Consider the following 144,179-nt stretch of genomic DNA (forward strand, 5'->3'; position numbering starts at 1 on the left):
CAAACTTTCTGTCTCTATGTATTTGACTACTCTAGGGACTTCACATAAGTGGAATCATAAAGTATTTGTCCTTTTGTGTCTGTCCTCTTTCACTTGGCATAATATTCTCAAGGTCCATCCATGTTGTAGCATGTGACAGGATTTCCTTTCTAAATATTGTATTTCTTTTTTTTTGACACCGAGTCTCACTTTGTTGCCCAGGCTAGAGTGAGTGCCGTGGCATCAGCCTAGCTCACAGCAACCTCAATCTCCTGGGCTCAAGTGATCCTGCTGCCTCAGCCTCCCGAGTAGCTGGGACTACAGGCATGCGCCACCATGCCCGGCTCATTTTTTCTATATATATTAGTTGGCCAATTAATTTCTTTCTATTTATAGTAGAGACGGGGTCTCGCTATTGCTCAGGCTGGTAAATATTGTATTTCTTGATCTGGGTGCTGGCTACCTGGGATGTCCACTTTGGGAAAATTCATCCAGCTGTGCACTTTTTAATTGAACACATTTCTGTATGTATGGTATATTTTTAAAAGAGTTTACTTCGGCTGGGCATGGTGGCTCAGGCCAATAATCCTAGCACTCTGGGAGGCCGAGGCAGACAGATGGTTTGAGCTCAGCCTGAGCAAGAGCGAGACCCCATTTCTACTAAAAAAAAAAAATAGAAAGAAATTAGCTGGACAACTAAAAAAATAAATAAATAAATATATATATATAAAATTAGCCAGGCATGGTGGTACAGGCCTGTAGCCCCAGCTACTCAGAGGGAGGCTGAAGCAGGAGGATCGCTTGAGCCCAGGAGTTTGAGGTTGCTGTGAGCTTGGCTGACACCACGGCACTCTAGCCTGGGCAACAGAGCAAGACTCTGTCTGAAAAATAAATAAATAAATAAATGAGTTTATTTCAAGTAGATGGAGATAAAATTTAAAAATCATTACTGCCATTTCTACTAAGGTATTGGTAACTTACTGTGTTAATGTTTCCTAGGGATGTTTTAGAAGTACCAGTTAGAGAAGGCAGTGCTTAACTCAAAGGAGCACTTTGCGGAGGGTAGAACTTCAAAAGATCTCAGGCCATCCTCAAGTCACACCTGAGCCATGGCTCTGAACCACCCCGCTATACAGAAGTCTGGTGTTGCTCATCACCATCCAAAATCACCGGAAATCACTGCCCTCAAGTACAAGCATAAGGTGAAGAAAAAACTGTCATTAAAGAATGCAATTGGAAAGAGAGTCCATTAAAATAAAATTTTAGGAGAAAGAACAAAACAAAGTTGAAAGAAGAGAATCATGTGGGGTTGCCAGATCTAGCACACACACACACACACACACACACACACACACACACACACACACACAATCAATCAATCCTGGATGCACGGTGAAATGTGAACCTCAGATAATCAGCAATCTTTTTTAGTATAAATATGTTCCAAATAGTTCATGGGGCATATTACTAAAAAAAATTGTTGTTTATCTGAAATTCAAATTTTACTGGATGTCCTGTATTTCATCTGGTAACCCTAGACTCAAGGGAAGAAAGAGGAGGATAAAGTCATAGACAATATTAAAAATGTCTTCACGGCCAGGCGCGGTGGCTCACGCCTGTAATCCTAGCACTCTGGGAGGCCGAGGCGGGCGGATTGCTCAAGGTCAGGAGTTCGAAACCAGCCTGAGCGAGACCCCGTCTCTACTAAAAATAGAAAGAAACTAATTGACCAACTAAAAAATATATATATACAAAAAATTAGCCGGGCATGGTGGCACATGCCTGTAGTCCCAGCTACTCAGGAGGCTGAGGCAGGAGGATTGCTTGAGCCCCGGATATTGAGGTTGCTGTGAGCCAGGCTGATGCCACGGCACTCACTCTAGCCTGGGCAACAAAGTGAGACTCTGTCTCAAAAAAAAAAAAAAAAAAAAAAATGTCTTCTCAGTATAGGAAACCACCCCAGAGCAAGATTCTCTGAAAAGCACATAATGTTGGACAGTTCCTGCCCTGAACAGAAGAAAGAGTTTTCCATCAGGAGTCAGTTGCATTTTGCAGTCAACAAAACTTTAGGAGACTTTTCTTGAATGTCTTGCCAGGGGTCCCTGGTTTAAACCAAATCCTGTCACATTCACTGTTTCCCAGTGAGCTGGGTGACAGGCACTGCCCAGGATAATTGTGTGTGAGCTGTAAGTAGGAAGGACAAAGGATTTCTGAAAGGCCTTGGAGTGACTTGCCTTGTTGTCGATTTTCATCTGAAGAAATCCTTGATGTGTATAAACAGGGGTTGCCATTAAAAGTACCACATTAGCACTGGTGGGGAAAGCAAATTCCTAAACACTCCACTCTTCCCATTTGTCAAAGCAAAAGTGTCCAAAATTCACTCAAGGTGAATGAGGGCAGTTGCTCTGGTAGAGTCAGCCTCGCCACACGATTTCTGATTCCCTTTTGAAGCCCTACAGTTCATTTTGAGTCAGTAGAAGGCATCCTTGGACTAGATCAATGAAAAAAGTCTGAAGCTCATTGCTTAAAATAATTGTTTAATTGCAAGTATATAATGAGGATTAAATAATTAACAGAATGATTCTAAATTGAGGTTTTGCAAGGCCTATTTTGATGGTTTATTTAAAAATCAGAATTGCATATAGTTAAAGACAAATATCCTTTAAACACTTTGCTCCCATAAATAGGTAAACTAGATATTCTATATTCTTTTTATACCATTAATTGCTTGGTAAGTTTTTCTTTCATGGAGGGTTTCAAGTAAACTTTGGCCTAGCTCAGGTCGAATTATCACAAAACCTTAAAACATTGAAGACTAAATTTATTATATGGAAGTTGTATCTCTGTTATCAGCTGGATATATAGACTCGAGGTTGATACTTTTTATGGTCTTATGAAACTGTCAACAGCCCTGACCTGTATGTCCTTGGCAATTCACTCAGCTATTTAGGCTTCTGCTTCCTCATTTACAAAATGAGAGCTGGACCAGATGCTCTCTGAGTTCCCTCCAAGCTCTGATCACCATGACCAGATTACATTATAGGTATGTCTCTTAGGGTTAGAGGACTCAGAACGACCTACCTAGAGCTTTCCTTACATGCGATATTTTTATTTTAACAGCACAGAAAAATGTTTTCAATTCCTTCTTGACCCCTTGGAAATCTTTCATGGATAAAATCATCAGGACTTGGAAAAAAAAAAACAACAACCCAGAATATCCATAATGTGACAACCTCCAGATGGAAGCAAGGGTTAAAGAATTGCGGGTTCAATGCCACAAGGAGAGTAGATGCCATAAGAGAAAACCACGTCTATCTTTGCTTCCACAAATATCTAGATCGTGCCTGTTGGGAACAAGAGAGTCATTCTCAGTTAGTACATTCAGTGCTGCCAGGAGTGATGTCTGCTGTTTCATTTCCGTAATTGTCAGAAAGGCAATGCCATGGCAGCTGTAGCTCAAGATGAGACCACTTCTAGGGCCGAGAGTTTCCACCTACCCCAACTCTGAGGTGGACATGCAACAGTCCGTGGGTAGCACGTTGAGGATCAGAGTATTCATGCCAACAAAATCAAACGTTTAAAATGCAAATTATTTATATCATGATTCCCTTTTTGCCAAAGACGTAGTTGTGCACTTTCTGAACATTGTCCTACAAATTAAAAATGCATCTAAAAATATTCAATCACAACTTTTTGCTAAAACTCTTCCACCTGAAACACCTTGTGACCATCTCCTCAGACAGTTTCTCAAGAAATCGACAGCATGGATTTGGAGTTGGGAGGGTAGACAGGGAGGTCACTTCGGCTGTTTGGCTGAGCCCTGTTCCCTTCCTTTGGCTCGGCCTTCCTCACCAAGGGGACAGGAAGCTGGAAGAAGATTCCAAGCGCACCTGAAGACTGTGTGTATGTAGACCACTATGGAATATATGTACACACTCGAGGAAAGACTAATTGAAACTAATTTACAAAAGAATCTAGGAGCACTTTATACTGTGGTCAATACAATGATGTATATGGAGTGTTATGGCGTGTGATATTTTGTAGCTACATTCAGAATTTATCCTAAAAACTTTGCAAAAAATGTATCTTCTGAGGCATTGGAGGTGTGGTAGGTTGAATAATGTCCCCACCTCTAGCCTAGTCCATTTTATGGTGCTATAACAAAATACCTGAGATTGGGTAATTTATAACCACCAGAAATTTATGTCTCATGGTTTTGGAGACTGGGAAGTCTGAGATCAAGGGGCTGGCATCTGCTGTCTGGTCATGCTACATCGTCACATGGCAGGAGGTGGAAGGGCAAAAAAGGGACCAATGCTGTGTCCTCACATGGCAGAAGAGCAGAAGAGAACAAACCCACTTCTGCAAGCCCCTTTTATAACAGCATTAGTCCATTTATAACAGCATTAATCCATTATCCATGAGGGTAATGGAGCTCTCATGAAATAAACACCTCCCTGAAGGCCATACCTCCCAATACTGTTGCACTGGGTGTTAAATTTCCAACACATGAGTTTTGGGGGAGACATTCAGACCATAGCACCGCACAATATGTCTACCTCCTAATCCTTGGAACCTGTCAATGTGTTACCTTAACATGACAAAAGAGACTGTGCAGATATGATTAAGGATCTTGAGACAGGGAAATTATTCTGGATTATCTGGATGGGCCCAGTGTAATCGCAAGGGTTCTTATAAGAGTGAGGCAGGAGGGTAAGAGTCAGAGAAGGAGCTGTGACAATGGAAGCAGAGATTGGAGTGATGTAGGACCATGAGCCAAGGAATTAAGGCAGTCTTAAGAAGTCAGAAAATGCAAAGAAATCAATTCTCCCCTAGAGCTCCCAGAAGGAATTTGGCCCTGCCTACTTCTTGATTTTAGGACTTCTAACCTCCAGAACTGTAAGAGAATAAATTTGTGTTGCTTTAAGCCACTAAGATTGTGAAAATTTGTTCAGCAGCAATAGAAAAGTAATACAGGAGGACTCCACAGTGTGTTTTCAATCCAACAAGCATGGCGTGGTGAGAGCATTGGGAGTAATAACTGGGGTACATGCTCAAAGAGCCAGCCACTATACAGATTTTTCTGCTATCAGCTGGACACTATGCTAGGAGCTGAGACCTCAGTGTTGAAAAAACAGACATGGGTGCTGCCAATATGGAACTTAAGTCATAAGGGGATGATTGGCATTAAACCAAAAACTGCTATTAATTAACTTTAACTGTGCAATGTGCTATGGAGAAGTACTGCATGGTGCTATGAGAGTAATTAAAAGGACACCTAGTCCCTGTGGATGGTCAGGAATGGTTTTCCTGAGGACGTGGTGTTTAAGGACAACTCTTAGGATAAGTAAGGGTTAGCTATTTCAGGTTGGTCAGGGGTGGAAAGAGAATTTTAGGTGGAAGGAAGAGCATAGACAAAAGCTTTAGGCAGGCAAAATATTGCATTTTAAGAAGTTAAAAAAATCCAGTATTGCTGGAGCAGACAAAATAAGAACTAGAATTGTACAAGGGGATATGGAGGGGTGCATAGGGACTAGACAAGTCAGGGCCTACAGGCCATTGAAGGAGAATAGCATGACCATATTTACATTTCCAAAGATCACTTAGGCTGCAGTGGATGAAAGAATGGGGTGGGAGGCAAGAGAAAATGTGGGGAGACCAGTTGTAAGGACATCGCAATAGCAAGATGAGAATGGTAGCCCTGACTGGGATGGTGGCAGTTGGGTTGGAGAAAAGCAGAGGATTCAAGAGATATAGAGGACATAGACTCAAAAGACTTGATGACTGATGGGATGCAAGAGGTGACAGAGAGGGAGGTGTCAAGAGTGATCCCCATGCCAGTCTACTTCCGACTTAAAATAAAAAAAAAAAAAAAAAAAGAGTGATCCCCACATTCTTATTTTAAGCAACCTGGTCAGCAAAACCACCATTTTCTAAGCAAGAGAGCAATGCTAGAAGAGAAGGATTTTGGCAGAAAAATAATAGTACGATTTTGGACATGTATAGCTTGAGGGGATGACTGAGATGTTCAAGTAGAAATGACCCATACTACTAAGTGAAGTATCCCAAGAATGGAAAAACAAGCACCATATATACTCACCAGCAAACTGGTATTAACTGAGCAGCACCTAAGTGGACACTTTGGAACTACATTAATTGGGTATTGGGCAGGTGGGAGGGGGGAGGGGGCGGGTATATACATACATAATGAGTGAGATGTGCACCGTCTGGGGGATGGTCATGCTTGAAGTCAGACTTGTGGGGGGAGGGGGGTCAGGGCATTATTTGAAACCTTAAAATTTGTACCCCCATAATATGCTGAAATAAAAATAAAAAAGCTATCTTTCATAGTTCTGCCCCAAATACATAATTGATAACATTGAAAAATAAATAAGGAAATTGTATTTAAAAAATAAATAGAAATGACCAGTAGGCATTTGGATATGTAGGAGTAGGAGATTTAAATTTGGGAGCCAGAATTGAAATAGTAAGTGAAGCCATGGGGATGGTGGCAATTGCCTAGAAGACAGGAGCTAGAAAAGGGTGAGGACAGAGCTCTAAGGAACTTTAAGAAAAAGCAGAGGAGAAGTCAGAAGGAGACCCAGCAGTGGCCAGAGAGCAGGAGGAAAACAAGGAGGGTAGGGGAGTCACTGAATTCAAAGAAAGAGAGTTTCTCAAGATGGGGGGGGGTGACCCCAAGGTCAAGAAAAATAGGACTAAAAATTATCCGTTGGACCTGCAGATCATTGGTGACCTTAGCATGAATTTGGTATGGTGGCAGCATGAGGGCCAGAACCCAGGAATTGTCATCTCTTTTGAGTGCTTCTGGCAGATGTTAGTGAGAACAGGGTCTTCAGGAAAAAGCTGCATGGTGGTGAGAAGTTCAATGCCCTTGGGGTGGGGCTGAAATATGCGTATGCCCCTACCCACACCAATAACACATACACATATTTTTCCCTCCCAGAAAGACAAATGTAGGTGGTGGATAGGACTCCAGTAGTCTGTTCAAGCTACTACTCATCTACTGAGTAGCTTATAAACAGCTGAAATTCTCATAGTTCTGAAGGCTGGGAAGTCCAAGATCAAGGTACCGGCAGATTCAGTGTGTGGTGAGGACCTTCTTTCTCATAGATGGTGCCTTCTCACATGGTGCAAGAGTCGAGCTAGCTCTCTGGGACCTCTTTTATTGGGGCATTAATCGCATTCATAATAACCTAATCACCTCCCAAAGGCCTCTCCTACTAATATCATTACCTTGGGGGTTAGGATTTCCACATATGAATTCTATGAGGACGAAAACATTCAGACCATAGCACCACATCTCCTAGTACACATTGGCCAGACTCATTCCATCACTCTCTCTTCTTAACTCTCTAGTCCTTGCTTGCTGCCATCTCTGTCTCAGGTCTCGGTTATTCTGTGACTTGAACCATGAACTCACTCTCCGCTTTCTTCCTTTCATTCTCTTAGTGTTGTTGGAGAGACTTTGTGTCTCTAAGGGAGTCTGAGTTAATCAAAATTTCATTGCAACTGCTTCTCATCCAATGAGTATGCAGTGGTTCCTCTCCAGGAACATGGCCAGTCCTGTGAGCAAAGGACAATAGGATATTAGTTAGGCAGATGAGTTTGTAGAGAAGTGTAAAGTTAGTACAGGTAAGTCTCTTACCTATGAGAAGCCAGGAAGGCTACTGAAAAAATCTAAGAATTTCCTCCGTTGAACGTTTAAATAAGGAGAAGAGAAAATGTTCCTCTATTTTTTATTGACTACTGAAATTCAGCTTACTCCTAATTCAAATGGAATTCCTTGGCCATGACTATGAGGTGTATATAGGAGTCCAACCTTCTCCACCCTAAGAGGCAATATAGGATAAGAATAGGAACAGATGTTCCTTGGGTTATGCTGCCAAACAAAACTTACCAACGACCAAAGTGACTTTCTCACTGAAACCAGAGCAACAACAGGAATGCTGAGAAGAAAAAAAAAATGCAGTGAAAGAATGAAGCCATTTTGAGGGAGAGGAATAAAAGAAGAAAAGGGTTATACAAGGAGTTACATAAGGAGAAATGGAATACAGCTCTGACTCATGCAATAAGCTTGCTTTTTAAGGTAGGTGGTGAAAAAATAACTGGAGTAATTAATTAGAGAGTAATATGAGAGTTCTGAACTCGGTTTTGAATAATGTTAGGAGCACAAACATAGCTTTTATTTGTAAATTTTGGGGTGGTTATAGCCCCCCCCCTTACTATTTCCTTTGCTCTTCAGATTTGGGAATTATTACCTCAAGTTAAAAAAAGGATTTCCTCCTGTTTCCTGGGAAAGGACTTGTCCTAATGCTTCCCTCAGGATCTATTGAATAAGTTAGTACTTGAGGAACAATAGCTGCAGGTGACTACATTGGCATCAATGAATAATTTAGTATTGTAGTCAGCGTTCTTCTCATAGACTCACGATCTCCTTTTTAGAGATCAGCTGAAGTCTAGCACTCTCGCTTTACATATGAGGAATGGGGTGTTGAAGGATAAAGCAATTTTCCCAAACCCTCTTAGAGCTGGTTAGTGGCAGATCTAGACCTGGAACTTCGAGGTCAGACTATGCTATGCTGTCATGCTTGAATGTATTAAAACAACAATAGTGGGCCCCATAATTGAAATTTGACTGAGGCCAGGAGGGTAAATGTCTCCAGTCCTCACAACAAACCTTTAAAGGAGGCTTCATTACTCCAATAACCCATTTTTCAGATGAGAAAACCAAAGTTCAGAGAGGTTAGATAACTCACCTGAGACCACACAGTCAGTAAATAGTGCAACTGCCTAATCTTGAAGGATGACCAAGTAGGGTTTACCAGTACTTAGGGCTGATCCTACACCTCAGAGGGGGACAGGTGATGGCCTGTCTGGTGGCATGAGGAATGCCCAAAAGCCCACCCAACCAAAATGATCGACTTAACTTCTTTGCTATGGTGGCAAAAGGTTGTGCTTGGAGTCACTGCTAGAAAAGAACAGAGTTTTGAGGGAATGGGACACTGAGGAGTTATGTTTTGTTGAGCAGTGGGAAGGGAAACTGTCAGAAGCAAAGAGAACTCTTTCAGGCCCAGTAGGATGGCAGCATGGAGGGAAGCCAGAGGCAGTGTAAAGGGAAGTGGTCTCTGGAGAAAGAAGTGCTGTTATAACCTGAAAGAAGATGCTGCCCAGCTCAGAATTGTCTCTAGAATGAGCCTGGATCTTTGAGCCCCTAGTTGGGCTGCAGTGTTTGTGGAATTTGATAGTATGCATTTATAAAACCTGACCAGTACACTATGACCATACCATTTGGGAAAGGGGTCCATAGTTGCATAGAATTGAATTAATAAAAACCCTGGGCTCAGGGTACACAGATTGATGCTTAGCCCTCTTTTTAAATAAATAAATGCATAAATATTAAACAAATATGAAGACCTATAAACCTAACACCCAGACCAAGAATTAGAGCATTTGACAAAGCTGTCTTGACAATGAAAAGTTTCGAAGAAGAGGATATGGATTAACAAAATCTCTTATTATCCATGGGAGTAGAAGTTGGTTTCATCAATTTGCATTATCTTTTTTTTTTTTTTTTTTTTTGAGGCTGAGTCTTGCTTTGTTGCCCAGGCTAGAGTGCCGTCAGCCTAGCTCACAGCAACCTCAAACTCCTGGGCTCAACCGATCCTCCTGCCTCAGCCTCCTGAGTAGCTGGGACTACAGGCATGCGCCACCATGCCCGGCTAATTTTTTGTATATATTTTTAGTTGATCAATTAATTTCTTTCCATTTATAGTAGAGATGGGGTCTCTCTCTTGCTCAGGCTGGTTTCGAACTCCTGACCTCGAGCAATCTGCCTGCCTCAGCCTCCCAGAGTGCTAGGATTACAGGCGTGAGCCACTGCACCCGGCCAATTTGCATTATCTTGCAATTAAACATTCTCATACATTTTCATCTGACTGTTCCATATCTAGGTCTATAAACCTATAGGAAAATAATGTTCACAGCAGCACTGTTTACTGTTTGTAGTAGCAAAGAAATAGGAAGGAAGGAAGGAAGGAAGGAAGGAAGGAAGGAAGGAAGGAAGGAAGGGAGGGAGGGAGGGAGGGAGGGAGGGAGGGAGGGAGGGAGGGAGGGAGGAAGGAAGGAAGGAGGGAGGGAATGAGGAAAGGAAGAAGAAAGAAGGAAAAAAGGGAGGGAAGATGGGAAGGATGAAAAGGACGGAGGGAGGAAGGGAGGAAGAAGGAAGGAAGGAAGAGAGGGAAGGAGGGAGGAAGGGAGGGAAGGAAAACAAGCAAAAGAAAAAAGAAAAACTAGAAACAACCTAAATGCCCCTACAGCTGCACATGTCATATAAAATGAATCTTTGTACTATAATACTAAGTGAAAAAGCTAGTTTCAAAAGTCTTCCCACAGCACACACAATACTCTTTCATTGCAGTTTCAAACAACTGCAATGAAATCATCTAAGCATACATATGTGTGTGATAAAATTATTTTTCCTAAAAGCCAGAGAATGATAAAATCCAGGGCAGTACACACACGCCAGCCACTGACTGATGGGAGTTGGTGTATGAGTATCCCAGCTCTCTTGCCTTTTATGTAAATTAACTCTGAGGTGCGTGTCTATGCTGTCCTCACAAGTTCACTAGTGGGATAAAGCTCCACCTACCTATAGTAGCTTGCTTGATTACAAGCCCCTGATCGGCTGGCTCCCTACTCCCCTGGAGGTATTTTCTGGCATCACCTCTCAAATGACTTGCATATAGTCTGCTTTAGGGAAAAAACACAAACTAATCTCATTCTCATATCTCAGATCATAATGGTGACACTTTCAGCTTGACACACAGAACTCTAGAAATATCAATGGAAAAGCCAATTTTAAACTTATAAAGTAGAAACTCACTTAGGTACTTTCGCCAATAATTTAGTAATATATATCATCTAGATATTAGCTAGGGGTTCCTCATGCCCCAAGCGACTAAGGTGAAAGTGTCCCATCCTGCTCCCATTCAGTCCTTTGCCCTTCCCCACCCTACCCTCAAATTCCACTGCCCGTCACAGTCCTCAGCCCTCTTCACGATTTCTGCTTGTACTATATTCTCATAGACTCCTCTGCTGCCTGGCTCTCTGTTTTGCACAGCTGCTACTGAACCTTCTTAAAGCCACCCCCTGATTTTTTTTTTTTTTTTTTTTTGAGACAGAGTCTCACTTTGTTGCCCAGGCTAGAGTGAGTGCCGTGGCGTCAGCCTGGCTCACAGCAACCTCAATCTCCGGGGCTCAGCGATCCTCCTGCCTCAGCCTCCCGAGTAGCTGGGACTACAGGCATGCGCCATCATGCCCGGCTAATTTTTTGTATATATATTTTTAGTTGGTCAATTAATTTATTTCTATTTTTGGTAGAGACGGGGTCTCGCTCAGGCTGGTTTCGAACTCCTGACCTTGAGCAATCCGCCCGCCTCGGCCTCCCAAAGTGCTAGGATTACAGGCGTGAGCCACCGCGCCCGGCCTCCACCCCCTGATTTTTCCTCTAGTCTCTACTTCTCCCTCTTCCCTTCCAGGATCTCTCTAGGGGGCCTCGAAATTCTTCTCTCCACAGCTCCAACCTCAAACTTGTATATTCAAACCCATCAAGATGCTCCTTGAGAAAAAAAAATTGTAGGACTAGCTAGCAAAGTTATCTTCCTCTTACATCTAAAACTGTAGATAAATACCTACAGGAATCTTTCTTTCTTGAATGGGGAAAGGCTAGATCTTCAACAGCACCCACTCAAAAACTCTTTCTAAGCTATGGTTAGATGCAATGCGACATCGCTTGTCACCAGTCATGTGTTTGTTAACTTGGCATCAAGAACTAGGGAGGTGTAGTTTTATTTTTTTCAATGAGGCTCATCTGTGCAAAGCAATTTCAATTTTAGAGAGCATGTCTCCTCCCTCACTTTTTTTTTTTTTTTGGCATCACTTCTTCTGCTTGTATAGGTCTTCAAATCATGGCTGAGATAAAAAGCCTTGGTGCCTTTGTGTTGCTATAAAGGAATACCTGAGGCTGGGTAATTTATAAGGAAAAGAGGTTTATTTGGCTCATGGTTCTACAGGCTGGACAAGAAGTGTGGCATTGGCATCTTGCATCTGTGTCCCTTCATGGGAGAAGGCAAAACGAGCCAGTGTGTGCAGAGGTCATATGTTGAGACAGGAAAAAAATGGGTGGGGGCTTGCCAAGCTCTTTTAAACAACCAGGTCTCCCAGGAACTAATGGAGTGACAACTCACTCACCTCCCCCCCCAGGGAGGACCTTAATCTATTCATGAAGGATGGGCCCTCATGAACCAAACACCTCTCACTAGGCCCCACCTCCAACATTGGGGATCAAATCTCAATATGATATTTGGGGGGGGGGACAAACATCCAAACTATAGCATTCCACCCCTGGCCCCCTAAATCTCATGTCCTTCTCACACTGCAAAATATAATAATCATCCCTTCCCATAGTCTCCAAAAGTCTTAGCTTGTTCTAGCACCAACTTAAAAGTCTGAAGTCGAAAGTCTCATGAGACTCAAGGCAAGTTTTTTTCCAGCTATGAGCCTGTAAAATCAACAACAAGTTGTTCACTTCCAAGATACAATGGTGGTACAGGCATTGGCTAAATGTTCCCATTCCAAAAGGGAGAAATTGTCCAAAAGAAAGGGGTAAGAGGCCCCATGCAAGTCTGAAACCCTGTAGGGCAGCCATTAAATCTTAAAGCTCCAAAATAATTTTCTTTGATTACATGTCACGCATCCTGGGCACACTAATGTCAAGGGTGGACTCCCAAGGCCTTGAGAAGCCCCACCCTCATGGCTTTGCTGGGCCACGTGGCTGCTCTCATGGGTTGGAAACTAATGCCTCCAGCTTTTCCAGGCTGAGGTTGCATGCACATTGCTGGGGGCTCTATAATTCTGGGGTCTGGAGGGCTACAGCCCTGCTCTCATGGCTCTGCTAGTCAGTGCCCTGCTGGGGACTCTCTGTGGGGGTTCCAACTCCACATTTCTGCTCAGCATTGCCTAGTAGAGGCTCTCTATGGGGGCTCTGCCCATGTCTGGGCACCCAGGCTTTCCAATACATTCTCTGAAATCTAGGTGGAAGCTGTGAGCCTCCATCACTCTTGCATTCTAGGTGCCCGTGGACTTAGCACCATGTGGACACTGCCAAGTCTTACTGCTCGTGCCCTCCTCAGCAGTGGCCCGAGTGGTATCTAGGACCATTTGATCCATAGCTGGAGCTGAGCTTCCGGGCTGAGGGTAGCAGCATCCCAAGGTAGGGCAAGGCAATGACATCCAGGGCCTGTTCCCTGAAACCTTTCTGTCCTCCTAGGCCTCTGTGCCTGTGATGGTAGGGGCTGCCTCCAAGATTTCTGAAATGCCTTTTAGAGCCTTTTTCATACTGTCTTCACTATTAGTACCTTGCTCTCTTTTAGTCATGCCGATCTCTCTAGCAAGTGGTTGCTCTGAAGCACCCTTCGATTCCTCTCCTGAAAACACTCTTTCCTTCTCTACAATGTGGCCAGGCTGTGAATTTTCCAAAGTTTTACACTTTGTTCCTTTTTAATTATAAATTCCACATTTAAGCCATTCTTTGGCTGCCATATCTGATTGTAAGCTGTTAAAAGCAGCCAGGCCACATCTTGAGTGCTTTGCTGCTTAGAAATTTCTTCTGCCAGATACCCCAGTGATGAATAGGTCATCACTCTTAAGTGTGGTCTTCCACAAAGACCCAGGACATGAACATAATGCAGCCAACTTCTTTGCTATGGTGTAAGAAGGGTGAACTTTGCTCCAGTTCCTAGTAAGTTCCTTATTTCCATCTGAGACCTCATAGGCATGGCCTTTACTGTCTATATTTCTATCAGAATTTTGGTCAAAACCACTTAACCAATCTCTAAGAAGTTCCAAATTTTCCCTCATCTTCCTGTCTTCTTTAGAGCCCTCCAAACTTGTCCAACCTCTGCCTGTTACCCAGTTCCAAAGCCATTTCCAGATTTTTGGCTATCTTTATAGCAGGACCCCACTTTTTGGTTTCAATTTTCTGTCTTAGTCCATTTGTGTTTCTATAAAGGAATACCTGAGGCTGGATAATTTATAATGAAAAGAGGTTTTATTTGGCTCATGGTTCTGCAGGCTGTACAAGAAACATGGCAGCAGCATCTGCTTCTGCTGAGGGCCTCAGGAAGCTTCCACTCGTGGTGGAAGCTGAAGGGGAGCTGGTATGTGCAGAGATCACATGGCGAGACAGGAAGCCAGAGAGAGGGGAGGGAGGTGCCAGGCATTTTTTTTAACAACCAGTTCTTGGGGGAACTAATAGAGTTAAAAACTCACTCACCCCCCCCCTTCTCCAGGGAGGGCATTAAAGTATCTGTGAAGAATCTGCCCTCATGACCCAAACACTTCCCATTAGGCCCCACATCCAACATTGGGGATCAAATTTCATCATGAGATTTGGAGGGACCAGACATCCAAACTATAGCACTTGGCAGCTGAATAACACCCTGAACAAGGATCCCATGTTTAATTTACTAGCTCTGCCATACTTCGGTGGCTGACCTTAGGCAGGTTACTTAAGTTTTTTGAGCCTCAGTTTTCTTATCTGTAAATGGCTATACTCGCATATGCCTTGCAAGATTGATATAAGGATTAAAAGGGGGTAGGCACCTAATATAGCCCTGGTACAAAAAAGCCCAGCAGCAAATGCTAGTTACCTTCCCAAATAAACAGAAGTATAAGGGACACTCTGCAATATATCTGGCACGGCCCTGTCCAATAGAAATCTAATGTGAGCCACAGATGCAATTTTACATTTTCTAGAAGCCACACTTAAAAAGGGGTAAAAGAAATAGATAAAATCAATTTTAATAATATATTTTATTTAACCAATATATCCAAAAATTATCATCCCAACATGTAATCAATATCAAATTATTAATGTAGCCTGGTATGGTGGCAAGTGCCTGTAGTCCCAGCTACTCAGAAGGCTGAAATGGGAGGATAGCTTGAGCCCAGCAGTTTGAGGCCAGCCTGGGCAACATAGCAAGACCCTGCCTGTAAGAAAAAAATTATTGAGATAGTTTACATGCTTTTTCATACTAAGTCTTTGAAATCCAGTGTGAATTTTGCATATATAACATGTTTCCATTTGGACCAGCCACATTTCAAGGGCTCTATAGTCCCATGTGGCTAGTGGGACTGTTTGGGGGCAGTGCCATTCTAGCACTTCTCATGAGGTTGAATCTCTTTAGATTTTGAAATCTGGCCTTTTCTATTCTATCCCATTCTATTCTATTCTATGGCCCACTTCAAACTGTGGGAGGCGCTTGGCTTTAGTCCTGTTACTTTAATACCGCTAATTTATAGTTGTTTCACGCATCACATGACACAAGGGACAGATTATTCTAGAGCAGGAATCCCTAAATTCCTTGTGAGGAATGGCTATTTCTCTTTTCCTCAAAGCTTTCAAACCTTCAGAAAATTAGGTTAAGTGGAGGGATGGGCAAGGTGAAAACACTTGGAGCTGACAATAAGACCCCAGTGGCCTGGGGAATAGGCCCTCCTGGCTACACAACCCTCCCTGATGGAAATTATAGCAACTTAGAAACTATTGGTGGTTGTGATGGTTGGGGGTGAAAGTGAGGCCTGCACTTTGACAAATAGCTTCGATGGATGAAGGCTTTACTACACTTGCTGATGTAAGAGACGCCAAGTTTTCCATATAATAAGTGGCATCTGAGATGTCAGAGTCCACTGCAAATAATGGTTCACGCTCAGTTAATTATGGGACTAAGTAAATATTAATAGAAACTGATTAAGATCAAGTTTTGGACAAAAAGAGAAGAGCAGAGGATTCTGACAAGTCTCTGTATAATTAACCTTCATCTTTTGGGATAAAGGAGAACTGAATAAGGTCATTCCTGTTACCTATTCTTGATTCATATTTTTAGAACACATTCCCATCTAAGAACTCTATAAGGATTTTCTCAATGTCAAATCGAACCATGATATCACCCAGAGCACTCTGTAGTAGTTGTTGTGTTGATATTTTGCTCTATTTCCTTCCACACCTCTTTCTATGAAAAGGTTTATGTGTGAGGTCTTCATAGCTGAGCTCAAATTGAATACATAATTTGGTACCTTGATTTCATCCACTTATTATAATGTTTATATTTTTCATGTTCTCATGCAGATTTCATACGATGAGTCTTTAATGACAGTGTAATGATTCATTGTGTGTATGTGCTGATTTATTTAACAATTCTTAAGTATTGTCTCCTTTCTGGATATCTTATGATTTTATTCCATAACAGTTGGGCACAAGAAGCATTATCTTTATTTTTTTAAATCAAATTAAATCTGGGTTTGAATTCCCACACGCAGAGCTGGCAAAATACCCAACAGCAGCTATTATTGGGGGCTTGTCTCTATGTGTAGGTACAGGGAATCTGCAGAATGCCTGGTGTGAAAGTTAGAGTACTTTGGATTTTACATAACAACAATCCACTTAAGGTGGCCTGAACCATAAAAGAGATGTACTGGCCCGTGTAACTGGGAGTTCAAAGAAGGCTTCATGTTGGTTTGATTTAGTCACCTGACAATGTTATCAAGGACCCAGTTTCTTCCCATTTCTGCTCTTTCTGCAAAGGCAGCTTCACTCTGGCCACAAGATGGTTGCCTACTGGTACTATATGTTTCCTCGTGTGCACTCAGAGATGAGGAGGTACAAAGAGAGAAGGAGAAGAGAGATCGACAGAGATGCTTCCAGAAGCTTCCTCAGAATAGCAAGCAAGTTTCTTTTACAGAAGCCCTCAAGAAATGTCTCTTCCTTTTCCATTAATCTAATTTGGGTCATGTGTATATCCCTGAACCGATAGCCATGGCCAGCAATCAGAATTAAGCTCATTAGCTTTTAGATTGACCTATATATCTCATAACTATACCCAAAGTGGGTTATTTGCCCCTCAAAGCACAAATGCATTGCGTGGGGAAGTGAAAAAAAGTGGGAGTAGTTACCAATAGAAGAGGGAATGAGTTTTATAGAGATTATGAAAATGTCTTCTATATCTTCCAACTTGTGTCTTCAGCCCTAGAAACCAAAGTACCCTGCTATACATAAACAGCTAACAAAATCTCCAAGGCACAGCAGCCCAAAGCCCAGAGCCAAAGATTGTACTGTCTTTTAGGTTGGGAAAGAGAAGCTACTTCCTTTTTTTGCACCTCCAAGAGTAGCAAAAACAAAGCACAGACTTAATTTCTCAATTAATTATCCTGTCACACCACCCTTGTACTTAAAGTCTTTTCTGACCTCTTCTGGGGAAGAGAAAGGCTGAAAAACCTTCTTAATTAGAATTGAAAGGACCAGGATAAACAGACTTCAAGAGGGTTTGGGCCATCTAAAATAGTTTGTTGAAAAAAATCTAGAACCTAGATGCTTGGGAGAAAAGAGCTACTGTTTCAAATCATACACACATTTGATTAAAGATGTAAGTTTACTAAAGCTTTATCAAGTAACCTTCAATGCACTCATTCACTTGTTTTCCCAATCTTACTTGACACTCTTAAAATGAAAAGGCAGCTGGCGAATCTTGGAAGCAACCAAGATGTCCTTCAATAGGTGACTAGATAAACAAACATCAACAACAATGGAATCAACACAATCGAATATTATTTAGCCCTAAAAAGAAATGAGCTATCAAGCCATAAAAATACACTGAGGAACCATAAATGCATATTGCTAAGTGAAAGAAGCCAGTCTGAAAAAGCCCCATAGTGTATAATTCTAACTATATGACATTCTGGAAAAGGTAAAGTTTTGGAGACATTAAAAAAGATCAGTGGTTGCAGGGGTTGGAGGAGAGGGAAGGATGAATAGGTAGAGCACAGAGGATTCTTAGGGCAGTAAAACTATTCTGCATGATATGGCAATGATGGATACATGTCATTATACATTTGTCAAAACCCACAGAATGTACAACACCAAGCGTGAACCCCGATGTAAACTATGGACTTTGGATGAAAATGATGCCTTAATGTTGGCTCACTGATCATAATCCCCTGGTGGGGCATGTTGATGGTGGGGAAGGATGTGCATATCCTGGGGGAAGGGGGGATATGTTGGAACTCCCTGTGCTTTCCACTCAGTTTTGCTGTGAACCTAAACATTATTCTAAAAATAAAGTCTATTTTAAAAAAAAGGCAGGCTGGTATTATGAAAGATTGAGAGCCAGGAGACCTGGATTCCAATCCAGACTATCATTTACAATCTGTATAAGCTTAAATTATTAACCTGTGTCTTAGTTCAAACACCTGTAAAATGAGGATACTATTCATTCATCATATTTATTGCGAAGAGACAACATAGGAACTTTCACAAAGCACACAATAGGTGCTCAAAAAATGTTAGTTGAGAGTCAAGAGAGGAGGAGGAAAGGACAGGGAAAACAGGATCTCATAGCTCAGTCAAGTGATGATGGAAGTATTTTGTAACAAGATACACCAATTAGTGAGATAGATTTTTTTCTCATCTAGTCCACTTCCACTTTAAACTTTGGATTATGGCTGTATCATATTATGACTTAATAAAGCATCTATTTTTGCAGGCATCACTCAAAAAACTACCCTTGCCTTTGTTCCCCATTGAGAATTGCTGAGAAGGAATGTGATTTGGGGTAGATTTTGTTGTTGTTTTTGCTGGTTTTTAATTTATTTAATAAATATTTGTTGTGAACCTAAATAGTGACTGGTACTTATGCTGGACACAGGATGAAGCAGTAAATCCATCCGATTGGGTCCCAGCCCTCCCAGGGCTTAAGTCTGGTGTGGAAGACAGGCATGAATCAAACTATAACAAAGTGTTTGGAGAGTTACAGTGGGAAACACAGAGAATGAGGAAACCATATAGCAACAGGAACAAATCGACTTTACAGTCAGGGAAGGCCTCCCTTGATGTTTAAGTGATGATTACGCTGAGATGTGAGGCATTAGCTAGAAGGAACAGGGAGTTGGGTTAGAGTGGGTCGGGGTAGAACAGTGGTTTTCATACTTGAGCCTGTGCCAGAATCTCCTAGAGGGCTTGTATATTAGTAAACTATTGCTCCATACCAAATTATGCAAAAATGTAACAGCTAGAAACAACAAACGTTTATTACAACAAACTAAGAATTTCCAGGGATCAGAAGTCCAAGAGCTACTTAGCTGAGTGGTTCTGACACAGGGACTGTCCATAGGGTTGCTTCACAGCATGGCAGATGGCTTCTGACAGAGCAGGAGGAAGAGGCAGAGAGAGGGAGAGAGGGAGGGAGGCAGGGAGTATTAGTATGCTACATTTATTACAATTCATGAACCAATATTGGTACATTATTGTTAAACAACTTTGGCCCCAAATCCATACTATATTCAGAATTCCTTAGTTTTTTACCTAATATCCTTAAAATTATAATTGACATATAATTATGCATATTTATGTACACAGTGATGTTAAGTTACATGCAATGTATAATGGTCAAAGTGTAATTAGCATATCCATCACCTCAAACATTTATCATTAATATCCTTTTTTTTCTGTCCCAGAATCCCATCCAGGATAGCACATTATATTTAGTTGCCTTATCTCCTTAGGCTTTTCTTGGCTGTGACAGTTTCTCAGACTTTCCTTGTTTTTAATGACCTTGATAGTTTTGAAGAGTACCGGTCAGGTATTTTGTAGGACCCCAGTTATTCTATAACCTAATCTCTGAAGTGAGATCTCATCACTTCTGGCCACACTCTACTTTGTTAGAAGCGAGTACTAAGTCTAGCCCACACTCAAGGGGAGGGGAATTAAACTCCACCTCTTGAGGAGAGGAGTAGAAAAGAATTTGTGGCCATATCTTTAAACCCCCCACAGCTTGTTAAAACAGATTGCTGGGGTCCTCCCCCAGAGTATCTGCTTTAGTAGGGCTGCGGTGGGGTCTAAGAGGTGGGGTCTAAGAGTTTGCGTTTCTAACAACTTCCCAGGTGCTGCTGCTTCTGCCCCAGGGATTTCACTTTGAGAGTCTCTGGGCCTGCACAGGACTCTGGTATGTACAAGGAATTGGAAAAAGTTCATCAAGACTTATCAACTCACTGGTTTAGCTTCTGGACTTTGCCAGTTGTCATGAAACTATTAGTAAAAATATATGTATTGCTGTACAAAAGAAGTACAATAGCTTGTGTTTACATTAAATATGATTTATTTCATTTGATTGTCACAAATGCCAGGGAGAGAAAGTCAGGTATCTCCATCTCACATAAAAATTAACTGAGACACAGAAAGACTAGGTTACTTGTCTAAGGTCACACAGCCAGTTAGTGATAGAACCAAGCTTAGGACCTTTTCAATGGTAGTGGTAGTGGTGGGGAGCATGAAACAGAGTCCGTGACCTTACAGTCCTGTCTGACGGTGTTGGTGGTATGTGTGTGGGCGGGGGTGGGGGGGAGACACGAAACCAAGTGTTAGTGATTCTGTCCCGTGGTGGTGGTAGGGGAGGCATGAAACAGAATCAGTGACCTAACAATCTTGTCCAAAAGTGCTGGCCGAGGTGGGAACGAGGGGCGGGGGACCACGCAACAGAACCAGTGACCTAACAATCCTGTCCTAAGGTGTTCTCGGGAGTGGGGGTGGGGCTGGGGGCGGGGGGACCACGAAACAGAGAGTCTGTGACATTACAATCAACCCTGTGCAATGGTGGGGGGAGGTGCCAGGAAACAGAACTAGCCAGCTTACATTTAATTCTGTCCAAAGGTGGTGGTTGTAGTGGAGGACATAAAACAGTCAATATGATTAAGTAGTAAACAGAACATGAAAATTAAAGTGTTAAGATGCAACGAACATCTTGAACTGAAACACTCAGCCGATTCCGGGAAGACCTCCCGGAAGAGGTGCCTCCGGTTCAGAAGGGTCGTCAGCGGCGCGTAGGATCGGATTCTCGGCGTGGGCTCCCAGCCTCGGTCCGGTCCCCTTGCACCTCCGCTACCTTGCCGGGGGGGCGGGACCCAGGCCAGAAGACGCCGCGCTTGCCGGGCCGGGCAGAGTCCCAGGAGCTAGGGAAGGAGGGTCCGGAGTCGCGCCGCACCCACGCAGAAAGCAAGCCAGGCGGCGGCGGCGGCGGCCAATCAGCGGCGGGCGCGTGCAGCCGCGCGCCCCTCGCGCCCCTTGCGCCCCTCGCGCGCCGCGTACGTGCAGCGACCGGCCCCGCCCCTTTCGGGCGGAGCTTCGAGAAGCCGCGGGCAGCCGTCCGCCGGCAGGGAGCTGCTGCTGGTGCTGAGGCGGCTGCACCGGCGGCTCCGAGGCCGAGACAGAGGCGAGGGTGCGCGCCTGGCGAACGTGCCCGATCCGCTCGGCTCGGCTGCGCCATCCCTTGAGTCCGCCTAGGCGTCTTGACGGTTGTGTGCCCTGGCCCGGCGAGGATGCGGCTGTTCCGGTGGCTGCTGAAGCAGCCGGTGCCTAAGCAGATTGAACGCTACTCGCGTTTTTCGCCATCGCCGCTCTCCATCAAACAGTTCCTAGACTTTGGTGAGTGCGGGGCCACGGGCCCCTGGCGCCGGCCGCCGCCATCCGGTGGGTCACCACGGTTCTCAGCCTTGGGGCAAAGTGCGTCGGAACCGCGGGCAGGGCTAGGGGGTGCCCAGGGGTGTCTTGGGGCTCCGATTTCGGGGCGCAGGGGGCAGGGCCTGCCACCTTCACACCCAGCCCGGAGCTTACCCGGAGACACGGAAACCGCGTCTCATCACAGGACACTCATCGCCGGCGTGACTCCCCAAACCTGCCATCCTTCGCTTCAAACCTACTTGTCACAAACCTCACTGCCCTTAAAACTTCAGAACGAAATGTGGGTGGCTTTTTAATGTTTTTTATTATTAGATTTTGTTTGGTTGGGTAAGAGCTATTTAGAAACACCTTGAGGTTGAATACATTATGCAATGGCATTTTGTCCCTTTTCTGCTCTAAGGTGTTGCGGTGTGTCAAGAGTGGCAGGACTCGAACTGTTGTCATCAGGTTATGTTAAAGCGGTTAGAGACTTAGAGTACAAACGCCTCAGATGCTCTGGACGAGCAGACTTGTGGGCTCCTAGCGTCAGAGAAGGGTCTAATACAATTCTGGCCTTGGTGCCAACACCTTTCATTACTCCTCTCATTTGGGTGTCCCACCCACCTTCCTCCTGTCACATGAGCTGGTGGGTAGCTTCCATGGCTTGAGATGGAACGAAGAAGTCCCCGGCCCCTAACCTGCCTGAGGCCTAGCTGAGATGGGAATAGATTCCACCACCTTCTGTTAATTGGATCATGTTTCCCCAGAAAGTGAGAGCTGGTTGTGGAACACCTGAAAGTAAAACGAAAGTGTGCACCAAGGTATCAGAATGGAGCTCAGGATCGCTGAAGGAAAAAGAAATCCAGCAGCAAAGATATTCTGATCTCTCAAGGGAAAGTAATGGGGTGTCTGTTCATTTAATGACTTCTATGTAGATGTCAAGGGATGGTGTCAGTTGGGCATAAAAACTAAGGTGCAGAGTAGATAAAACATTTGGGGAAGACCTGATATTGGGGAAGACAACACCACATTTTTGTGGTGTCATCCATCCTTCAAAATAGCTAGGATAGAAAGAGAGGAGTAGGTTAAAGTTGAGACCAAATTAAAATTTTAGAAACCAATTTGCCAGAGAATGATAATGAAAGTCAAAGATCAGCGAGATATTGATTTTTGCATCTTAAAACTACACTCCCAAAAGCTTTTCGGTAGTTTTACTTTACCATCTCTGGCCACTTAAGAAGATTTTAGAGGTTTGAGTCAGTTCCTGACTTCAGAGTTTAGAAAATGTTGCTGTTGCCATAAATAGGCATGTTTTTCATCTCTAATTTATGGTTTAGGGAAGATTCTGAAGGTATCAACCATTCATTAGGGTAAACTGAGACAGGTTAATTTACAATAAAAGGAACAAAAGGAATCCAGACACTCCCAATTCCTTCCACCCTCAAAGTTTAAGTGATAGCTCTAATAGTGTGGCCAAAATTTTGATTAATTTATTTCTATAGCTGCTAGTGTCTACCTGCGTTAATAGGTATCTTGGTTGGCAAGGATGTTATTTGAGTAGGAAAACCACAGTGGGGGATAGTGTTATCGTGGAAAACCTGGGGCCAGTGTCTGGAAACAGATGTTCTAATTTTGGCTCTGCAACTAACTCATTTTCCTTGTTAATTAAATGTGTGGATTATATCAGGTGATCTCTAAAGCACAGCTCAAAACTATATGTTGTGATTTCAAAGGAAAAGGGGTGAGTTTTTTTAAAAGCAAATTACCAAATCTTTTGAAAGATATTTTCCATAAAATTCTTCTGACCTATTTTGGGAGAGGTCTAGGGTACTGAGAGCAGCATAATAATTTAAGTCTTTTCCTTATAAGGCAGCACATAGAAGAGCTATATATAATTGTAGTGGAATTTGCTAGAAATTCTACTACAAGACTAGTTTGTAACACCCAGAGATGAATCAGGTGGCAATCAGCCTATCTTTAATGACAGGACAACTAAAAGAAGAGAGCTGTCACACAAAGGCTATCCCTACTTCTGCTTTTCTCTTAGTTCTTGATAGCAGTTCTATTTTGGCAAGTAATGTGGGAATTTGAGAATTCAGAAAGGGTGTAGAGATGTTTTTAAGGTGAGGAGGGAGAGGAGTTAAGAGGCTTTATGCCCCTGTGTGATTGGAGGAAACTGCAGGAGAGGGCCAACTCAAATAATTAAAGGACCAGGTAGGGAGCAGATAGATGAATGAAGCCAGCCAGGTGGGATGGTGACAAACTCCTGGTATGTGGCTGGCTCCAGAAGGGGCAGCTGATTGGCACCAGTTTGGTATATTTTAAGAGCTCTTTGGTACAAAGAAAATGGATGGAGCACGTTGGCTCACAGGCTGCCAGTTTGTGAACTTTATGCTTTTTTTCCTGGGTACTTTACAAATGGGGCTTAAGTTTTGACTAGAGTAGCTAGACAGGGACTGGAGAAAGGATATGCAGAGAATTTTGTTTACAGTATGTCATAACCTTGTCGGAAGATAAATTATAGTTTCTGTGGCCACTGAATTAGCTTTCTTATGTGAACGTACCCCACATTAGTAAATAAGGAAATTATTTCCTATGTTGAAAAGTGAAGATGAAAACTGGTTGTTACATAAGAAACAGTGATTTTACTTTAAAGCAAGGATTCCCAACCTCAGCACTCTTGCCATTTTAGGCCAGATAATTGTGGTGGGAGCTATCCTGTGCATTTTGGGAGGTTTAACCACATCCCTGGCCTCTATCCACTATATGCCATTAATGCTTCCCCACACCAAGTTGTGACAACCAAACATGTCTCTAGGCATTGCCAAATGTCCCCTGGACTTCTCTTTGGTGAAAACTAGTTTGAAAGCATTTTAGATGAGTGGTTTTCAGGCCAGGGCCTCATACCCTGAATTTCTGTTGTAAATGGTCTTGGGGCAGGGGGTGAAGGGCATTGGTATTTTTAGGAGATCCCTAGACATCCTAAAGTGTAATCGGGGTTAAGAATCATTAATTACATGATTTTCTGTCTGATGTACTGTCCCCCTTTCATCTGTGTATAGTTTTTCTCTATGCCTTTTAAAATAGTAAGTTTCATAAACTCAATCTTTACTTGAAATATGGCCTGCAACACAGTGCCACAGTGTAGCAAGAATAACAAATGTTCTAAATGGATTATTATTTTATAATGGCAATAGGACATTCTAAAAGGGGAGAGTTTTGAAAATGAGATTTTCTTTAGGGCCTGAGCTCACAGTCACATGGTTCCAAATTCAAAAGGTGCCAAAGGACATAGAAAAGCCTCCTTCCTACTTCTGTCCACTAGTCTCCCCCCCCCCCTTTTTTTTTTTTTTGCAGAAGTGGCAGCTTATACCTTTGTCTGTACCTTGTTTTTTTTAAACTTAATACCTTAGAGAGCTTTCTATATCTGTACCTGCAGAACTTCCTTTTTCTTTTTTATGGCTTCTGAGAATTTGATTATATGAGTGTACCACAATTTATTAGCCAACCCCTTATTGATGACTAGTGGGTTGTTTCCAGTGTTTGCTATGACAACCAAGCCTACAGTGAATTATTGTGTGCATTGTGATTTCATGCATGTCTTACTGTGTATGTAGGACAGATTCCTAAACATGGGATTGTTACATTAGTGGGTATGTGCATTTGTAATTTTGATGACTGTTGTCAAATTGCTTTCCATAGAGGTTGTCTGTTTACTCCCTCTAGAGTAACTAGAAATTCCTGTGAATTCATATTTTCCTAAACTTTTACCATACTGCTGTCAAACTTTTGATAGGTGAAACAACGGTATCTAGATAGAATTTTTTTCTCCTTGAGTAAACATTTCTTTATTTTAGCGTTTTATTATGAAATTTTTAAAGTAAATTTTATTATGTATAATTAAGGTATACAATACAACATGATATTATAGGATACCTATAGATAATAAAAAGGTTACTGCAGCAAAGCGAATTAAGATATCCATCATCTTACATAGTTACCCATTTTTTTGTGGCAAGACCAGCTAAAATCTACTCATTTAGCATGAATTCCATGTACAATACGATTTTATTACCTGTAGTCCTCATGTTGTGCATTAGATCTCTAGACTTTAAACATATACAAAAGTAGAATAGTGTGATGAACTCCTGGGTTCATTACACAGATATCCATGTGCTATTTGTAGATAATTGTATATATGTGTGGTCTGTTAGATTTTCTTATCAAAGTCATGCTTGTTTGAGAAAGCTAATATTTTTCTTTTTCTATGCTAATACCAATTTATCTTGTGAATGATCTATTCCTTAAAGATTTGGTAGAACCTCCATATGAAAACTTTTAAGCCCAGTGTATTTGGGGGAATATTGCCCTTTGACAACTTTCTCTATTCTGTGGCATTGATCTGCATAGATTTTCTGTCTCTTCTGGAGTCCATTTTGATATATTTTTCTAGAAAATTATCCTAGTCATTGAGGCTTTGAAGTCAATTTGGATAGCTGAGATGGTAGTCTCCTAACAGTTTTAATTTTCCTTGTGGCTGTTTCACTTTTATTTCTTTTGTATTTGTCCCTCTCCCCCTTCTTAATTAGATTAGTTGATGGTTTATTTGGTTGGATTTATTTATTAGTTTTATGACTTGTTTTCTAGTTTATTAATGTATGCTTTTACTTTATTAATTCACTCTAATCTCCTCAGGTTTATTTTGTTATTCTTTTTTCTTTTCGTTAATGGGATAATTTTTTTGTCTTGTTTGTTTTAGTATTTAAGGCTATAGTTATTCCTCTGAGCGCTGCTTTAGCAGCTGATGTGTGTGTGTATTTGATCACCTCCCCCCTCCCCAGCTCTTCTGCATCTTCAGATTTTTATTCTTCTATGAACTAAGAGTTGAGGGAGTTTACAGATTTCCAGTGGAGGTTCATTCTATAATTTTATTTATGGTTAGTTTTGCTGCATTATGATCAGAGAATGTTGTCTGAATTATTTTCTAATTTATTGATGTTTACTTTGTAGCCTGATATATAGTCATTTCCTGTGAATGTTTCTCGGGCAACAAAAAGAAGGTTGTGCTCTCTTCTCAGGTTACAGAGTTTGATATATCAGATCTATCATATTATTAATATGTTATTTAGGTTTTCTATAACCTTTTTAAATCCACTTTATTTGTCATGGATCAAACATGAGGGAAATTAAAGTCTCATGATAATATGATTCTGTTTCTCCCTATCTCTCCTACAGTTTTTGCTTTATGACTATTAATGTTGTGTTTGATGCTTATTAACTGCCATGTCCTCACTGTGAGACATATCCTTTAGCATTACAAAGTGCTGCCCTTTTACTAATTGAATGCTTTTTGTCCTGGATTCATCCTTATTTGACATTGAGCTCTAGTTGCCTATTTTCTTGTTTACATATCCTTGTATAGCATTGGTATCCTTTTATTTTCAGTCTTTCTGAATTACTTTGCTTTAAATGTCTCTAAATGTAGTGTGAAGCTGGATTTTGCTTTGTGAATCAATTATTTTCTTTTATGTAGTAAGTTTAATCTATTTATACTTACTGATATGACAGATCTGCCATCTGTAATGCTAAACATCTGTAATTTTCTTTCCCTTTGTTTTTAATACCTTATTTTTTCTGTGTTGTATATTTTCTTTGCTTTGTTTTACCACCTTTATTTCTGTCTTTCTTCCTTTCTGCCTCTCTTTCTTTCCTTTATTCCTTTCTCACTCTGTCACCCAGGCTGGAGTGCAGTGGTGGTGACCACAGCTCGCTGAAACCTTGAACTCCTGGGCACAACCTGCGGGGAGTTAGCTATGCTCCCAGGAAAATCACGTCCCTTTGGCAGGGGTCATCGCAAGGGATATGGAAATAATAGAAATGGAAAATAGGGAATATAGAAATAAAAGAAGACACAGAGATGAAAGTATAGTTTTAAAAGATGGGGGAGTCACGGGGTCCTCCAGCATTCCCATGAGGTGTGAGGCCACAAATGAAGTCCAGCATCAGTATTTATTGGTACAGCAATTAGTTGCCAGGGGTAACAGATTTACATTATAACAGGTAGTTCGTTTAGGTTTAAAGTCTCCCCAAAAGCTTCTAGAAATCCCTTAATTCTGTCTACATGAGCAATTGGTTACAAAATCTTTTTAAGATAAACTTTTAAGTCATAAGATAAAATTATCACTTAGCAGAAAGGCTAAACAGAAATAATTTTTTGTTGATTGAGACAAGTAGTCAGGAGTGAAGCAGGAACTGTCCTTTAGGCCAGTTGTTTCTAGCTGCAGGTGTCTATTGGGCAGGCATTCTTTGATCAGTTCTCAACCTGTGACCATATACCAAGCCTTGTCCTACAGAGGTGTCAGACACAAGAAGCCTTCAGGTCTGAGACAGTGTCTCCATGCAAATCATAACTGACTGGTGAGATGCCCTCTTGAGGTGAAGCAGCTTTTGATCTGGGAACTAACACGTTCACATATTCCTTCAGGGCAAAGCCCTGCAAAACTCCTGAAATCTTTTATTTCTCTATAGGGCAACACAAACGATCCTCCTGCTTCAGCCTCCTGAGTAGCTAGGACTACAGCTGCACAACACCATGCCTGGCTTAATTTTTCTGTTTTTTTGTAGAGATAGGGTCTTGCTATGTTGCCCAGGCTGGTCTTGAACTCCTGGCCTCAAGCAATCCTCCTCCTCCCACCTCCCAAAGTACTGGGATTACAGGCTTGAGCTACAGTGCCTGCCCATATGTCTTTTAATAAGTAATGAGGTTTGAATTTTTGGTTCAGTGATTATGTTCATAATTATTACTTTATTTTTTAGACCTTTGTCCAGTATAGTTCACCACTTGTCAGCCACATGAGCCTTTTGAGTACTTTTGAGCAATGTTGTGACTAAGAAACTGAATGGATTTAATTTAAATTTAAACATACTTGATTCAATTAACTTTTAAGTATGTTTAGGACAACTTGGATATGTGAATCTGCCTTATCAACTGTAAATTTTATGAAATATAATTACAGATTAATTATTTCTGACAGAAATTTAGCTTCTGAATTGAGATGTGCTGGAAGTATCAAATACACACTGGAATTCAAGGACCTAATATAAAAAATAGTAAAATATCTCAATATATTTTATATTGATTACATGTTTAAATGATAATTTTTGGATATATTAGGTTAAATACAATATTTAATTTTTTATTTTTGTAGATTTAGAGGGTAAAAGTGCAGTTTTGTTACATGGATGTGGTTAAATAAAATATTAAAAATGTCATCAGTTTCTTTTTATGTTAATGTGGCTACTTGGAAACTTTTAAATTGTATATGTGGCTCATATATTTCTATTGGACTATGTGGCTTCAGATAGTATATGTTATTTCTTTATTGAAAACAATGGAGATATCACATTTTAATGTTCAGAATAAACATTTATTGAATTCATTTCTTGGTATAACTTTTACATGTCTTTTTTTCTGTAAACCTCTCTGGATTTTTGGACCAATTTATAGTCTTTGAATGGCAGTTAATGTTATGGTGGCTGCTTACTATATTTTCACAAATTTGAATTTTGTCTTTCCCTTAAATAGTTGCTATGAATTAAAAGGTCTCTTAGGGATATAAGAAAAGGAGAACTTGGACTATTATGACATAAATTAAAGATAGAACCTTCTGAATGTTGAATGAGTTGGTAGGAAATGATTCACTTTTTCATTTGAACTTGCTTTTCATCTATCAGTTGTGCCCTATCCACTTTTGGTTCCCTCATTAAACACTTTTATCTCCTCCCTGCAGACTTACTTCCCATTTATTTCCCAGTTACTTTTTCACAGCTGCACTTGTATTCAAGGTATTTTGCTCCTGCCTCCCTTTCTTTGATTTCATCCTCAATTGTCTGTTTCCCAAGGGTGGGTGCTCACCTCTTCTTTGTAACCTCTTGCAGCTTCCTCAGCTCAGTTTGCAGTGCACAGGGTGGGTGCTCCATAAATGGCCATTACTGACGCCATGCCTGACTCCATATTGAGGTTATTAAACATTATGTCACCTTAGTCACTTGTTATATAAGTTTAAGCTTCCATAATGTCCCCACATTTAAATATAGCCTCTCCCAAATGAAACCACCAGAAAGCAGGTTGTCTGACAACCGTGCCTTGTCACAGAACCTTGTATTTTGATTTCTGCCATAATCACACTGGCTCTGTGAACCTCTGGGCTTTTAGCCCTTAGAAGGCAGCAGCCAGTTTCTCCACTCTTACTATTCTTGAGATTTAAGGGCCCAGCCACCTTTTGTTTTCCTTTAGAAAGTATTTTAAGACTCTGATACACACTGAGAAATTTGACTTTGGTTCTTTCTAAATGACTCTTTGCAAAGTCCTGGTTTTTTAAGGTTTAAAAAGTCATTTTGCTCCTTGAAGCCTGATTACCACTGAGAACAGTGATTTTGTTCCTGGAGAATATGAAAAGGTTTTTTGAAGAAAATCGTGTTAGGAACAGAGGAAAACAATCTTGAGTGTGTTTTGTACCTTTTCATATGTACATGACAGACCTTTTCTGTAAGAGGTAAAATTTTTCTGCTGTGAGGTGTTGCCAAGAATTAGACCAACCTGTCTAGAGACAGGAGCCAACTATTCAAAATTAAAGGGGAAAAGAACAGTTTAGTTCAGGGTAAAGATACCTAACCTGGCTTATTGCATCTGGGTCAGTATTTAAATTTAAGGAAAGAATTGGCCTTTAAGATCTTGTAGGGCTGGGTTTTAACACAGCCTGACTTATCAGGCTCTGGGGTAGCTCTCAGGCACCAAAGTCATAGCTCTGGCTTTGTTGTCTTTGTAGCGCTTGAGAATATTTTGTATACTTTTGAAGTGGAGACATAGCATTTGCTGCCCTATTGATGGTTGGGTGGTTTCCTCCTATCAAGCATTTGGGTAATTGATCACACTGTTGGCAAGATTTGGAAAACCTTGGTTTTATTACTGGATGGAATCAAAAAATATCACTTCTTTTCCTTTATATTATAATGGGCACTCAATTGTTTTACTTCCTGGGATAATCTGATTTCAGGGTTGGGCAAATTCTTTTATCTCAGGATATCCCTGGTCTAAGATAGAATGTCAAACTAACTATAGCCTGAGGGCTGGCTATCTGGGTTTTTTTTTTCTAATTAACAGACTTTATTTTTAAGAGTACAGTCAGCCTTCTGTTAAATAGGCCGGTTCTATATCCCTGGATTTAACCAACTGTGGATCAAAAATATTCAGGAAAAAAAATTCCACAAAGTTCCAAAAAGCAAATCTTGAATTTGCCTTGTGCCAAGTACTACATTGAATTCACACGAATGAAGTGGTGTGTAGGGATTATATTAGGTATTATAACTAATCTAGAGATGATTTAAAGTATATGGGAACATGTATTAATACATAGGTTATATGCAAATACTATGCCATTTTATGTAAGGGACTTGAGTATCCATGGGTTTTGGTATCTGAGGGCTGTCCTAGAACCAATGCCCCATAGATACCAAGGGCCAACTGTAGTTTTAGGTTCACAGCAAAATTGAACAGGAGTTCCCATATATCCCCCACCCCACCCCCAAACACAGCTTCTGCCACCATCAACATCCTGCACCGGTGAGGGGCATTTATTATAACTGATGAACCAACATTGACCCATCATAGTATACATTAGGGCTCATTCTTTGGGTTGTATACTCTGTGGATTTTGACAACTCCTGTTTTTGTAAATAAAGTTTTACTGGAATACACCATGCTCATTCATTACATACTGTCTGTGGCTTCTGTCCCTCCACAACAGCAGAGTTGAGTAGTTACCACAAAGCCAAAAATGTTTACTGTCTGGTCCTATACAGAAAGTTTGTCTACCTGTGGTCTAAGATAATTCAGCTCCCTGTTTAAAGAACTGAGGAGCGATTGCTTGTAATTTGCATTTAAGTGGTAAAACTCTCTTTCTTCTGTATGCTAGTAACACTAAACCTTGGCTATCTGGAGTGTGCCTTTTGGGGTAGCTAAGACTTTTCCAAGGAATCAGGTGGTTTATCTGTAGGGTATCTGCCTCTCAGTAGAATTACCATGTGAAAGGCTTTGAGGCACTTTATAGGTTTAATTTACAGGATTGTCCGCAAAGTTAAGTGTACCAGTTTCTCCATAGCCCTGCCAAAATGAGGTTTTATGATTTTAATTGTATAATAAATAGCATAGGAAACAAAAGGTTTTTTTCCCCTGCTTGGGTTTATTTGTCTGCATTTTGTTGTGTGTAAAGTGTCCTTGACCAGTTAGTAACTGAGATCTGGAGTTTTCATTGTATGAATTCCTTGTGTAATTTGGCATAGTAAGCTATTGTGCTGTGTGAGTATTTCCTCATTGTGTTCCCTTCTTTGGCAAATTAATCATCAAAATATAGAATTAAAGACATGTGGAAAGAATCGCTATATTACCTGGAATTCATTTTTTGTGATAGTCCTTCCAGCTTTTGCCCATATATTTACATATGTTAACACTGTATGTTGGTTTCCTTTTTATTAGTGCACAGTCTGAGTTTTCATGTACTCAATATCACCTATATCATTTACAGTGCTTTTATCACGGTCAGATTTATTACCTATAGCAGTTTGTAAATTGTTATTAAATATCTCTGGAATTTATTGCCATTTCTGATGAGACTTTTGTAGCTAACTCACTTTGTCCTGTTCTGCTGTCCAGTTGCACAACAATTATTAATACCTCAAATCTTGCTCTGTTGCTGTTTCTGTTTTATATACTAAGCTCACAGCATAGTCGAAGTTTATATTTGTGGATTCTATTCAATGGGACAACTTCTGATTTTTAACTAAATACCACATGTTTACTTTTGCCTTATAATTTATATTGAAATTTGGTGAGGTCACTTCCTTATTTATTACCTTCGATTTAAAAATCTCTTCTTGCCTACTTATTCTTTTTGATAAATTAGTCATTGTTCACATTGACTAGCACATTATCAAAAATATGCTAAGGTGACTGTGGGTGGGTTACCTGGTGTTCCTAGGCCTTCCATTTTTGTTACGTAAACTGGCATTGAAACTAGCATTGAAGTATCTCCAGTTAGCCCACCTCACTTTTATGGGAGGGAGGACTACTTTACCTCCATACTTCCCTTTGTGGCAGTGCTGGGTTTGATTGTAACCCATGGGGGTGTCCTTAATATCCCTCAAGGAGATATGCTCATGGTCATTGTCTCAATTGTGAGATTGTACCTTCTGCCATAAGGAATCGCACAAAATTATAGTAAACTATTACATTTACAGAGGTCAATATTTATATTCCCTCTAATTGAATACTTGGGGTTCTAACTCAGTGGTATGTTATTTTCCCTAAGAGTCACCCAAGCGGTCATGATTTTATATTCATTTTTAGGCTTGATCTATGATTCGACTTGACCTGTTTGAGTTGTACCAGTGTTGCTTTCTCTCTTACTAGGGCAATGGAGGTCAGTATATAATAGTCTCACTGTTGAGAATAAATTATCATCTCTCTAAATTTTCCCACTGCGTGCATTGTCGGCCAGAAAACAATAGGGCCCTTTGAAATTTGTAACATACATATTTTCCCCCAACAATTGTTATATTTTCCCTCAACAATTGTTATATTTTCATAGGCCAGAGCATACTCAGGCTTCTATCTCCAAATCTTGGATCTGTTTTAGTAGAGTACAATGTTTCCTTAAGCTTGGTAGCATATATTTCTTAATACCTGACTGTGGACTTTGTATAAGTGTGGTTAATTTCTCCTCCTAATTCTGCAGTTAAATAGAAAGTGGTCATTGTTATAGTACTGTTTTCATATTGATCATGTAATGTGCTTATGTGAGCACTTTAATAAACTCTTCTGGGAGGAAGCTGCTTGCCTCACAGTGAATGTCCCATTCTCTAGAAACCGCCCTTCGTGGCCAGGGTACTGCTGCTTTGGTTAGTGTTCTTTACATATTCTCTATCATGTCATCTCTGGCATACATGCTCACATTCCTGCTGCTTTGACCTTAGTTTGGCTTCAGTGAAGCTATTCAAAAAGAAAATTAAAATAGACTCTATTTGGCAATTGAAAAAGATTCAATAGATTCAACTAGCATTGACTGTAAAATAAGGTATCATTTAATTCTCACAACAGCCATGCCCATTTTCCAAATTAGGAACCTGAAGTTCTGGGCAGATAAGAAAATTACACATGGAGTAGGTAGGAGAGCCAGGCATCTGCTCACCTGGTCATACCATCCCGTTATAGCTGAGAAAATAGGTGAGGGATTGGGTACAGTGTGTGAACAAAACAAACTGGAGGAAAAGACCAACAAGTGCATTGTCACTGCCTGTCAAGCATTACCACATCCTGAGTACAGCCATGTCCTTCGTGAGTTTGTTCAGTTTTTTATCTTCCCCATGTAAGATCACCTAAAAGAGAAGGAAGAAAGAGAGCTGATAATGCTGAAAAGTCTCTCACAGACTAGGAAGATGTTTGTGGTTAGTTTCCTAAGAGGCTGAAACAAAACTCAAACAGGAAAATAAAAACTGAAACTATATGGGTAAATGGGAAAAGTCTGGGTGCTTACTAGCCACTCTCTGGGCCTGGGCAGTTCTTTGATTTGCTTTCCCTCATTGAACTATAATGAGATGCTACTCCATGATGACAGTCACCTGGGGAGCCCCTAAAACTAGTGACACCTTTCCCCCACATAAACTGATGAAATCAATCACTGGGAATAGGGTCTGCTAGGTGATGGTGCTTTTGGGTTGCCCAGGTGATTGTAATGTGCTTCCAGAGTTAAGAACCACAGTCTTAGATCCAGTAAAATTTTTGCTTCAGAGCTATTAACTGCTTTAAGAGACGCCGAAGGTTAACACGTAAGTAGTTCTGGAGTCCATCAGCCACATCAGCATTAGTTGAACATTCTGGATTAGGAATGAAATGGAAATTAAGAAGCATTGGGAGATTGCCAAGGCATAGTCACTGCCTTTGAGGAGCTCATAGATAAATGAGAAGCTGGAACAAATGCATAAATTTATATATGCTAGCCAAAATTTATGAATCATGATTTTGTGGTATCTTTTCTGCTCTCCCTACCTCTCCTTTAAAGGGTTTTGAAACAGCAGTGGTTTCTGGGAATGTGTGAGGTATTAACCCAATTGTCCTTTTCCCAAAGCATCGTTGGGGGCTATCTGGATGGAGAACACAAAAAGAAGAACAAATGTAAATGTGTGTACTCTTTTTCTTGATTTCCACCTCCTTTCCTTGGCTGTTTACCCCTAGCAGTGCTCTCCAGTTGCTGTCCCAGAATTTACGTTAGTACGCAAGGTTGGTGTAGGATAAATAAAGTGGAGAGACGCAAACCATAATCTTTTTTTTTTTTTTTTTTTTTTATTTTGGCATATTATGGGGTAAAGAAGAAGCCTACGGCACCCGGTATTCCCAGGCGGTCTCCCATCCAAGTACTAACCAGGCCCGACCCTGCTTAGCTTCCGAGACCAGACGAGATCGGGCGCGTTCAGGGTGGTGTGGCCCTGGACGCAAACCATAATCTTATCCTCTTAGATTCATTCAGTGGGAGCTTGAGCTTAGAGATCATTTGTATCCTCCCGAATTTTACACGAGAAAGTAGAAGCCCCAAGTAACAAAAAGACTGTCCCAATCATCAGTTAGTTGTTGACAGAACATCTTGACTGTCTCTTCCAAAGGGAACTAGAAATTATTCTTTTCATGAGGCCAAGGGTATTCACATTTGTGTATCACTCTCTGCCAGACACAATAGTAGGCAGATTTAACTGTAATTCTCACAACATCCACGTGAAGTAGGTGTTTTCACTTCCTGGATGAGGACTCTAAAGCTTAGATGGTTTAAGTCTCTCACCTAAGCAAAGTTAGGGGCAAAGCCGTGGTTAAAGTATAGGTAGATTGAGCTTTTAAGCCTATGCTCTTTTTAATTCAACATAATATGCAATTGCCCCAGTGCAATTCTTTATGGCAAATGTAATCTCTGTTAGTAATGCTGAGGTTTTTTTTTTTTTTTTTTTTTTTTTTTTTTTTTTTGAGACAGAGTCTCACTTTGTTGTCCAGGCTTGAGTGATCCTTCTGCCTCAGCCTCCCGAGTAGCTGGGACTACAGGCATGTGCCACCATGCCCGGCTAATTTTTTATATATATATCAGTTGGCCAATTAATTTCTTTCTATTTATAGTAGAGACGGGGTCTCGCTCTTGCTCAGGCTGGTTTTGAACTCCTGGCCTTGAGCAATCCGCCCGCCTCGGCCTCCCAAGAGCTAGGATTACAGGCGTGAGCCACAGCGCCCGGCCAATAATGCTGAGGTTTTGTCTACATTTTTTCTGTTATGCAGTCAGGAAATGGCATAATCTAACGCTTATTTGGTCTTATCATTTAAGAGCTATCAGATTGATAACCACTCCATTTACTTACATTGAAATAATTCTTTTGATTCTGAAGACCACTACTTGTTAGTCTGCCTTATTGCCTCTGGGAATATGAGAAGCAGTACATACAGACTTGTACTCAAGTCTTAATTTCTGGTGCCTACCACAAATGTGAATTTGGGCAAATCACTTAATCCCACTATACTTCAGTGTCCTTATCTACAACACAGAAATGATAGCATCTAATAGGATTATTGCATTGACAAGATTGAGAATGTGTGGCGCAATGCATGACACATGGTGGGTGCTCAGTAGATGTTATGAATTTATTATAAGTTAGTGACACAGCATTTCCTGGATGAAAGAAGGACTTTCTGCTAAGACTAAAGCTGGGTAGGGAGCTCTTAACCTGGAATATTAATTATCTTCAAGTTTGTTGGCTGCAGGTCTCAGCTGTATAAACTGATCATTTTCCAAGAAACAGCACTTCAGCTCACTTGTGCTTGGAGCGTGACTGCCTTTGGACTCACTTCATTTACTGTGATGGTTAACTAAACATCTTGCCTTGGCCTCAAAGATGGGTACAGCGTGACCTTTACCTAAGTATTCCTGCTTCCATGACAACAAGCCATCTTGTGACTCACCAGTTTACCATCAGGACTGGATCCTAAACCTTACCCTTAGGTTGATATGGATGTGTGGTGGCTTGGGCTACATAGCAATTATTACTCACATACTCTAGCTGGTCACATCTCTATTTGTGATAGCAGTTCTGAACACATCCGTGCTTTTTTCTACTCTCAGGCCGGACACACCATATTGACTATTACTGCCACTGTATTATTGCCTTCCTACCTCCCTTTTGGCTCTTCATGAAACTTTAAGGATTTGAATACCTTTAAAGTAATACGTAGAATGAAATCGATCTCTAAGAGGTATTTACCATCACCAGCAAATGTTATCTTGAAGCCCTGAATTTTATTTGTTATGGGAAGTTTATGCCTAAACTTACTAGGTGTTTTAATTTTCAGCTGTAATCAGAAAATATTTATTGAACACCTACAATGTGCCAGGTTTTGTGCTAATGAACTCTGCAATTGTCTGAGGAATCCTGGGACCCACAGGACATAGAACCCAGTGATTGGGGCAATGGCAGAGGGGGTTACTCAAGCAGAGGATGTGACTTTTGGGCCACGGTACAGTGAAATTCATTCACAACTTGCTTTGGCTTATCTGCTATATAGAGTGGCAGGCTTCTCGATAATCTGTTTGTGTAGGTATAAGTTTCAAAAGAGCAAACAAATAGGATTTCTAAAGAGATAGAGGATCAAGGGACTCTAGTGGCTATTAGTCATTTTCCCTCAGCACAGCCATACAAATGTCCTTCAGAGAAGGATTCAGTAACCCTCATCCACCTTAATTAAGAACTCGGTCACAGTCACCTTGTATCCTCTTTTCCTATCAGAAGAAGAAAAATCATTACATGAAGGGTACCATGGGTGTCAGATTCCATTAGGAAGATCTACATATAGTAGCATGTTTTGTGTGAGATTTTTGTATTTTTTTTTTAAAGAATAAAATGGCTTGGGGTTTTGGAAGCCTTTTTTTTTTTTTTTTTAAGAAGACTGCCTTTTTTGTTTAAAAACATTCCTTTTAGTGACTGCATGTTTCCCCATGTAAATATACAGTATTGTAATTTATTTTACTATTCCCTTATTGCTATATATTTAAGTTGTTTTCAATGTCTTCCCCCGCCCCCCCAAAAAAACCTATATTTCAAAAGATTTCAGACCTTAAGTTGCAAAAAAATACAGTTAACACCCATGTCTGGCACCTAGTTTTACCAGTTACTTTGCCATATTTGCTTTCTCTCTCCCTTCTCCATCTATCCCTATCCCTGTCTCCCTCCCTCCCTCCTTCCCTCTGACATATACATGCTTTTTTGCTGAACCATTTGTGAATAAGTTGCAGACATCATACCTCTTTGCCCCTAGACACTTAAGTATATATATCCTAAGCATAAGCGTAATCTCATAGTAACCATGATACAGTTATCACCCTTGGGGAATTTATCACTGATATAATAATAAAATTAAATATTTAAGTTTCCCTTAATGGCTGCTGGCTCCTGTATTGGACAGGGTCAGGTCTGGAATATACTCAGAAGGCACTGTGTCCAGTTAATGGGGTCCAGAAAGAAAAAAGAAAAAAGGCAGTGTGGCCGAGCAGGCTGCTGAGCAAAGTGCAGCAGAGCCAAGGAGGGACCCCTACCTCAGCAATGCAGTAGACTGATGGGGGCAGGAGTGACAGGGAGGACTGGTTGGGTGCACACAGGAGAATGAACTAGAAGTCTGCAAACAGAAGGGCCACCCTCCACCCTGGCCATCAGAACATTAGTAGCAGGCAGTCACCCCCAGGCAAAGTAAAGGATGAAAGGGGGTTCTTCTCCTAGACACTGTGCTATTTAAGGAGAATCATCGAAGCTGGTGTGGTGTTAGGACCCACCAAAAGCCCCATGTAATCAGGTATTTGGGGAGCTCACTCCTCCTAAAACCCCACAAGGGCTCCCAGTCAGTCTTTAGGCTGCTTCACTCTCAAACCTGACTGAACAGCCAAGGATCACCAGACATTCAAGGGAAGCCTACAGGGAGAAAGAGAGAAACTAATAAATGGACAGTGACCTCAGAAGAAACCAACTCAGGCAATAGAAGAGTGCTTTAAAATATAATTTTAGCAATACGTCATCTTCTACAAATCCTTGTTGACATCTTAGGACAGACCACAATTCTCAAAGATGGCTACGAAGATGCTTTTCTTCACTGTGACCTTGATACCCCTCCATCAAGAGGGGGAGTCTTCCCCTTCCCCTTGAGTCTGGGCAGGCTCTGGCTGCTTAGACCAACTGAATATGGCAGAAGTAGATAGCTCTTTGAGTTCTGAGCCTGGATCATAAAAGGCCATGAGGCTTCTGCCTTTTTACCAAAGCTATGTAAGACTCCAACTAGCCCGAGGCTGATATGCTGTGAGGAAGTGCATGAAGGGGCCACCCAAAGGTGCTAGGGTAGGCAATCCTAGTCATCAGGTAATCTGGCCCAAACATCAGGCTTGTGAGTGAAGGAGCCTTTGGATCAGGGGTCCTGAAACTTTTTAAACAACGGGCCAGTTCACTGTCCCTCAGACCGTTGGAGGGCCTTTGGAGAGTGGTGCACATTCCACACATGCGCACTGTGGGCCCCGGGGTTGAGTCGGCTGCTAAGCAGGACAGGCAGCGGCGGCAAAAAGGCAGGTGGATAAATGTCCTTGACAGACTGCATGTGGTCTGCGGGGGCCGTAGTTTGAGGACGCCTGCTTTGGATGCTTCCAGCCCCAAGGTCTAGGCACCCCACAGCCTTTGAGTTTCCCTAGCTGAGGCCCAGATAAGCTGTCCTTTCAGTGTCCTGTCTGAATTCCCAACTCACAGCATCTGTGAGCATATTAAAATAGACATTAGGCTGAAAGAAGTACTGTACTATCTGGATGTTATTGGTATTTTGAATTTGATAGGGTATAAGATGTATGTGAAATCCTCAGTCTTTGGCTCATTGGCTCTGAAGTGTCTTAGTCACTATTATTAATAAGAACCACAACATAGTCTTGCCTAGAATGGAGGCAGCTTCAAGTTTGGCAGACCCCCAATTCATAACCCATTTTGATCTCTTCTTAAATTTAGGAATACATTTTTTCAAACAAAGGAAAACTGTCAAACTTCTCAGACATTGAAATACTACGTCTGAGCATGAAGCGAAACAAACATTTTAAAAGTATAAAGGAAGATTAAAGTGATTCTTTTGAAGGACATTTGTGATTATTTTGTAGCTCTGCATTCACACTTCAGGTTGTTTCTTTTGAAGGACTATTCAATTAATCATTGTTTAGCCCTGGTAAGCTCAGGAATTAATTACTTATTCTAAAATTCAGTGTTTTCAAAAGATTGAAATCATATAAATACAACTGGAGAAAAGTCAAAGAACTCACTCTAAAATAACATTTTCTCAGTTATATTTTACCCATTTTAACATGGTTAATGTGAAAAATACATTGCAAATTCAAACTTTTAGTTGACAATATTAATCAAAAGCAGTATTATCAGAGTAAGCTGGATCATTATTGGTTTTTGGTGCCTTGCTAGTAATTTTTCCATTTCTTGCTCTCCTTTTTCACTCCTTTTCTAATTATTGCCACTTGCAAACCACCCCCCCCACCACCAAGTAGAAAGCTGAAAGATGTGAACAAAGAAAACCTTCAAATAATCTAGACAGAGGAGACTTCATTTTAGGGAGCATTGTGTCTGTTGATTGAAGAGAGTACAAAATATGTTCCCAGCCTCTCCTTTAATTATAAGATACCTATTATCAGGTGACTTCATTAACCAAAGAAATAATTATTTTTTTCTACCTCTTGTCAATTAGTTGAAAAGAGGATTAAAGACTTGACAGAAATACCAGCCACTATGGAAACCAGGTCTAAAGAATAAGTCTGTGAACTCTTGCTCTCAGGCAGCTAGCTAAATGTTCCTGGCCACCTCATGGTCCCACCACAGGGAGGGCTCCCTGCATCAAATCAAAAGTCATTTGTATTTTTGTGTCTGTTCATCCTGTGTCTTGGTGAATGTAAAACGATATGGAACTTTTCTAGACAAAGCAAACCATACCTTTTGCAAATCTAATAATTGTGTCTAGCTTCCCAATGAAAGAGCAAAGTATGAGAACTAAACAGAAGAGAATGAAAAGATTACTAAATTTAGAACAAAAACTGAGTGTATTTTATTTGAGCTAATGACTTATTTGTATCCACTAAGTCAGAATTTTCCAAGTCTCCTCACCCCGCTCCCTTTGTCATCTTTGAACTAGGGGAGAATTGGTAAATTTGAATAAGATTACTTGCATAGAGAAACGCAGAATAAAAATAGAAAGTCAAAATTAAGGAACGTAGAAAAGCCAAGTAAGTGGGGAAAAATGAAGTCACATAATTGGAAAGAATAACTGGAAAATACACAATACACCAGAAGACTTATAAAAACAGAACACTTGTGAGGGGACATTCATTTAAAACCAAAAAGGTTTCTTTGTAATTTTATTATGAAAAAGGTTGTTAGAAACTTTTGATTTAAACTGAGTATCCAGCATTAATACATAGGACAAAGTACTTTCAATGTATTTGAGGAAAGCCACAGAAAGGTTACAAAAATCAGGCATTTCATATTTATTTTTAGGTTTACTAATTAGCTAACTAAAAAAGACTTATCTTCCTGTTATAGCTGATATATAATTAAGGTATCTGAGTACCAAGAATTTGTCCCTAAAACTAAATTTAGAATGTAGGAATCAAAACCTGAGATTTTTTCAACTACTCTTAAAAAATACAAACTTCTGAAAGCACTATCTACTCTTGCATTGAATCATTGAGAAACTCCCATAGGCAAGGCACTATAATAGGTGCTATGGAGGATATAGAGACAGATAGTTTTTTTTTTGTTGTTGTTTTTTATAGCAGGGTAATAATCCAAAGAGGCTTGAACAAAATGCTTCCTGAAATTTGGTTATCTTAAACTATGCCTGGTAGTTGAGTTTTAATTATGTGGAATCATCAAATGAGCCCAGGGGACCACACTGACTCAGAATATAGTCAGAATCAAAGCTCTCAGGGCTGCCCAAGTAATAGATTATTTGATCTTACATCCCATGGCCTCCGACTGTTTGGCTTTATCAGCAGCAGCATCATTAGTGATTGCTGTTTAATGAGCCCCCTCTTTTAAGCTTTGGGCCCCGGGGTTTCAGAGGGGAGATGTGGACCTGACACTGGCCACCATGTGCCTGCCAGCCAGCTCTCACTGCTTACCACCCGCCCTCTTCAGCCTACCCTGTGCTTCTAAGCTGCTGCTCCTAATGGGCTGTCGGCTTGGAAATTTAAGCGTGTACATATCACTACCAAAAAAACTCAGGATAATTATTAAAAATCATGAGTTCATACTGATACACCCAGTTCCAACACTATGGGGTTCTTCCACTTCTTCCTTATTGCAGAATTTCCTTGTCTTTGTTAAAGAAAAAATTATCTGTGATATTTGTTAAAGACAGTAAGGAAGACCTTATTCAGAAGGGACCATTGCAGTAAAGGTTTTGCAGAAAGGGAGAGAGATGGGGCTGAATTCCGAATGCAAGAAGGATAAGTGGCTATTTATAGCCAAGGAGCAGCGTGGGGGTTAGTGGGTTACCAAGAGGGGGATTCTTGCTATACCAGCTCAACTGGGTTCTTGCTGAAGGCAGTCCAGGGTGCCAGGGTGATCAGATATCAAGGGTAGGGGTTGAGGAATTTGATTAGATATCAAGTGTGATCAGATACCAAGGGCAGAAGATTTTCACTAACATGATTCAGCAGGATTCTTGCTAAAACTGACCTACTCAGGTCAAGATAGAACCCTAGGTGGAGGCCTGGTCAAAAAGAGGATTCAGAGGAGCCTGACTCAGGTTTGGTCAAAGGAGAGAGCCTTTGTCATCTCACAGTAAGAAAATCAGCATTTCTTTTGTGCTTTAAAAATAATTTCTTGGCTCCGCACGGTGGCTCATGCCCGTTATTCTAGCTCTTTGGGAGGCTGAGGCAGGAGGATCGTTTGAGGCCAGGAGTTTCAGATCAGCCTGAGAAACATAGTAAGACCCCATCTCTACAAAAAATAGAAAAAAAATTAGCCAGGTGTGGTGGCAGCACCTGTAGTCCCAGCTATTCTGGAGGCTGAGTCAGGAGGATCACTTGAGCCCAGGAGTTTGAGGTTGCTGTGAGCTAGGCTTACACCACGACACTCTACCCTGGGTGACAGAGTGAGACCCTGTCTCCAAAAAAAAAAATTTGTTTTTCCTTTCTATTTAACCAGGATGCAAAGTATTTCTCTGGAGATGTGAAAATCTAGATTTATATTTTAACTCAGGTAATAAGTCTCTCATTTTATAATGAGATTCACTATGGTAAATGTCAGCATTTTTAGCACATTTAAAATTAAATTTACGAAGAACTTTTAAAGAATAATATACAAATGCTCCTCAACTTATGATGGGGTTATATCCTGATGAAACCCATAATAAGTTGAAAATATTATAAGTCAAAAATACATTTAATACCCTGATAAAGCCATCATAAAGTTGAAAAACCTTAAGTCGAACCGTTGTAAGCGGGGACTGTCTGTGTATTATTTGAAGCAAAACAACCAGAGTCATTTTAAATGTTAATCGTTTAAGGCCAAATGAATATGTGTAGAGTAGATGTTCTAAGGTCATTGCTGGGGCATTGCACCCCTTCCCCCCATGCTTGGAGTGGATATTGGGAATTAAGATACTCATCACAGTGAAAGTGCTAAAGGGAAAAGTGAAAGAAAGATGGAATCATCGATTAATTAAAAGGTTTACCAAAGGCCTTTAATATACTTAGAATGAAGGAAATGAGGGATGGATTATTTAAGACTTTAATCTTTTATTCTAACTTTTTTGAAAAAGGAGACAGGGTCGGGGATCAGTGGAGAAGAAAGGTTCTGCAGATGACTTTCAAAGAGTGGATTCTTTTATTTCAAGTCTTATATGGTAGTGAGAGGAAAGGAATCAAGCAGAATGTGACTGAAAGTGTTAAAAAATTGCATTTACTTCTGAATCCCTAAAATAATCTCTAATTTGATGCCTTTATCACATATAGAAGAATAGGAGAGTTTGGAGGAGAAAATTATTAGATGAGCTCTGCTGATGAACTCTCTGGGCCTGGCCCTGATGTTGCCCATTTCAGAGCAGCCTCCATGGAGTCTGGGGCATCAGAGAGGCATAGCCAGTGCGAGGGAAGTGGGTGGACTCATAGGTATCACAGCAGAAGAAGGACCAGTGTTTATTGGACATACACCCTGTGTCAGGCTCCGTGCATGTTATCACATATAGTCTTTACAAAAACTAAAGTTCTATCTCCATTTGACAGATTAAGGCAGAGAAGTGAAGAAGCTTCCCAGAGGTTTCACAACCCCCAGTGTAGGAGTTGGGGCTCCAAAGCTCAGGCCCCCAGGCCTTCCACCCCCAACCATCCTGGAGTTTACAGCAGGGCTGGGGGTTGCAGGCAAGACTGATGCTAGAATTGCTTGGCCCTGTGGCAGCAGAGGAAAGGGCTTGGGTTTCCTCTTTTAAGTGGCCAGGTATATTTTCTCTCATTGTCTTATTTATGTAAATTTTATGCACAACCAGCTCAGGACAACCTCCAGAAGATTCTCATGTCTTTCTTTATAGCCAACATGTGTCTTACCCCCTGGGACATGCCACCGTAGATTGCTCCACCTCTAAGCTGGTTTCTCTGGCACACGCACGCCCTGTGTTTTGGTCAGAGCCCCTTCTTTGGAATCACAGAGTCTGTGGCTACTTCCCAGAATGGCAGAGCTATGGTCCCTGAAAGAAAATCTTAGGAAACACTTGGTACTCAGTAGGTGAATATTTGTGGAATGAATGGATCTGTTGCCTTCTGGAAACCCCTATGAACAGGAGTGGATTTACATGTTCTACTACTTTTGTACTTGGCAGTTTTCCCACAGTGTTTATTTGAAAACAAATTCAGATTATATCCCAGGTTACTTTTATATTGATGCTGGTAACACTAGGAACGTTTTTGTGTTAAGAAAAACACTGCTTTCAAGGTTGCCTCTTGGAATAAATGTTCTTTTTCTCTTCTAATTAAATTATTTTCTTAAACTTGCTATTTCAGAGGATAAAAATTCAACTAGAGACTGCAGGATTATTTACTTTTCTCTTCCCTACCAGTAGTAACTATGCTACCATGAGAGCACTTTATTTCTCCATCTGTTAGACTGTAAAATCATGGAACATTTTTCATGTCTTAATAGGGAGAGATAATGCATGTGAGAAAACTTCATATATGTTTCTACGAAAGGAACTTCCTGTACGACTGGCTAATACAATGAGAGAAGTTAATCTTCTGCCGGATAATTTACTTAACCGCCCTTCAGTGGGATTGGTTCAGAGTTGGTAAGTAAATAACACCCGTGTCTTAAAATGGATCTTCCCACAATGCTCTGAACATTTGGCATTGGGACGATTCCCTGTAAAAGTGCACATACTTCCTGTCTGGGAATGAGTCATTTGGGATAGCTGAGTTTTCGATGCAATTAAAAGGGTTTTTTGTTTTGTTTTGTTTTGTTTTGCTGTTCAATTTAAAATTACTTCAGTGAAAATACCTCTAAATTGTACTAGACACTTTCTTGACTTTTTTTTCCATGTAAATGGGCCTGCAGTCCTTCAGATAAGATGTTTGCCACTTACTAAGTCTCAACTTTGCTCCTTTTGTTTTCCTTTTACAGAAGTTCCTTTAAGGCAGTGCTTCTAGAACAAATTAAGTCATTTGAAGGGGAACCTTAGATTGGAACAATATTAATAGCTCCCTGCTGTGTTTCATTTGCTCTATGAAAAGTATGGAAAATATTAACAGAGTAAAAACTTAAATCAGTTATATCTCTGTGGTTAAAGCATATGCTACTTAATTGAGGAAGTTGAATTTGTGATGAAGCTACCCACTAGGTAAGCAGGGTGAGATCAGCGAGTGGTAGGATATAAGAAAAGCAAGTGATGTGTTTTTAGAAAGGGATTTGCATGTACAGTGTTTGAGACACATTTGCAGGTCTGCTCTTTGTTATAAAAGCAGGGTAGAGTTGCTGTGGAGACGGCTGGAGGAGTTTGGGAGGCCAGATGCCATAAGTACTCTCAAGCAAGCACAGTGCTGGGGAGCACAGAGAAGGGAGGAGAAATGCCAGCTGTGCTTTTGTGCTGCCCCTTGATAGGTGGGTGGAATTGGCAGGTATGGGTGGGTCAGAGCATTTTAGGAGAAGGGAATGATGTGGACAAATATAAAGAGAATAGAACTATTAATTAGTTGGCATTTAGAGGGTTAGCAGAGGCCAGGCTACAAAAAGAAAATAGACATTCAATAGTCATTCCTCAACAATATTAATTATAATAAATTCATAGAGCTAAAAATGAATTGTCTGAGAATCACTATTTTGGGTGGTCTTAGAGGTACGGTATCCAGTCCCTTTCCCAGACAAGCAGCAGCTCCTCATTGTGTGAGTACAGGGTCTTTGGAACACAGGAGAGATCAGAGACTGTGACCATGGCTTTAATATCATATTCAGTTCCTTTCTGCTCTAGATTTATAACTTGTTTCAGAAGGAGCAGCAAGCCCTGGTTTGCATGAGACTTCATTATTGCTTCAAGACCATCATTAGAGATTTTCCAGTAGAAAGTATAAAATCACTACTGGGGGGCCACTGTGGTGGGAATTCTAGGTAGGTAAGATCAAGTCCCTGATCCTGGTGGTGGTGACAGTTAAACATTTACTATTGCTTATGTAAAAGTCACTTCAGGGGTTCCAAAATGAATCCCTGGTTCTGTGGTGTTTTCCAACACCAACAACCAGTTCTCCAATTCTCCAGACACCAACTGGGTATTCAGCAATTCAATTCAATCCTGACACTACCTACTCAGAGTTAGTAGGACCTCACAGCTGTAGGGCTCAGTTCCACAAGACTATCCCCCAACTTTAGATGCCAGTCACAAGTCTCGGGCCACCCATGCTTCTGGTGGAGTGGCTATAAATTGGGTTTCCATGACCCTCTTCTCAGGTTCAATAATTTGCTAAAATGGCTCACAGAACTCAGAAAGGCACTTTACTTAACATTTACAGGTTTATTATAAAAGAGGCAACTCAGGAACAGCCAAATGGGAGAAATGCATAGGGCAAGGTATAGGGGGTGGTGAGCATGGAGCTTCCCTGCCCCCTCCAGCGCACCACCCTTCCAGTAGTGGTTCCTCCACATATTCACCATCCTGGAAGCTCTCTGAATCTTTGGTTGTTCAGAGTTTTTACAGAGCTCAGTCTTCAGCCCTCTCTCCTCCCCAGAGGTTGGGAGTGGGGCTGAAAGTCACTACCTTCCAATCACTTGGTCTTTCTGGTGAATAGCCCCATCTTAAGGCTATCTTAGGGCCCCACTGTAAGCCACCTCATTAGCATAAACTCTGGTGTGATCCAAAGAGGATCCTCTATGTTATAAATAACAAGAGACACTCCTATCGCTCAGGAAATTCTAAGGTTTTAGGAGCTCTGGGCCAGGAACCAAGGACAAATGCCAAATGTACCTTTGTGTTATATCACCCTGGTAAAGTATACTCTCACAAATTGCTGTGTCCACTCTTTTTCTTTTTTCTCTTCACCATTCCTCTTCCATATCCACTCTAAACACATACATACCATTTCTTCCTCTTCTTAAACATTCAATTTTGAAATAATTTTCTACTTAACAGAAGGGTTGCAAAACTAGTAGAATTTTCATATACCTTCATGTAAATTTACTAATAGTTAATATTTTACCATATTTACTCTATCATTGTCATTCATATTCTTTCTCTTTCTGTCTCTATGTATGTATTATGTAGATAAGTGTATATATATCATACATGCACATACATGATGTCCACATCATGCCCCTTTGCCTCTAAATATTTTAGCATGTATCTCCTTGGAACAATTCCTTAGAAAATCACAGCATGATCACTACATCTGGGAAATTTAACATTGATACAGTAATATTTGCTAATATGTAGAACTTGTTCTCACTTTACTAATTGTTCTAATAGTGACCCTTTTTAGCAATTTCTTCTCCCAATTTAGGAATCCAGTTCAGGATCATTCATTGGGTTTCACTGCCATTTCTTTTTCCTTTTAAAAGTGAATCTTGTGCATGATGGGCCGTGAGCCCCACCACCGTCCCCTCAGTCACAGTGTGCTCTCCTTGCACTCTTGACTTTCAGTCTTAGAAACCCCAGTATAATCTTTGACCCTTCTCCATTTATGACTTTGCTCTTTAAAGAACTCTCCCCTTTGAAATGGACGGGATGCCTGTCTAGTTTGCTTGCACATGGCTGGGCAGAGGCCATCACTGGGGCTGGCTGAATTTGACCTCCCTGAGTGTTTTGACCCGATGATTTGAACAATATCTCATACATATCCTTATGTGCCCAGAGACTTTAAAAAATATATCCAGAGATGAACATGCATAGTATGAAATGCATTGTCACAAAGTTCACATGAAGCTGATGAATCCAGTGGTAGTCCTGTTGATGTATTTACATGTGTAACAGTTACTTTTGTTACTGGGTGTCCTCATCCTCCATCTACGGTAGATAATAGGATTAATAGTAATTAATTATTAGAAATAATTAGAATAAAAGGATAATTCTTTCAGGACATCTTAAGACCCAAAATAGAGATCAAATACCTAATTGGCATGTCTGAATCCCCACCAGATCTAGCAGGTCCTGGCTGGATGTAGCTGCCACAGTAACATGCCCCTCTGCATCCCATTTTTCTGTGTTCTCCAGATCTTAATGTTGGTCACATTATTTCTTATCCTGGTCCTGATTGAGATATGTAGCTATTCTTAATCCAGAAGCTGTTTCTGAGGGCCTAAAAGGCATTCCTTCTCCCCCATTAAGTGTTGATGGAATTAATTTAACTCTGAGAAGGAACCTTCTTTACAACTAGTTTCTAAGTTCTTGGTGTGTACTTCAGTGTCACATACGTACTTCTTAAAATTTATATGCACTTTTTGGTAATCAACTATAGACTCAGTGTATCAGTTAAGATATGTTTGTTTGTGAGGAGCAGACAATGCACCTGACCCTGGCTCATGAAACTAGACAGTCCAGCTATAGCATGAGCTTTTGGTGTTGGTTTGATTCAGAGATTTATGAGGTTATCAAGGCCTTACTTTCAATGGTGTCAGCTTCATTTTCAGATTGGATTCCTTCCTGGTGGTAGAATAGCTGCAGCAGTTCCAGGCTTCACATTGACATAGCACACTGTACAAATGCACAGCAAGTTGATGTCCCTCCCGGAGACCTCTAGCAAGTCTTCTCCCATTTTACTGGCCTGAATTGAGGCAGTATGCTCTTCCCTGAGTCTGTCCCTGTGTTCAGGGGCGTGCATGCATTGGTAGGCTTTGACCTGGACTACTGGACTAACTAATAATTAGTGACAGAGAAATAGGATTACCCAGAAAAAAATGGGGCCACCCAGGATCTTTGGAGGCACCAGCTTCCCCTGAAGCACTTGAGCTGCATGGGGTGATGGGATGGAGATCTGAGTGAAAATCTGAAGTGCTCTTAGGAAGAGGGAAAGGAGGAATACATGTTGGGCAGGCAACTAACACAGTAACTCTTTTTTAGGTATATGCAGAGTTTTCTTGAACTTTTAGAATACGAAAATAAGAGCCCTGAGGATCCACAGGTCTTGAATAAGTAAGTATGGTACCATTTACCTGAAAATAAAAATATCTAGGTAAAAAATATTTTAGTAAATGGAACTCATGTCATTAAGACCCAGGAAATATAATTTGGACAAAAGCATTAGTTTTCTTAATCAGTAATGACTCAGCATTGTGTTTTTTTAAATTTTATGTTAATAATTTAACGTAATACAGGAGGAATAATGACACTTCCAGTTATGCTTCATGACCGGATTCTTAATACATTTATTTACTCAAGGTGAACTGGGCACTCACTATAAATACTGCAGTAAATGTTCCATCTAGTGGTAGTTTTAAGAATGCAGTGGACTCCATAGATACATGAATTTATCTACTCAATCCTTTACAATTTTTTTTGGATTTCAATGGGATATTATATTTGAGCTCAAAAAAACTATAATGGTTTTATTTTGGAGAAGCATAAAAGAATGTGCTTTTAATATAACAACCTGGATTCTATTGCTACCATTATGCACGGACTGCTAAATTCTCATACTGATGGAATATTTCTGTTTTTTCATTTTTATTTAGCCAGGAAATACTAACCCTATCTGTGAGTGTGTTGCCCCGCCCCAAGACAAATTAAGTAGCCCTTTCACATTAATTTTCTCCTATTTCATGTATACTTGAGTGAGCACATATGGCAGGCCTATTGTGCTGAGGAATTTCTAAGTATAAACCTAGTCCACATAGTTGTGAGACTGAACACCTGACTTATAGGTGTTCCATAAAAGGAACTAGGGAACTACGAGGAATACAAGTGACCTTAGGAGATATTTAACCCAGTCCTGTGAATTCACATATAAGGAAACTGAGGTCAGAGATGTGAAGTGACTTGCCCATGATTATAACAGTTCATAGCAAAGGTCAACTTATAAACCACATTTCCTTTTCCTTAGTACACTGTTTCTGTACAATATACTATACTGCCAGCACTGCCAGTTTGAGCTATGAGTAGTTAGCTCAAGTTTAGTTGTAAATTAAAACATAAGAGCAAAGAAAGCCCTGACCTGTTTTAACACTTAGGTGTTTTGTCTAATGGATCTGTGAAATGTAGATGTTGGGGGAGCAATGGGTTACGGCCTCAGATGCAGCATTTGCCTTGATATAAGCCACTGCTGTCATTTAAGATATCGATATTAAATCCAGAGCTTTGTTGTCTCGAAAGTTATTAGCTAGTGACAGTTTGGTTGAAATCCTAAAAATTAGGACCGACCTCTCTAGCTTCAAATTTTATGTTATAGATTTGTGGAAGTACCATCAGCCCTTCATATCTGTGGGTTCCATATCCTTGGATTCAACTAACCACGGGTTGAAAATATATTCCAGGAAAAAAACAATAAAAAAATAATACAGCAATAAGAAATAATACAAATAAAAAATAACACAGTATAACAACTACTTATATTGTATTAGGTATTATAAGTAATCTACAGTTGATTTAAAGTATATGGAAGGCTATGCATAGGTTATATGCAAATGCTATGCCATTTTATATAAGATACTTGAGTATCTGTGGATTTTGGTATCTACGAGGGGATCCTGGAACCAATCCCCTGGAGATACCCAGGGATGACTGCATATGATATTAAATTTCTGCTGTTTTCCCAGAGTCCTGTCTCACTTTCTGGAACAGGTTATCAGTTGCGATTTCTAGAAATGAGCCTGTTTTGTAAACTGCCGGCACCGAATCCAGTGTGTGCCAGATCATCGTTTATAATAACTGAGCTCTCACTCAGTGAGTTTCAGTAACTTGCCCAGGTTCCCATGACTAGTTAGGATAGTTGGGATTTGAGAAGGCTGATGTTCTTGATGAAGGAAGGAGTGAAGAGTGAGCAACTATGATGGTAGCAGCCTTTTCTGTTCAGCAAGAGGTTATATAGGATCAGTAGCAAGGAAATCATTTTAGCAAAGCAAAAGTAGCTCAGAAGATAAGCATGTTGATCATTATGATAGAGTTTAGAAGAGCCTGGAAGACTGGGGAAGAATTCTGAGAATTGAACCATTGAGGTAAGTCTCCTCCCTTCAGAGAAGCTGAAGCACTTCTCTGCTGTATTGAATTGCTTCACTTTAGTAATATTTAATTTATAAATGTGTTGGAAAAGAGTCTTATGTAAAAAGACAATTGGCCATTATAAAATTTTTTGTGAATAATTATGACCTAATTTCAGAGTTAATTTATTCATCTTTATGTTCATTGTATGTATGTGTTACAGAAATATTTCATCAATATTGAGAAAAATAAGACTATTCAGATAAGTAAAAAGAAAAGTCACCCCAAACTTCTGCTGTTATATTGTTCCAGGGGACAACCTCTATTAACATTTTCCTTCCATCCATACTTTTTCCTAGGCATGCATATTTTTACATGTATAAAATAATTTTTACAAAAACAAGTGTCTACATTATAGATCTATACCATTATTAATAGTTTTATAATATTCATATTAATAGTGCATCTGTGGATAGGTCATGCAATTTGATTCCCTATCACTGGGTTTTAGACTGGTTTATAGTTTTCTTGCTAGCACAAACAGTGCTCTAAAGAACAGCTTTTAAAAACAGCCATTCACTTTGTTCATTTATCTTCCTAGGATCAATTTCCGGAAGTGGAATTATTTTCTTCAAGCTGTTGATATATGTTACTAAATTACTCCTAGCAATGTGTCAGCTAAGCTCCCACACTCTGACACCCACCATAAGTAGAGAATAGTACTGCGTTGTTTTTGTTTGCTTTTATTGTTAGTGAGGGTGAAGTTATTGTCATGTGTGTTTTCTCTTTTGTAAATTCTCCATTGATATCAGATCCTTTGCCTAGTTTTCCAATGGGGTGCTCATCTTTTCCTTTATTAAGGATAATAACTCTTCAAATATATTTTCCCCTATTTTGCTTTGTTTTTTGACTTTATTATATAATGTGTGTCCCTACCGAACTGCTAAAATTCTACATGGTCATATCATTTGTTTTTTTCATATTATTTGTTTCTGCCTTTGGTATTAAGTTTAGAACAGCCCTCCTCCACCCCCCACCGAGATTATATACTTATTCACCTGATTTTATTTTCATTTCTATGATTTCACCCTTTACATTTTCAATCCAATATTTGGCTTCAGGCTGGAAATTGGGATGTGACTGAAATTGTTGGCCTGCTGTCCCAATTAATTGGATTGTTAATTTGTTTCCCTACTGATTTGCAGTGTCACTTTCTCAACAGGCTTAATTTTTATATACACATACTCACTCACCCTTGGGCCCTGGTTCCAAACTTTTTATTTGGTTCCATTGACTGACTTGTCTTTCTATTCTTAGTTACCATTCTTTTTTTTTTTTTTTTTTTTTTTTTTTGAGACAGAGTCTCGCTTTGTTGTCCAGGCTAGAGTGAGTGCCGTGGCGTCAGCCTAGCTCACAGCAACCTCAAACTCCTGGGCTCGAGTGATCCTACTGCCTCAGCCTCCCAGGTAGCTGGGACTACAGGCATGCGCCACCATGCCCGGCTAATTTTTTTTTATATATATATCAGTTGGCCAATTAATTTCTTTCTATTTATAGTAGAGACGGGGTCTCGCTCTTGCTCAGGCTGGTTTTGAACTCCTGACCTTGAGCAATCCGCCCGCCTCGGCCTCCCAAGAGCTAGGATTACAGGCGTGAGCCACAGCGCCTGGCCTTAGTTACCATTCTTAATATATTTTTCCCTATGCATCTTTGCAATAATTTGCCAGGATACTTGAATAAATTTGTTTTAATTGCCTTTGTTCTATCTGTATTCATCACCATATTTTACTGCTGTGAGAAATTTATTTCAAAATTTTTCTCTGAAAAAGTGTTACTTTTTTTTTTTTGAGACAGGATTTTACTCTATTGCCCAGGCTAGAGTACAGTGGTGTCATCATAGCTCACTGCAATCTCCAACTCCTGGGCTCAAGTGATCCTCCCACCTCAGCCTCCTGAGTAGCTGAGACACAGGCATATGTCACCATTCCTGGCTAATTTTTCTATTTTTTTGTAGAGATGAGGTCTTGCTATGCTGCTCAGGCTGGTCTCAAATTCCTGGCCTTGAGATTCTCCCACCTTGGCCTCCCAAAGTGCGCCACTGCACCTAGCCAATATTATTTCTTTATTCATGGAAGCTATTGCTTTGAGACTTTGTTAATAAATTCTTGGAGATTTTTTTGAGGTTGTCCTCATGTTGTCAGAATAAATATTGATATGTTCTGTAATTCTTTATTCAGCATTTATAGAACCTGTATTGTATTATCACTTATCCAGAAAGTTCGTGGATTCCTAAAAGGGTATTTGAGCATTTTTTCCTTTATTAGACTCTTTTACCTTTTGCATCCCTGAAAGAAGAGTTTCTGTAGAAAGAAAGTTTCAAGCAAAAACTTGGGTAATACTTTAGTTTCTTGGGAGTACTTCCTTATAGCACACAATGAGAGTGATGTCTCTACTGATAAAAATACCAGCAGATGACTAGTCTGGGGAAAGAGCTGGGGAGTCTGTATATCAGCCCATGACATATAAAGACTGATCACGTTTTGTTTCCCTCATACAGCTTTCTACAAGTTCTGATTAAAGTCAGAAATAGGCACAATGATGTGGTTCCTACGATGGCACAAGGAGTGATTGAATACAAGGAGAAGTTTGGGTTTGATCCTTTCATTAGCAGTAACATCCAGTATTTTCTGGATCGGTTTTATACCAATCGCATCTCCTTCCGCATGCTTATTAACCAGCACAGTAAGTTGGGGTTTTTTGGTCCAATTTTGAAAAGGTAAACAGAGTGATTTCTCCTAAATGATTTCCTCTTGCTTCACTTTTAATTCACTGTCTTGCATTTTTGGCTGTAAAAATTTCACTTCTAGTTTAATTTCTCCTAAGTGAGTCTTTTTTTTTTTTTGAGACAGAGTCTCACTTTGTTGCCCAGGCTAGAGTGAGTGCTGTGGCGTCAGCCTAGCTCACAGCAACCTCAGTCTCCTGGACTCAAGCAGTCCTCCTGCCTTAGCCTCCCAAGTAGCTGGGACTACAGGCATGTGCCACCATGCCTGGCTAATTTTTTTCTATTTATATTAGTTGGCCAATTAATTTATTTCTTTTTATAGTAGAGATGGGGGTCTCGCTCTTGCTCAGGCTGGTTTCGAACTCCTGACCTTGAGCAATCCCCGCCTCGGCCTCCCAGAGTACTAGGATTACAGGCGTGAGCCACCGTGTCTGGCCCCTAAGTGAGTCTTATCTGTGAAAAAGCTATTAGTATTCTTAGTTAAAATAAATTTTTGAAAGGCTTTTATGATCATATTAGAGACAGAACCACTGCCTGCCTTTTAAGCCACATATTCCTAGTAGGGATGAGGGACTGGCTTTTCATGGCAGCTGAGTCTTCATCTCTGAATACTTTTGCAAATCTCTGAGAGTATGTTCTGTTCTTCATCCAGGATGTTATGTGCTTTCCTTCTTAGTTTTAAAAACATTGATACTGAGAATATTAAATTGGCATGTTGGCCACATAAGTGATCAATCTTTTATTTCACCGGGATCAGCGAAGCCAGATTAAGTGAGATTGTCAGTCCATAATCCCATATTGAGAGTTTTAGTCCATTCTCTAGGGTGATAAGCAGGTATGAAAAAAACTGGCCAGGTGCGGTGGCTCACGCCTGTAATCCTAGCACTCTGGAAGGCTAGGAGTTCGAGACTAGCCTAAGCAAGAGTGAGACCCCATCTCTATATGAAAAACAAATAAATAAAAGAAAAATAAAAAAAGATAAGACAAAAAACAGATAAAATCCTCTCCACACAAAAGACTATTTGGCTCATTTTCAGCATTGTCTCTTTGGTTGATTTTATAATTCTTAAGAAAAAGCATACACATATCTAGAGCCTAATTCATCCTCTTTGCTGAATCAGAAAATAGGCAAAGCATTTTTGTTTTACTAATTTGAGTTATTTGGATAAGTAATAGTTATATAACTGTTAAATTTGGGTTTATTTTAAATGTATATCTTTAAAAAATAGGAATGTATAATGATTTACAGGAAATTTACAGAAAAAAGCACCTGAATTAAATACTATTCAGCTAAACTACTTAGATAACTACAACTTCTTTCTGATCTAAATATGTCTGTATACATTTGTGCACATGTTTTTAGATCATCAATTAAGCTTATACACCTGTTTTTCTTCCACTTAATCAGTTGGAACTTTATTTATTGGCCTGATGCCCATATTTATCATTTTTCATAATTTAAAAATCTCCCCTATTTTATTTAGGCATCTTAATTTTTATGGAGTCTAAGTTATTCCTAATTTTTGCTTGATTTAAAAATAAGTATACCTATAAACATTTGGATTCAGGTTGCTTTTATCTTTTGGGCTTCTTTTAGCTTTTATTCAGAAACAAAATTTTGCAAAGCTTATGTGTTATGAAATTATCTGGTGTACTTTAAAAAATACTTGAACAAATACTGCTTGTGTACACAACACTGAAAAATAATCTCCATGATGGAGGTATCTGAAACGCTGTCAGTGAAGACACTTTGCAGGCCTGTCTTAATGGTACAGATTGTATACTCTAAATACTTAGCAAATGTCAGAATAAATGTCTGGAGTAGTAGTGAGAATATGGGTGAAGCTGGCTAAGGATGAAAGTAAGTTTCTTCATCCATGTCACATTGGGTTGGGGAGAAAGGATTGGGCACCTGGCACGTGTCACTGCTTTAGGATCTGCTGACTGCAAGTGACAGGTCTTAAAGCCCATTCTTCCTCCTTTGTTGGCCAATACAGTTGCTCACCCATCAGTTGTGTATATTCTATTGCTATAAGTCACTGTGGATGCTAACGTGATTCTTACAAATAAGAGATCCTTTCAAAACCCCTGTATATTTCTATGCTTGATCCCAGCCTGCTGTGTTTTAATCCCTTCCCTTTTGTGTTTATTTAGCACTTCTGTTTGGAGGTGACACTAACCCTGCTCATCCTAAACACATAGGAAGTATTGATCCCACCTGTAATGTGGCTGATGTGGTGAAAGGTAAGGAGACCGATATCATGTTATCATTTGTAGTTCAAATAGGATTGTGGTTTATTTGAGGCAGCTTGGCTATAGGGTTATGTTTCTGAGTTGTCTGCTGACTCATCAGACCACTCTGGGCCCAAGCCACTTGATCCAAATATGAAATGTTCTTTCTAGGCAGTTCAGGAAAAGGTGCATAATTCATAATGCTCAAAATGTGAGTTTCTACTTTATTAATTAGGGTTTTACTTGTTCTATCTCAAACGGTAAACATTTAAATAAGATTCTAAGTTTTGATTGCCACCATTATCTGAAAATTTCAGAGAATGCAAATCCTTATTATAAAATTTGGCTGAATTTGCAAGTCTGTAAAATTTAAACATCTTTCTTATGTATAACCTTGGCTTTGGAATCTAGTGGCATGTGAGTTTCATGGGTTCACTGGACATCAAGCTAGACATAGTTCCAGTAGCTGCAGGGTAGAACTGAGCCTGGCACTCCAACACTTTGAATTAGAGCAGCAGTTTTGTCATTATTCATTTAAGATAAATGCCATTTCTGGGAAGCCTTCCTGGTTGTGAGTGATCCACCAGGTGCCTGCATGTCTTCAGTACTATGGTCACTCTGTACAGTCTTGGATCCCCAAACTGTTTCCTTTCCCAGGTCTTATCTCCTACCATAGCCCTCATCAGCCTCCTCTAAACACTCACCTTACAAGTTTTCATGATCACAACTCTACCTAGTCTTTATCAAGGATCTTTGTTGTTCTCAGTAGCCATAGCAAAGGAAAACCTGTGCAATTTGTTTACCCTGGGCACTCCTAAACCCAGGAAGGAGGACCCAGGCCCCTTGGTGTTAGCTCAGCCTAGGATTGTCAAGCCACCCTGGCCTCTGTTTAGTTAGAAAACATTTACTCACAATATTTCATTTATAAAGTGAATAGGCCCAGCCTCAGCTCCTTAAGAATCATTCTATAGGTTGCTCTCTCAAAGATGGCTCTGTGGTTCATCATAACCTCTGTAGACCTCCAGGGGGAAATGGGAAAGGATAGATCTTATCATAGCTTTTCCGAGCATTAGGCCCTACCCCACTGCATTTTATGAATCAGAAAACTGGGTTCAGGCAGTTGACCACCTCTTCAAGAAAAAGGCACAATTTAGAAAGCAAAAGTGTACTATAATATATTGCATGTGTGCCTTTTCGCTTGAACTATAACCAATTTGAGGTCAGAGTTTGTGTCTTGTATGTGTTTTGTAGCTTGCATAGTGCCTGTGTAAATGATTAATACATATTCCTTGGTTTGATGCATTTTAAAGCTTTTGATGATTTACTTTAAAAACAGCTTTATTTAGATATAATTTTCATACCATAAAATTCACCCATTTAAAGTGCACAATTCAGTGGTTTTTAGTATATTCACAGAGTTGTGCAACCATCACAACGTCCAATTTTAGAACATTTTCATCACTCCAGAAAGAAACCCTCTACCCATTAGCAATCACTCCCTACTAGCACCCCTTTCTTCAGCCCTAGGCAACTGCTAATCTACTTTCTGTCTCTATATAGATTTTCCTATTCTGGACATTTCATATAAACAAAATCATACTATATGTGGTCTTTAGTGACTGGCTTCTTTCACTTAGTGTAGTGTTTTCAAGGGTCATCTATGTTGTTATATCTATTAGTAGTTCATTCCTTTTTATGGCTGAAAAATATTACATCGTATGGCTATAACATATTTTATTTACCTGTTCATCAGCTGATGGGCATTTGGGTTAGCTGGGTTACTTTGGACATGTTAATGGGCCTCAGTTTCTTTATTTGTAAAATGCCATTGGCAACTCACCTATATCATGGGGTTAAATGAGTTAATATATGTAGAGCCCCTAAAGTATCGCTAGCACCCAGTAAAGGCTGTAGACAGGTTTATTAGCAGTAGGTAGTCCTTAGGTGTCAGGCAAGTCATTTGGCTTCTCATTTATGCCATTGATTATATAGTGGGTTGATGCCTTTACTTTTGTTTCTGGCATAAATTATAAAATACTTTAAAAAGTCATTTCAGGCCGGGCGCGGTGGCTCATGCCTGTAATCCTAGCTCTCTGGGAGGCCGAGGCGGGCGGATTGCTCGAGGTCGGGAGTTCAAAACCAGCCTGAGCAAGAGCGAGACCCCGTCTCTACTATAAATAGAAAGAAACTAATTGGCCAACTAATATATATAGAAAAAATTAGCCGGGCATGGTGGCACATGCCTGTAGTCCCAGCTACTCGGGAGGCTGAGGCAGGAGGATCGCTTGAGCCCAGGAGTTTGAGGTTGCTGTGAGCTAGGCTGACGCCACGGCACTCACTCTAGCCTGGGCAACAAAGCGAGACTCTGTCTCAAAAAAAAAAAAAAAGTCATTTCAGACTTTTATAGGACAATTGAAGATTTGAACACTGGATATTTGACATTAAAGAAATATTGTTAATTTTTTTAGGTATGATATTGGTATATGGTTATTTTTTTGAAAAGGAGCCCTAGCTTTGAGAGAGATATTTAAAAATATTTACACGATATGAAATGACATGTGGGATTTGCTCCAAAATTACACAGAGGGAGGGTAGTGAAAAAGATTGGGCATATGTTGAAAATTGTTGAGGCTGTTGATAGGCACATGAGGATTCATTATATAGGGTGTCCCAAAAAGTCTCCATACAAAGGAAAAATTTTGTAATGAATATTTTATAAATAAAGGTACATTTAAGTACACTTTCCCATTTCCCTATGCATGGCAACTTTTGGGGCACCCTGTACTATGCTTTGTTCTTTGGTATGTATTTGAAGTTCTTTCTGATGAAGTTTTTAAAACATTCATTTTTATCATCTCATTATTTCTTGACAAATAAAGTCTTTCATTAGTTTTTAGGGAGATTTTAACCAAGAACTAGTACAACTAGATAAGAAGCAGGGAGTTTTATGAAACTGTTACCCCTTCTATAGAACAGAGAGATTAAGCCCTGCTAACGTGCATCAAAGGCACCGTGGGACAGTGTGAGCAGGAATCTTCTGTGACTTGACTCTTATGGTGACAAGAATCTATTATTTTATGGTACTTACTGTCTGTATTGTTCTTACCGTATTTAGTATATATTACTTGGTATTGTCATTATTTGTACTTACGTTGATCTCTGTAACTGGGGTATAAATTTCTAAAGGTCTGGAATTACTTTTATACACTTTTACATCACTTCTCTTAGTGGCACAAGTTTCATACCAAAAACTAGCTAAAGATTATTATATGCAGAATAGTTTGATGCATATTTAAAAGAAAAAAACACTGAAAGTTTATGCCTGCAGTATACCTCATAGCCTCCATTTTCTTTGACCCTTTTATTCACAGTTTTGACCATAGGCCACAATCCTCCCTTTTCTCCTCCCTCTTCTTGTCCTCACTCGCAGCTTTATCTTCACTTTCTCCTGCCCTTTTAAAACTTTACACCTAGTAGTGTATTGTGAACAAAGTTTACCACATCCTCTCATTTAATTGTTCCTACCACTTGCTTGGCATAACTGAAGCTTCGATTCCTGGTGAAACCGTATCCAATGACAGTCACTCTTCAAGCCCTTCTGTGACTCAGAATCTCACTTCCCCCAGCACATATGGGCATATACACGCATCCTAGTCCCACACTCATGGGGTGATCAAGAAGGACTGGCGTGCTCCTCATTCCTTACTGCCTCAAACCATGTTTTTCATCTCTCAACAGTATCTTCCCTTAAGGATAAAAACAGTTGAGGTGGTTTCAGATTCTGAAAGTGCATAAACACTATAAAGCATCATCCACATAATTGACTTTTCTGGGGCCCTTCAGTCCCTTCGTAAATCATGCATGCTGATACCCACAGCACTCTAAATACTCTTAGCTTGTATATATTTTCTAGAATGCTTTGGCATTTCTGCTTCCATCTGGTGATGTGTATGCTGATTAAGGGTGGCTTATTTGTACCCAAACCATTGGTGTACGTTTGCGGTTCCCAAACCCCAGGCTGCAGCCTGGTACCAGTTCGTGGCTTGTTAGGAACTGGGTTGCGCATCACCGCTTGAACTTCACCTTCACCATCTTCTGTGGAAAAGTTGTTTTCTACAAAACTTAGGACCCAGGCTGCATAGCGGGAGGTGAGTGGCATTCACATCACCGCCTGAGCTGCGCCTCTGCCCACCCCCCCACACACACACAGTAGAAAAATTGTCTTCCATGAAACTGGTTCCTGGTGCCAAAAAGGTTGGAGACCGCTGGTGTAAGTTATACTACCTGTTGTGACTACATAATTTATTTAAATGTTACGTATGTAAACCAAAGAAATATAAGTACAAAAAAAGAGAGACATTTCCATTAAAAGACATAATAAAGGAATGTCTCTTAAAAATGTAATAAAATTACTGTGAGCAAGAAAACAATGAGATTACAGAGAAGCACAGAGTAAAAATATTACAAGGAAAATTCATACTCAGGTTGCTTCACAAGTATCTTTAAGTTTATTACACTTGAAAGAATTTGGAATTCATAGAGGTACGTGGTATCATTTATCCAAGAAAGATGACCTGGAACCCCAAACTGATCCCTATTCAAAGAAAAGGCTTTGAATTTACACGAAAAAATTGATATAGGAATAAATTATATATTCAAGTATGCATTTTAAGTTAATGTTTATGATAGTAATCACATTTTATGGTTTCCCACTTTATCCAATATTTTTGTTAATCATCCAATCTCTGTTCCCAGTTGGGACAGTTAAGAGGATTAATACTATATTACCAAAATAATAAAAGTACTAATTGAAGAAAATTTAGAAAATGTGGGAAAAGACAGAAGACAATAAAAATTACCTATTTTTATAACCCAGTGAGAACATTGTTTTATACCAGGGGTCCTCAAACTTTTTAAACAGGGGGCCAGTTCAGTGTCCCTCAGACCATTGGAGGGCCGGACTATAGTTTAAAAAAAACTATGAACAAATTCCTATGCACACTGCACATATCTTATTTTGAAGTAAAAAAACAAATGGGCAAAAACACCTGCATGTGGCTCTCGGGCTGTAGTTTGAGGACGCCTTTTTTATACATTTGAACTTATACTATATTTACAGATCAGTGTACAATTGGAAATATTATGAATAATCTTTGTGAAATCCATAGTATTTGCATATTTCCCTATCTCCAGCATTAATGCTCATCACACACAACTTTCCTGGATGCCATAATTCAATACCTGACAGTAGGAGCCTCTCTCCTGCCCTCTGTATCAATATTGTTGGAGTCTTTCCTGTGTCTGACCTGAGATATTGATAATCCTTAAATTCAAATGGTCTTTCCAGCCAAGTATATATAATCTTTATTCCTCACTGGGGGATTGGACTTAAATTGGTTACTACCATGGCAAAATGGGTTAGGCAATCTAGAAGGAAACCTGAAAGTCTCCTTTCTCCCTGTAGACTAAAGCAAATTTTAACAATCAGCTTTCTGTTTCATTTCCTATGGGCCCTCCTCTTAATTCTCTTGAGTGTTAGGAGACCTAAGCAGAAGCTCTTTCTAGCTCAAAATAAGACTGAGAGAGAATAAACAAGGCAGAGAGTGCCAGAGATCAAAAGGCCTAAAAATTCTTCTGTGTCTTCTAGCTAAAAGGCCCTGGAGTCTCCATCCCCAAACACCCCAGCAGCAACAATCAGAAAGTCTCAAGAGGCCCAGGCCTGTCAGCTTCCTGTTACTCTCAATGAGTCTTACTGCTCTCTCCTCCTTGTAGAGTAGTTGGCATTTCTGCACTGGCTTTTTACCTTCTCCTGTTATCCTCTGAGATTTCTCAGTTAATCTTCTAACTTGGCATATCTGTATCTAATATTTTTTCCTTTCTTTTGTTTTAAGAAGCTTCATATAAAGCTTCATAATAAGAGTTCTGGGTTCTAATGACAGCTCTACTAATGATTTTCTCAGCTGTGAAGATTCTACATGGTTTAAGCATAGTCAAATGTCCAGCCCAAGTGACCCTGTGTACGCCATGTGTACACGTGGTTGTGCATGTACAGGGGTGTGTATTTTACAACCTTAATAAGCCTTAACAAACTAACACTGATCCCATCCTTAGATCTATTGAGACAGACTACAGAAAACTTATATATAGAAGGGTAGGGACAATATTTTTATTTTTGACTAGACAGTTGTATCAACGCGTAAAAGTGGGGTGCATCTCGCATAGCATTAATTGAATGTGCAGAACACTGAAGCATGCCTCCTTGCTGCTTATTTAGCACATTAATATCTACCTTTACACATCTGCAAATTATAGACTCTAGGTAGTGAATGCTAGAATTAGTGTTGTAAAGTAGGTCCTATTATCCTTTGGGAGGTACCTTCCATTGTGACCCTTTTCTCTCCTTTCTTTGTAAGAAACTAGGAAATAAAATGGAAAATCCTGTGGTAAGATCGTTTTAAAGGTACAAACTTAAATATTCAGTACAAAAGTCAGCTCTCACAGTGATGTTAAGTTGCCTGTGTTGTTCCTACATGCTATTATTACTTAGAATAATACCATACAAATGGTATCCTTAGAGTGTGGCATTATTCTGGTTCAGAAATAATGTCTTATGCTTTCACTTAGGCTCTTCAGGTTGCAAGTAACAGAAACCCACTCATGCTAGCTCAAGAAACAGATTTTTTTTTCTTTTTTTCAAGACAGGGTCTGACTCTGTCCCCTGGGCTAGAGTGCAGTGGCCTCATCACAGCTCACTGCAACCTCAGACTCCTGGGCTCAAGTGATTCTCCTGTCTCAGCCTCCTGAGTAGTTGGGACTACAGGCGTGCACCATGGTGCCTGGCTAATTTTTCTATTTTTTGTACGGACTGTGTCTCACTTTTGCTCAGGCTGGTCTCAAACTCCTGACCTTGAGCAATTTTCCCACCTCAGCCTCCTGAAGTGCTAGGATTGCAGGCATAAGCCACTGCACACAGCCAATAAACAAATTTATTAAAGGAACCTAGTAGGTCCCATGGTAATCCAAAGACAGGAAGCACTTGATAGTTGAACTATAGAAATTGGAATTGGGAAACAGAAAACAAGGTTGTTTTCTGTGTATCTTTGCAACTGGGGTTGCCAAGTCACAGTGTCCCCGCCATTCTCTGCCTGTTACATTTACTTTTTTCTGTCTGTCCACTAGCTGACTTGGGTACTCTAGGCCTGCCATGATAATTCTCAGTGTACCCCTTTGGCTTCTGCCCTGCCTGATCATCTTGAGTGTCTTGATTCTAAATTCCTAGAAGATGGATTTAATTGGCTCAGTTCATCTTTTTTTTTTTTTTTGCCTATGACCACAAGTTTTAGGATTCTTGTCAGCCTAGACATTGGTTGCCCTTATGTTAGATGTTACACCCCCACTTATCCAGTCTGCTGTGGTTTGGAGGGTGAAGGAGTTTTTTGTTGTTGTTGTTTTGTTTTTTTTTTTTTTTGCTTAAAAAAAACCCTAGTGGTTCCCACTTGAGATGGGTTTTGGATAAGGAGGATGATAGACATGCCTTACTAGGAATTGCTTTGAAACTTAAAAGTGTTTCTAAAAAGCAGTGTGTCAATTCTGGAAGTTGCTTCCTAAGGTAGTGTGTGATTCAGTGTGGGCTTCCGTGGTGTACCGTGGCCATGGCCAAAAAGTGCAGAAGGTGATGGTGTAGCCTGTCAACCTTATCTTCATAGATCCTGGATTCAGGTATGGCTCTGTGAGAGGTGAATATGCAGCTAGAGGGCTGTATCATTGGTTTTGATGAGCATATGAACCTTGTATCAGATGATGGACAAGAGATTCATTGTAAAAGTCAAGAAAACAAGTGGATCGGATCATGCTAAAAGGGGATGATAATATTCTGCTACAAAATATCTCCAACTAGAAATAGAAATGATCAAGGAAGTGAGAAATTGTTGAGTAGGTAATAGTTTGTTGTTTTAGACGTCCTTTGTTGGGAGTATAGTTGTAAAACATTTGTTCATATTGTTTCCATTACCCTTATGTTTTTTATCAGATGACAATAAATGCTGTGGGATTGTTTTTATTAAAAAATTAAAAGCATATCAGTATCTTCTAATGCTTTATGGTCATTTATGTTTACCTTATTCTGGCAGTGGCTTCTTAAACTTGAGCTTTATGTTTTTCTGTAGTCTATTAGACTCAAAGACCAGGGACCTTGGCACCTTAATTTTAATTTTTTCAGTACTCATTCATCCTAGTTTAGCCTCTTACAAGACACTTATAAACAAATGATTGCATGTATTTGGGATAGAGGCTAATTAATATTTGATAGCAGAGTTCTATGGTAAATTTTGAATAGGAAAATCTTATGATAAAAAATCTAATAAATAACCTCCATTATCTGTTAAATTTTCCTGTGTGCTGTTTGGGTTCATGGCTAGGTTGGATTTGTTGGTCTGGTTGCCATGTGAACCTTCTCCCTACTCTATATGGCTTGGCCTTTTAAATTTTTAGTCTTATATATATACAGTTTGGATATTTTAGCCTGGGGGAGTATGTATGTGCCACACCCACAGATTTGTTAATTACTTTATGATCAACACCATTGAAAACAGGTTCTCAAATCAATGAGTATTACTTACATTCAGTAGCAATAATAATTTCCTAATATTTCCTTTTAAAGATTAGAAGTAAATACTGGCTCAAATATATTGCACATAAAAGTAATTTAGTAATTATCTTTTGAAATTTTGATTTCTAATTAAAAAAGTAGAAAAGTTTTATTAGAAAGCTTATTATAAGTAGAACTTGCATTTTACTCTAGAAGTAAATAAAGGAAATTTATAAGCCAATAGTTGAATTTTAGTTGTTATGGTGGTACTTTTATTAAAGCTTTTTCACTTTTACGTTAAATTATTTTACTTAGAAGTATCCTGTTTAAGTATATATGTGCTATCATATACCCCAGTACCCCACGATCATTCATACCCTGGGAGACACAGTGGCAGAATTAGTGTGACCTAGACCTGACTTACCAGGCAAGTAGTAGCCAAGTCTAGCTTCTCTTAAGAATTACCTGCTATATTTTTAAAATATGCATCCTCAGGCCTCAGCATAGAGCTGCTGCCTCAGAATTTCTAGGATTCATTTCATAATCTATAACCTTTTTTAAACTTGGCAAAAAATTCTATACGCAAACCAAGTTTGGGAATCACCCTAGGCCTCTAGTTCCCAGTCTAACCAAAAAGAACACCTCCCATCACTGTAACTGATTTCATGTTAAGAACTTTATCATGGGCCATAGGATTGATTGTCCATTTAACAAATGCCCACTAAGTGTATATTGTGTCCAAGGTATTATGACATGCTGTGGGAATTTATAGAGATGCATATCAATATAGATATTACCGTTAACACCCCCAAAATGCTTTTGGCTGGCAGGTGTATAAGAATCTACATTGTGATGGCTTGAGTTTTTCAAGGATCATCATGCAATTCTTAATTATAGCATTGATACACTATACTTTGTACTGATGCTTAAAAATTTCTTATTCACATGTGGTTTTAGGAACCATACTCAGAGACCTTCAGGTTTTGAGTTGGCTGCTTCTTTCTGGGCTCCACTGTCACAGGTTAAATCTGTCTATCACTTTTTCTTGACAATGCTGTCACAGTCGTGATACTGGGCAAACTAATACCTTGAGGAATTAGCATATTTAGTGGGTGTAGGTTATTTTCCTGTTGTATAGCAAATGGAAGAGCAATCTTAAAACATCTTTTTTACATACCTGGAGAAGATGTTTTGTGGAGATGTATTGGCTTTGTATGTAGATAATGAAGCATTGTCTTTAGATTTCAGTATTTGTGGCCTTGGAAGTTCATGGTTGGCTTTGTGCTATCACGTCACTAGGTGGAGATGTAGCATTGTTTGGTGCTGTAGCCAAAGCATAAGGACTGAGTCTTGATTTCTCTTCTTTTAACAAAAGTATTTTACAGATATTTAATGAGATTTATTATGTCCTAGAAAAAAACTTGTAAATTTAGTATAATTCTAAATTTTAACTTTCTTTTTTTCAGGGTTGAAATCTAGTCCAACTTTAATGTCTATTTTCATACTGATCAACTTCTTAAAATTTTTTTTCTCCTCTTACTGCTTTTTCCTTTTTGCTATCCCTAATTATTTCATCTTGTCAGAGTTATTCTAATGTCTCTATCTTTGGTTTTTATAGCAGTTTAATTTTAAAAGTTTAATAATAAAATAATCAGAATTTTACTCCAAGGTCAAATAATAGATACAATTTTAACATGGTAGCAATATGAAGTAAATGAACCAAAATTTATAATCTGAACATACCCTAATCTTATCTTTGTATTCTTTTAGGTTAATAATGTCAAATTTTAACATATTTAAATTCTGTAGGGCTTATTTTTTCCCCTTTCTTGCTTTCCTTCCTTCCCTCTTTCTCCTCTTGAATCTTAAACAAGTACTCCATGCACAGTATTGATGTGGGGAATAGAAAAGAAGTGGGAGTCTGTCTACAAAGAGCTGATACCCTGTCGAGAACATTGCAAATGTGCCCCTGAAGCTTTTTAACATAATTTGAATCCCTAATCTTTAGAAATTGTAAAGGTGAAACTTTAAAAATAACTCTTACTTAGGCAAACAGTCTGACAATTCCTCAAATGTTTGAATGCAGAGTCACCATATGATCCAGCAGTCTTCTATTCCTAGGTATATACCCAAGAGAAATGAAAACACGTTCACATAAAAACGTGGACATGAATATTCATAGTAGCATTATTCCTGATAGCCCACAGTGGACAACCCAAATGTCTATCAGCTGATGAGTGGATAAAGAAAGTGTGGTATATTTGTACAATGAAATATTATTCAGCAATAAAAAGGAGTGTACTGATACATGCTACATCATAGATTGCCCTTGAAAACATAATAAGTGAAAGAAGCCAATCACAAAAGACCACATATTATAGGATTCCATTTATATGAAATGTTCAGAATAGCAAATCTATAGATACAAAGCAAATCCATGGTTGCCTAGGCCTGGGTGGAGGGGAGTGACTGCTTGGGTTTGGGGCTTTTTATAGTGATAAAAATGTTGTAAACTTGGTTATGGTGACAAATGCACAACTCTGCAAATATACTAAAAACCACTCAGTTGTATGTATACTTTAAATGTGCAAATTGTATGAGAATTATATCTCAATAAAGTTTTGTAAAGTAAATTATCAAAAGGTTTAACAATTATCAAACTAAGGAATATTGATTGACCATCTACATGGGCACTATACAAAGTTCTACAGAAGTTACAAAACAAGTGTTAAGACACAGACCCTGACCCTGACCTCAGTTTGTTTATAGTTCAAGAGAAAAGGCACACATGCAATATATCATAGTGTACCTTTGCTTTCTGAATTTGTTCCTCATCTTCAAACCTACTGAATTCCCTCTTCCCGCTATTTCTTGTAATGGTCCTGATCCTCTTGCCCTATGTTTTTTTATATTTCCCTTTTTGATAGTGAACTGTTGCTCTTCAGACTTTGATAAATATCAGCCCCAACCGGTTACCTTTTTAACTAACTTAAAGGACATTTTAAAGTGATAGTGGTGCCTCCAGTAACTTAAATTGTGTGACTCATGGAAACCTATTCATTCAGCATATACTTATTGATGTTTCATTTACAAGTAACTCTGGCAAATCATAAGACTGTTACCACTATTATTTTTAAAATTATAACAAATGTCCTTTTACTACAATTTAGTCAGGTTGCATGGTGCTCAGAAGCATAGTCTTAAGTTCCAAGATTATCATGAAAAACACATTTTAGGAATATTTAAAAGTTAAAGTGTGTTTGGTATAGAGCTAGCTATATTGTCATTAGTCTAGTATTTTGACATTGTTGTGATCATTAAAACTTTAAGGAAAGAGAAATTTTGTTTTAGTCATAATAATAGCCAAAAAGGGCTATTTTTAAAAAGGTGGTAGATAATTAATTCTAAATCCATCAGTTTAGACAATTCATTTATTTTATATGCATTTACATGCTTGTGACTATCTTATTAGTACAGCAGCTAAACTTTTTTCTTTCTTTGCAGATGCATATGAAACAGCCAAGATGCTATGTGAGCAGTATTACCTGGTAGCTCCAGAGCTGGAAGTTGAAGAATTCAATGGTAAAAGAAAAAGAATTTTAACCTTAAATACCAAGAGGCTGACTAAAAAACGGATTATACCTGAGCCATATTTCAGTGAGATCCTAAAATTATACTGCTTTTCCATCTTTCATATCTTTTAAAAACTTCTTCTATACCTTTGGTCAACCAAGTATGTACTCCTAAGGAGTTTTTATACAGGAATGTGTAAAATATTAGTGTATTTGTACCAAACTAGGTTCGTTTGCCAGCGCCCAAGGGAAAGCTGAACACCAAAGTACTGGGTTCTTGCAATGAGAAATCTGCCTCCCCTGAGCTGGGGATTGCAGCAGGTTTTATATAAAATCGAGAGGGTAATGGAGGTATGATCTGATTGGATCTTGCAATGGAGTCACAACAAGGCTGAATCTGATTGGATGTTGGATCTTGCCGTGTTGTCCGTTCTTAATTCAGTCCCCACTCCCTTGTCCAAGCACTTGAGCACTTAGGTTCCGCCCACGATTGCACACTTGGTTCATCTGAGCATGCTCAGGTTATGTGACCTTCAACCTGGGGGTCCACAGCAACTGCAAAACAACTCACAACTTATTTACGTACAGCTTGAACCAGATTGGTCTGCTACAGTTACGTTAAACCCTGAAGTTCTTGGAACAGAAGTAATCAGGTAGAAATGCACAAAGTTATAAATAGGCAGTTCTCAAAATAACAGATGCAAGCAGTCAATAAAATATGGAAAAATGTTTAACTTTACTAATCAAAGAAGTACAAACAAAAACACAGAGAAATGCCCTTTTTTGTCTTTCAAAATGACAATGATTAAAAAATTTTAATGCTTTGAATTTGTGCCCAGAAAAATATTCTCTCATCAACCCATACATTTCTTGTATAAGTTTGGTATAGCCCTTCTCAAAAAGGTTAATGGTGTTCTTTCTCTCTGTGTGTGTTTGGAGGGTGAGCAAATTTGTGAATGTGTGTAAGTATTTCTAAAGGTTAGATTCCTAGACGTGAAATGATTGAGTCTTAGGGTATGGGCATTTACAATTAAAGATAAACCAAATTTAAATAAATAAACTTAAGTAATTTAAATTAATGATGGTTATATTCTTTGGCCCAATAAATTAAACTTTAAAACATATAAGAAAATGGATTTATGTACAGTGTAGATTTATATGTAAGAATGATGATCGCAGTAGTTTTCTTATAGAGAAAGGTTAGAAAACAACCCAAGTTTTCAACAATAGAGGATTATTTAAATAAATTGCAGTACATCCATAAGATAGACTACTATGCAGCCCATCAAAATAATACTTTAAAAGAGTAATGCTTGGGAAGAATTTAGATTTTTAAAAAATATAGGCTATGAAATTTTATAATAGTGCAAGTTCATTGGAAGATACTTTGAAGGATTTATACTATCAAAATACAAACAACTGCTCTTTGGATAGTGGAGTTATAACTGATTTTTATGTTAGTCACATGATTCTATATTTTCATGTTACTTTTACTTTTTATTTATAAATTATGAAAGATACATGCTCATTGGAAAAATACAAATATAGAAGTGTGAGTAAAAGGTAGAAGCCACCGCTACTCTTTTAGTCCCATAGAGAGTTTTGTTTTTTGCATAAATGGGGTTGAAACTATCCATGTTCTATAACTTGTGTTTTTCACTTTATCTCAAAGATCTTTTCATGTATTAATCTCATTTAGAGATAATCCAGAGTGTACGTTACCATAATTTATTTAACCATTTTCCTATGCGTATACATTTAGGATTTCCAATTTCCTGTATTCCATATAATGAGCTATGAAAGGTGTGTGCATGTATTTGGAGGGTGAGAAAATTTGCAAACATGTGGAAGTATTTCCGTAGGTTAGATTCCTAGACATGGGATGACTGAGTCTTAGGTTGTGGGTTTTATAATTAAAGATAAACACAATTCCCTCTCAAAAATATACCAAAAATGTATTTCTCATATAATGAGATCAAAATGTGAAAGGCTTCAGGCTGCTGTTGACGGACTGTTGTCCCTCCATCCTACTTGAAAGGTATGAAGTCAAAGCTGCTTTCAAGGTCTCTTGGGTTCTCTGAGAAGAGTTGTGCCGCCATTTTGAATAGATACACAGCCAGAACCAAGTGGGCTTGGCTTGATTACTCCTGATTAGAAGCATCTTAATATTCTATTTCTTCCTACTGGCTAGGCGGGACCCGACATAACGTCAAGATTTATATTTGTCAAACAATAGAACTTAAGTCTGCAGGTAGTAACAAACTGCTCTTTTTTGTGGGGGACAGCCCCCCTCAGCCTGAAGGCCAGAGCACATTCTTCCCAGCCAAGGCTGTCATGATGGCTGGTCACCCACCATGAGAGGAGCCTTATGACTATTTTTGGCACCATCTCCTGAGTGATACAAGCCCATTTTCTATCATAATTTGAAGCCCCTTTTCCTATCAGCAAGGTACATGGATGCTGCTGGTTATAGGTAGTCTCTAGTTTTGTGATGATTTTGGCAGTGTAGTTATGATTTATATTTATGATTTCTTGAATGCCAGAGCTCTTTGCAAGCATGATTAAGGAATGTGCTTTAGCCCTAACAAGTTCAACGTTAGACATGTAGGTCAGAGATTGGTCCTGAACACCTTAAGTGGATAGTTTGGCTTTATAAGGAGAGAGTTTGTATGCTTCGCGCAGTATGACAGCTGACTCTGTTTTCTAAGGGAGGAGTCAGATGCAGATTCATATGGATTCATTTTCAGAGCTTGTCTAAACTAGCGCAGCATCCCCTTTCAGGATTTTTTCATTACACGACAGGCACCTTTAACAATAGAGTGATACCACTCGCTGCTCTGGCCTTCAGAGTAAGTGAGGCTGCCATTAGTCCAAAAGAACTGTTTGTTGCTGCCTGAAAAAAAAATTTTTTTTTTTTTGAGACAGAGTCTCACTTTGTTGCCCAGGCTAGAGTGAGTGCCGTGGTGTCAGCCTGGCTCACAGCAACCTCAATCTCCGGGGCTCAGCGATCCTACTGCCTCAGCCTCCCGAGTAGCTGGGACTACAGGCATGCACCACCATGCCCGGCTAATTTTTTGTATATATATTTTTAGTTGGTCAATTAATTTCTTTCTATTTTTGGTAGAGACGGGGTCTCACTCAGGCTGGTTTCGAACTCCTGACCTTGAGCAATCCGCCCACCTCAGCCTCCCAAAGTGCTAGGATTACAGGCGGGAGCCACCACGCCCAGCCCGCTGCCTGAGAATTTAAGTTCTGTTTGTTTGGCATATTATCTTTTGTTTCTGAATTTTGGATTTTTTTCCCCTTTCCCAGTGTAGACCCCTGAGAGAGTAGTAACTAAGATTATCCAAAACACGTGGTGGGAACACCATCAGTATTTACCAGTCATCACTAGAATTCTGAATATTGTGGGTAAGCTATGGTAAATTTTTTTATTGTCCTTTCTGTAACACATTTAACAGGAGCATTAAAAATAACACTTTTTTTAAATCCTAGATCAGGCTTAACATATTACTGAAATATTTGAACATTTCAAATATTTGAATATTTGAGAAATATTTCTCCAATATTTCTGCCATCTGTCGCAACCATTAATCCATTTGTCCAGAGTCAAGAAGCAGTTTCATCATGCTTGTTGTCATTCATCATGCTTGTTGTCATTCCCTCACCATTCTCATTCAGTTACCAAAACATTTAACAAAGAAAGATTTTTACATTATCTTTTTTTCATCCATATGGTAAGGCAGTATGGCTTGGGGAAAGATGTGAGCTTTGTAACTAGCTAAGCAGTGGAAATCCTGGTTCTAACATTCATGAAGCGTAGGCCTTAGAAAATCACTTTGTCTCTGAAACACTCAGCTTCCTCATCTGTAAGCTTGACTTGCAGGGTGGTAGAAGGGAGAATGTCTCTAGTGCCTCAAATATTGCACCGGGCACATACTGGATATATAGTAAAGGGTGGCTACTGGAAGTCAGGGTTGAATTGAGAAAGATAAGACTTATGGCCACCACTTGCATTTCTTCACCATTTCTATTATACCTTGGTCTTTCTGTCAAGAGGATGATTCATAGCTTTGGGTTTGGAGGGAAACATAAATATTTCAATTCATGCTATGTATATTTTATTATAAAAGAGTTCACAGAAAAAGTATGTGTCTATCCTGGGATCTTTGACCTCTAATTTCCCCATATCAGATACTTTTATGGATACTTTCAGTCAAGTGGTTCCATACAACAATCGAAAAGTAATCACTGGTAGCTCTGTTAACACTGTGGAAATTAATTTTTAGTAATGATAACAGCCAACATTTTTTGACTGGTTACTATGTGGTAGGCTCTATGTAAACCAGTTTATCACCATCATCTCATTTAATCTTTCTGTTAATGCAGTGAGATATGGACTATGCCCATTTCCGAGATGGAGCACTGAGGCCCAGAAGGGTTAAATACCTATTAATAGAGCTATCAAATGCCAGAGTCAGGACTTGATCCCATTGTGCCTGAGCACACTATATACTGTTTCTAATAGCTGTATCTATTGATCCAGCTACCTTTTCTTTCTTTTTTTTTTTTTTTTTTTTACATATATAAACACAAGTGTACCAGCTACCTTTTCTTTTAAATGCATTGTTTCTACTTAGCTTCCAGGTTTTTCTTTTATTCTTACAAAAGAACAAAATAAAAGTCCTTATGTCTGTCTATGTAGAGTTCTATTAGTATTTATTAAATGCAGTTTCAATTAATGGCATTTGGAGCATTGACTGTGCAAAATAGAAACTTTATTATTTCTCGAGTCTTGAGCTTGAAAAACCTGGACCATTTTCTTCCACTGACTTTTTAAAATGTACCCATAGATGGAAAATTCATATTTCATTTGTGTCTTATTTTAGAAAATCAGCAAACATCTATTAGACATCCACTACTTAGCATCCACTAGACCCAGAATTAGGGAAGAGTCATGGACAGAAGCATTTGACATGGTTTTAAAAGAAAGGAAAGAAATCTAAACTATAATGTTCCCAAAGGAAAGTGCAAGTAATTGAGCAAGGCTTTATTTAGATGGCTCCTAGAGATGTTATTTAAACTGAAAACAAAACAAAACTGTGAAAGGCATTTTCATTTCCTTGAGATTTAAAGTGAAAAGTTTGAATTCATAAGGTAGTCTTTATAACTAATCATGCCTTTTGGTACAAGATAGACTGAGCACTCTGCTTGCTCCTCAGGCCCCAGGGGTGCTCACCAGTGGGCACTCTTCTAGTCTGTTCAGTGTGCTACAACAAAAATACCAGACACTGGGTAGCTTAAAGAACAAACTTTTATTTCTCATAGTTGTGGAGGCTGAGAAGACCAAGATCGTGGTGCCTGCAGATTTGGGGTCTGTTGAGGGCCCACTTCCTGATTTGCAGACAGCTTCTTAGCTGTTTCCTCATGTGTGAGAAGAGGCAAAGGGAGCTCTCCCGAGTCTCTTTTATACGGGCACTAATCCTATTCATAAGGGCTCCGCCCTCATGAACTAATCACCTCCCAAAGGCCCCGCCTCCTAATATCATCACCTTGGGGGCTAGATTTCAATATATGAATATTGAGAGACACAATCATTCAGTCCAGAATAACCACTAATCCCAACTTTTGATGGAAGTATGCTGATTGGTGGGACAGAGCAGAAACAGCCACAAAGGAGGAGGCTGCAGCAAAGATGGCGACCAGTCTGCCAAAGGTTATGCTGGAGGGACTCTGGGAGCAGGGCCAGAGGGTGCAAAGGACTGGAATAGGAAGGGAAGGCCAAAGGGAAGGGGTTAGCTGAAAGCTGGTTACGGTGGGATGATGGGGGAGAGCATCTGGACTCTGGCCAGGCTCTGCCTGCTGACAGCCAAATAAGACTTATTTGTTCAAGAACAACCTGGGAAGAACTGGGACTGTTCATGTGAGTGTTGTCACCCCAAGGTAAAGCCCTCTACATTTAAGCATCTGGGGTCCTCTCTGGTCTTTCAAAAAAGTACAAGGCAATGTAGAGAATAGTTAGGGTTACAGAACAGAATGTAAATATGATCAACCAAAAGACTGCAGCATAAATAGGAAAGAGTGGCTGCCTCTGGGTACCGACTGAGGAGTGAGAATGGGGAAGGGGAGGGACTTTTGCTTTTTTTCTTTCAGTAAAATTTTAAACCATTTGTATATTTTACTAAATAATTTTTTTTAAATAACTGCTTGTCAAAAGGTTCAGGATTTAGAATCAAAAACTCTTGGTTCAGATGTCCGGTTTCAGTGCCACTTCTGGTGCCGCGGGCAAGTCACACAGGCTCTCCAAAGCCTGTTTCCTTACCTCTAAATAACACCACGGGGCTTCGGAGCCAGGAAATGTCATCAGGAGGAGTCAATTGAATAATGTGTGTGGAAGCTTCTTGTAAACTGCCGAGAATCAAACAAATGTGAACTCTCCATTATTGTTACTTACTTTATTAGAGGAAGTAGTTAGGTTGAAATTATAGCATGGGTGAGCACGTCTGCATTCTACTTGAGAAAGTTCATGTCATTTCAATCTGTTAAGTGATTTCGGGTCATGAGGAGGAGGAAGGATTAAATTTTTGAGCATCTACTCTCTACCCCACGCTGTTCTGAGTGCTTGACATGGGATTCGGTATTTCTCAGTTTTCCCTCAGGCGATCCCTGACGCGAGGAGAAAAGACTGTGTAGGTCTCCGGGGGTTTAGCCGCTAGTAGAAAAAGTTACGTGACCCTTACATTCTATTCTATAATATGCCTTGTTTGTAATAATTTAACAAATTGAACACTGCTGTTTATTCCAGCTCACCAGCCCTTTCTCTCCTGTGGCCCCACTTTCCCCCTACTGACCACTGGGGTCAGTGGCGGGGGGTGTCCTCCAATTTGAAAAACACCAAGTGCTGTTTGGATGGCCTTATGTCATGCTCAGGACATTGTGAAGTAGGTGATAATATTCCAATTCTGCCCAGCTAGGTTTCAAAGAGATTTGTCCAAGGTCACTTATAACTGGCAAGTGAAAGAACTGTTCACCCCAGGTTTGTTTGATTCCAAAGCATATGCTTTTGCTCAGCCCTGCCTTTAGAGGTGGAAACCCAAATGAACCTTTTATAGAGTTCCATTTTGTGTGTTTGCAAAATAGAATGCAAACATCCTTGTGACTTTCTCCCAGTTTGGGTCCTTACTCATTGACGGTTTTGTCTCTGTTTTCAGCCAAAGCGCCAGACAAACCTATTCAGGTAGTTTATGTGCCCTCACATCTGTTTCACATGCTGTTTGAGTTGTTCAAGGTAAGTGGAATTTAAAAACATGGAAAGAAGTCTTCATTGTAAATTACTTTGATTCAAGGCATAATGGATTCATTAGATTAGCATAAGAAAAAGGTTTTGCATAACCATTTTTAAAATTCTATTTCTGATATCCTGTGGGTTTTATAATTTGTACACTGTGAGATGAAAAATTGCTGTGTACAGTATAGTTTTCATGAATATTAGTACATATTGATTTTTAAACTTAATTGTACCTTAGTGATTTCATGTAAAATCTATACTGTTGTTTTTTTTCACTTATGAGATTAGAGATGGATTTTTAGTTTCCAAACCTGGCAGAGGCTTTTTTGGTGGTAGCCAGATCAAAATAAAAACATGTTTATGCATATTTATGCTTCAGAACATTAACCATGTTAGTGCATTAGTAGTTATTCCAGTACTGACAGATCCTATAGCTCTTTTACATATTTGAATCAAATCAGAAGATCTGAGAGAGGTAGAGATGAAAGATATCGACTGGCTGGACCAAAAGGACCAAAAATCTCTTTAGATTCTATAGCTTAAGCTGTTGCTTTTGTTAACTAGTAGCTAATGGCATTTGAGCTCAAATTCCATTTCTTCCAATGTGTGAAACACTAAATTGAACACCTGAAAAATCAGTTATGCTGATTTCCTTCCAAAAATTAGAATGTTACTGATGTAACACTTTAAGGTTGAGATGGGCATTCAATTGTGAACTTTCTCTTCAGCAGCTGTGGCTTTTTCAGAAGTTCTTTTTAATTGATATTTCTTCTACTTTTTTTCAACCAAATGATTAATTTTTGTGGGAAGCATGAATCCTTTCAGTTTCTCTGCCTTCTTTAGAGAGAAGGTGCTCTATAAATGCAGACTGATAAATAGGATTTAAAGTGCACAAATCAGCCTCTGCACAGCCTCATTACATGTGATAAAAACATTCCTCTGGGTTGAATTGAATAATTCAAATACCCTAAAGCAGAAATAAAAAAAGGAAGGAAAGAAAGAAAAATAAATATGTGGCATGTTGGATGGGGCTAAAACTAAATGAAAAACAAAGTGTCAGGAAAATTTTCCTTGATCTGAACACATGTTTAGCTAAGCTTTTTAGAGGGAGAAAAAAATGCCATATCAATCCAACTAATATTTGCTCCACAAAAGAATTGTTGGGTATAAGTAATCTCGTGTTTGTTTCTTTTTTAAAATTGTGGTTTGTGAGTTGGTGGTATGGTTTATTTAAAAAATGACTTATTATTTTAGAACTCAATGAGAGCAACAGTTGAACTCTATGAAGATAAAAAAGAGGGCTACCCAGCTGTTAAAACCCTTGTTACTTTGGGGAAAGAAGACTTATCCATTAAGGTAACTGCTTTATGTGCATGCATACTTTAATTATCAGTTGATTTAATAGTGTCTAGACATTGAGCAATCAGCGGGAAGGGAAGAAATCTGACATTTATTGAGTGTCTTATTTGTACGTACTGTGCTAGATCCTTGGCTTAAGTTACCTCATTTAAACTTTATTGGAACCCCGTTATTCAGAGAGCTGAACAAGACTTCAATCCCAAGCCTGTCAGATCCTACTTCCCTACTCTGCCTCCTTTGTTTTACACTGTTCACAAAGGAACCATATTTCATTGGGAGGTTCAAAGGGCTTGTACATTTTAGAGTAATCTGGTGTGTACTTTATTTAATGAGTTTATTGCCTCCTACTAACTATAGACTGACTTCCCTTTTTTGATTTTTTTAACATTTTGTACACTGCAGATAAGCGACCTAGGTGGTGGTGTCCCACTTCGAAAAATAGATCGGCTTTTTAACTACATGTATTCAACTGCTCCTAGACCCAGCCTGGAACCTTCAAGAGCTGCCCCTTTGGTAAGCAACTTAAACTGCTGCTGAAGGAGAGATCATTGCCGTGGGGCGGGATTCGGAGAGAACTTCCTGTCTCCCCAGATCATTGTCCTCCTTAAATTAGGATGTTTCCTGTATAGTTTGGAGGAGGGGGAATTTTTTGCCTCAGCTACTTTCTTTGTGACTCCTCTGCACTTAGATTTCTTCTCTAATTTGTGTTTAAGAAACACTCCAAGCTGAGTGCCTTATTCCCAAATATGGAGCAAAAGCATTTCACTGTGGTAAGATTGCTACCAGAATGCCATTTACCATCTAGCACTACCCTTGGAGGGGGTGGAAGTTACCGGTGGGTGAGCAAAGGGACAGCACAAGGTGTAGAGCTGCAGCCTGGTCCTGTGCACCTTGGTGCTGCATACCATAGAGGCTTGAGAATCACCGAGTGCCTTTGAATCTCCACCATCAAATTTGTTTATATAATTAAAATGTTAAATTATAGAAACATTAAATTTTTATATTAAATAACATTAGCGTGAAACATATAGGTGGTGTATGCATTCTCCAAGCCCTTTCTGTCTCACTCTGGAAATAACCTTCAGCCCTATTTAAGACAGTGAGAAAAAGCCTCTGGTTACCATGGTAGCATTTAGATCCTGGTAGGGCCACACTTTCTTCCCCTGCTGAGTGTTTCTAATTGACAAACAACAATTGAACCCTTTGTCATTAAACACAGCAACATATCTATCAGTCTGCAAAATGGTTCAGGGTATAAATTAAGTTTCATTTTAAAGTCCTACCTGACTGATAAGCACATAAGATTATATTTTATTTGTATGAATAAAACCAAACATTTTACATTGTTTATTTGAGACAGTTTGTTAACTCAGCATGTTGGAAATGTAGAAGAAGTCATTTATATCAGATTCAAGAAAATTTATGAAAGACTGAATTTGGAAGGCATTGCCTTGACTAGGCTCCTACTTAAATAAACATCAAAAGACAAAAAGGCACTACAAACAAATCTAGCGCCTTCTCCAGTTGTTTAAAAGGAATGTGGATCATCTCTTCCAGGTCTTAAAATAGCATCCTGAGGATAAATAACTGTTATATCAGAGTTGGTTTTCTTATCTTTTCCTTTTTCTTTTTGAAATCAAACCGGGAAATTCAAGTAAGAGACCTTAACATTTATGTATCTATCCTCCCATTGTATAGAGGAGGAAATGAAGAAACCACCTTGCCCAAGGTCATCCAGCTAATTAACAGCAGAGCTGGTGCTGGCTATGTTTGCGATCTTGCCGGTATACCATGGTGGCCTCTGCTTTTGAAGAATGGCTTCCACTAGCGGCTCTCCCGGTTAGGAAACTGTCTTCAGCTTTAAAGTGGGCGCAGGATACATACTACTAGAAAACAATTTCCTCACCAAACAACTTAGTTTTACACCTCTGTGTCTTGACACATGCATTTCTTTTTTGAGAGTGTCTGCCCAGCTAACTCCTATTGATCCTTTGATACTCTGAGAAAGCTTTCCTGGAACTCACCAAATCGGAGCTCAAGGCCCCTCCTCTGCATTGCATGGGAGTCTGGGCATTGGCCTCAGAGTTCTCAGCTGTTCCTGTTGGACATGAGGGTGGGGTCTGGGCCTTGCTTGAACACAGGAGGCAGATTTCCTCAGGCGTCTTCCTGGAGTATGCCAAGTTCTTTGCTGTGCTTCCTTTAGCCACTACTATGGCTACCTCATCTTCACTGCTGGCCATATTCAGGCAGTCCTAAAGCCCTTAAATGACAGGGTGCGTTCTGTCCCCCTACCCCTGCCACTTCAGTTAGGCCCTACCCTGAGGATCAAGGAGAGGTGTTAGAGAATGGCAGAAATCCATGTAACTTGGTAAAATTGCTGCTCTTAGTAGCCATAATACCAGCTTCCATTTATTTAGTTTTGCTATGCATTAGGCGCTATGCTATGACTTTATGCTTATTATATCATTTATTCCTTATAGCAGCTCTTAGGTAAGCTTTTTATTACATGTTCAGATGAGAAAACAGTCTCAAAGAGTCACACAAACAGTGGATTTCAACTGGGTTCTTTCTGACTCTAAGGCCCAAGTAACCAGAACTCTACATGCACATGACCTGACCCCTCTGCCTGGCTTCCTTAACCTTGTTCAGAGACTTAATTACAGGTGACAAAGCTTGGTAGCACAGCATCTCCCCCACTCCGCTGCCCCCACAAAAGTTATTGAATTTAGTCTCAGTTATTCTCATTGTTCTTACCCATATCTGAGACCTTTTTTTTAAAAAAAGAAAATACCTGTTATTGACAGGTATCTATCAGGGTTCATATGTCCTATATGCCATAGAGATATAGAGGATACTGGAATTTTTTTGTCTCTGAAATATATAAACTACAATATATCAAAATATTGTAGCATTCCCAGAACCTTAGGAAGTTGCCTCTCAGAAAATTTTCAATGTTTTAGTCTTGTTACTGGTAGATTTGAACTCCTGTGCTATGAATTTTCACTTCAAAGAGCAAGGAAATCTGATAATGGAACTTTGAAATGATGTTTAGTTTTGTTATTGGATAAAATTCCATTTGATTTGGGATTTGCTTTTAAAAAAGGGCGAAAACTTTGCTTTAAAATACTAAAAGAACGTTAACCAAAAATTGGAATATTTCTACTATTATCCAAACATATAAGAAGTATTTTTACAGGGTGAAAATAGATTGTCTGCCATAGATGAGCAATGTACATCATTGTAAAGGCTGAATTATTAATTTATTTGATTTAAATCGAATCAAGAATTTATTTTGCTCGTGTGTCAATGGTCCTCATACGAAACATGTTAGCATTTGTGCTTATCTCACTGTATTAATTTTCTTTTCTCTACAGGCTGGATTTGGTTATGGTTTGCCAATTTCTCGTCTGTATGCTAGATATTTTCAGGGAGATCTAAAACTGTATTCTATGGAAGGAGTTGGTACCGATGCTGTCATTTATTTGAAGGTACTACATTTCATTTCTGTTCGTATAAAGGCATCTTTACTTTTTAAAGCCGTAAGTTCTAATCACTAATTGAGAATAGCACTGTATCATCTCTCACATTCAGCTCAGATTTACTTCAGTTTCATGTGAAAGACCGTGCCGTGTTATACCTCACCCTTGATTTTATGTTCAAGTATAGCAAAATATGAAACATGGAGATATAAAAGTTAAAATACTTATTTTTAACACCATAATTCTAAATTGTGATTTTTAAAAATTGCATGTCCATTGAAATGGCTAATCTAAAAGGATGAAGATTTTCATAAATTGAAGTCTTTTATTTTAAAAACTCACTGGCTTTCCAGTGAGTTACAAGAATTCAGGAATCATAATATTATATAAAAGGTGGATCTAATAACAAAGTTCACTGTAGCCCAGTTTTTCTCATTCATTGGTGGTGGTAGACTATTTGGAGCATTTTTTGAATAGGTAATATAGGCACATAATAAAATTTTAAAGCTACAAAAGGAAAAAAAACTAAGTCTCCTGCCACTGGCCCTAAACCACCAGTTCTCTTCCTCAGAGGTAGCCACAAGTCCCAGTTTCTTATGGATCCTCCTAGAGTTGATTCTGCATTTATAAACACATGAGAAAAAAATCTAATTTTCCCCCCAACTTACATGAAATTTCAGCACCTTGCTTTTTTTTTTTTTTTTTTTTTTTTTAGCTTCCAATATTTCTTGGAGATCTTTCCACATCAGTTCATACAGAACTGGCTCATTCTTTTTAACAGTGGAAAAGTATGCCACCACAGGTTGTGCATCCCTAATCCAAAAATCTGAAATCTGAAATGCTCCAAATATCTGAAATCTGAAATGATCCAGAATCCAAATCTTGAGTGGCAGCATGATGCTCAAAGGCCATGCTCATTGGAACATTTCAGATTAGGGATGCTCGGCCAGTAAGTCTAATACAAATATTCCAAAATACCTCCAAAATTTGTAATTGGAAATGCTTCTGGTTCTGTGCACTTTGAATAAGGGATTCTCAACCTATATATGTGATACCATAATTTAACCAGTTATTTGAAGTGTTTATCTTTGATGCCAGTGCATCCAAATGATGTGATATTTGATATCACTTCATGCTGTATGTTTATAAGTATGATATGTATAAGACTTTATTTCTTCCTGGGCCCTTTGGGAGAACAGTTGCCTACTGAACAATAGTGTTTAGTCTAAGAATATATAGTCAAAATAGTTGAGCATCTTAAAGAGGTATTAATGGAGTTAAAATATGTTTTGTTCTGGTCATGTGTACTTCAGTACTGGTTTTGAATGAGTGAATGTTTTCATTCCTTTAAAAAAAGCTTTAATTTTTTCCTGGCCAGGCTAAGTAAACTACTAAAATATAATTTTGATGTAATTTCAGAAATATGTGTTAAGGTTTCTGATATCTTAAATAGTAAAATTTAAGTAAGTATTTCACATGAGAAAAATGCCACTATGGACCTTTGGTGCATATTTTTATTTTTCCAATAGGCTCTTTCAAGTGAATCATTTGAGAGACTTCCAGTTTTTAATAAGTCCGCATGGCGCCATTACAAGACCACACCTGAAGCTGACGACTGGAGCAATCCCAGCAGAGAACCTAGAGATGCTTCCAAATATAAAGTTAAACAGTAATGTACCACTTTGATTTCCATTATAAAGTATCTGATTTGTCCCCAGAATGTATTAATACCATCTAGATGATTGACTGTTACTTGCAGCTAAATTTTCTTTACAGTTTTATCACTGGAAAAGCAAAGCGATCCCTAGAAAAAGAGAGATTGGAGCACTTTTTACCCCAGACAGAAAGATAGCAAGAATCGGGTAGCCAGAGTAGCCATTCAAATAGAGGTCCCACTGTTCTAGGAATTCTTGCACCATAGAGGTATTAGCAACAGAGAGCAGGGCTTTAGCTTGCCATGAATTTTGTTTAAAAAGCAATTAAGTTTGTCATCATCCTTAGAGATTGACAGATGAATGTTTACAGAAATGTTGTGGCTTGAAACTGAAAAAAATGAAGTTAAAATTTTCAGTCAAGATAAACACAATGTGGTCTATCCATACAATGGAATATTATTTGGCCTTAAAAGGGAAGGACATTCTCACATGTGCTACAACATGGATGAACCTCGAAGTCATTATGCTAAGTGAAATAAGCCAGGCGCAAAAGGATAAATACGTGATTCCACTTATGTGTGCTATCTAGAGTAGTCAGATTCAGAGACAGAAAGTAGAAGTGTGGTTTCCAGGGCCTGGGCGTTGGGGAGAGGAAATGGGAGTTGTTTCATGGGTACAGAGTTTCAGGTTGGGAAGATGAAAACGTTCTGGAGATGGATGGATGGCAATGGTTGCACAACAATGTGAATGTACTTAATGCCAATGAGCTATACACTTAACCATCATTAAGATAAGTTCAATGTTATATATAGTTTATCACAATAAAAAAATTTAAAAACAAAGATTATCACAGAATAAAAAGTTTCACTAGTTTATGATAATAAGGAACATAATCCAATCTTTGGCTTTCAATTTTTTTCTTCTGATTGTCTTTAAGCTCCAACTCTACTAGCAACAGTAAGGATTCTGTTTCTTGGTTTCATTTAAGATAATCTTTTATTAACAGAGAAGTAGTATATGTGCATTGTAAAAAATTAGACAACATAAATAAGCCAAAAAAGAAAGAAACCACTGTGTTCCCACAAGCCAGAGATTGCCACTACTGTAGCTTTTTGTATGTTCTTCCAGATGTTTTGTTATTTGTGTGCACATGTATTTTTTTCCCCAAATGAGATCACACTGTTCATACTGTTTTACAACTGGCTTTTGTTTCATTTAACCATCCCCACCTTTCCATGTCAATAAACTTTCATCTCATTCTAATTCCTCTGATTTATCTAAACTGAGATCTCTTCCAGGACCACATAATACATCTGGGTAATCTTAAGTTGTTTTTAAGCTAGTACATTTTGTTGTTCACAGACCATGTCAGTTCTCTTGCAAAATGTCCCACCTTGATTTGTTTGCTTCTTTGAAATGTCATTTGGCTTGTTCCCCATTCCCTTTATTTCCTATAAACTAGAAGCTGATTAAAGGCTAATGGAGCAGTTTTTGCTAGCATATTCCATAAGCTATTCCAAAACAGTATTCCAAAACTGTTGCATTACACTATGAGACCCATGATATCTGGTTGATCCACCATTAAGTGATGTTAAGATAGACCATAGTTTAAGTGATGGCTGTCTGATCCCTCCTAGGCATAGTTATTTTTCCTTTTTTTCACTAGAAAGTAATCTATGTGGTATTTTGGCACTATACAAATGTATCCTTACCCATCAGCGATTCACCTAATGGTTTTTACCCCCATTGATTATTTTGGCTCGATTTCAAGGTAAGAAGTTGGGTTAAAAGCCGCCATAAATGATGACAAGTGAGTTTATGGCTTTGTCATTTTGAGTATTAAGGATATTATAGATTTTTATTACTTTGATATGTTTTAATCAGTACTTATATTTATTGAAGCATAACAGATAATATTGAAGTGCACAAATCTTAAGTTTACAGCTTGATATATTTTTATATCTGTATTTGTAGTGCCCCAAAAGACACCTTCCAAATCAAATTCCTCTCCCTTCCCACTCTCCACCATGTAACCATTTTTTGTCTCTGTCACCATAGATTCTCTTCTTGAACTTAAAACAAAAGTAAATATAGTGTGCTCCCTTTTTGTATCTGGCTTTCTGCAAGTTTCATTTATGTTATTGTACATAGTGGTGCTTTTCCTTTCTGATGCCTAAATTGGTGCACCTTTGGCCAATGGGAGCTATTTCAAGCTGGATCCTCTGTATTCTATTGACATAAAACCATTAATCTTCAAAAGTTTTCTAGCCCAAGATGATATTCCAGGCTCATCTTATATCTTCTGTGCCCCTGTCCTGGAATCAACCATTTCCCCCAAGGAGACCTATTTATTTTTAATCAGTATTGGAGACTGTAATCTGGGAGTTGAGAGTGTGAGAGTGTTCATTATATCTTTCCTAGGCCCTTTTTATGGACAAAGATACACACAAACACACACACATATAATGTTCATATTGATATTTTTATTTTCTTAACATTGCAGTTTCTCCCTAATATATTTTAATTGTATATATTTCTTCTTACCCCGAAAACCTTGACTCTTGACATCCCCAACATAATGCAACAGAAAGATATTTGTATATAAATATGTTAATAGTTTATATATCAATAGCTTTGCAATTTTGTACTATTATAGTAGAATTGGTCTTTTCTGATAAGTGATATAAAGGGTACCTATACTGGTGTTTATTTTTTTCTATGGAGGTGTCATGATGGATGTCAGTGCATTATTGCTGCACTGGCCACTCATCTCAAATGACGAAATTTAGAAGAGTTTGGTTTGTACACACACACACACACACACACACACACACACACCCCATTCGTGGCTGAGATTAAGGTAAATCAACTTGAAATACCTGGATCAGATCAATTTCCCTCGATTCCATTTTCACTCTGTGTGTAAGTCAAATAGCACGTTCAGCATCCTTGCGACTAATTAATTCAAACTATTGTGCTGATAGGTGGAGTAATTTGAGTAGTGCAGAAGCCATCTTTATAAATAATAAAGGTCCATTTTGGTTGCAAAAGGTAGCCTTAAGTGAATATTGTTTTAAAGGTGATTCTAAAACTCTAAATAGCTTAGCAGGTTGTATGCTAATTATGAGCCTTAATTTCTAATATGTTATTAGACAGACAAATTTTAGTAGAAAGCCATTTTTAAAAGTCTAAAATGCTTAGCCTGACAATTAAAATTGCTAAACTATACAAATAAAATAATTGGTACATATTTGGGGAAAGTATTTAGTAGGTATGATAAATTCACTAGGTGTTTATACGTGAGAAATTCTAAGAAAATTTATTCTTAAGGAAAATTTTCTTAGAAATTGTAAGGAAATGTATTCGCTAAACAGTTTTTTAGTAACAGCTTTAGCGAGATTCACATACCATAAAATTCACCCTTTTAAAATATACAGTTCAGTGGTTTTTAGTGCATTCACCGAGTTGTGCAACCCTCCCCACTATCTAATTGTAGAATATTTTCATCACCCCAAAAAGAAACCTCATACCCATTAGCAATCACTCTCCATTTCTAATCAGGATTTTAACTGAGAGTAAAGAACTGTTTTAAAGTATATGTAAGTAATTAAGTGGTAATTCTTTTTCTGTAGTAACCATAAAAAATAATTCAGAGATAAGGCAAGGGTTTTTGGATTATCACTATAGCTAAATGTTCTAAGTAGTCTTGGTTAAAACAGAGGGGGTTGTACTCATAAACTCACTGTGGATATTCCCATTATTTTCTTTGTAGGGACAAGATCAAGACTAATAGAACTTTCTAGAGAACTGAATGCTCTGATCCTCTCTGTGAAGAAAGATTGTCATCTGCAAGTCAACCAGAGAGGACTCCTTCCACCAACTCTGAGCGTGGCACCATAGTTATTCCTAGTGCTTGAATATATATTGTCTCCATACCAGCTGGACCTTTCCACGGAGTTTTTCCTGTAGTTACTTCAGATCTTCCACTAAAGTAGTAACTTGAGTAATTTTGCATAGTATCTTGCTGTGGTGTGGTTGGCGCCTGTCACAGAAGAGCACAGAGCCTCCCTGGAGCTCTTGTGCCCTCCTGCTCTCCATCTCGTCAGTCATTGTAGAGTCTCTAGTGTCTACAGTGCCCCCAGGGTTTGAGCTCCTCCCCCATTCCAGGAACAGCAGATCCTACTGTTGCTCTTTGTGACCAAATACCGTATTTGTCCCAAACCTCCAACTAGGGCCTCGGGAACCTGGAGGTGGAAGACATCAGCTGAGCATGCCTTGAGGATTCAGTCCCAGGGCCCTTCCTCTCTCCTGTGCATCCCTCCTCCATTCTCTGATTTAGACTCTGCCTTCTTCTGTCTGATCGGATTCTCATTGTGAGGTGTGGCTACTTTCATGTTAGATCTTACTCGTTGATGCCTTGGTTTTATTTTAAAAATCGTTCATGTATTTCTGTTGATTAAAGTGCTCCAAAAGTTATCTTGAAATTTTTCACTTAACTGCTGCTTGGTTTCACAGATCTTAGGTGAAAAGTTGCCTCCTAGTCAGTATCAAGTTTGTAGAGTGGGAAGTGGAGTTTTTATGCTTCTGTCAGACTTTCATCAATCTAATATTATACCTTTGTCATATTATACTCCTTTGTAGTCTTCTAATGAATTGGATTTTCCTGTGTGATGCACTTTACTAGTTGTAAAATAGACTATCTAGTTGCTGTTGAAAAATGCTCTAGGTCTTCATAATTTTCATTTTCATTAATTTTAGCCAGTTTTAGAATTGTCAGTGCAATCTGATTTTCACAATCCTTTATTTTAGCAGTAAAAGTTGAAAGTAGCAATTGGTAGAGGGCTTGGATAAGGAAAGAGGAATGATGTTATATTTACCGTTAGAAATAGAAGCCATCTAAGAGTCCAGATTAAAACCAACATCTTACACAGCTCCACAGGATGTGCTTCTCTTCACGACAGTTTTTCATATGTATCATCTACTCTGCCTTCTGCCCTCTTTTTTAATGTTCATGTAAACGTTTCAGTCCAAGTTTTAAGTATTGAGTCCACTGTTTTAGAAGTTTTAACTTGCTAACTATTCCTCCTCTTTTAGTCATTTGATAATATCAATGCACCTGTCCCCAGTGCCACAGCAGTGGGGGATTTTTCCCTAGGAGGAGTTGTGCTCTGACCAGCTGCATGTGTCTCTGTTACATCTCTATTTCTCTTAGTTTCTCTGAGTCTGATTTTCTTTCATTTCTTTATATTACCTGAGCTTATGATAGTTCTCTTCATCTTTAGAAAGATCTCATCTCTTCCATCCCTAGAAGCATCTCAACAGGGAACTCATATATAATGAGTCAGGTAAAAGAAATACCAATGTACTTCTGAGAGAATGGTTAAGAGATGGGTCGTATGTCAGCCAGTTGGTTTGAGGACCGACCAAGTCAGTGTCTGCCAGATGAGACTGTTCCATGTGATTATTTTTGTGTGCTGTAAAAGATTTAAAAAGAATGGTCCTTAACATTTAAAGACCCTAGCTTCCTTACAAACATTAGATAGTATATCAGTATCTAGGCCTCAGTTTCCCACCATACTCCTTTATATTTTCAAGTCTGATACACTGTAGGAGAAAGGAGACAATAGATTTAAGTCATGCTACCCACGACCTTGTTCTGGCAGTGTCTTTATTGTTTGCTACACCCTCATAAGCAGCACATGGAAGGGTTAAATATGGAAAATGTGTAGAAAAATCCTGTCACATTCTTCCCTTGTACAAGCCTTTTTCAAAATAAAGATGTATTTCAGTGTTGTGGTACCCTAATCGGTAGTCTTTTACTAACATACTTTTTAGCTTACCCATCTCCATCTGACTTGGACTTAATCTTGCTTTTCCTGTCTTTGTTTTCTCCGTTAAGAATTTGTCTTTGCTTTTAAAGTAACCACAAGAAGAGTTTCAGGAACATCTTGCATTCTCACAGTTTACCAAGTATTTATTTATCACTTTTCATCAGCTATCTATGATTCTCTGAACTTACATCCTCTAGCTGTTTGCTGGCTTTGTCTATAAGCAAATGGTGAGATTTTTATATATAGGTTGTAACATAAATAGACATTGACCCTTTTTCAGCTCAATTCTTTCCCTATCCTCTGTATTCCCCTCTCATTTACTCTGTTTTAAGTATTTGGGGGTCCATGTCTATTATTTGAAATCGTGCCTGTCACATAGTAGGTATTTAATAAATATTAGTTGAATCAAAGAATGAAAACTGACAGACATTTACCTTAGGTTGTGGAGCAACATCTAGTTCTTAAACCATCATTGCCTCCAAATTAAAAATAATTCAGGGCAGGAGCTGTGGATGGACTGAAATTTCCTTTCTGTAGTGCTAAGTGATGACTTTAAACTGTAGAGAAATGAAAGAAAGAAATAGGGATGGATCCACAGGAGCCACCTGGTCCTTTCTGTCTCTGATTTTGGCTCCTTAATATAGGGGTTCTTTTCATCCAAACATCATGTGGTTTTCCAGCGTTGCTTATAGATGCCAAAGAACTTTCACTTACATAACCCCTTTGATCCTTATGATGCTATGAGATGGATCGTGCAGGTGTATCTTTATTTTTCATATGAATCCCAAGACTTAAGTGGTACAAAGGTGGCCTGGTAAGTGAATGGAAGAACCAAAGTGAGCAGCTGGGTGTTCTCGCTCCTAGGCTAGTGCTTTGAACAGTACACCAGGTAATTCACATTATCTCTTTTGAGGAATTTCCTGGGTATACTAATCCTCAAGGGTAAGCTCTAAACCAAAAATTTTCTATTGTGCAAGGTAATTCTGTTCAAGTGAGGTTTTCTTTTGTGTGTTTCCATTTTGGCATAGTTAGAAGAGATAATCAAATGGATTTGGCAGCTTTTACCTAGAAAGACAGGCAACTTAAACTGTATAGGTAATTACGAGAGTTATTTAGACTTAATTCTATGTTTGAATGAATTCAGTGTTCACTGCCAGCCTTTTCATACAAAGACTCCGCTTTTATCTTTCGGTGGACTGGATTACAGCTTCGGTTAGATTTTTCTTGCATATTTACAAATGTATTTCTGTTGCCGTTCCTTATGAACAATAACTTGGCTGGCTATTGGATTCTTGGATCAGATCCATTTTCCCTTGATTCTTTGGAGCTGTTGCTTTATTGTTGTCTAAATCTGGTGGTGCTGAGATGTCTGAATCCAGACAGATTTTTCTTCCTCTCTTGTGAATGCCCTGCTTGTTCACCTGGATACTTGTGATTCTTTGTTTATTCTTGAAATTCAGTAACTTTATTTGGGTATGTCTCAGGATTGACTGTTGTCTGTTGGCTTTTCTGGTGCACAGTGAGCATTAGATATTGTCACTTAAGGCCTTTCTGCATTTTGTATTGGTTTATTCTCTCCTCCTCAAGGATTTGTCCTTATGTTGGCTCTCTGTTAACTGTCCTTCATATTTATCCCTAGATGGCTTTCATCGCCTTATCTTTCTTCATGCTGTGGGATTTTTTTTCTCAAGTTTTGTCCTTGTCATTGACTGACTCAGTTTTCTGTATCATTGATTCTGGGCCTTGTTGCTTATAATGTTGCTTTCACTTCTGTTTTATTTTTTATCTGTCTTTCCTTAGCTCATTATGTTGTTCTCTTTGATTCCTTATTTCATTTCTTTGAGGTCTGGACTATTTTATCAGAGATTTTTGTGGTTTCCAAACTCATTCTTTTTCCACAATGTATTAATATGTATCTGTCTTTTGCTTCTTTCATTCCTTTCCTTGTATTGTTTTGCTTTTATATTGCTGCACAAGTATCATGCTGACCCTTTCTGCTTGTTATTTGTCTTTGCATGGGACCAATTCTATCTGCCCCCAAACAGTGTGGGTAAATCCTTCCTGACTCCTCCTTTTTGAAGTGAAACTTTTTTGAATGATCACCTGAGCACCCAAACTGTGATGAGTTGTAATGGTGGAAACTGTTTTTGGTTTTCATTCTGCTATTTGGATGTAGGGGAATAAGGAGTGATGCAAAGTGTCTCCTTGGGATATGTTGTCTCTAAGTGCCTTCTGTGGATGCTGTTGAATCCTCTGCCCCGGGGGTGGCCAGGTCCCACTGGGAGAAAGGGATTCCCTTTACATTTCCCCATTCCTACTAGTTGTCACCCTGGCAAGGGTGCGGTAGGTTTCTGCTTGTGCTCTGCTGGATCATATGTAGTTAGCATTTGTGCGATTGGCTCCTGAGTTACTGTTTCTCCTTTGCTCCTGCTTCCTGCCACACTCTCCCTCTTTAGGATGCCAGAGGGAATGAACACAAATGGTGCATCTGAGATCTGAACCTCCCCTCCTCGTTTTTGTTTCTGGAAACATGCCCACGCAGAGCAGAGTGCACTCAGCTTCTTCTGACTGCTGCCAGTCCCTGTTAAGCCAAGTTAAGAAATGATTGGTAGAGTTCTTGGGAGCCTTCTCATGAACTGCCCAGTAACTGTGGCCTGCTGGAGACTGGGAGAAATGCCCGGCAAATGCGAGAAGCCCTCTTTGTCTCAACTTCATTGTATCTGTCAGATACTCCCCTGGAGTCCCCGGTATGAGGTTGTGGCTTCATTATAGATAGCTTCTTGTTCAACTTTTGGATGTGTGTTTTGGAGGGCAGGAGCACTTATATAAACATGCATTTATCCTGTCATGTTTCCCAGCAGTCCAGGTGCTTAAACATTGACTTTAAAGATAATGTCCTTTATAATCTATATGTTAGCAAACAGAAGGAGCCAATATTGCCAGCAGGAAGGGACCATTAACAATTTAATCAGTACAGGATTTTTGTTTGCTGTTCTGCGTGGAAAGATAACTTTTAACTCAGGTTCCTGTCTCATTGATTAGAGAGATCTGTACCTCCTGGTTTGAAAATCAGGGACATGTGACATTTTAATGAAGTTATCAGCCATTGATAATTATTAATTAGTTGATTAAATATGATAGAATATTTCAGGCTAGCACATCATCAGAGTTATCAAGAGACATTTAAACTCGTCTTACAAGTTGCTAGTTGAGCTGTCCCACTGAAGGGATTAACCCTTCTGAGAGCTTTACTGTCACACAGGTTTTCATACCTGTCATTTCAATCAACCCATTTTAAGATTTGGTTTATTAAGAAATAGAAAAGTGTTAAGCTTTCATCAGAGTTTTTTGTTGTTGTTGTTGTTAGTCACCAATATATATTCAAATGGTCTGTAGACCTGGGGCCTACCACCAAAGCACACCCAGTTAATGTTTTAAAAGTGTGTTTGTAGGAAGATCACAGAGGATGGGGATTTTATTTGTCTGGTTTGTAGGATTGACATGTCCTTGCCTCCGTGGTCAGCAGATCACCACTAGCCAAGCAGCAGCAAACTTTTGTCACCTTCAGAGTTCCAGCGTAATGATTAAGGAACACGAATGACAGCCTTGCTGTAGTCACCAACCTCTACCCTAGGCAGTACCTTCCCCAGAGGCCAGAGTTTTTGCCCTAGTGTCTGTCCTGGTGTGAAATGGAGAATTGAAGACAGGTACCCACATGTAAGAGAGACTGATGAACTGAAGGTGGCAGACAGAGGAGTCCTATGAAGGAAAGCTATGTTCAGTCCTCCATTTAGATAATGTCCATTGTCTGCTGTGTGCTAGAAACTCTGCTAAATGCTAGGCACGTGGCAGTGATCAAAGCAGACAGAAATCCCTGCCTCATGAGCCCATTGTCCTATTAGGGGAGACAGACTGGAAACAAAATCAGGAAATTGTATAGTACAATTGGGAGATAAGTGCTATGGAGAAAAATAAAGCCAGGAAGGGAGATGCCGAGGGCAGCTTCAGACCTTCTAAATGTTGTTTTCATCATGGACAAGTATGTTCCTTAGAGGAGGAGGTATCAGTGATTTCTGAGTTCTTTTCACCTTTGTATTTATTGATCTGAATTTGGAGAGTCTGTCTTCTGTGCCTGGCTCTGCAGGGGACCCCATCGAGGTCCCTGCACAGTGGCTTTGGGAAGACAGAATGGACTGAGCTCGTTTCAGTTTATTGTCTTGCTGACCAATGGGGAGCAGTGGTCGATGAGAGGATTCGGCTTTTACAATCAAATTTCATTGAACAGTGTGGGCTGCTGTTTCCTCTTAACAAAAACACAATTACAGCAGGTTCTGGGCCTGTCTTTTTAGGACTTCAGAAATCATTATTTAAATACAAGCTTTAAGATCTGGATGATGATGTTGGAGCTAAAATAGCTACTTGTCAGAAGGAGAGACCCTATTTAACATTTCCAAACTCGTTTTAGAGGTGGAGGAAAGGATTATCCAAGAAGGCTTCCCTCCTAAACCTGAAAACTGTAGTCAGCTGTATTCACCCCCCGGAAATGAAGAAAGCGATATTTTGGTCACAGAATTTTTGAGAAACCTCTCTTTCCGTCTTTTCATCTGTCTGTAAAATAGGGACATGAATTCTCCATGATCCCGGTGATAGGGTTACGGTGGCCAAGACACGGGCTGTCACTTTGTGTGTGACACAGGTGGCACTCCACAGCTGTCCCTCTTTCCCCCAGAGAGAACATCAAAGCCACAGTGGGCACTCACAGTTCTCTACACTTGCCTGGTCGCCCCTGGGCTGGAGGTAGGGCTGAGTTGAGTTAAATCTCCAGCAGGGGGAGGTTTAACTGACTGGAGAAGATGGGGTGCATTTAATTATTCCCATCAGTAGGGCCAATTTGTCACCCTTTAAATTAACTTATTTTCATATAAGCAAAAGCACCTTGGGGCATCATTACTGAAAGTCTCCAAGAAATTATCTGATACAGTTATGTGCCTACATTAGAAGAAAGCCCCCCCCTTTATCTCGCCTTAATATCCCTTAGTGTTTTAATAAGTCCAAAATGCATCCAGTGTGTGCATTTCTTTTCATAAAACACCCATGGCGGAGAATTGACTTCAGTTCTCTCCATCTCTTCCGCTTCAGTGTCGGGGCAGCATACCTCCCAATTGGAAGTGGTGACTTTAGTCCTTGCTAGAGGTCTGCTTGTCTCTTGAAAATGCTAAGAAGCAGAGCTTGATGTCTGGAGGCCCATGGTCTAATCTAGACTATTGGGCATTTTTTAAAATGGTAGAGCACTGAGATAGTAAATTTGTGATAATGCTGAATCCAGGAAGCTTATAGTGGAAAGAGTATGAACTTAACCTGAAAAATATTTCTCTGTTCTATAAATCTCTCAGTGACATTTGGATTAATCAAGCATAATTAAATGTAGTTAGATTTTTGTCAGATTGTAGTTCAAAATAATATTCATCTATGGAGAGGGTAATATATTCTGTAGAAATTTTATTAAGCACTTTAGTTAAGCAAACACTAAGGAGAACAAAATCAGCCGCAGGAAGGTTAATTACTAAAAAAAACACAAAGTATAGTAGATTATGTAAATCATTTTAATTTTGAATACCATGGCTTGAGTTTTAATTTACATAGAGAGGTATTTTGGATTTGTTTTTCACATTATATTTTCCAAAAGTACAGAATTGCAATTGCATTCTTTAAAAGTTCTACTTATTTTAGGATTCCATTAAGTTTGCTGTTATTCATGTTATAGTTTCCAAATGTGAAGAATTACAGTTGCATTCTAGCTAATTATTTTAGGATTCCACTAAGTTTATGTAAATTGTAAGAACTGTATTTTTAGTTCTTTATAAGTGATGGTTGTAAGAGAAGTATCGGGAGAGAGAATGTGTGTGAAAGCCTCCCGTGTGTGTCTGGGCTCACAATAAATGTTCATTTAAAAGAAAAAAAGTAACAAAGGTAAAACAAGAGTTTAGACTATAGTGATAAATCTTTTTATTTTAGTAATTTCTTTAAAAGAAAAGGTAAAGAGAACAAATTGATTTTATATGTATATTTTTTTGTACTCAGATAATTACGTTTTCACTACCCTAGCCTGTCTCAGGGAATAGCCTTTGATAAGAATCCCACGGAAATCTCTGGAACTTTAGCATGGTGTGTTCAGATCTGATAGTTCTTATCTAAATTTCAGAGATAGAGTTTAAAAAGTATCACAATCTCAGGAGCATAAGATTATCCAAGAAACCTGAACCTTGCTCTTTTCATGATAAAGGACAACCAAATTTCCTTTGTCTAGAAGGTAAACAAAGATCTCTGTATCATGCTTCTCTGAGATTCCCATAGAAAAACCCTGCAATTTGATTTTGTTTGATAATTTTGCTTCTTAGCTTTTCAGTGAGGATTGTGTTTTCCATTAGGACTGATTCCTTTGGGGATAAACTTTCACTTAAAAGAACATTCCATTAAATAATTCTAACTTCTGTTAACTTAAAAGTGGCATGTTCATGTGAATTTTCTGGCTAACTGTTACAAATGGGCCAAAACAGCACAAATGTCAAAGATCATATATATACAAAGCGATGTTTGCCCTGCAGCTAGCAAAGTAAAGAAATGTCTAATTCTGATGCATCGAACTGATTTAATTGTTCTCCAATTCATCTTGGTGTTCCAAATTGGTTGAAAATGGCAGACTTAGAGTGGAATGCTTATTAATAACAGAACTACTTAATGTTTTAAAATATTCTTACCTTGAGATTCTTTTTGAGGGAGTAAAAAGAATATTAACATTTAATTCTAACTCTGTTCTGGCTGTTCACATAATGCTAGACATTTAAAAGGCAGTTACAGAAGTTAAATCCCATTGGAAGTCAGTGGCGTGGTGTCATAGGAGTTTGTGAAAACAGGTAGGATGAATATAAAATGTTCTATTGTTGTTTATATCATGGCACCCCTTTCTCACAAATTCCATTTTCTTTTTGCCGTCTGAACTTATAATCGTGGGTAACCTCAATCCGTATTTTAAAAGGTACTATATATTTACAGTAAAGACTTGGCTTATGCCTTTATCTCTAAAAAGTCAAGGTAATATCCCACATGTTTAATTACAATGTTTTAGAATCTTTACAGCTAAGGCTTATAACTGTAGGCATCTTAAAAAACTTGAGACTGCCTGCAACTGAAGAGGAACCAGGTAGAATCTTCTCGGCCTCGCTCGCTGACTGCTCTCAGGAGGCAGGTTTTGCCTGGCTGTCGCAACAAGCATGCAAAGCAAAATAAAAGGGGCTTGACAAGGTCCTAGATCTGTTCCCTTCTTCCCTAGATGCCTGGGTAACACTTCCTGGGGAACGCATCACATTAAGTCCTTCGGTATCTTGCTTTTCATTTTGAAAAGTTCCTGTTAGAGCTGATATGTGATTTTGACCAATAAGTTGTACATATACATAAAAACATTTTTTAGATTAAACTAAATGTATCTTGACTCTTGAATGGACAGCCAAGGCAAGGTTTACCTAGAAAATATAAAGTACTGAGTATTTAAAAATTTTAAATTGACTTTATTCCGTGTGGGCGAATTGAGATTTATTGCCTCCTTTGTTTCCATTACATTCCTTGTTAGAATTATGATTCTCTCTTCTCAATTACAACATTTATACCCATGAGTCTGAGTCTGACCTGGTTCGCTTCATGCCTCTGTCAGCTTAGTTACGGTGATAAATGTACACACATGTTCACTGTTCCCAAGCATCTTTGTTTGTAGAATGGAGCCTGGCCCCCCAAGTTCTGTAGCCTGGCTGGTAATGCCCTGTCATGAGTGAGGGATGACTTTGTTTTGAGACAATTTGTCATTCCGTGTTCCATGGAGAAAAGTGTTTTGTTGTGATTGTTGGAAAAACATGGCCAGAGAAGTGTGTGGCTCAGATAATGTTCCCCAGAAGTTGCAGCGCAATCTGTGGTGTCCGTCATAGCCAAACTAGTCCTGGAGCACAGGGACAATTCTGTACCCCAATAATCAGAACAATAAAAGTGGTAGTTGTGATTCTTGGCATTGGCGTGGTGTTTTCTAAGCCCTGGTCTATATTCTCATCACTCCCACCTATAAACATCGTCTTCTCTCTCTCTCTCGGGTTCTGAGATTCAGTACATTAACAGCACCAAGCACCTTTGCAAGTTGCTGGAAATGGATGCTTACTTAAATTCTTATGATTGATTGAAGGAAAAATAGGTTATTTGGATTCTCTGTAGCAGGGAACATTGAGGTCAGCTTTTTAGGGGGAATATGCTATGAGCAAAATATTAGAAAGCTATTAGTGGTATTTTTCAAAATGTGGTCTGTGGATAGGGGAAAGAAGGCCATATAATATATGGTCCAAGTCAATATACTTTTGAGACTGAGAAAGAGCACTATTAGTAATTTTGCTGTCAACTGTATAAATAGGAATAAACCAGGACTGCCTTGGGCAAACTAGGGTGGCTTGGCCATGGACCACCTCTGCCAGAATTACCTGAGATGCTGGTTAAACACAGATTCCTGAGCTCTACCTCAGCTCTTCTGAGTCAGATTCTCTGCAGTAGAGGCCTAGGAATCTATATTTTAACAACCTCCCACCCCCAGGGGAATTCTTTAAAAAGTTAACTTTGCAAACTACTGCTATATAGAATATTCAGAAGATAAACGACTAGAATTTTTCATTTCAAGGGCTGTTGTTTCCAGGGCCTCTTACAAGGAACTGGGCAGTACCAATACCTGAACCCAGTGCCTCCAAAGACATTTGGCTGCAGCTTTGTGCTTCCCAAATAATTAAGAGATAGCATCTTCTTGTTATTTAGCAATATGTCATTCTTTTACTAAACATTTAGTGGTGAAGAGGTATCTTTTAGTTTTTAATTGGAAAACCACATAACTGCTATCTTTCATATTTATATTGAGAAAACAAAAGTTTTTGAAAATTTGAGGCAAATACCTGAGTTTGGATGATTCTTGGTGAGTTAATGTCAGGAAATCATGTTTGGTTTTGTTCAGCTACCAGCTAGCTCTGTTAGCTGCGCCTTAGTTTCCTCATCTATAAAATTAGGGAGTTGAGGCCAGGTGTGGTGGCTCACACCTGTAATCTCGGCACTTTGGGAGGCTGAGGCAGGAGGACTGTTTGAGACCAGTGTGAACAACATAGCGAGAACCCATCTCTACAAAAAATTTTTCAGATATTAGCCAGCTATGGTGGTGCACACCTGTAGTCCCAGCCACTCAGGAGGCTGAGTCAGGAGGATCACTTGAGCCCCGGAGTTTGAGGCTGCAGTGAGCTATTATCATGCCACTGCACTCCAGACTCCTGTCTCAAAACAAACAAAAAAACATAAAATTAGGGAATTGGACTACATAGAGTCCAAGGCTCTTTCGGGGTTTCACATTTATGGTGTTCTTTAAAAACCTAAGATAGGAAGCTATTAGTAATCAGCTACTTTCATGTTGTCATATATTTTGCCCAAAGAATATAAAACCAGTGACTTTTGAAATTGACAGTGGTTTTAGTCAGAATTTTTAAATTATCCATCTGTATTTTACCAAAAGTCAGCCTCTGTGCTAAGACATCATTCATGACTTGGGAATAGCATTTTCATAGCAGCTGCTCTTGCCCTGGTTTGAAATCCATAAAATAAGTACAATTTAGACTCACAAAGAGACTCCCCAACTCAAGATCAAATGCCTCCATGAAGCTGCAGAAGAGCACTGTACTTTGGTGTGTATTTTTATTTCTTTGTCCTTCATTTCAAGATCCTTTCCAAATGACCTAGTAATACATGCTTACAAGTGATTACTGATAATATTTTCAGATGTTCACTTCATAATAACACATAGATTTACACTTTGATCACATAAATAAATCATAAGGCATTGTGTAGGAGGAGTGTCTCTGAGAAGGGTTTCTGTAGACCACCATCCACCACTAGGACTCTGTGATAATGGAAATGTGCTACATCTGTGCTGTCTAATAGGGTTGCCACCAGCCACCTGAGTAGTGAAAATGTGGCTGGTGCAACTGAGGAACCGAATTTTAAATTTTACTTAATTTTCTTAAATTTAAATAGTCACAATGTGGTTAGTGGCAACCATATTGGGCAGCCATTTCATCTGTCGAATTTTGAAAATTTTTATAGCATCAAGCACCCATTTCCAAGTCACCAGGCTAGGTACTTAATAGCAACCATGATGTTGATCAACATAGTAGTCTCTCTTTGGATAAGAAAATAACAAAATTATATTTAGACCTTTTCCTATTGTGGCCACATGGCCAGTCAGTTCTCATCTTTGCTATACAAGCCATTCATCATATACCTCTTTGAGTCCAGTTACTCTCAGGCTTATTTTGTTTCCTGAGCTAAAGTATTACTATAGCCCACAGGGTCTCAACCTGGTTCCATGTTGGAATCTCCAAGACCTGGGTCCCACTTCAGATCCATCAGAAGGGCTCTGGAAAGTATTTTTATGAGTTCCCTGGGAGATTCTAATGTGTGACAAGGTTGAAAACCACTGGTAAAGTCCAGACTATAGACTAGTCGTTGGGAATAGCTAGAAGGCTGGCAGTGGCAAATTCTGTCTCCTGGCACAGAGCGAGCTTAGGAGCCTTGTGACTTTCTTGATGTTCTGTTTAATGAGCAACTGGGAAATATTTAAAAAGAAAAGGCCTTGTTGATTTGAATTGGGGGAAACTGAGCAGCCTTGCTGTTTCCTTCTCTGCAAAAAACTCTAAGTTAGGCTAATGCTATTCTTACTGTTCTCTGGCATTCTTGTCCAAACAAAATTTGCCAGTCTTCAAACAAAATAAACATGTTAATGATTTCAACAATAGTGATGGATGCAGAAGCTTTCGACAGTTCCCTCATAACAGTGTGATATGATAGTATAATTATTTCTAAAGTTAGAGATAATTATTATTACCTAGCACAATAAGTGGAATGGAGCTTCCTATATGAAAACTTCTCTTAGGGCTTGAACTGGTAATGAAATAACAGTCTGTGAGGGCAAATAAATGCCCCATTATTCAGGTGAAAGAGGCCCATCAGACACTCTGCAATCAGAGAATCTAAGGGTGAGACCTAGAATGACCATCTCATCCATAAAACAGCCCTGTCCAATTAGGAGCACAGGCCTATTTATCAGGGCCCTCAAGGAAAGAGTAGGTGTCAAGGGCAACTTTGGTAGCTCACCCAGAACCTTACTGCTGTTCCTGGGCCTAGCTAAGGGATGACATTATCAGTATCCTCTTTTCAGCATACTCAAAGAATGGTTTCAAATAGATAGAAAATCTTTCATAGATCAGATTTTCTTATTTACCCCCAATCTGAATAAGTGGCAATCTTTGTACAGTTAGACACTTTGGGACAGTTAAACACTTCACCCCAAAGAGATTAGTAAAATAATTTAAAATGATTAAGTTAATAAAATTATTATAAAATTGGTAGAATCAGAAGTTTTGGTGGCCAGAAACATGGACTTTTCTTTAAGAGCTCAGTAAAGTCGAAGGTAGAGCTGGTCAGGTGAGACCAGAGCTGAGAGCCAGGCTATTAAACTGAAATTTGGAGCAGGGGACAGGGATTGTGTCTTCTCTAGTCTTTGTATCCCCAGCACCTATGGGAATGTATAGAATCAAAGGCCACAATGGGAAAATAATTTACTCTAAAAAGGAGCTAATACTGGATGCCTGGAAGTGAGCCCCAGCTTAAACTGGCCATGGTCAGCATCCGAAGGTTCCCCCAAAACAAATAAAACCCAGGGGGAGAAGAGACAGAAAACAGATCTGCCTAATAGCCAGAATCTGTGTCACTGGGTTGGTCTCAATAGGAACATGGCCAATAATCAAATACTTTAATTAGCTATTCTTTTCACTTATCATCTTGGTATAGCCAAATGTGGATTGGAGAGTATGTACAGGGAACAGGGTGGGGGCAGATCTTAAACTTCCTTCTCTACTACTGGCCATGGCTCCATGTTCATGAGTTGAGGATTCAACACTTTCTCTGCTCATGGACTAGTGAGCATGTTCATTTGGGTCAGACTTCTCCCATTATATCTAGTCCATACTTCTCTTGTGGCCATCAAGACTCAAGAAACATTTCAGCCAAGTCATCACTAGTAGCTGTTAAGTAAGAATTTAAATAGGAATGTTTAAAAGAAGGAAATCAGTGTCTCCATCTGCATAAGGATTATTGTTCTTCAACTCTATCAGGACCTGGAAAACGATTCAAGGGTTTGTAACCAGTGTCCTTAGTCACCTTGTGATAGACAAAATAATGGCTCCCCAAAGATGTCCATGTCCTAATTCTCGGAACCTAGGAATATATTGTATTGCATGGCAAGAAGGAATTAAAGTTGCTGATGAAATTGCTGATGACCTGAAAATAGGGAAATTTCCCCAGATTACTCAGCTGGGCTCAATGTGATCACAAGTGTTCTTACAAATGGAGGAGGGAGGCAGAAGAGGAAAGTCAGAATGATGTTATGTGAGAGACTGGACTGGCCATTGCTGGCTTTGCAGATGTTAGGGGCCCATGAGCCAAGCAATGCCGGTGACTTCTAGAAGCTCTAAAAGGCAAGAAAACAGATTCTCCCCTAGAGCCTCCAGACAGGCACTGCCGTCATCTGCTGACACCTTAATTTTAGCCCAGTAAGACCCATTTTGGACTTCTGACCTCCAAGACTATAAAATAATAAGTTTGTGTTGTCTTAAGCCACTACGTTTATTGTAATTTGTTACAGCAATAGGAAACTAATATACACCTCTTCAACTTCTTTTATGCATCGTTCGTCTCTGGGTACCAAATACACAAACGTAGAAGAAGAATCAGTGATTTAGTTGTGTCGATGTGGATCTGTGATCAGGCTAGTAAATGGCATCTTGTCTACATCTGTCCAGTGGAACATGACTACCAAACAAGTAAAAAAGACTGGTTACCTTCTTAAGCTATGTGACATGGTTTGGATGTTTGGCCCCTCCAATTCTCATGTTGAAATTTGATCCTCATGTTGGAGGTGGGGCCTGGTGAGAGGTGTTTGGGTCTTGGGGCGGATCCCTCATGAATGGCTTAGGGCCCTTCCAGCGATAATGAGTATGTTCTTGCTTTGTAGTTCCCACGAGAGCTGGTGGTTTTAAAGGAGCCTGGCACCACCTCCTCCCTCTCTTGCTCCCTCTCTTGCCATATGACACACTTGTTCCCCCTTTGCCTTCCACCTTGATTGGAAGCCCCCTGGAGTCCTCACCAGGAGCAGATGCTGGCCCCATGCTTCTTGTACAGCCTGCAGAACCACGAGCCAAATAAACCTCATTTTTTAAAATAAAAATTACCCAGTCTCAGGCATTTCTTTATAACAGCACAAAATGGACTAACACACTATGTAATGGATCATGTCCTGCCAGGTACATAGCAGATGATGACAGGTTTCTTTAGACTTAGAAATTTTAGAGCCAGAGGGTTATTTGCAAGTATAGTAAGTTGAAAAGGTCCCTGTGGAAAGGATAAACTCTTTCAAATATGGATTCATTAATTCTTTTGAAATGGAAGGTTACTTATCAAATATTTTAGTTGTATCTAATCCCTCCGTCAGAGCTCTTTATTTTTTTTTTGAGACAGAGTCTCGCTCTGTTGCCCTGAGTAGAGTGCCGTGGCATCAGCCTAGCTTACAGAAATCTCAAATTCCTGGGCTCAAGCAATCCTTCTGCTTCAGCCTCCTGAATAGCTGGGACTACAGGCATGTGCCACCATGCCCAGCTAATTTTTTTCTATATATTTTTAGTTGGCCAATTAATTTCTTTCTACTTTTAGTAGAGATGGGGTCTCGCTCTTGCTCAGGCTGGTTTCAAGCTCCTGACCTTGAGCGATCTGCCCGCCTCAGCCTCCCAGAGTGCTAGGATTACAGGCGTGAGCCACCATGCCTAGCCCATCAGAGCTCTTTATGAATAGAGTACAGTGACCTTTCAGATTAAGTTCTTCTCCTCCCTACCAAGAAAGATTTTCAAGTTAAGGAGAATACAAATTGCTTATAGGGGACAGTACAAGTCAACCCTACTCTGAACGTTCCTCCAATATAGTAAAGTACAGCTGAGATTTAGCCAATACAGCGTCTTTTCTAGAATACAAGTTATGGCAGTGCAGAAGTCCTAACATAAGTGTTAGCACCCACAGATATTTGAGCTGTTAATGATATTTTCAGATTTTACTGATTATTTATGGGTTTTTACTTGGTTTCTTAAAGAATTTGATCACTGGGTATATACTTTGATGCTTATGAGCTGTCATACTGTGTCTCAAAAGCATCTCTTTTTGTCTAATAGCTCCTGCTGAATACCTAGAGAAGTTGCTTAAATGTGCAACTGAAATAGCCAGTGAGGACTCCAATACAAGAGGACTCTGTGTGTGTGTGTGGTGTGATATGTGTATGGAAACATTTTTGATAGCATACTTTTTCCTCCAGAAGTTCTGTTTATTAACAAAGGCTAATTCTCTTTGGGGGAAAATATCAAGGTTTTTTTTCTTTTGAGACAGTCTCACCCTATTGCCCGGGCTAGAGTGCCATGGTGTCAGCCTAACTCACAGCAACCTCAAACTCCTGAGCTCAAGCAATCCTCCTGCCTCAGCCTCCCGAGTAGCTGGGACTACAGGCATGCGCCAGCCACCATGCCCGGCTAATTTTTTCTATATATTTTTAGTTCCACTAATTTCTTTCTTTCTTTAGTAGAAAACGGGGTCTCACTCTTGCTCAGGCTGGTCTTGAACTCCTGACCTTGAGTGATCCTCCAGCCTCAGCCTCCCAGAGTGCTAGGATTACAGGCGTGAGCCACCACGCTGGCCTCTAGATTTTTAAATGTGAATTTTATTATACTTTGAACTGATAGTTTTCTCCTCAAGAACATGTCTGAGGTATCATGGAAGGCAAGAAGAAACCTTTAACTACTGCTTTAAATATAACCTGTCCAGAATGTGTTTGGGAGGCTGGGCTCTGTGGCTCACACTTGTAATCCAAACATTTTGGGAGGCCGAGGCAGGAGGATCACTTGAGGTCAGGAGTTAGAGTTAGAGACCAGCCTGGGCAAGAGCAAAACCCTGACTCTACTAAAAATAGAAAAAAAAAAAAAAATTAGCAGAGCATGGTGGCGCAGGCCTGCAGGCCCAGCTACTCAGAGGCTGAGGCAGGAGGATTGCTTAAGCCCTGGGGTGTGAGCCATGATGACGCCACTGCACTCTAGCCAGGGCAACAGAGCAAGACTCTGTCACACACACACCAAAAAAATAATTAAAAAAAATGTTTTGATTTGTGTGGCAAAGCCAAATAATATGGTCTGTGAATAATAGGTATTCTGTTTTTAAATTTATTCCCTTGCTGACTACAGGCCTGGGTTTATTTATTCTAGAGCCTAGGCTTATGTCAGAACTGTGGCCATTTCAAAGAGCTCAGCCTCTCCAGATGGAGTAAATGGAAGCTCCTAAATTCTACGAGTGGAGGACGTGAGCACAATTTTCAGAATGTCAGCATCTTCCTTCACTGTTGACATTTGGGATCCTACTGTAGCACCCCCACGCCTGTCTGTGTCCAACTGATCAAAGGAGCTTTGCCCCAAAGATGGAAAAGTGGTTGAAATGGCCACTTCCCAAAGTTTAGGTATGTTTGAAAAGCATTCCTGTCAAGTGACAAGATAAGAAAGGTAGTTTCTTAAACTTAGGCCCATGTAGCAATAAAAAAAAAAAAAAAAAAAAGAAAGGTAGTTGGGACCTGAGAACCTTTTATCTTGATGCTTGAAGTGTGGAGGCTGAGGTGTGAAACCGGTCACTGATGCCATCAGTTGTGGAGGCCCCAGGGGACTGGAGGACCACCTCGGGGGCAATACAGTCTGCCTCAGAAATTCAGAGATGTTTACAAGCAAAGGGGACTTCAGAAACCATTTCCGTGAAGCCAGAGAAGTGAAGTGGCTTGGCCAAGGTCACAGAGTGAGTTAGCAGTGGGACCTACAATTCAGGGTCCTGACTGGGCTCACCAGGTGACCTCCTCTGCGGAGGGGATCTGTCCCTAACTTTTAAGTCAGATGAGGGTCCTTGGGCGACTCCAAGACTTTGCCCCTTTCTGCACAGCACAGAGTCAGGTCCTTCTGAAGCGCTGGGGACCACGGCTGGCCAGAGCCAGCCAGTGAGCCGGGACAGCTGCCACAATGCCTGTATTTTTCCACGTTGAGCTGGAGTTCATAAATAGGAACACACAGCAGCATGCATTTAAGAACCATGACACGCAAAAGTGCAATTCTGCATCCCTTTATTTATAAATGAGTTGGGAATGCCGCGTTGTTTGGGAGCAGGAGTGGGGTGGGAGTGGGGAGAGCGGGGCAGAGTTGGGTGGGGGCTGATTCCAGTAGTTCGCGTTATTCAGCACCAGAGCAAATGCTTGGGCATAAGGTCGTGCTTTAACCCAGACAATTCTTTGTCTTGCCTTATATGTACAGCATAGTCTTAGATATGTATGCTCTTCTTATGGCTTTGTCCCCGGACACATTGCAGTGACACAACAGAAAACGAGACAGGAGTCTAGAGAGAAGTTGCAAATGCCTCATGAGCTATTTCTTTCTTTAAAAAAAAATCTAATGGCCAAGGCTAGAGCTGAACAGATGCCTGAGAATCATCTGATTCAGCTGAGCCAGTACCACCGTCTCATCTCTCTCCCTGGGGTATGGCTGGATGCTAAAATCAGTCCTGAAGATAGAAAATAAATCCGTGCTCTTCCTGTCCCTCCCTCAAGGGGCGGGATCACAGTATCTAGTAGCCTAAGGCGCGGAGCAAGACTGAAACCCACAGCTGTGGTCTCTTCCACCCACACCACGTGAGGAGACAGGCTATGTCTCGCGTCTTGCTCCTCTTGGTAAGGTCCCGGCACACAGGAGCTTGCTTGCCAGAAACGAGCCATTCAATGCGACTATCATGTAAAAATTCCACCTTTGTTTCTTAGCTGGTGGAAAGCTGAACATTTGATGTCAGGGTCCCTGTAAGCAGCTAACACAGAAGCACTAAAATGAAGCCAGAGAGGCAGGGACCCCATATCCTGTGTGGGTATCTGCTAACCTTGGATGTGTATAAAAGGATCCCTTCCTTCTTCACCTATTAGGGGACGAGTTGACATTTGAAAGGGAGCAGAAAATAACTATCTTTCTGCTCCCACCCTACTTCAGTCCCACTGTCTCCCATCTTCCTAAGCTGCCCCTGTCCACAGTCCTAAGTTTCTATCCTCTAGCCCCCTTCAGCCTGAAGCTTCCTTCCAATGCTGGGGCAAAACATTCTCTTTCCTTCTTGTCATTTCTGCTCACCCCTCCAAGCTTGGACCATACGTTCCATATTCCCCATTCCAGCCTCACGTCACTCTTGGCCATTTATAGTTGGCTAGCCAGCCCAAAGGAAGCACAACCCTGTCTCCTCCTGAGAGCAGAGAGATGGTGGCAGGGAAGGGGCCAGGAGAGACTGAGAGATGGCCAAGAAGTATCAAAAGTTGGACTGCAGAATCCTCCCCATTCCTTCTCAGTAGGCCTGCAGCCTTGGGAAGGTGGGGAGGTGGTGTTGGAGGTTAGGAGGGTGAGATTTAGAAATCGCTTATGGGTGGTTTTGGCCCATCCCTGGAATAGTCCAGGCATGGGACATTTCCCATAATTGGCAGCAATGGTGGCACTGATGAGTCATGAAAGTGGCACCTGTCCGTATGGCATATAAGGCCTGCAAATTTATAGTCAGCCTGATACATCAACCCCACACTATTTGCTCCAGGGCAGGATTCAGGTAAATGTCGATCTATCTGCCCCGGGCCATGGAATAAGAGCACAAAAGGCCTCCCCGAGGGAGTTTCACCTACAAAGTAAGGTCCTGAAATGGTTTCAGAGAGATTTTCTTTATCCTCTTTCCCTCTCCCCAGGAACCTCTTTTCTCCTTTTCTCTTCCCTCATTTCCACCACCTTCTCTTGCCTGCTGCTCTTGCCCTTTCACTGCTACAAGTGCCAAGTAACTGAAATGGCAGGCGTACACGCACAGTTTGTCCCGGGTGCGCGATGGAAGACAGAGACTAAATGGGCACAATGGAAGAACGGGGCCCTTGCCCTCTCTGCAGAGCAGTGCTCTGGGCGGGCCTTGACCGCATAAAGTTCTCTTCTCACATGCCATGTTCCTGCCAGCTCTCTGTCCCACAGGAGTGCTTTACGGAGTTCTGGAGAAAGTGCCAGGAACAAAGAGGTTCCAAGTTAGCTTCCCCTCATAGTTTTGCTTCTCAACAAACACCACTTATCTCCAGGTGGGCAGGGAGGTAGTTCAATCCCAACACAAAGGGGAAAGACACGCCACCTTCCTTCACTGGTTGCCCCTTTGTCATCTAGAAGGCTACTTGCCAAGACCCCTGAAAAGGGGTGTTTCTGTCACAAGACGTGCTGGGCTCTGCCCCCAAGTTGCTGGTGTGGGCCTCTGCTCAGTGAAGCCCAGCTCTGTCTCTGACATTCCTGGGATAACCAGGCAATACCTATTTTTCCCCAAGAGTCTGGTTCTAAACCTTCACTCCACCTGCTCATTTCCTCCCAGTGATCAGGGAGCAGCAACCTCAGACAGCTCAGCAGGAATGCTTAGTCTCCATCCCATTTGGCAAACCCAGGGCCAGAGAGAACTACAGTACTACCTAGACCATCCACATACTGAGATCACAGCTGAGCCCACCATTCTCCATAAAACTCTTCAGAGCCCCCCCTGTACCCTAAAATCTTATAGGAGGCCATGAGAACAACATGCTCATTTCCTGGTTGGGACAAAACATTTCTACAGGAATCTGGGATGAGCTTTTGACAAAGTGCCCAAGACACAAGGGAACCAGATGGTTCTTTAGACCAAGGATTTCAGAGGGGGATTAGGGTGGAGAGAGCAGGAGGGAGTATATTGCAAGACGCCACCACCATATATTCACATTGCATATGGCATACACCTTGGGATGGCATATTTTGAGCAGACATAGAACAGGTAGCACGTGCAGGTAGCACCCCCTATCGGTATACTATGTGTTTGGTACATCAAACTGTTACTTGAGGTCTATGAAACTGTTAACTGGTCAGAAATGGGAAAAGCCATTCCATACTGGCATCCTTTAAGGAGATATTTGTCATCTGCTAAAAGCAGAGCCAAAGCAAAGCAGCTCCTCTTTTTTGTTTTTTTTTATATCTAGGATGCTTTTCTCTGTTGCAGTTCCCATGGATTAAGGTAATTTCTGGAAAACGATGACGTCAAACCAATGATTACAAAAGTACAAGCAGGAGCATATTAGGCCTTATGTGGAGCTCTCCATGACAAAACTGTCCTTTGAATAAAAAGTTAAGGATCACACTAGATGACCTTTTATAACTGACCTAAAAGCAAAGCTGTCTAGGAGCCACCTTCCTGGAACTAGAAAGAGTTGATGTGTTGCCACATCAGGTCTCAGTGGCTGAACTGAGAAAGTTGGATTTGTCTTTAACTCAACTGTTTCAGAAGCACTTTGCCACCTCTATCGGAAAGAACTTTATTCTGGCAGAGCTTGGGTGGTACGAGGCAACGTGCAGGGCCCTTATGGAGCCAAAGTAGCAAGTTGAGGGAACAGCCGCGTCCACAGGTGGTTTACTTGGTGGGGGCGGGTATAAGGACCAAAGCAGGACGCCCCACTCAGTGCAAGTCCCCGAGGGGCACTCTGCATCTTTTCCTTAGCAAGGTTAAAGTACAGTGATTCTAGATGATGCTAAGAAGGTTTGTGTAGCTTGTCTGGCTGGAAACCTCCGTACTGAGCCCAAACCTTGGGCTGTGTGGAGGTTGAGGGAGACCTGGTCCCAAGACCTTCCCTTAGCAGAGTCCAGGGTCTCCCTGTTGAGCTGCAGCTCCTGTGACCATCACCGTTCGAACACCACTCAGGCATGCCCCGTGACCCGCCCTCCTCCCCTCCTGTGTGGTGCGGCTTCTGTCTGCCAGCAGCCTTTACTTCTCGTCCTCATCCCCCTCACTCATGCTGCTGATGGAGGCTGAGGCTGCTTTGGGCGAGGAGGGGGGTGAGGTTTTGATCGGAAGCCACGAGAAAGTGGGCGACGGGGAGCGGGAAGGGGACCGGCTCCTGGTCGGGCTGCTCACGGGGCTCTGCTTCGGGGATAAGGCCTGCAGCATCCGGCTGCTCCTCTCCTGGAACATCTGCTTCTAGAGAGAAATGCGAGAGAAGGCATCTGTTAACTCAGCGACCCGAGGTGGCAGCAAAACACAAAGGAAAGGCAGGAAGGAGAGCCACTACCCCAAAACACCCGCGCCCACAAACAACAGACTTGTACCACACCCCACGTTGCCCCAGACTACGTATGGGAAGGAGCCGAGTGAAATCCAGGGGTGGCGAGATGCCAACGGGGAAGATGACCCTCACTGCCAGTTCTCGGGACTCTTTCTGTCTGCCCTGCTTTCCCTCGGGCTGCAAAATATAACTGAGTTATCCGTGCTTTGCCACGCAAACAGCACTATCCTAGGCACTGGAGGGGGAGCAGAAAATAAAACAAAAATCCCGTCCTCATGGATACGAGGGCGAATCACAATACACGAAAGATGTAGTATGTCAGATGGAACTGTGGTCTGTGGGACATGTAGGACAGGAGAGGAGAGCAAGTTGGGTGGGGACAATGGGGGCTGCGGCTGCAAATGGAGCGCTCAGTGAAGGCCTCATGGAAAGATCTAGAAGAGATGAGGGAAGGACCACAGGAAGGGACATGAGGGCAAAGGAAATTCCGGACAGAAGCCGAGGAAGGGAGCTCTGAAGGGACCCACGCGATATGTCCAGGGGGCGGGGGGGATGGGGGGGTGGGGACCAGGCTGTCATGGCAGCAGGGGAGCAAGCTGGCGGGGAGGGGAGAGCGGGGGACACTGGGCGAGATCAGTCCAGAGACATAATGGGAAGCTGTTTCAGGAACAGTCTTTCTCAAGGAGAGGAGGAACCTCTAGAGAGTTCTAATCAAAGACGTGGCAATCTGCTTTCTGTTTCCAAAGGGCCAGTCTGGCTGCTGTGCTAGGAGCAGACTTCAGGGAGGGGAGGGCGAGAGCTGGGAGATTAGCTATGAGCCCACTACGATAAGAATCCAAGAGTCACCCCGCCCAGGGTGATGAGGGTAAGAAATGGTTAGATTCCCAGTATATTTTCCCCTATATTTTTATTAAGGTGCAATAAACTCACCCTTGTTAGTATACAGTTCTATGAGTTTTAGCAAATGCATGCAGTTATGTGACCACCACCCAGCCCCCAAATTCCCTTGTGACCCTTTGGGGTCACCCCTTCCCCAGCTTCTGGTGACAGATCTGTTTTCTGTCCTGACAGTTTTGACTTTTCCAGACTAGCATCAAAATGGAATCCTTCAGTATGTGATCTGGCTGCATTTTGATGGTAGAGCCAACAGGACTCGCTGACAGATGGGATGTGGAGTGTGGGAGGAAAAGGAATCCAGTGACTCCAGTCTGGGGCCAGTGGATCTGGAAAGTGGCAATGCCATTTGCCAGTGTGGGGAAGACTGTGTGGTGGGAAGGGGTTTTGGTGGTAAGATCCGTTTGCCAGTTTGGGACTGCAGGTGACTGCTGCCTCGTGCTTCCAGAACTGAGCCCTTCCCTGAGACTGCCCAACAGGCCTTCTGGTGCCACCGGCCTACCTTGCCCCCCACCCTCTGCTACTGCTCAGCCCCTGCCACGCTCCTTTCCAGCAACTTCTGAGCACCTGCCTGTGCTGCCTGGGGTTGAGCCCCAGCAATCTTTTGACCCTAAACTGGCCCTGAGAACCAATTCTCCTATTAGCCATTTTAGACTTTGCTTGTCACTTGGGTTATTCGTTTCACAAACCATTACAGAGACCCTCTGGGGACCAGTTGCTGCACAGGAGGAAGGGGAAGAAGGCCATGGGGGTAAAAGAGGTGGTCATGTCTGAGCTGGGTCTTTGATAACGCACAGGAAGAGGGGGGTGGGGACAGGGAGTGGGTCCATGGGAGCTGGTGGAAAATGGGCTTTCCAAGCACAGGCAGCTAAACAGAGAGTATTAAGTCCAAGTGGCTTGTCATAACCAGAACCTCAAGTGCCCATGGGGTGGCTATAGTCTGGGGTGGAGGCCAGATTTCCTCCCTAAGGGCCCTGGGAAGATTTTAATCAAGGGAAAAGTATGATCTTGTTTGTGTTTTAGAAATATCTTTGGATGTGAGCATAAAAGCAAAGAAAGAAACCATAAAGGAAAAGATTGATGTTTGACATAAACGTTTAAAACTTTTATACCTCAAGAAACACCATAAACTAAGATAAAAGGCAAATGAATTGTAGAATGAATCTCAATTCAGGTTTGTCTTATGTTTTCCTATGATTAAACTGAAGTTTTATGCTTTTTTCTTTTTTTGGTTTTTTTTGCAATGCCACAAAAGTGATGCTCCCTTCTTGGTAGTTCAATTCAGAGCTCCACTATGTTGATATTTCTTGTTATTGGTGAAGAAGTTAACCTTGATCACTTGGGAAAGGTGGTGCCTCATAGGCTTCTCTCCTAAGGTTGTTCCCTTTGTAATAAATATCCTGAAAGAAGTACTTTGAGACTATGTAAATATCCTATTTCTCCTCAAACTTTGTCCAATAATTTTAACATCCATTCATCAATCTTGCCTGTAATCATTATTACTGAGATGTTTATATGGGGTTTTAAAAGGAACTAAAATACATGAAATATAATGGCCAAGTTGTTCTTGACATAAACATACTTAAATTCTAAAAAAAAAAAAATAGGAAAATTTTTGCAACATTGAACTACAAATTATGGATCTTGGTATAAAAACAGAAGTTATAAATCCAAAAGAAGAAGGTAAAACCTTAACAGAAAAAGGGGCATATGGCATGTATAGGCAAGTCACAAGAGAAATTTCTGAATGAACTATAAAAAAAAAAGTTCATTGGCTTGTAAGATGTCAGTTGAGAAATAAAAATAAAGAAAAAAAATAATAAAGTAAGAAAAATAAAAAAAGTTCAATATCACTAGTAATCAAAGAAATGCAAACGTTGAAATGAGATAATTTTTTTTTTATAGATCAGATTGCTAAAGTTTTTTTTAAAATTTGTAATGGCTAGTGAGGGCTCAGGAGGATAAAATAGCAACATCTTTCTGACAGGTAATTTGGCAATAGATGTAAAAACTTTTATTTCCTGAGGAGATAATCAGAGATGTAATTAAATATTTGTTGTGTGTATGGATATTCAATGCAATGCCATAACAGATAAAACTGCAAACTTCCTAAATAGGTTAGGGAAATCCTGTACAACTCCAAGATACTATACTAAGCAGCTGATGAAATCAAGTTCTTAAAGAATATCTCATCATGTGAGAAAATGCTCATGAGTGATTGCAATGTCAGAATGACCTGAGAACAGTATGTTCTTCATGATCTCAATTTTGTAGAAGGAATGTATACACATGTAGATGGAAAACAGATGGGGGTAATACCGCCAAATATGAACAGTGACTGCTCTGGGCAATGAGACTGCAAGTGATTTGTATTAATAGTCTCTTCTCTACTTTCCAATAGTTCTCTATTGAATATATATTACTTTGATCAGCATAAAAAAATTACATTAGGAAAAAGAACGAGAACTCAGGTAACCCAAGCAAGGAGATAGGTGGAATGGCAGGCGTTACTATAATGACTTCGGTGAGAAAATATGAAGGCCATGGGCACATCATCAATTCTCCCCAGGCACTCATTCTTCCTGTTTAAGCTCCAGCCCCATTATTTTTTAGAGCCTTAAGTTTCCTCTAGCAGATATAACGGATGACTGACTTGCCAATCGCTAAGATCCTCTCCAGATTTAAAATTCCAGACATCTACAAATACACCAATTATTTACCTTCCATTAAGGGCATTGGTAATTCTGCCAAAAGGCATCCAACCCCTCCCCCTCCAAATCAAACAGAAAAAAAATCGTGCAGTACAACAGCATTACCTTAGATTACGCCCATTTATGAGACAAAATCAAATGCCAAAAGGATTAGGTGGCCTATTATTAACAGCAATATTTAAGAAAAAAAAAATCTCTTGAACTTTTAGCAGGCACTTTAAAATATGTGTTTTTATTACTGTAATCTTTAAGTATATTTTTCGTGGCAGCCATTAGCCCTCCTGCTGTTAATGGATTGTCAGCATTTCCATTAGAAGCCCACTTTCTTAGAAATCTACAACTTGTCTACTCTAGTTTGAATCAAACTCATAACGGAGACTATTCTGCCTGAGGGAATGAAAAAAATTTGAATCCTTAATGATAAACAACGGTATCACACTTCCAAAAATGCAATATCCATGCAAAACAACTCCTGGCCTCTGTTTGCAGCCTCTCTGATCTGCTTTTGGTGCATTGTGCAGGGCAGTTTCCCTGCAAAGGAGGTGAATTAAATCTGGTCAGGAGACAGTTTGTAATGAGCTTCCCGGGAAGAAAAGCACTTTAGAAATATAATAAATAGCGAAGACCATGGCATGGCATTTTCAAAGAGAAAATGTGTTTAAATTCAGTCTTTTACTGTATTAAGAGGTTTCCATTTATCAAGTTTTCCCCCAAGAAAAGAATCTCATTTATAGTCCTGTCCATATGAAAGTAATTTTCTATTTCCCTCCTACAAAGTTTACCCTTTTAAGAAGTACTTAACATCTAGTAAGGCAGTAAATGTCTTGACAAATGCCTTTAAAGGTTTCAGTATTTCAGATATATGCTAGCATATCTGTCAAAAAGAAATGAAAAAGAATATCCTAGTATGATCTGTTTTTGACCTCTGCTAAGAAAGACAAAACTCAAGGAGAGAGAGGAGCCCATGCTTCTGTTCTAGCCAAACTGATAAACAGCAACAACTATACCACAGTGCCTGATTTTTGCCTGAGTGTCAGGCACCATTCTGAGGACTTGAAAGCATGAACCAATTTAATCCTCCCAACAGCCCTAGGAGACAGCTTTTGCCCATATACAGATGTGACTGTGGCTTAGAGAGGCAAAGGAACTTGCCTGAGGCCACCCAGCTAGGAAATGGCTCCCTGTTCATAACCATCTCTCTTGTCATTAGCCACTTTCATAGTAAGAAGCTTTTCGTGTTTATTCACATTTTACTTGTGTCTTTATTTAAAGATAAAATTTTAAAAACTAGGCCGGGCGCGGTGGTTCACGCCTGTAATCCTAGCACTCTGGGAGGCCAAGGCGGGTGGATCGCTCAAGGTCAGGAGTTCGAAACCAGCCTGAGCAAGAGCGAGACCCCGTCTCTACTAAAACTAGAAGGGAATTAATTGGATAACTAAAATATATATATAAAAAATTAGCTGGGCATGGTGGCACATGCTTGTAGTCCCAGCTACTTGGGAGGCTGAGGCAGTAGGATCGCCTGAGCCAAGGAGTTTGAGGTTGCTGTGAGCTAGGCTGACGCCATGGCACTTTAGCCTGGGCAACAGAGTGAGACTCTGTCTCAAAAAAATAAATAAATAAAATAAAATACAACTGTCAAAAACTCTCAAGTGGGAAATCTAATTCAGATCCACAAACTGCATTCTGTAGCTCTTTTCTCAAAATCAAAACAGTGCCTAAAATTAGGATGACTATTATTTTAAAGAAAACCCAGAAAATAGTAAGTGTTGGCAAGGATGTGAAGAAATTAGAACCCTTGTGCATTGCTGGTGGTAAAATAGTACAGCCACTGCAGAAAACAGTATGACAGTTCCTCAAAAAAATTAAACATAGGCCAGGCACGGTGGCTCACGCCTGTAATCCTAGCACTCTGGAAGGCCGAGGCGGGAGGATTGCTCAAGGTCAGGAGTTTGAAACCAGCCTGAGCAAGAGCGAGACCCCGTCTCTACTATAAATAGAAAGAAATTAATTGGCCAACTGATATATATAGAAAAAATTAGCCGGCATGGTGGTGCATGCCTGTAGTCCCAGCTACTGGGGAGGCTGAGGCAGGAGGATTGCTTGAGCCCAGGAGTTTGAGGTTGCTGTGAGCTAGGCTGACGCCACGGCACTCACTCTAGCCTGGGCAACAAAGTGAGACTCTGTCTCAAAAAAAAAAAAAATTAAACATAGAATTACCATATGATTCAGCAATTCTGCTTCTCAGTATATACCCGAAAGAATTGAAAGCAGGGACTCGAACAGATATGCTCATAGCACCAATGTTCATAGCAGCATTATTCACAACTGCCAAAAGGTGGTAACAACACAGATGTCCAATAACGGAAGAATGGATAAACAAAATGTGGTATATACATACAATGGAATATTTTTTTTACCATAATGGAATATTATTCAGCCTCCAAAAGGAAGAAATTCTGATGCATGCTACAACATGGGTGAACCTTTAAGACCTCATGCCAAGTGAAATAAGCTAGCCACAAAAGGACAAATACTATATGATTCCATTTATATGAGTTTCCTAGAATGGTGAAATTCATGGAGACAGAAAGCAAAATGGTGGTTGCCAGGGGTTGGGGGAGAAGGGGACAGGGAGTTGTTGTTCTGGGTATACAGTTTCTGTTTAAAATGACAAAAAAGTTCCGGATGGGGATGGTGTTTACACAACAATGTGAATGCACTTAATGCCAATGAACTGTACACTTTAAATGGTTAAAATGGCAAACATTATGTTATGAATATGTTTGCCACAATTTAAAAGAATTATCAGTGGACCTCACATTATATAAATCTGTTTTTTATTTTCCAAAAAATGGACACACAGTCAGATTTTTTTAAAGGGTAATCATGTATGTTAGATGGCAAATGCCTGTTTGGTTGGCATAAGGATCTATCAGACTAGATTGAGGTAAAAGGGAGTTCACTGGTCTAAGATGAACTAAAAACTTGCACCTGACCTAAGGTCATTTTCTCCTGGTGCTCAAAGAAAGGGTCTCTGTATGGAAAAAAAATAGACCCACTTCATTTAAAATAGGAAATGATTCTCCGTTTTCAGACTCAGTGAAAGAATACAGCAGCAAATTGTTCACAATGAAAATAATGTTTTAAAAAACAGCATATGTGGTTGGGGTGTTAATATTTAAGTAGGACGTGTCTGCCCTGGAAGTTCAAACACTTCAAACCAAAGTGACAAAGTTTCACTAGGAAAGTGAAACCAAACCCTGAACTGAGCCAACATCCCCTGACCCAGGCTCCTTGACCCTCAATACTGCATGTCATTTTGGAGATGAACAGCACCACCTCCAACGTGGTAACAAAGCTTTCAAATTAAGCTCCTTTAAAGGCCCTCCCTTCAGATACTTGTTCTGTCTTTCAGAGACACGCCCTCTGAAGAAAGGAAATACTTCCTCTGTGTGGGAAAGGCTTCCCTTTGCAGCTCTGGTTGAGTTACAGTCTACCTTCTGAGCATGAGTCAAAACTAGTCAGAAGAATCCAGCAAAGTAGCTAAATAAGGAAAGTGATGAGATTGAAAAATCACAATTCAGGCTCTGAGAATCCACCAATTAGACTAAACAAGTGGGAACAGATAATCTATTATAGTGTCAACTAAAGAAAAACTAAGACTTTTAAAGAGTTAACGTTAGTTTTCTTTAGAAGTCTTCCTGAAGATTATAACCTGGGAGAATCTTTTAGAGAGTTTTTGTCAGACTACTCCAACACAGCATTTTAGTTTACAGGTTTTACACAGGCAATGAAGATTTAGTATGTGCAAAAAAAAAAAAAAATTTACATCAAAGCTTGAGTGTAAGAGTAAATCGAGTTACAGCTTGCAGGAGTGTAATTGCTAACCTTGGCAGGCATTATCTTATGTGTAAGAAAAGGCAAGGACTAGGGTCATTTATCTTTTTAAGGAGTATAGTGCCTCAGGCAAGAGATGTGGAGAGGTGTGTGCTCTATCTTGTTCACCATTTTAAGGCATTCTTCCAGAGAGCTGCATTTTGTAACAGAGTCAATGGGACTGCAAAATTATGCAGGTAAGCCAACATGGCTTCTTATATTTTCTCCCTTGTCTCACAATAGCAATTGAAAAGTAGATTGCTTGCTTCAGATTCTCAAAAGCTATTGTGGTAGGTAGCCTCCAAGATGGCTCCCTATGGCCCCAGCTTCCTGCTATTCACATCCTTGTGTAGTGTCCTCCTACAATGTGGTGGGGTTGGTCTGTGTGACCAACAGAAGATGGTAGAAATGATGGTATGTCACTTCTAATATTAGGTTATAGAAGACCATGGCTTTTTTCTTAATCACTCTTTCTCTCTCTGTCCCTCATTCTGGAAAAAGCCAGCTGCCATATTGGGAGGACACTCAAGGCAGGCTTGTGGAGAAGCCCACATGGTGAGGAACTGAAGTACCAGATCAAAAGCCATGTGAGTGAGCATAGAAGCCCTGATGACCCCAGCTCCAGCTGACACCTTGACTGCCACTTCATGAGATATCCTGAGCTAGAACCAGCCAGTTGAGTTGCTTCCTGATTCCTGACCTTTAGAAACTGTGTGAGATAATAAATGTTTATTGCTTTAAGTCACTAAGTTTTGAGGTAATTTGTTACATACCAGTAGATAAATAGAGCCACAGACACCACACTTTCTTCTTGCTGAGGAAACCTAGGGATAGCAGTAGAGTAGAGAGAGGGCTGACAGGGCCTGTCCTGAATCTAGATGGCCTGGACTCAACTGCCATTCTGGCAACTGGCTTTGTCACAAGACATTAGAGGAGTTTGGTAGACCTCAGGTTCTCTACAGTGCCACCCTGTGACCAAAGGAGAGTGAAGCAAAATGACTGCATCCCTTGGACATCCTATTGTGAAGAATACAGGGCTGGCCAGGAAAAAGAGGCTTGGCCCCTAGGCTCCTTCCCAGCACCTCCAAACTCCCACGAGACCATGGGAAAGTTTCATAATTTTTTTAGGCCCTTGTTTCTTTGTAAAATGGCTAAAGTACTACCTTCTTGTGTGGTTAAAGTGGGTAGAATAGATGTGAAAGGACATTGAAAGAAGAGTTCAACCTGCTGCACAACTTCTAGACAATACCATCATCATCATCTTCTAGATCATGATCACCACCACTTTCTACTCAGAGATGGAGTGTAAGGGTTTAGATTTTATATAGCAGTCCTTGCTATCAAACATGAGGTCATTTGGGGAGACTTAAAGGCTATACCACAAGTATAATATTCAAATTCAAATTCAAATATTCCCTGGGGCCAGGTAGATAGCATAAATGTGTGTTTCGGATTGGGGGATGGGGGGATACGGTGAGGCCATGGCAAACAAAAGAGTTCATGCTCTCCCTAAAAGAAATTTTAAAACATTGTTGAGGGCCAAGCAAACCAAGTCTGCCTACTGAATTTGATCCACCAAACACCAAGCTGTGATCAACCCCAATATCTACCACCATAAGTAATAAAACGCTAAGGATGGGGAGATTATATATATACTTACCATATCTTTTGCAGATGCTGGAAGGTTCGGTGAATAGGTCTTCCTCACACATACATTCATTCAACCCAGAAATGTTTATGGAATGCCCACTATAAGCTATATACTATGCTGCATAGCAATCTTGTAATACCAAATTTTATACCTCAAATCCTTCTATTTTATGCCCTTCCAAGTTTGGGTTATTTGTATCAGTACTGTATTTGCTGGTAAGGCAGATCCTCTATCTTAAGAAATGAGTTCCAGTCCCAAATTCACAAATAAAGAATTATTATAATAATAGCATATTCATGAAAAGCAAATTACTTATCTTGGCGTTTAACATCCTTGTAACTATTCCTGTACTTTTAATGTCAACAGAAAAAAAGTAATGTCTAAGTCTGGCTGATACGGTAAATTAATGTTAATAACAGTTTTGACACTAATAGCAAGTTTTAAAAGGAAAAACCTCCAGTCTCTAAACTGGGTTTCATTTCTTAAAAATCACCTCGGCTTGCTGTCATCAGACTTCCCAAGAACAATTCTAGCTACCATTTCGCCTTCAGTAGGAGCCTGAAACCACTAGGGTCTATAAAGTTTCTATGAAATTATATTTTTTTCCAGAAAACATCCACACCCCCCCCTCAGGATACAATACCAGGGCTTCTCAGTGCACACATTTCTGAATCCCTGTAAGCAAATGAATACCTACACGGTTTCACTAAAAACCACTGGCTGTTTCTTTAGAGCCTGAAAATTCATTGTGAAAATGCAAACTATTAAAATACGCTCTAGAGCAGGGGTCCTCAAATTTTTTAAACAGGGGGCCAGTTCACTGTCCCTCAGAGCATTGGAGGGCCATTGGAGAGTGCGGGGCACATTCCACACATGCGCACTGTGGGCCCGGAACGAGTCAGCTGCTAAGCAGGACAGGCAGCAGCGGCAAAAACACCTGGAGGGCTGGATAAATGTCCTCGGCAGGCTGCATGTGGCCCGCAGGCCATAGTTTGAGGACCCTTGCACTAAATTAAATAAGAAATTTCAGACTTGATGTCATAGAGACCTGAGAACGGGGTCTGCACTTTGTCTATCTTTGTGTTCTTCCATAGTGTCGTGCATAGACAAAAACACTAATAAATGTCCCATGAATTAAATTATCTGAGCTGAAAATTTTAATAGGCCTGGGGAAAATGAAAAGGAGGCCAGCCCCTGGCTCCTCCACTCTTGCCAGCTCTTTCTAGAAGTCATTGAGGGCTCATACAGCCCTTGCAAACCTTCCACCCTTCTCAGACTCAGCTGATAGGTCATAGTGGGCCAATAACACCCACCTCTATAATCACTTAGAGGTTGCTACATTTTAAGCAAAGCATCTCGTCCAACTTCCCAAATGTTGTTCTTTTTCTGTTACTGAGTGTTTTACTTTTAAATAATCCTATCATGAAGGAGCTCAAATAAACAGAGGCAGCAGTGACAACTCATCAATAAAATAATTAAGTCAAAGTAGATTTTGGTAGAGACTTCTCATATCATAATAGGAAGTCTAGGCTACTTTAAAATCAGGAACATCAAGTGGAATCATTTCTTTTTGTTTTAAAAGGAAAGTTATCTTTAAAAGTATCTCTTTCATAGAACCCTCATCAACTCCTCTGGCAATACTGGTTATTTATTTGGGAAGACCATTAAATACCAATGGAGTACAAGGTAGTTTCCAGAATTTTCCTTTCCCTTTCCATAGTTATCGTTCAAAGTTGTAGACAGAATTTAGGCAAGGAGACCCTCTACATTTTCTTTCTCAGTTTTAAGATTCAGATCCTGGCCTTAGTCCTCCAAGACTTGTGACTTATCCCAACATTTGCCATGGAAAAATGGGAAAATCAGGGCATGATGGGCACAAATGCAAGGCAAAGTCTTACTTCTTCTCTCTGTCTTCCAACCAGTGAAAAAACAGTGTTCACAGTCAGCAATAAAAACTGACTGAGGCAGCTACATGTCTCTGGATTCTCCTCCCCAAAATATAAATGCCAGTGTTTGGCCCAAGAGCCCATTGGCCTTGTCTTACAACACAAGCTCTGTGCTGCCACTGACCCACTTCACCTTTACTCCCAAACTTTGCATTGTCTCCAATTGGGAGACTGGGATGAGCTATTGAATCAACCCCTGTAACAATAGACATTCAATTACCAAATAGCTCCCAAGCTCTGGACAAGAAATAGAGACAGAGACCAGACCTGACTTCAGGTGCTATTGGGTGCTATATTGAAGGGTAAAGCAGAATAAGGAAGTGATATGGACTTGAAGTCATGCCCCAAGCAGACGCCACATAGTGGACTGAGATAAGGGGCACCCTTGAATGGCTCCATGAAAAGAAGGATAAACTGAGAACACCCATCATTGCAGGGCCAAGTGAAATAATTACATACCCATGCTCCATCAGGCCCAAACAGTTCTAGAAAGTTGCCAATGAATTCCCTTGACTTCTCTTCCCACTTTTGAATTAGATCGTGACTCTTTTCTTCCACCCTGTTCACAAATTCCTTTGATCTTTCCTCCACGTTCTTGACCTTTTCCTTCATCTTGTCTACCTGGTTCTGGAAACGGTACTTCTTCTCCTGGTCAAAATTTATAAGAGAAAGAGACAGATTTACCCAAGAGAGCACAAGAGAGATCAATCATTCACACTAACGGTCACATGTATTTCAACTTACGTTTGTTCCTCACCTAAAGAGTCAGGATGTTGCCATTTCCCAAGGGCTAGGTTGATGGGAAGGCACATTCCTTGTAAGAAAAGTAACTTGTGATTAATCCATTTGGATATATAAAGGAAAATACAAGTTGTTTTAATATTTTCTTGCTTTTAAATGTCTATGAGTTGAATTCACTTATATAAGAGAAGAATAAAAACTACATAGTTGTCTTTTATTATGGGTAGATATTGTGCAAATATCCCCGCTCAATTCTGCTGGGACATAAACAAAAGCATGAATTGTATGCAGAATGACTGTTCAGAGGCTGCCTGAGTTCTATGTTTTACTGGGACATCGTTAAAACCGATATTGCTTGAAGTAAGTGGGTCATTGACTGGGTCTTAGAACCCATGTGTTATACTAAAATTTTCACTGTAATGATATTTTTCACTAAGCTAATTGAATTGCCTCAGTTTCCTTGGTGAGAAAAGAGCTAGCTTTTGCTAGCTTTTCTTGACTTGGAATTTTTGTCTCCTTACAGCTTTTCTGTAGCAATGCTCTCTACCTGTGTGCCTGGAAGCCATCGTATGTTGGGAGAGTCTTGTGTTACCACTAAACCTCAGTTTCCTCATCTGTAAAATGGGCATAATAATTATCCCTACCTCATAGGGTTGCTTTGATAATTAGATAAGAAAATGTACACAGGCTTATGCCCATAATCCCAGCACTTTGCGGGCTGAGGTAGGAGGATTGCTTGAGGCCAAGGGTTCGAGAACAGCCTGGGCAACATAGCAAGACCCCATCTCTAAAAAAAATTTTAAAAATTTGCTAGGTATGGTGGTGTGTGCCTGTAGTCCCTTCTACTCAGGAGGCTGAGGTGGGAGGATGGCTTGAGCCTAGGAGTTTCAGGCTGCAGTGAGCTATGATCAGGCCAGTAAACTCCGGCCTGGACAACAGAGTGAGACCCTGTCTCAAAAAACAAGCAAACAAATAAAAAATAATGCACATAAAGTGCTTGGCATGAAACCTGGCATTTAATACATGCTTGATATGTGTTGGCTGTTTCATTAGTATTAAGTGGCATAGGCACTTATCTATGTTACCTGGTGGGAGTGATCAAAACTATGAAAATAATATGAGACCCAGGGTCTTCCCCCATGAAATCATATGTTCTCTCCTAAAGTGGAAATAAGGCTTATCATTTTCCTTTACTATGTGAGATTAAAGTTCATTTTGTATTTCAGAATTTTTTGAGACACCTGGAATATTGCAAACCTGGGTCAAGATTCCCTGATTTAGAGACCTTCCAAACCTCACTGCAGCCTCAGGGTATGGTGTGAGCTCTGCGTGCTGCCCCTGATCTATATAGACACACATATTTGCTATGGGAAGTCACTCCGTCTTCTGCGACTTACCATGTAACCTTAGGTGAGTTGTTCAACTTCTCTGGACCTCTGTTTCCTCATCTCTGTGTTAGATATAGTCGTTATTCCCACCCTCAGAGGCTCATTATAAGGATTAAATGAGATAATCCAAGTAAAAACTTAGAGGGGCACATGAGGTCTTGTTAGCTGTTGTCTTATAGCATTCTTTCCCCCAGTTCATTCTGCACTGGCAATAGTTACTACATACAGCTCTCAAGCCAGCACGCAATAGTAGGATGGGCACTGGACTGGGAGTCACGAGCCCAAGAGGCTGCACCCACCTGCACTTCTCCCTCATCTCATGGACCTTGGCCTGCTCCCCTCTCTAGGCTCAGCTTTCCTCATCTCTACATTGAAGAACGTGGACTGGGTGACTGACCCCCATCAGGACCCTGCCACCTCTGAGGTTCCGTGATTCATCTACACGCCCATCCAACGCATTCGATTTCATCTCTGAGCTGCGGCCAGGTTTGTGGTTGCAGGAAGGCAGGGAGCGCATCAGCACTGTCTGCACGGTTCCTTGAGCTAAGTGGCTGATCTAAAGGCTGTTTAAAGAGAGTGAGCAATAACTTTTGGAAATGGCTTGACATGCTTGGATGGTTGACTGAATTCAATTTAAAAGGACAGTTTAATTTATTGAAATAACCAGGGCTTTATTCTCTATAAGATACCAAATAATCACTTTGACTGAATTATGTTCAGCCACTTGTTCTGGTGCCACTCGAACCCGACATTTTCCATCCTGTTGCCCGGCTTGTATGAAGCCACAGAGCCTGCATTTCCAACACTCCCTGCCTCGTGAGGACAATTAATAGTCACCGATTTACAATTAATGATCCCCCTCCTATTTTGAAGGTACCAATGATCAATTGCATGAGCTGCTGGATAATTATGGCTAGACATAATTTTTAAGTATCTAGTTTTGTAGACAAATCACCCTTGGAAAATACAGTCTCTGTTTCAGGGGACTGGAATTCTGTATGTTTGGAGGGTTCTTGTTTGAATAAAAAAATGTCAGCCCCTCAGAGGCCAGGCAAATACAGTTGTCCAGAATCACTAACATCACCTCCAGCAACTGGGCTGCCCTCTTTGCTTTTTAACAGCTTGTTTTGCTTGTTTTAAAGATTGTTTTAACAATTGCTCTATTATTAAACTAACAGCAGCTCTGTGGGAACAATACGGTAGAACTACAGAAGGAAGCCAAAGACTTTAGACTTTATTTAAGCAGCTATAATTTCTTTGGACAAAAAAAAAAAACAAAAAAAAAAAAACAAAAAAAAAAACAAACGGCTGTTAAGGTTTCTAATGCACATCTGTAAGGCCTTAATAAAATGAAAATTTTAAAACGTGAAGACAAAAAAGTTTTCTCTGGGTTTAGCTTTTCATTGTCTCTGCCCTCCTTTCCATCCTTTGAGCAGAAGACAAGTCTTGCCTTTCACAAGGGGCAGATGTTCCAGAAACCCTTTAACCAAGTCTGAAAACTCTGAAGAGGGAGGTTGGGGAATGGGGAGGGAAGTAAGATTCTTTATAAAATGTGAAGCTCATTACTTGTGTTCTTTGGTTAACTTATGTTACCCTTTTGGACGTTGGTTTCCTCATCTGTATAATGGGGATAATAATACATCATTGGGTTGTTATGTGGATTAAATGAGACAATAAATGCAAAGCATTAAGAACACTGCATAGAACATAGTAATCCCTCAATAAACAGCAGCAGTGGTGGTGGTAGTGGTGTGACATGGTTGTCTTGAGAGGGTGTATGGTGGCACGCTTACATTTATAAAGCTGACATTCAGTTCCTTGGCTGTGTACCCTCTCTGGAGGTTGCGCCGAGCATAAACATCATAGTCACGGACAATTCTGGTGATAATATCTGATGTTGAGATGCCTTCTGTTCTCTGCGTTGGAACAAACATCCCTGTTCAGGTAGGAAAGAGGAGATAAAAAGGAAAAATTAAGATCGCCTTAGTTGACCCATTTCCTTTAATGCCCCTTCCTTTCTGTCCTGGAGACCCTATGCCTGCCCACATCGACTGCAGAGCGCCTCCTCATCCTGCAAGGTCCAGATTCAAGGTTATACCTCTGGGGAGTCTTTTCTGACATCACCAGGCAGAATGCACAACACTTAGGACATAACTTTTCTACCATGAACAAACATATTTTTAATATCTGCCTCCATGTAGAAAGTGGACATTTTGAAAGTATAGATGATGCCTTAATTGTCTTTGCAACCCCAGCACGCAGCTCAGTGCTCCTGTGTCTCTAGCACACAGAAGGTGCTCAATAAATGCAAATTGAGTGAGTGAGTGAATGAAGAATAACAACTGAGTCAATGAATTAGATCACGGCAACTTCTCTTCTTCCCCAAAGAAGTCTACATCACGTTATACTGAAGGAAAAGAAGAAAAAGTGTACTACTTTTGTTGTCTCTGATCTAAAGATGTGCCTATGGAGGTGCTAGATGATTTTATCTTTCTCTACTCTGCATGGTGGTTTCACCGCTCGAAGGACCTTTCAACTAGAATATGTGAGACCGAGTAAAAATAAATAACCATAGAGGATGTCAAGTTCTAATAGAACTTCCTCAAAGTCATCAAAGATATATTTGTGTGTATCACCCAATACAGGACTATAAACAAACAAGTCACAAATATTAACAAAGACAAGAATCGGGTTTATTCTCACAGTTCTGTGGTCAACTGAAATGACATGTGTTTGGCCACTGAGGTCTTTCTACCCAATATCATTAGGGCTACTTACATAGACATCAGGCATGGGATGGCATGATAGGCAGAGGCTAGGGACAAGGGCACTGGGCTCTCTATTTGCAGACTCAGGCAAATCACGCAAAGCCTCTGAAGGCAAGTTATTTAACCTTACTCTCCTCAGCTGAGAAAGAGGTGGCTGGACAAGGTGACCTGGGACTTCTCTGTGCCATTTACTGCTCCCTCACTCTCCATATCCAATCAAGTTTCCAATCTGCTTCTTATATGTTCCCCTAATTCACCCTCTTTTCTCCATCCTCTATCCTAAACCAATCCAATACCATCTTGTTCAGAGATCACAGCAAGAGCCTAAATACCAGTCTCTAATGATGTCATTTTGTCTGTTTCAACCCACAGAGCAAGATCCACAGAATGTTCTAGCCCAATGCAAGTCAGAGGCTGCTCAAAACCCTTCAGTAGCTTTCTGCTGTCTTCTGGACTTACAGTCAAATTCTTATCTTGGGTCTGCAGCAGCTCGCATGATCTTGGCCACACTGGACTTCTTCGATGTCCTGAAATTGCTGGCTCTTCTCCCCACACTCTGCCCCAGACACAATCTCTACCTGGTAACTCTTGGTTATCCATTGGGTTTCAGCTTTAGTGTCACTTCCTCAAGGAAATCTCTCAACCCCAAGAGTAGGTCTTCCCGTTTGTCATTGCCTCTCATGGGCCACTTTCTTTTCCTTCACATACTGCAAGATCTTTCTGAAATAACTTGTCCAATAACAGCCTTCCCCACTTGACTATAAGCCATATAAAGGAAGGGAACACACCTATCTTGTTCTTTTCTACATTCTCCGTACCAGTGACAGGCACTATAGGAATATTTGTTGAATGAATGACTAGATGAAGATTGATCTCTAAGTGCCCTTCCCAATCCAGTTCTCTCTGAATGTTTCTGTCTTGCAGCCCCAACCAGAGTGTCCCTTTGGAGCTTACTTTTGATAAGATGACTTGATCATCTACAAATTCACAGTCCCAGCAGCAGGGTGGCACTGCTGCTGTTAGAGACAAAACATCCTGTTACTAATGTTCTATGGCTCAGAGGACAGAGTTGGGATTTGCCACTAGGCCAAACACTCCTTTTTACCACTTTCTAGGAGGGCAGAATCTAACAGAGAAAACCAAATGGAAGGCAGAAGGTACAAACATCTAAACACATGGACATAAATAGCACCCAGGCTGAGCATGCTGTGTAGGGGGCTCTGGTGGGTGGGGGAACCCTGAGTGATTCCAAGCTGGGGGCCTGGGATGACATCCCCACCTTGATAGGAGCAGCAGGGAGCTTCATGGTGAGAAATCCATTTCATCTTTCAGCAGACAGATATTTTACCCACACCCCTGCTGCTGGAATATTAAGACAATCCTCTAGCTACTAATGGATTTTAGCAAGTCATTTAGACATTAGTGACATGAGCTCCCCCTTTCTTTAAAGCCAGAGGTGAGTGTTTTGAGTGTGTTTGAGTAACTGAAAGTAGATTTGGGCTTGGGGAGAGATTTGCTTTGGCTGGTTGGGAGGTAGGTCTCTGAAAAAAGCCAAGCCCTCTGTTGACATAATGAGGCACCCAGCTTCCTCCAAATCCTAATTATTGCTCTGCTAAAAATATTCAGTAATGAACATGATCAGAGAACCTTTTTTATCATGCTTTTTAGAATTGCAGCGTTTGGTTATGGAGCTATTTTAAGCAGCTGCAAAGCACATGTTAATGAAGGAAACTTTCAACAGTAGTAGGCAATATTAGAATGGTGATGAGTAATGTGGACCTTACAGTCTATTTAATTTAAGCTCCATCTTTTCATCCCGCTTTGCTAGAGGATTTTGACATGTTGTTCTAACAAGCAGAGCAGAGTGTTGTAAAGCTTAATTCATGCCCTTGATATCTCTAGTTTCATTTAATGTGATTTTTTACTTTCAAAATAAAGCACGATTAGAGCGTAAAGCCAAATGTGGATGCTCAGGCCTTTTCTGAGCATCTTTCTCCCATAGTGAACTCTGGCCTTCTATTCTTGGGCCCCAAAGAGAGCTTTACTGTGACTCTCCCTCCTGGTAAGGAATCAGCAGAGCATATGAATGGATCACAAGGAAAAGTCCTTGTGCGTATGAAAAGTCACACGTAGGCTTATGCCTGTGTTCCCAGGGCAAGTAAAATATAACCTGAGTATTCAATTTGGAAAGAGAATTGTGGTGGATTAAAGATGACCACAATTCCCTTCCCCTTGAATCTGGGCTGGCCTCGTTGACTTGCTTGTACCAAATAGAATGTCCCATAAGTGACCCACTGTGACTTCCAAGACTAGGTCAGAAGCCTTGCAGCTTCTTTCATGGTTGCTTGCTCTATATGGATACTCCCTCTCAGTTGTCATGCTGTGAGAGGCCCAAGCAACATGAAGAGGCCATGTCTGAGTGCCCCAGTGACAACCCAAACTGTGTTCCTTGATAACAGCCAGCATCCAAGGCCAGCCACATAAGGGTACCATTTGAGTGTCCCACCCCAGTTGAGCCTTCAGATGATTGCGGCCCCCACCAACATCTGACTGCAATTGTTTGAGAGATGCCAAAGAAGAACCACCCAGCCAAGCCCCTGCTAAAATCCTGCCCCATCAAATCATGAGCAAATGAAGTGGCTCTTTTATTTAAGTCACTAACTTTGGGAGTCACTTTCTTATTCAATAATAGGGATACTGGATTGCTGGAAAATGTTGGACCTATTCCTACATGTAAACAACTGGAACCTGACATGTTACTGCCTGAAATCAGGAAAGCAACTTATTCTTACCTCACTGGAGGCCACTCACCCAGAAAGAAAACCACTACCAAATGCTTGTTCCTACACTACCAGGTGGCTGAGGACCTATCGCCCCAGGAAACACTGTTTCAATTAACCCTGGAGGTAACTCAGCTGGACCAGAATCCCCGCTCTAGATCTTTGCTGCTCTAAGTGAGGTCTACAAACCTGCAGCATCTAACAACCTTGGAGCTCATTAGGAATGGGACTTTCAGGCCCCACCAGACTTACTGAATCTGAATCTGAATTTTCACAAGATTCCACAGACAATCTGTGGGAACATTTAAGTTTGACAAGCACTAGTGTATACCAGGTCCTTATGGCAATTTTAGGAAAGGAGCGGGTGGTTCACAGCTCAGATCTTACAAAGACTTAAAAAGGTATTAATCACCCCATGCCAGATCTATCTTGATGTAACTGAGGCATCAGTCAGTTTCTTCTCCCCCTCCCCCTGCTCTTCAACAGCCTTCCAAGTCTGAAGTGTATGGGGTTTCCTTTCTTAGAATGCCTAAAAAAAATAAGATTGGGACTTGAGAATGTCAAATGTCCCATTCTTATCCAATGTTCTTGACCTCTTAGGGAGCCCTTGTGAGAGGATGGTACAGTCCTGACCATCAGCCCTGCTAGGGTGGCATGGAGTTTCCCAGGCTTGCTTCTGAGGGGTGTGAACCAATAAAAGCACCATTGGGGAGAATAAGGACATTCTATGTAATAGAATAAGTTTCTGAACTATTATTCAATGCTGTTTTCACTTCTAGGAGGCATGTCCCTCCTAAGGCCCTGTTCCCACTAATACTGAGACCTCCATCACTTCATGGGGGAGGTCGATGTAGCTGAGAACACAGGAGACCATGTTCAGCCTTTGACTTCTAAGACAGGCTCCTTTTAAGGCTCGTTTGAAAAAGAAGAGTTATGCAAGGCAAGGATGTCACTGGGAAGATCCAGGCTTTGAGGAATACAAAAAGGGTGTTCTAAATCCCAGAAGTGTCACTTAAATTATTAAGAACCAGAGGCTGGGAAGACTCAGGGAACAGACTGCTTGACTGTAAGCCCTACAGTGGGAAGGCATGGAATGAACTAATGGGCAGTTTTCTGGCCTCCAGGAAGAAGAAAAGCCCCTCCTTGGGTTGAGGGAAGGAGCCCGGAGAGGGATCAGGAGGCAAGAAGCAGAAGTGAGAGAACAGGAGCAGATTCTCTTACTCAGGTTCAAATCCCAAGGGCAGCAGCAGGGGCAGGGAAGAAAGAGACCCCTTTAGAAAGCCCGGAGCAGGGAGGGCCAACACTCTGTTTAGTGCCAGGAACTTTGGGAAGAAATCATCTCACAGAGGTCAACGTGGGGAGGTCTCAGGAGAGCATTCCTCCTGGTGGGCAGGTCATGTGGGGCCTGACATGGGTTCCTCCTTCCACTGCCTGATTTCCTTTGCCCTCCAGTAGATTATGGAGGACATTCTAAAATTTCCTGGGGACTTATGAGAGGAACATGGAAGGCAGCTAGCTGAGGTTTAAGATCAGCATGACTGCTGGGTGGCACACATGTAGCACAGGAAAGGGAATTCTATAGCTGAGGCTGTGGCTGGGACAAGCCAAAGCAGAGGGTGGCTGGGGAACAGGTGAAGGAGGTGACTTTAGTGGTAGAGGCAGTGAGAGGGGTCTGCTAGGCAGGGGTGATGGCTGAGCAGGTCTTGATACCCTGTAACTAAAGATCAGCAAGAGCCAGATCCCTGTCCCATGCCAGGCCAACATACAGGCCCCAGAAACTTAGATCACCCCAGGAAACAAAAGCAAAAACTTTACACACTCTAAGTATAAACCTAGAAGAGTCTCAATTACTTCAAATGTCAAGCGTGGTTTTTTTCTGTCAGCTGTGGAAATGGGGGCTCCTGATTAAGTTCAGTTATGGAAACCACCCTCCCAGTTGCTCCTTCCCGCACAAGGAACCTGATCATGGCACTTGCCCTGCCTCAGAGCGGTGTCTGGCTCCATGTTACAAACAGAAGTTAAGTCAAAACCAACCCGCCCTGCCAGTCTCCATCTCTATCTTCATCTCTACACACCCTATACTACATTAACATTTTCATTTTCTCCAGGTATGCTGTGTTCCTTCATACTGTCCCACCTTTGGACAACTCCCCCCACCCCCAGCCTGCTGTGTATAGCCTACCACAGGCTTATCATATTTTGGTGTAATTATTTATGTCTGTCTCTGCTCTCTCTCAAGGATAAGCGCTGTGTCTGATTCATATTTGTAGCCCATTTTCCCTCAGACAATTCCTCGCTTGTAAATGCACTCAGGGGACTCATGGGTTAGCCAATGACAGTTAAAACCATCCAAAGATGAAAAAGGCTGCCTTGGGGGGCAGGGCGCTCCTCATCACAGGAGATTTAGAAGCATCAGTTCTACCGGGAGCTGGCAATGATGCCAAGAAAGGAGGAGGAGCCTGGGTTAGTGACACTTAGGAGCCCATCCTACCTTAAGAGTCTAAAGGTCCATGAGCATGAGGAAAAGGCTCTAGCAGCAGCAGGCTGAAAGTAGAGAAGGGTGGGAGCAAGCTAGGCAGAGTTCCAGTGGTCCCCAGGAGTGGGGAAGATGGCTCTGATGGCATGTGTCAACAATGGGAGCAGCTCTAGTATAATGTGAGGTACATTAGACTTCTTGAAATCCTTACGCCTATAGTAACTCACTGGAGTATCTGTACTTAATATATGTAGGAACGTATGCATAGATGCACCTACAGTGCCTACAGATGAGATGCATGGTAGATAGTAATATAGCAGAAAATAAGCTAAGTCATTACAATGTTTATCCATTCCTTTTTTACCTCTGCATATGGTACCTGGCAATATTACTCTCGCATAACAGGATGACGCTAGAAATATGGCAGGACCAACTTTGGAGACAAGGAGTTCAGATTGTTAATTAGCTGGTCATCTGTCAGTTTCTGGAAGGAAATTTCTTGGGAGTATGAAATAACTTCAGTATGGGGACTTAATTATGAATGGGGAAAATGACTGCCCTTAAAGCCATAGGGGCCTGTGATTTTAGTCTGATGAGCCCTAAAAATCAAGCCTCAGACCTGAAGTTGAGTACTTTGGTGCTCAGGTTAATTCCTGTTGAAATACCTAAATGGTGTCTGTGCTATGACTGACCTTAGCACATGTCAACAGAGGCCTGTAGGAGCTTCTTGGGAGACACCTGATGATGTTCCAGCTCCCTCTATGTATATGGTACAGATGCCTCTTATAACACCTGATTACTGTGACGTGGCAGACAGGTGAACACAGGGGAATGCCTCACCTGCTTCCTTTATATGCTTGTAGACATCATCAGAGCCAGCAGAAGAATACGGAATGTCATCATGAGCCACAAAGTCAATCTGTTGAAGAAAGAGAACAGAGACATCACCACTGGGATGGATGTGCACGTCTGCAGATTTGAAGGGGACTGGTGATCCCAAAATGCCTTTTCGAAATAAGGCAGTTGCATGTTATATTTATTTATAGTATGGATACAAATCCTTAGCTGAAAGGCATCTCCAACTGTCTCCATTTCCATGAGAGAGTGGGAACTAGAAGAATAAATGTTTGGTTTTTCTCCTTTGCTGGTCCCTCTTTCTTCTCCTACCTCTGACAGTAGGTTTTCTTGGCCTTCAGTCCTTTTGCCTCTAAACTTTCTTTGGAGAGAATGCATTCATTCTTTGGATTTTAATCCCTCCTGCTATGATAAGAAACTCAAAACTCCATTTCCTATCCCATTTATAGCAATATGCCCTCACACTTAGGTTGTGGGGTTTTTTGTTTGTCTGTTTTGTTTTGTTTTGTTTGAGACAGGGTCTCACTCTGCCACCCTGGTTGGAGTGCAATGGTATGATCATAGCTCTCACTGCAGCCTTGAACTCCAGGGCTCAAGCAATCCTCCTGCCTTAGCCTCCTGAGTAGGTGGGACTACCGGTACATGCTCCCATGTCTGGCTAAACTTTTAAAAAAAATTTTGTAGGAACAGGGTCTTTCTATGTTGCCCAGGCTGGTCTTGAACTCCTGGCCTCAAGCAATCCTCCCACCTCAGCCTCCCAAAGTGCTAGGATTACAGGTGTAAGCCAGCACTCCCAGCCTAGGTTGTATTTTATACTGTGAAAACGTATTTATCTCTTTTCTCATTTGATCCTCATAACCACCTTGTGAAGTGGGTAGGAAATATATTAATACCTCATTTGGGGCATAAGGTGCTGAAACTAGACAACTTGTTAGATCTGCCCAAAGTCACACAGCTTGCTAGTAGTTTGAAGATGAATGTAGGCTGCCAGGGAACCCGGCCAGGCTTTCTGAACTCCCACTGCAGCCCTCTTCTCTTTCATCACTTCTTGCTATCACTTTAAAATCAACCTGTCCTGTTGACATTTGGAAGCTGAGAAATAAAAAGCTGTCCAAGAGAAATATATAGGAAAAGTTATTTTGACTAGAATACATTTTAAATGTTCAAAATCAGGTTGCTTTGTATTCAAGAAAATAGGTCTTTAGTGTTTTAAAGTGCATGTAGTGTGTGTGTGTGTGTGTGTCATTGTGAGTGTATGTGTTGGTTTTGTTTTGTCTCCATGAAACTTAATGACAACTAAGAAATACATGGAAAGCTCATAAGATTACATTTAATATGTGCTTAGTATGAGAGTTCTTACTACATCATGTAACTTAGAACCCACTGATTTTTCTGAAGGCTTCTCTGTTAGCATAAATTATGTTAGAAGTTGTGAGGGTAAGGGAAGCGTAGGCCATTAATCACATCATCTCAGGTTGCAGAGGTCATATGTTAAACATATTTCCATTTGCCTTTAGTTGAGCACCTGCTAATCTTCTTGGGAGGCAATTAAATATTTGCCCGAGAATTGACATGGCTCAGAATCTTTGAGTCAATGGTGTGCATGTGCTCCTCCCTCAACTGATACAACTAAGAACTGATGTGGTGTTTCTACTGAGAGGCCAGTGGCACCTCTGGAAAAGTTAAACAGGTTGTAGGTACCAGGATATTGACATGATTATGCTAAGATACTACTCTTATCCAGTTTTGAAATCTCAGGCTTCCCTTTTTTTTTTTTACATTTAAATAAACTTTCTGACCATTTATAAAATTCAAAAAAATAAAAGTTAAAAAAAAAATCAACCTGTCCTGAATTTAATTCAACCTGCTGAAAACTGGTGCCTGCCCTCTCAACCTAGGGCATCTTTGTTTTCGAAATTTACCTAGACCCCAAACCTTGGAATTGGCCTTCTTTCCTTACTTCTTTCACTCATCATAACACACAGGTCACAGGTTCCATTGAGGGGTGTGTGTGTGTGTGTGTGTGTGTGTGTGTGTGTGCACTTGTGTATGTGTGGACTTCCTCACTGTAGGTTCTCCCCTCTGCAAGCCATCTTGCTGTTGCTTGGGGTGTCCTCCTTAAACAGAGTTTTCTTCTGGTCATCCTTATGCTTGCTAATCTTCATCCATTTCCTAAGACATCAGGTAAACACTCCTTGCCTAGCTTTCAAAGGCCTTTACAATGGGGCCTCACTCTATCTTGAAAGAAAGGTAATTTAGAGCGGTGATTTAATTTGCCTGGCTGTGATTCCCTTCCCTACTGCTAATACTTGCTAGCTATGTAACTCATAAGTTGATAGTAAAGATTCGATCAGGATTTCTCAACCTCAGTACTAGTGACATTTGGAACTGCATAGTTCTTTGATGTGGAGGGACTGTCCTGTGCATTAGAGGATGCTTAGCAGCATCCCTGGCTTTTACCCACTAGATGCCAGTAGCATCCCTCTAGCTGTGACAACCAACTATGTCTCCAGACATTGCCAAATGTTTCCTGGGGGCAAACTCGCCCTCAGTTGAGAATCACTGGATTAAATGATACGATTAGGTAAGAGTGCTTAAAAATGATAACTAGCACACAGCAGGTACTCAATAAATGTTTGTCATTATTATTATTAATCTATTTGCAGTATTCAAACTTAGTTCTTCCTCCTCTTCAATGTATAACAACAACAGCAACTCAGGGTAGCCATGAGATTGAATTTGATTCAAATAATAAATAGCAAAGCCCTTAGCACAGTGCTAGGCACATGGTAAATACTCCAGTGAATGGCAGCCATCATTATCATTATTAGTACCCACCATAATGCCCAGCACATGTTGAATATACAATAGATACTTAGTAAAAATGTGGTAGTGATTACTGGAAGTAAATCATATTGTAGTTTTTCCTTTTTCTTTCTTATTCTTGCTGGGAAATTGTCTCCTCTGCTATTACCCATGCACATTTATCAGTGTTCTGTATTCTCTTCTGCATCGTGAATTTAAAAATAGAAAAGAAAATTCTTAGAACAGCTTAATCTTATTTTTTTTTGTACTGCTTATAAAAGGAAAGAATAGCTCCTAATGCGGGGATGGTAGAGAGATACAAAGCACATAATTTGATGCAGATCAAAAGAATTTCTCGTGTTTTCAACTAATAAAAATCTTGTGTCAGTAGGAGTCTCAGGGTCACAAAATCATAGATATAAAGTTCTTTCCTTAAAGGCTAGCCCCTGACCTTCTGGATAAGATGTGTGTTCATTTGTTCCATGGAAAAACATGCCTGTGAATCTATAAGCACCAATAATCATGGTGCTGATGGTCATGATAATAACATTTTTGGAGCTCTTGCTATGAGCCAGCCAGTATTCCAAGTGCTTTACTTAGATTACCTCTATGGCCCCACGAAGAAGAAACTAATATCATCCCATTTCACAGTTGAGATAAGTGAGTCCAATGGGGTTAAATATCTTACTCAAGGTCCCACAGTTAGGAAGAGATAGAGGCAGGATTTGGACCTAGATGGTCTAGCTCCAGTGCCCACCCTTGAGGAAGTGAGGGGATCCCAGTCCCCAGGCTTGGGTGGAAGAAAGGTCCTGCAACAAGAGATACCATGAGATGGTTCCTTTTTTAGAAAAAAAAAAAAGCTCCCTTTTTTAGAAACTGGAAGAGTCTTTGGGCTTTCTGCAGTCTCAGCTGCAGAACCAGACTCCCTAATAATACTGCTACTTAGAGAACGTGGGAGAATGAGAAGTACCTTGTGTTTTTCCAGAAACTCTGGAGTCAGTGTCCACGGAGCATCTCTGATTACTTCATCCACATAGCGACAGTGTCTGAGAGCCTCGTATCTCTCTGCTTCATTCATCACGGTGAAACCTTTGAATTTGTGGGTGAGATCATCACTGCAAACTGAAACAGGCAAATGCATTAAATGCTGTTACCGGGTCCAGGCCCTGTTCGCAGCCACCCTGGTGCAGAAATGGCTTCTTCAGCAAGACAAAAGGAGCACAGCCTTGCTAGGTGCTTGGCATAATCAAACTCAGTTTGTTACAGGAACAAAGGATCAGGAGAGTGAAGCAAGCTGAAATCCACTGGCAATTCAGAATTTCATTTCAGTGCTAATTACATCTGCATTCTCCACTGAGGCTTTTATTAAAATTATTCTCCACTCTACCTAATATGACTTTCATATCTTTTTATTTTCCTATCCCAGCTCTCAGTGAAAATTACTATTCAGAAAGAAAATGACCAAATGAACAGAGAAAAGAGAGAGAAGGAGAGGAACCAAGAGGCCTGAATTATAGCAGGTTTGAGCAATCAGTTCCAATTCTTTTACTAGTTCATTGTACTTAACAACCCAAGTGTGATTCTCTCGCACACAAACACACACACACACACACACTTCTGTTCCCTGGATTGAGGTCCAGTCACTGCACATTAGGTCACACAATTAAGAGGAGAAAGTCATAAAATAGAAGGTCTGATCTAGCAGAGCTCATCCTTCCTATTAACATATCTCTTATCGTTTCTAGATTTTAGGTTCCTGAACTCTCAAATGGGGATTCAAATATCCACTCTCAGCCTTAGAAAGGGTTTTTTAAGAATTTACATGAAAATGTTTTAAAATAAACTGAACAATAAATATTATTCTCCATCCTATCTTTTGGTTGGCCGATGCAGCTCTCCTAAAGTTTTCTATATGTCAGAAAGAAATGTCACTGTGGGTACAGTTCCTGTTTAATCAAGATTTAGGTGAGGGTCTTGCTGCAGCCAGTCAGTACTACCCTGACTGCTCACTGCAACGAGATTTTTTTTCTTTCTTCTTTTTTGATTTATTGTAATTGCTTTTTTGAAATTTCAGAATATTACAGGGATACAAACGTTTTAGTTACATAAACTGCTTTTGTATCGCTTGGATCAAAGTTGTAAGTGTGCCCATCCCCCAGATAGTGTGCATTGTACACACTAGCGTAGTGTGAATTTACACATCCCCTCCTCCCCCTCCCACCTGCTTGATTTCCAGTGAATATTATTTCTATATGTGCACATAAGTGTTGATCGATTAGTTCCATGGAATACTACTTAGCCACGAAAAATGGTGAACTAATACCTCCTATATTAACCTGGATGGGACTGGAGACCATTCTTCTAAGTGAAGTAGCACAAGAATGGAAAAACAAACACCACATGTACTCACCATTAAATTGGAACTAATCAAGATACTTTTTCTTTAAGGTATTATGTACACACAATAAATTCACTAATTTTAAGTGTACAAGGTGTGGCTTTTAAATTTAAAAAAAATTAATTGACAGATAATAATTGTACATATTTATCGGGTAAAATGTGATGTTTTGATACATGTATACATTGTATAACAATCAAATCCAGGTATTTAGCAATCTATCACCTCATACCTTTATCATTTCTTCATGGTAAGAACATTCGAAATCCTCTCTTCTAGCTATTTTGAAATATACAATACAATATTATTAACTATAGTCACCCTACTGTGCAATAAAACACTGTAACTTATTCCTCCTATCTAACTATGACCTTGTACCTGTTGACCAAACTCTTCTTGTCCCCTTCTCCCTCCCCTCCCCAGTCTCTGGTAACCACTGTTCTACTTTACTTCTATGCAATCGGCTTCTTTAGATTCCATATGTGAGTGACATATATACACAATGGAATACTATTCAGCCATAAAAAAGAATGAAATCCTGTCATTTGCAGCAACATGGCTGGACCTGAAGTATATTATGTTAAGTGAAATAAGCCAGAGACAGAAAGACAAATACCACATGATCTCACAAGATGTTTTTTGTTTGTTTGTTTGTTTTTTGAGACAGAGTCTCGCTTTGTTGCCCAGGCTAGAGGGAGTGCCGTGGCGTCAGCCTAGCTCACAGCAACCTCAAACTCCTGAGCTCAAGCAATCCTGCTGCCTCAGCCTCCCGAGTAGCTGAGACTACAGGCATGCACCCCCATGCCCAGCTAATTTTTTCTATATATATTAGTTGGCCAATTAATTTCTTTCTATTTATAGTAGAGACAAGGTCTCGCTCTTGCTCAGGCTGGTTTCGAACTCCTGACCTCGAGCAATCCGCCTGCCTCGGCCTCCCAGAGTGCTAGGATTACAGGCGTGAGCCACAGCGCCCGGCCACAAGATGTGCTTTAAAAAGAAAAATATGATTATTTTCTTGGAACCAAATAACGGCCCACATCTAGAACCAAATCTGACTACAGAGTAAGCGTGGCCAATGAGCACTCAGCATCCTTGGAAAACCACTATTGCAGCCCCTTCACACACTCTGCCTTCAGACCATCAGCAAAACTGCAGGCTCTGCCTTCAAAGTGCACCCAGAATCCTTGTCACCACCTCCACTGCTCCCACTCTGGCTCCTTCACCACCCCTCCTGCAGTTACTGCAGTGGGCTCCTAACCCATCTCCCGATTCCAGCCTTTCCCACTCACAGCAACCTGTTGTCATCAGCCAGAATGAGCCTGGTAAAACCTGTCAGGTTAAAGGTTAAACCACAGGTTAAAGCCTGTGTCATTCCCAGACTCAGAATCCTTCCCATCTCCTTCAAAATAAAAGCCAAAGTCCTCCAGTGGGCCCCTAAACCCCACACCTCTGCCTACGCCTTGCCTCTCTGGCCCATCTCCTACTGTGTTCCAGCCCCCAGCCTCCCTGTGGTTTCCTGAAGCCACCACAAAGTCGCCTCCTCAAAGACTCACTCCCTCCCTTCCCTCAAATCTCCCTCCCATCCTATTCTGAATTGCAATCCCCTCCAGCTTGACTTCTCCTCATGGCACTCATTCTCATATAATTGTCTTATTTAATTTTATTGTTGAGACCTGGCATGGTGGCTCATGCCTATAATCCTAGCACTCTGGGAGGCCGAGGCGGGAGGATCGTTTGAGCTCAGGAGTTCAAGACCAGCCTGAGCAAGAGCGAGACCCTGTCTCTACTAAAAATAGAAAGAAATTAATTGGTCAACTAAAAATATATAGAAAAAATTAGCTGGGCATGGTGGCGCATGCCTGTAGTCCCAGCTACTCGGGAGGCTGAGGCAGGAGGATCGCTTGAGCCCAGGAGTTTGAGGTTGCTGCGAGCTAGGCTGACGCCAGGGCAACAGAGTGAGACTCTGTCTCAAAAATAAATAAATAATAATAAAAAAAATTATCGCTGGTGTTGCCCTGTAAGCTCCCTGAGGACAGGGAGGGACTTCTGTTTCATTTTCTGATGAACAATACCTGGCCCCTAATAGGCTCTGAACAAGTATTTGTTGAATGAATTAACGGAGCCTGATACATACAGATGTTCAACAAATGTTTATGATTATTTGCAATAGATGTATATTTATCTGCAGGTACATTTCAACAACATCCATGCAAATAAGAGGCTAATGAGTTTCAAGATAAATATGTATATGTCTATATATCTCTATACATACTTCCTGAGATGTTTTCTATTGCAGCATTTCACGTCAACAAAACATCAACCACGTGGCTGCCTTGAAAACTGATGCATGTCAGAATCACCCAAGGATCTTGTTAAATACATACAAAGAAGCCCAGCCCACTCCCTGAGATTTTGATTCAGTGGATCTGTGGTGGGGCCCAGGCAGGTCTATTTTTGACAAGTTTCAGAGAGGATTCTGATGCATACAACATTTGAACACCCCTGAAACATACTATAAGCAACTTGAGTAAAGAGCCCTGCCTGTCTTTGAATCACCCATCCTGCCCAGAGGTGGGGGGTGGGGTAGGTAGTAGGGCCATAATAACTATGTATTGATTTACTGACTGCATTGGCTTTTGGCCTTATAAATAGGAATTATTTATGGACCATGGTATATGATTCAAAAACTGATCTAAGACTTTTAGGGCTTTATTAAAATACTACCTCAAGAATCATATTAAGCAGAAATGGATTTCAGATCCATAATTTTTTTTATTTTAAACAGTATAAAAGTACGCTGGGCCATATCCTCCCTTTTTTTGCACCTGCACCTGAGCAATTTGGTGTAATTTCTGAATGACCAAGATAATGGCCTGCTGATAGAGCACAAAGGAAAACAAACATCCTGTTTATGGCAATACAGGGTCCTATTTTCATATCCCAGGAGTGACCTCAAGAAGCAGCTGAACATGCTGACCAGTTATTGTCTAAACATTAATTACACCCAAAGCAGCACTGTTGTTCTTGAGTCTTGGCAAATGCACTGTGACAACCAGATGGAGAACTCTGAGCAGTGGTATTCCATGGATGAATTCATTGAGCTATCTGGGAACTCATGCTTGCAGCTAACCTATCCTGGCAGCTCACTGTGCTCAAAATGAAAAACTCCACAGGAGAGAAAATATAAAGTAGGGTTGAACTTGGGAGTCCAACAAACTTGGGTTCTAATCCAAGCTCTGCTACTTATTACTTGGAAAGTTACTCAAACTCTCTAAGCCTCTCGTGCCTGGTCTTTAAAATGTGTATTTTTGAGAATTAAATTTGATAATCCACATGAGCAGAAAGTAATGCTCGAGAATGTTAGCCACTTATTAATAGTAGTAGTAAAACAGGCTCATTTATGGAGTTATTCCTTTGGATTTTGTGCTCTTTTCCCCGCCCCCACTTCAAGCAGGTGTCCAGGCCTCTTGGTACAAACTCCCTTGCACAAGCTGTGAGCTCAAGTTGTTGATAGACAGCCTGCCTTCCTGGCTGCTGTTTTCCTGAAGTCAGAGCAACTTGGGGGGATTCTGTGAGAAAGAAGACAATGAGAGAGGAGATTCCTCCAAATTGTGAGGAAAAGGCCAAATGTTTGTGGGTCCCACAAGCAGCGGGGGCCTATGGCGGAATCTCAAGAGGGTTGAGGACATGAAGCCCTAGGCACGGGGGTTCCACATGGGCACAGACCACGGGCACCTCACCTGTGGATCTATTCCCTTCTAGTAATTACGTGGGCTCGGACAGCAAGGGCAACACAAAAATGGCACTGAGCTGAAGACTAGAGGCTTCTCTCCTGTTTCTATAAACATTTTGGACACTTGTTTGCCTCCAGGGAAGTAAAGAGAGCCCAATAAACTGAGATTGAATTTCCAACCAGTCAGAGAAAATGGAATCTTGGAGGAATATTTCATTTTAATTAAAATATAATAAAGCATAAACCCAAGTTTATGGAGTAATATTTATGTCTACTATAATAGCAGTAGTAGTATGTCTACTGTTGTTGGTTTTATTCTCCTCCTGTGGGACAGAGGTGGGTAGTTGGTGACTCTCATCCTTTAAAAAAAAAATTAGGGAAAAAAACTCTCCAGTATAAATTTTAATTTTTTGGCCTGTTTTTAAATGGCACAAACTTGTAAATTAAAATGGAGAAAAAAAGAGCTTTACAAGTGGATAGACACAATTCACTAACATAATACCAACGAGGTGAGCTCACATAGAAAAATTTTCAAATTATTAGTGGCTACATGCTTAAAAATTAGAAATGCAGGTATTATAATCGCAGGACAAATCCATGACAGTTGTGGTGTCTGTTACTGCCTAAGGTTGAGAAGTAGACTGTAGTACCTCCATTTATCACAGTTTCTGGTCTTTTAATAAATTGTTTCTGCAAAATACCAAGTATTTCGACCAAATACCTGTCCATGTACTTCCTCCAACCAAAGTGGTTTCATGAGTGAAGCCCTCATTCCACCCAGAGGAATTTCTATAGCAAACCTACTTGCAGATATTAGTGGACCACAATTAGCATGGCAGGCTCTTTCAACTCACTGTAAGCATTTTATTTGCTGACTACACACATATTAACAATATCAAGAGCCAGCCTTTCAGCCAACAACACAGAACACCTATTCCTGAAGGGGCTCTCTAACTTCCCTCAGTATAGAATTGTCTGCCATTAGGTTGCTTTGTGATACTCCAGAAAGATAGTCTAAGACAAAGGTCTCCTCAAACTAGGGTATACATACCCTCAGGGACACACAATGACTTTTTGGGAGGTATTCAAACACAGGTAGTTTTAAAGGAATCAATGTCTAAATCCTCAACTTCCAATGGTACCCTTTCCTAAAATTAATGGGGCCAGGAAAGTGTCTGTGTCCAAACCCACTGTCACCCCACTTTACAAAAGAAGGGCACCATCCAAACCTTATTATATGTTACATTGCAAGGGGTGGAAGAATGAAGGCTTCAGGCCAAACCAAATGGAAACCTCATATAATCTATTCAGAGCACCATGAACCTATGAAAGCTTCCTGTCTTTCCCTGTCTTACACCCATTTCTGTTATAGGCGAAGCCTGGTGTTAGAAACTAAAAATGGTAGAATGAAGAATAATGCAAATTTTTGCCTAACAACTTTGCTTCCTCTTCTCCCAACTATTGTCAGAGAACACATGGATTTTGAGGGATATGGCCCAGGAATTCAAAGCAAAAGGAGCATTGGAAAGAAATATTGAATGCTAAAAATGACTTTTTCATGTAGTTAAGGGTAAGCATTTTTTCCAGCTATTCTTAACACTCATATTGAATCCTAAAAATGGCTTTTCTCTTGTAGTTAAGAGTAAGCATTTTTTTTCCAGCTATTCACTTCAAAATCACTTCAATAAGCCAAAGCTATATAGGCTGGTATTGCTGCTTCTTAGAAATGTGACTGGAATATTTTCTGGAATTATCAAATTTTTCAAGATTCATTGAAATAAATACATGGGCAAAACATTTATATGATTTATTCAGATTTCATATGCATTACTTAAAAAGAAAGTTAAAATCTATTTTATCAACTCATATCATAAAATGTTTATTCTATTTACAGATAATTCTTATCCTATTTCATTCTCCAAAATGCATATTTTCTAACACCTCATAACAAAAAATAAAATTGTCTACTTCCAGACCAATTACTTTTGAGTAGTATATGGCTCTGTCTTTCAGTACATAGAAAAAGTTTAGACATGATAGCAATAAAGACAATAATTTATGATTTTTATATTTGATATTATGTATCATTCCCAAAAGGCAAATACTAGAATTTGATACACACACACCTCCAATATTTAGAAAAGGAATAACATGTCTTTTAAAAATCACACTCCTCTCTGTATAAATATCATATTTATTTCTATCTATAAGTTATATTGCATTACTACAAATTAAATGCATTGATTTATTGTCTTGTTTATAACTTATTACATTAGATCTACATCATTTTAATCTTGACTGATTCTATTTTATACAATCCATTCTATAATTTACTTCTGAGTGCTTTTTATAAAGCTTCTTGAAATACATTAATACACTTAAATTGAAAAAACATTTTCTTGGTTTCTTGGTTTTTAGTAGGTTTGACAATGAGGACTGGTTTTGCCAATTAGGTTAGATAGTATTTCTGCAAATTTAATAAGCTAAAACTGCAGCTCCAAGGTTTTGTTTTCTAAACAAGTTTTAAACAAATGATAAAATTATTATATCAAAAATGATTAGATTGGCAATGGTATAATGAAATTACCAATATTTCCATTTCCCCAACTCTTCTGACTATATCTGGTTGAATAAATTGCTTTCACATAAAAGAGTAAGGGTTATAATTGAGTCATTTGATAAGTCTTGACATAGCCATTTGTTATAATTCCCAGAAAGGGAGGAAACAAATGATTCTAAGAGCCTGGTAACAAACAGGGCAACAGGAACTCTTATTTATTGGTGGTGGGAATGCAAAATGGCACACCCACTTTGGAAGACAGTTTGGCAGTTGCTATTAAACTAAACATACTCTTACCATATGATCCAGCAATCACACTTCTTGATATTTACCCAAATGAACTGAAAATTTATGTCCCCACAAAAACCTGCACATTGATGTTTAGAGTTTTTTTTAATTTCAAAATATTAAGCAGGTACAAATGTTTATGTTACATGAATATACTGTATAATGCTTAAGGACAAGGATTTTAGTGTGCCTGTTACCAGAATAGTGTTCATTGTACCTGACAGGCAAGATTTTATCCCTCGCCCTCCTCTACCCTCCCCTCTTCTTGATTTCCAATGTTCTTTACATCTCTTTGTGCCCATGTGTACACATTGCTTAGCTTCCACTTATTAGTGAAAACATATGGTGTTTGTTTTTCCATTCTTTTTTTTTTTTTTTTTGAGACAGAGTCTCGCTTTGTTGCCCAGGCTAGAGTGAGTGCCATGGCGTCAGCCTCGCTCACAGCAACCTCAAACTCCTGGGCTCGAGTGATCCTTCTGCCTCAGCCTCCCGAGTAGCTGGGACTACAGGCATGCGCCACCATGCCCGGCTAATTTTTTATATATATATCAGTTGGCCAATTAATTTCTTTCTATTTTATAGTAGAGACGGGGTCTCGCTCTTGCTCAGGCTGGTTTTGAACTCCTGACCTTGAGCAATCCGCCCGCCTCGGCCTCCCAAGAGCTAGGATTACAGGCGTGAGCCACAGCGCCCGGCCTGTTTTTCCATTCTTGAGATACTTCACTTAGGATTATCCTAGTTGTTGCAAAAGACATTATTTCCTTCAAAAAGACATTCCTTTTTATGGCTGAATAGTACTCCATGGTGTATATATATATATATATATATATATATATATATATATATATATATATATCACATTTTCTTTATTCACTCATGAATTTATGGGCACTTAGGGTGATTCTATATCTTTGAAATTGTGAATTGTGCTGCAATGAACATTTGGGTACAAGTATCTTTTTGATAAAATGACTTCTTTTCCTTTGGGTAGATACCCACCCCGTAGTAGGATTGCTGAATCAAATGGTAAGTTGACACCTATTAATATTTCTTTGAGGAATCTCCATACTGTTTTCCATAGAGGTTGTTCTAGTTTGCAGTCCCACCAACAGTGTATAAGTGCTCCTTTCTCTCTGCATCCATGCCAACATCTATTGTTTTTGGACTTTTTAATAATGGCCATTCCGACAGGGGTAAGGTGGTATATCTCATTGTGGTTTTTTTAAATTTATTTTTTATTTTAGCATATTATGGGGGTACAATTTGCACTTCCCTGATGATTAGTAATGTTGAGCATTTATTCATGTTTGTCTATCTTCTATTTGAAAAACTTCTGTTCATGTCTTTTGCCCACTTTTTGATGGGTTTGTTTGTTTTTTCTTTCCAATAAAAAACTGATTTGGGCTGGGCGCGGTGGCTCACGCCTGTAATCCTAGCACTCTGGGAGGCCAAGGTGGGTGGATTGCTTGAGGTCAGGAGTTCAAAACCAGCCTGAGCAAGAGTGAGACCCTGTCTCTACTAAATATAGAAAGAAATTAATTGGCCAACTAATATATATAGAAAAAATTAGCCGGGCATGGTGGTGCATGCCTGTAGTCCCAGCTACTCGGGAGGCTGAGGCAGCAAGATTGCTTGAGCCCAGGAGTTTGAGGTTGCTGTGAGCTAGGCTGATGCCACGGCACTCACTCTAACCTGGGCAACAAAGTGAGACTCTGTCTGAAAAAAAAACAAAACTGATTTGTTTTGCTGATTTGAGTTCTTTGTAGATTCTGGATATTAGTCCTTTGTTGGATGTAGAGTTTGCAAATATTTTCTCCTATTCTGGAGGTTATATATTTACTCTGTTATTTTCTTTGTTGTGCAGAAGATTTTTGACTTAATTAAGTCTAATTTATTTATTTTTATTGT

At 40.2% G+C, this 144,179-nt stretch overlaps 2 protein-coding genes, 1 non-coding gene and 1 pseudogene across 5 annotated transcripts in view; 2 read left to right on the plus strand and 2 right to left on the minus strand.

The window, feature by feature from the left end:
* The first annotated feature begins 21,210 nt into the window (after window positions 1-21,210).
* PDK3 (pyruvate dehydrogenase kinase 3) lies at window positions 21,211-96,140 on the plus strand. The gene is made up of 12 exons (XM_012784586.2): window positions 21,211-21,529; window positions 44,843-44,984; window positions 49,236-49,307; window positions 53,866-54,050; window positions 56,245-56,334; window positions 68,414-68,491; window positions 75,693-75,769; window positions 77,024-77,125; window positions 77,531-77,641; window positions 80,503-80,616; window positions 82,137-82,276; window positions 86,035-96,140. Exons 1-12 carry the CDS (start codon window positions 21,424-21,426, stop codon window positions 86,063-86,065), a joined length of 1,248 nt encoding a protein of 415 aa, XP_012640040.1. The 5' UTR covers window positions 21,211-21,423; the 3' UTR covers window positions 86,066-96,140.
* LOC142866153 (5S ribosomal RNA) lies at window positions 34,971-35,089 on the minus strand. Its single transcript, XR_012916211.1, has one exon. It is a non-coding gene; the product is annotated as a 5S ribosomal RNA (ribosomal RNA).
* LOC105882302 (small nuclear ribonucleoprotein E-like) lies at window positions 62,317-64,994 on the plus strand (annotated as a pseudogene).
* An 8,230-nt stretch (window positions 96,141-104,370) lies between the features above and the next one.
* PCYT1B (phosphate cytidylyltransferase 1B, choline) overlaps window positions 104,371-144,179 on the minus strand; it is a 104,370-nt gene continuing 64,561 nt past the window's right edge. For 2 of the 3 annotated variants that reach the window (XM_012784583.2, XM_012784585.3), the window contains exons 4-8: window positions 134,263-134,414; window positions 130,473-130,551; window positions 123,402-123,544; window positions 119,939-120,127; window positions 104,371-108,313 (exon numbers count right to left, since the gene is read on the minus strand). In XM_012784583.2, coding sequence (XP_012640037.1) covers window positions 108,101-108,313; window positions 119,939-120,127; window positions 123,402-123,544; window positions 130,473-130,551; window positions 134,263-134,414 — 776 coding nt within the window. In that variant the 3' untranslated portion in view covers window positions 104,371-108,100. The remainder of the gene's footprint in view (window positions 108,314-119,938; window positions 120,128-123,401; window positions 123,545-130,472; window positions 130,552-134,262; window positions 134,415-144,179) is intronic. The other variant, XM_012784582.2, reaches the window with a different exon arrangement.

The sequence above is a fragment of the Microcebus murinus genome, chromosome X (assembly GCF_040939455.1).
Source record: "Microcebus murinus isolate Inina chromosome X, M.murinus_Inina_mat1.0, whole genome shotgun sequence".
NCBI lineage: Eukaryota > Metazoa > Chordata > Mammalia > Primates > Cheirogaleidae > Microcebus > Microcebus murinus.

What these genes read in the sequence shown, in the direction of transcription:
- PDK3 (XM_012784586.2), top strand. Translation starts at nt 21,424, where the DNA reads ATGCGGCTGTTCCGGTGGCTGCTGAAGCAGCCGGTGCCTAAGCAGATT. An exon ending in CAAACAGTTCCTAGACTTTG is followed by an intron (nt 21,530 to 44,842) that starts GTGAGTGCGGGG and finishes ATGTCTTAATAG; the next exon opens with GGAGAGATAATGCATGTGAG. An exon ending in GTGGGATTGGTTCAGAGTTG is followed by an intron (nt 44,985 to 49,235) that starts GTAAGTAAATAA and finishes ACTCTTTTTTAG; the next exon opens with GTATATGCAGAGTTTTCTTG.